We start from the raw sequence: 144,179 nt of genomic DNA on the forward strand, positions 1-144,179 counted from the left end.
CAATATCCTTCCTCAAACAATGTTCAAACTTGGTTTTCCCCAGGGAAATCTTTCCATTCTCCTCTTTGTGACGAAGTTCCTTTCTGCTTAATTAATCCATGCTTTGTGGTTGCTTTCACTAGGTATGTACAAAAGTCAAGCAAATTAATGCAATAGCCACAGTATTTTCAGTCCAAGCGCATGTTTCCCTAAGTTAGTTCTTATTTTGACCTATGTGGATTTTATTGTCTGAACTTTTGATAAACAGAGCAGCTTTAAACTGATGCCTTTATCAGCCTGAACGAGAAGGGTCATGAAGGATGGCAAACAGTACCTATGCCCCTTGCTAGAATCTGACCAGAAAAATAGCAGGCTCTGTATCAAAATATTCAACTAAATTTCGCACAGCAAGACCAATTAGTGCTATGACCCATGAGAGCGATCACCTTGCAGTCAGTCCCTGATGGCTGTGGCTGGTCTGCAAGTGCAGGAGTTCATCAGTTGCTCTCAGCCTCTGCAGCTGAGTCCGTGGGGAGACCTGCCCTGGTGGGAACTGCTTTTTCAGCAGAGCGGATCCTAAAGGATCTTTGCTCTTGAAGGATCCAAAAGCACTTTATGGGTCTTTTTATGTCACTGTAGCTGTGAACACCTGGCATCGGCAATTGGCAAACTGTCACCTGAAAAGCAACCATTGCGTGGTACCTCCCACCTGTTATTCATTTAGATTCATCAGATAGGCTGAGGTAGAGGATGCTGTTGATACAGTGTTGCTCTTTTCCCCTTAATCTTTGAGTGAGTAGAATTTTAATGAACTCGGTAGGATTTCCAGGAAATCCTTAGCAAGTCAACTTTTACACTGTCGGTAATCTCTTTATGAGAATAGTGTCTAGGATGTAGGTCTAGCAATTGAATTTCAAGTAACAGAGAATTGACTAAATTCATACCAGAGAGTACAACTTTGCTTTTAGCCCAGTTTCTGACCTTCCAGATTGGGACTGGCCAACCTGCCCTTCATGGCTGGATGCAGCTTGCGCTGAGGCTATGCCCGTGAGCAGTGGTGAGATGAAGGTGCCTGACATTGCCAGACTTCTGAAGTGCAAAGGAGCGAGAAGGCAGTGCCACCTCCTGCCTGGTGCTCCCTGAGGTATGCGTCTGGTGGCTCACGGTGATCAGGAGGTGTCAGGCACAGGTGATGTAGTGAGGTTTGCTCTTTGGGCTTTGCTTTTCCTTGGAGGCTGGCCTCAGGGATTTCAATAGCCTCGAGCAGCCACCCCTTTCCAGGACCCAGCATAGCACCCTGTAATTCATAGTTCTGGCCATACGAGGAAAGGTGCAAGTGCACAAGGTGTGTTTGGAGTATCAAGAATGCAGTACAAATTGTTCAGATTTTTAGCCCTAAAACTGGTCTGCAACCTGGCTGAAGGGATTCCTATCAAGTGCTTGTTTTTTCTTAATGAGCCAATGTTTGTTTTACTGCCAGGCTGCAGTTGGCTCTGGTGTGGCTTGAGGAGCAGAGGGTGAAGAGAAGGGACCATTCCCTTCTGCTTCTTTGTTATTGCACAATGTCCAACCAAGAAGAAAGTGGAATTCCTCTTGGCCTTGTGCCGTATGAGCTCCAGAATAAAACAAGGCTGTTAAAACCTCTGGCAATATAAATGACAATGTATCTTTTATATAAATAGGCCACATGCTGTAAGAAAATGCTGTCAGTCTAAGACAAATCAGTTCAAGCCAAAGCAAACTTTCACTCTTTCTAGGCAAGGTCTTTGGCAGCTGATTAAGAAATTATGTTTAAAAAAAAAAAAGTTCTAGAAATGTCTTCCAGAAAAAGCTGTTGACTTTATTGTTGTTGTTAGTATATTTTGTCATCATCTGAAAAAGAAAATTCAGTTAACTTTGCCCATAACTTGCTAACATCTGTACCTAGCATTTCCTTGTAATTTCTTATTTCACAATTCAATTTCTCCTTTTTATTTTAATTCTGTAAGACTTTCTCAGGGAACTAACTTTCTTTCTTGCATTGTCTTTCTGCTGAGCAGCCAAGTAGGAACAAATCCTGTACTTAGGAAATGCAATCATCTTGGCAGCAAACGGGAGATGATGCCAAATTTCCTTGCTATCACATTTTTGCTGCAGGTGCTGAACAAATATGTTACTACACTTCAAATAATATTTTCACACCACACGTTGTTTCTTCCATTTAGCAGTTTTTCTAAAGAAAACAAAATATTTCCATGGTAAAAATCTACATTGATAGTCAGGCCTTTATGCAATTATAGGGACAGTCTATAGTGGTTGGGAGAGGAGTGCTGTTTCTTTCAGGTTTCCACCTATACGTTTGGAAACCAAACTCCTGAGTGCATGCTCTGTGATCTGGGCAAGAAGACATACATGGCATTTCCTGAAATTGGGTCTGGCTTGTGGTATGACTGTCTGACAAGACTGGCCTACTTCACAAGAAAAATGGGGATTGGTTTTAAAATGAGCCATTCTTCAGGTAGCTTTGGGTGCTGGTCTCCTAGTTGCATTTATGCAGAAATGAAGGTCAGTAGGACAATGGCAATCTCAGTTAGAAGGGAAGAAATTTTTATAACGTCCTGCAGAGTGAATTTCACTTAAATCCTCTAAAATTCAATCCTGTCTTATCTCACTCATGAAAATATGAGACTGACATGTTTTCCTGATGGTATTTTTTCACTGTGTAATTAAGGTTTAAGATTTCAAAGCTGAGGTTGAATTTTTGGCGTTGGTATTTCACTGTTGATTTGATCCCATGAGCTTCCCAGATGTCTCTTCAGGAGAAATAGCAGGAAAGTATTGAGATATAACCTCCTGTGTATCACCTGCTTTCCCAAGGCAGCACAGTTTGCTCTCAGTGAGAAGTCATTCTTTTTTGAAGGCAAAATTTGTGCTATGTAGTCTCATTTTTTTTAAATGTGGCATGTGACAGAATATTTCCTTATTTAGCACTCAGAGCTTTCTATCCAATCATCCAGCCTTTGAAACCAAGGACGACCGGTCACTGTCCTCTCTTCGGCAGGACTTTATTGCTAGCAACTCTCATCATCCAGCTTTTGGTGAAGGGAAGAAAAAATTCAGCATTTACAATTATGTTCTCCAGGTTCTTGCTTGTTCTTTCTCTTGTTCACAGTGCTTTGCAGCTGGCGGGTAAGTGCCTTCTGCTTGCCTCCTGTAAAAGTGTCTGTGAAAGTGCTTCCGTGTCCTCTGGCATTTCTGGGTGATTTATGGTTTTGTGGCAGTGCCTGTATGTACATTATTAATTTGGGACGTATAAATGGAGAGCCTCTTAATGGCAGGCAAGAGGCAAGGGCAGGATCTAACAGAAAAAAGAAATGGATAGAGAAGGAAGCAAAGACTGAATTCTTAATGGCTTTATTCATATATAGTGGCACTATCATTTCAATAACGCTGGAAGATCAGACCTAAGAAAATCATGAGATATGTTTAAATGTCTGGTTTTTGTTTTGTTTTTTTTTTTTATTCTTTACTCCTGTGTTCTGATTTTTGAGCTGTTTGTGTCTGGGTAATGGTTAGCAAAATCAGGCAGGAAAAACTTCAGGGGTGGTGAAATGCAGAATTATTTGTAGGACATTAAGATGCTCACTGATGATGGCTGTGCAATCCAGAGAGACATAGTGCTTATAAAGAGGATTATTTTCATTCACTGTTCTGAACAGACTCACTGAATTCACTGGCATTGATAAAGTGGATGAAGTAAAATTTTTGTGAAATAAAGTTGGATTAAGTTTAGGAAAGTTATTGTAGAATTGCAGTGACAGTATTACTGACATCCCTTTAGCTGTGCTTCTATTGTAGGTGTGAAACAGACGGCTTCTGGAGACCTGAATCCTTTTAGCCTTGTAACTCCTGAGCAAAACTGTTACGGATTGCCTCAGTATGTGGTGGTTTTTTTAGTTGCCCATGGTATCACTGCAAGCCAGAATAATTATTTTCAGCATACTGTATATTATCAACTAAATTGATTTCAACTTCTTGCAGGCTTTTTAATGAAATTTCTTTAGATTTTTAAATATATTTTAATTAGGCCAGTGATTAAGAGATGTATGAGGGACCAAAATTGGTTATGAACCCCACAAGCTTTGGAGGGAAATACAACCAGGTGGGTCACAAAGTACACCACAAAGCAGCAGAGCAAGTTCATAGGCATGATTCACTGCTGCTACTGATAAACTCACTGTAGGACTGAAATTAGCTCAGCTACTTCTACTTTACATTGGAGCCAACATTGTAGACATGATCAGAGAAACTACCTGGAGAGCTAGGGACGCAGTTTCTGGTACAGGTGGACCTTCTAACTTCCACCAGCCTTTCCACATTGCCAAGTGGTGGTCAGATGCCACTACTACACAGTCCTTGCTACTTTCTCAGACTGTGATTGGTTTCCCAATGTCATTCCTAGTTTTACATTGCAATGGCTCACAGTAAATACTGCAGGTCTTGTAGGTCAGCAAGCCCAATGAGCCCAGAGAACCTCCTGTGAGGCCCAGAGCTGCTCACCCACATTTATACAGTGAAAAGGAAAGGAAATGTGTATTTGGGAGTGGGGAGACAAATGGCTCAGCAAAGACAGCTGTGACCCCACTAGGAGACGTGTAAGATCTGGCAGGGTGAGGAAAGTTTGTAGAGGTCAGAGATCTACAAGGCCATGCATCTGAGGATAGATGGAAACAGCGTAATGGTAACAGCAGTGTGGTTGAGGGAGTTCACATGACTGATGTAAATCAATCCAACAAGCTGTGCTCAGCTCTGCTGATGCTGCTGACTGCCACTAATCCACAGTATGGTGACATATAATAATGAAATACATCTCCTATTGTCTCCCTTATTGCTTTTTAATCAGTAAAATTGATGTTGCACTGGACTTGGTTCAAAACCATCATGTTTTTATCTGATCTGAATGCAATGACTCCTTGTTCATGCGAATGGGAAGCAGAATCATGTCACATATCCACTATGCATATATTCTATATTAGCCATTTACAATGTATTGTTTTGTTTTACAGACATTGAAACATTTTTAATATATAATAAAGTCAACAAGCTCTGTCTTCAGGCATCTATTGCTCAGGCAGTTAGAACTGCCACTTGCCATCAAGACAATGAATCACAAAAATTCAGGTGGATCACTGATCATCAGCTTATGAGTGTGAGGCTGAACCTATGCCTGGGGGTGCCGTCAAAGGAGGATCAGGCTGTGATCACCCTGTATCCATGTAATCAAACAAGTGAGCTGCAGTGGTGGGAATGCAGAAATGAAAGCCTCCTTGCAATCCAAGGAGAAGATTTGTTTTTTGGTCCTGGCAATGAAGAACATGACAATGTTTTGTTAAAGAAGGGTCTGAGTGCAAAGAATAAGTGGAATATCTATGGGGCCATGGATGTTTTATGCTCCCGGGGATATGAAGGTACAGAAAATTGATTCTTTCATCCTTTGCACTAATTTCTTTGTGGGTATTTGAGTGTTTTGGATCTTTGGCTCTGGCTATTCTGATTCCTTCGGTGACTATCAGAGTTTTAGAAAATCAGTGTACTGAGGGAGTTAGCCTTGAATTTAATGTCATATTTATGGCCAAGTATGTATTATATACATATAATATATATTTTTATATATTATATAATACACACACTATTTTAGTATATGCATTATAGTACATTAGTATTACAAGTATTATATGTATTACATATACTATCTCTATATTCTCTAAATATATCTTATATATTAATATATACATATATACATACTTACTTTTATACCATATATGTATTATCTAAAGTCACTATTACTCACCATACTGTGTCACTACATTGTTAATAGAGAGTATAAATACTGATAAGTTTCTTATACAGCAACATGGAAACAAAATTACATACTCAAGAAAGAAGCGCAATATGGGCAAGCTGAGAAAGGGCTGGAATTTCCAGCGTAGGTGGAGGAAGTGTGGCTTTTGTGACTCAGCAGATGAGGATGCTCATGGAATAATTATAATTACCAGTGTAATCACCCTTTGTGATTAGCTGAAGTCTGATTGTTCTGAATGGCTTTCCTACATCCAGAATGAATGTTCTAAAAAACACCTCACAGGGTATTTGAAGTATTAAACCCTGAGCCTTGCATGTGGGAGCTGCTCCACTGTATGTGAGATACTTAAATGGTCACTAGAATAAAAGCAGAGATGGATTGTCTAACCTGAGATTTACTTTTTCCAGGAAGTAGGACTTCTAAATATTAGTTCCTCCTCTTGCACATTTTATGTAAATCTTAACATAGTTTGAAATAGTAGTATCTTAGGGTAGCACTCTGGAGCCTTATTAAGTTTGTAAAAGCGTCTTGGTCAGAATAAAAATCTAGTTGTAGACCTCATCTATGCAAAAATTGCTTTACATCAGAATAGCACTGCTCTAAAACATATGTCAGCAGCTTAAGTCTGAAGAAGTGTTGAATTTTGTTATGGTTATGGGAAAGGTAACATGGAAAGCACTTTGAGATGCAATCCAGCCATTAGCATAGGCTTCACATTTTTCACAGTTCACATTCATTTATTATTTTCCATACTATCTTTATCATTTTGTCTTCTCAGAGACCTTTACACTGCTAGGAAATGCTTTTGGGGCACCCTGTGTATTCCCCTTCATGTACAATAAGCAGTGGTATGCTGAGTGCACAGACGCTGGCCGGTCAGATGGCTGGCTCTGGTGTGCAACCACTGCAGACTATGATACGGACCAGCGATATGGATTTTGCCCATCAAAAGGTAAGTCACCTCTTCCCACGCAGTTTCCCTCAGTGTGGCACTGGCAAACCAGCACTAGCAGAATATGAATATCTATATAATAACGCATAGTTTACAAGAATGTATTTTAGTATATGATGTGTTGCCACATCCTGCAGTTCTCTACACAAGGAAATAACACGTTGCATAAAGATGTGCAGAAAAGTGTGACTGAAGAGTAAAACAGCATGCAGTTCCCACTAATTGTGGGGCTGTTGCTGAGCAGCACAATAATTTTGAGCTCCTCGCTGTTTCCCAGCCAGGATGTGTGCTGTCACCGTTGTACAAGCATTCTCTGAGGACCCCCGTCGCGATGGATGTGGGCACAAAAATGAGTGCTGTAGGAAAATTCATGATGAAACTAATGTTTCAGTCTATGTGATTCTCATGTGAAGATTTTTTTACTTAAGTGGAATGTGTCCTTTTATCCATGCTATTAAGCCCTATTCATATTGCCTGGGAAGCAGTCTTTCCACCCCTTCTGACAACTGCCTCCCATCCCTGGCATTTCTCTACAATTTCAATTGCTTTCTGAAAACTGTCTTCTGTTTCTGTGGTCGCTTCTCCCTCCATCTCCCTTTATGGCCTTGTTCTTGACAGGGCTTTGCATTTAAGGCGTTGAAGACTCCTCCTGACACTTCTCAGCTTTCCCCTATATTCCTCCCCATTGCTCCTGTTCAACATTACGTCTTTTATTATTAAAACACCCCTTTACTCCAGTTGATCCAAAATGTGATTTTGGTGTGGTTCAAATCCATAGTCAAATATGCTTTCCAGGTCCCTACAAAGATACCTAGGACACTGAGTCCAAAAGGCATGTGACATAGGATCAATGAATAATTTTCAAACTTCTGAAAGCCAGTCCCAGCTCTCAGTTCTTTTTTTTAATTCAACTTCATACTGACTTTTGGGAATAATCAAATATCTGATTCAATTTTGTATTGTGCTTGATTGAGCATGTATAGATCTTCAACAGACCAAGGACGCAAAGGTAAGCAGAAGAGAAGCATGATGCAGCTCAGCACCATTGCAGTGCCCAGGCTCTGAAGCTATGTGACAGGCACATCCAGAAGCTCTTTGCAAGATGGGAATTTATGTAAGAACAGTTTTGATGCTAACTTCAGGTCTAGAGCTGGTTCTCACAGCTCTCAGTGGGAACTGCTGTCCAGAAAGAGAAGAAGATGTTGCATATCTTTTTACAGATTTCATCTAGGATTTCTGCCACAGCACTCCATGCAAGATATTTTTCTATGCAATCACTTCCCTTGTAGTAATCCCTGAATTGTGTACCTTCATGGAACAGGAGGCAGTATTTGCCAGCTCTACCTGTCAGTTTACAGGCCTTAACTTCGTCCTTCCCCATCCTGCTCATAACATTTTCAGTGCTCTTACCTGCAGCTCATTTTTCGGTGGGTGAGTTACTATCACCCCAAAAATAGTTATTTTCTCCACAGATAAAGACACCACGTGGACTACAGATCTGTTAACAAATGTGCACTATCAAATAAACTCTGAATCGGCTCTCACGTGGCACCAAGCCAGGAAGAGCTGTCAGCAGCAAAATGCAGAATTATTGAGTATTACAGACATTCACGAACAAACATACCTTAAAGGTAAGGAAGTAAAGCAAACCCTGACTTACATTCAGAATCTGTTCAGTCCATCATCACAGCTAAGAACTATTCAGTATGGTTTTGGCTAATGTCTATGGACCTAAATATGCATGAGTAAGTAAACAAAATCTTTTAGAATTTGCAAGTTCGTATCAAAATCACTAACAAGTTTGAACAGAATTCAAAGTATTCCAGCATCCTGCAAGTGTGACAGTTTGACTTTCTATTTAAAAATGTTACCTTATATTAAAACTTTGTTGATTTTTTTTCTTTAAAGAGGAAAAAAAATTCTGAAAAGTAAATGAAAGTTTCATTTTTGGTCAAAAGGAACCAATTGAAAACCAATTGAAAACCAATTTAAAACCAATTGAAAATAAGAGAAAAGAGATATCTGTGCTAAAAGAAAGATGTGTTTTGTGTCAAATGCAGTTTGACATCTGATTTTTTCATTAATTTGACAAACTGAAAAATATCAGTTATTCACAGATCCCAAATCGTGGCTCTATCTACCCATGTATTGCTGGAGGAATGGTATGGAAGAAACTCTCTCTTGTTATTTTTAATGGTGAATTTAACTTCTAAGAGCTTTATTATTATTGTTTATACTTACACTGTACCAATATTTCTACTTAAATAAATACAATGTTGTACAGAATTTAGCCTGTTCTACAGAAACACTTTCATTTTGGATATGCTCTGTGGCATCTCATCTGTGCTCATTTTGCATTAGGTGATAGAATAAGAGAGGGCTTTTTTTGTTTGTTTGCTTTTTACAGTAATCAAGAGAGACATTAGTGACTATTGCTAATAAAATAGTGATTTATAAAATCATTGATCTTCCTTTGGTTACTTAGAGTTAACAGAAGGGACAGATTCTGCACTGTGGATTGGACTCAACAGACTGGACTTGAGGAGTGGATGGGAGTGGATTGGAGGCAGCCCTTTCCAGTACTTAAACTGGGCTCCAGGTAGCTGTGACTTTGTTTGATTCTGTATTTCTGAAGAAAAAATATACATACCTCAAATACTGCTTTAAATTCTATTACCAGATAGATATGCCATGAGATATGTATTTTAGCTTTTCTTGCTTTAGCTTTAGCAAAAGCCTTTTTTCTATAGCAATATAAGCCAGAAACTTCTATGTATTGCAAAAATATTTTAGCTCTGAAAGCAATACTGTCTTTCCCCAAAATATACGGTCTTCCATTTCTTGTCTCTAGCAACAAAACTATGAGGGGGTTACATGTTCATATCCACTGAAATGATACTACATTTCACACAGACATTCCCACTACCAGAGACCTACCTCAGTTCTCACCAAAGCTGGGAAAGACGTGATCTTTTGGGCTCTCACTTCAGCCAGGAGTGATTTCTCCTGTGCATTTTAGAGCTTAGAGGTCTATTTGCCTTTCAGAAAAGCTCACTTTTTTTTTTTCTGTACCTTTCCCAAAGGAAGTCCCTCTCCAGAATCTGGAAAACTCTGTGTGGTTTTGAATCCTGAAACAAAAGCTAAATGGCAAAATTGGGAATGCGATCAGAAAATTGGTTACATTTGTAAGAAAAGAAACTTTACCTTGGTTCCCTCAGGTATGTTGGTATATGTTGATAATTAAAAGTAGAAGCTGTTATCTGAATTGCTCAGCATTCACATTGACAAAGATGAGCAGGAGAACTTTATTAGAAATAGAAACTATTTCTTGTTTATTTGGTTTGCTTTTTACAACCATTGCAGCCTTTCTAGGCTGATCTCCAGCCCCACAACACACAGAATAAAACAGGTAAAAGCAAAGAAGGTCCAACTTGTCCATCTGTCCGTGTTTTGGTGGTCAGGTCTCCCCTGTGAATACACACACTACTGAGCATGAAAAGGGAGAACAAACCAAACGTTGGTAAAAATAAGCAAAAGAAAGAAAGATTGACATATTGCAAAGATAAAAGATATTTAAGATATTTTAAGTGTATAAAGATTTCCCTGTTGGTGTTTCCCTATGTATAAGTCTAGTAAATCTGTCTGGATGATTTTATCAATATACTTAATCTTTTAAAAATTCATAAGCAATCTATGTTAGGTGCAGATAATTTCTGATTTCTTTTAGCTGACAAATAAGTACTAATACAGAAGCTGTTAAAATTAATACATTAGTGTATTTGTTACAGACATTTGGCGATATAAGAACCTTAGAATTTGTATTAAATAATACTTGTATTATAAAGCTTTCCTTTTCCAAGCTAAAAAAATGCCAGATTTAGAATCATATTTATGATTACTATGTTTTGTGTCCATCATTTCCTTATAATGAGAATTTCCCAAGAAAATTCTTAGTTTAGAACTTTTGCACAGAATAAGTGAAAATATTTTCCATGTCGTGTCCCTTGCATGGCATTTAAACTGCTCTGAAACACTGCTATTTGTTCCTAGGTGACACTGGGCCTGTTACTTGCCCAGATGGATGGGTACCGTATATAGATCACTGTTACAAGATCTTCAGGGAGACCAAAGGATGGGAAGAAGCTTTGACCTCTTGTCAGAAGGAAGGGAGTCACCTTGCCAGCATCCAAAGCCTTGAGGAGCACAGCTTTATAGTGTCTCAGCTTGGGTACAGTGAGTGTTTCCAGGGGGGGCTTTTGTCGTTATCTGCATGTAAGAAGTACCAGCTAGCTGAATTGAGATGTAGCAACTGTATTAACATGAAGCACTGCAGCCAAAGACATGCAAGGAGCCAGAGGTCCAGTGGCGTTAGGCTGGTGCAGTGCTCTCCTTTCTGTTTCAAGACAGGTGCCACCTTCTGTGCTGCAACTTGCAGACTTACTCAACTGTCTTGACTTGTGCTTTGCTTTGCATGAGGGTAGAAGGACATCAGTCATCCTGGTGAGAAGCTTTCTTAGTGAAAGGATTACGAAATATAACTTCCTCTTTGAAAGAGTGCTTTTTATGGAAAAACCACATATTTGTACTGCTTTCTATACATTTGGGGAACTTACAGTGTGGCTCTAAGTCATTCTCCACATCTTGTGGTCAACCAGCACCCAGATCAGCAAGTTCACAGGTCTCTGCAGCAGTGATGGAAGAAACCTACTAAAGAAAAGTTTAGCTCTCTACACTGCCAGATGGAAAAGATCAGCAAGGTTAGCTAAGATGGTTTCCAGGCAGCAAGCTGTGGAATTGCCCAGGCTGCCTGAAGAACTGTACTCAGGTCACCGGATCTAACATGTCAGCATGGTCTCGCCATGGCCTTTTTAATGGCAGAAACTGGCACTGGCAGAAACGTGAGGAGTCTGTAGGCATGTTGCTACTTTTTGCCCCTGTTAACTACTTGGGTATTTTTTCATGCTTATAGGTAGTGAAAGCCTTAATTAACTATTGAAACAGTAAAAGATATTCAAGACAGGAAGAAGTCTTTCTTCAGAAAGAGTAATTTGCTTAGTGTCCAACGATACAAGGAGATATTTTTGGTTTCTTATACTTTTTGATTCTGGTATCATACCCCAGTTTAGTGACTACTGAAGAAATTGTGAATATCGCTCCATATCTTTCTTTCTCATTTTTGTGAATGCTGCCTAAATTTACCTTTCATTTTCCTTGCTTTCCTTTCATTAAGAATGCCTAAAACCATAGGATCATACACTGGTTTAAGCCAGAAGGAACACCGGAGGTCATTTGGTCCAGCCTTGGCTTGGAGCAGGGCCAGCCTCAAAGTTAGATCCCGTTGCTGACAGCTTTCCCCTGCTGAGTTTTGGATGTTGTTGAAACTCTGATTTTACTTATTGCCTAAACAATTGATCTAGGGCGGGGGGGCTGGGCTTAGAGGGTTTCTCTGCTTTTTTCGTTTTGTTGAAAGAAGCTTAAAACATTCAAGCTTCAAGTCACATAAACCCAGTATCTTAAAATCTGACCAGGGCAACAGAACCTAAAAAGTAACTATTCACACAGTTCTATCATACCACCATAGTGTATTAGGATTAGGCTGGTAATTTACTCTTCTCCCACTGCTATGAGGAAGAGAAGCAAAGTTTTTTCGATCCAGTGCAGGGATTTCATTACAGCCTAATTTTCCAAAGCATACTGTCTTTATTCTAATATCTATGTGAAAATATTAATTTGTAAAATGGTCATGCGACACACTAAATAATTTTGTGTTTCATAAATTTATGAAAGGGATTATATGTTCTAGAGCTTGAAGGTGCTGTGAAAAGGATGCAGTGGCATAAGAGGTCTTTTCTAGTTGTGTGTTTCCATGTTTTAGAGCCAACAGACAAGCTATGGATTGGGCTGAACGATCATAAGGTTCAAATGTATTTTGAATGGAGTGATGGTACACCAGTGACATACACGAAATGGCACTTGGGAGAGCCATCCACCACCAACAACAGGCCAGAAGATTGTGTACTGATCAAGGGCCAGGTAACATTATTCAATACATATTTTACTTTAATATTGAAACTAGCTTCTTAATAAAAGAATAATGTGCCTCGCTACTTCAGCAACTGGCTAGGGCCAGAAAAAGGGATGTGGGGACAAAGGATGGCATTAAATATGACCTTTCATTAGGAAAAAAAAAAAAGAAAAAATAAAATGAAAGCGTTACTGCATCACTGATGAAATTTTCTCTTTAAGTTCATCTGAAAGTCACCAATGAAATTATTAGGGCTATAAAACAGGTCTCTGAATGTAGTTTGAGTGCATTCTCCTCCTTTTCCTCTGGTGGTAATGGTGGCATGTGGGGATCCTTGCTGCCTCCCTTGTGCCTGCTCATTTGCCCATCCCTGCATGGCACAACTGCCTGTGCAGGGCCCTGCAGAACAGGTTGTGGACCAGCTCCCTGCACCCTCATCCCTTCTCATCACTACCAGCCATAGCTGTGCTACTATAGCCCAGTCTACTATTTCACTGAATGTAAGCAGATTTATTTTTGTTATCAACTAGGGGAACTGCATAAGGAAAAAAATTAATTTCCTTTTCAAAATGAAAGGAGAAAGAAAAAGAGTAGTTTTCATTATAAAGAAAGAAATTATTCATTTTCTTTAGATTATTCATCTTAATCTCATTGTTATTTTATTCTTTTTCCTGCCACAGGATGGCTATTGGGCAGACTCTCTCTGTGAGAAGAAAGCTGGCTACATTTGTAAAAGAAAACCTATATCACGAATAGCTGGAGAAAAGGAAATTACTGATGCAGGTTGCAAAAAAGTAAATATATAAGAATGGAACATCAATTTCCCAGATCAAATAAGTACCTTGTCTGAGAATCATCTAGAATTATTTGAATTATTTATATTATTTACATATAGATTTTTTGGTTTTATTTATTATGAAGTTTCTCTCTCTCTCAGTTACTTTAAACTTTAGAAAGCCATTTACAGAAACCACTTAGAAGGAATCTGTAATTTCATTGTAAAAGGTTTCTAATTCATAATATTCATTATTATTCTGCTTCATTCATTTTGAAGTGGTATAGCTCACTTAATATATGATATCACAATTATTTAAAAGTTATATGGAAATCCTAAAATCATGTTACAGGGCTGGAGAAGATATGGGACCTATTGCTATTTTATTGGAAATGTTCCAGCAACATTTTCAGAAGCAAATACCATTTGTGAAGGAGAAAAAAGTTACTTAGCCACAGTTGAAAGTAGGTATGATAATGACTTTTCCTTGGCTTTTAAATAGGTAAAGGTTCTATGTTCTGAAATATTCCTGGAACTACAATTCTAACACAAAGTCAAACAGCAATTTATCTAAGACACAGACAACTCTAGTTGAACAACAAAAAAGTCTTGCTTTTGTTTGTTGATTTATAGAGAGTCAGAATGCTATCATAAGGTCCTGTCCCCCAGTCTGAAGCAAGGAAAAGGAGAAAAGGTTTCATCATCAGATTAGACAAGTAGGATTTGGATAAATGACTTTGTTTTCACTTGCATCTTTATGAACCCTTTTACAGGTATGAACAAGCCTATCTGACTAGCCTTGTCGGGCTGAGGCCTGAGAAATATTTCTGGCTTGGTCTCTCTGACGTGGCAGACCAAGGCACTTTCAGGTGGGCCAATGGTGAAGTTGTGTCCTTCACACACTGGGATGCAGCAATGCCTGGTAGGTACCGTCACAGTGGATGGTAGGTGCTCTCTGAGGTCATGGTCCCTATTTGAGTTTGTGTTGGCAATGTCCTCTGAATTTTAGGCTTTAAGTTTTCAGTATATTTTACAAGAACTGGCAGTTCTCAAACCCCATATTTTAATTTCAAAGGTAACAATTTGAACTGCAGTTTTATATTAGGACATCTGATATATTTACCCTTGAGAGTAACCTTTTGGCTCATCTTCACAAGGAGATAAACAGGAGTTACATCTCTCATCCCTCTAGTGGTAAAGTTATCCTGGGACAATAGTCTGAAACAGAGCAACTGTAATAAGGATTTTAAGTTAGAATTACAAAATCACAGTATCAAAAAAGATCATACCATTCTTTTTTTTACTTGTGATGCTAAGAAAACTGCATTCACAGGATCATACTGTGCAGAAGCACAGAAAACAGGATTTCAAAATGCCATGAGGGAGTCTGCTCTCCCCAAGATATACTATGTCCCTCCTAGTGATCATTTGTCTGAAAACTTTCTCAAAAACCTTCAGTGAGGTTATAAAATGTAAAATAAAACAAAAATAATAAAAAATTGCAAAAGACATAGAGTAATAATGCTTCTGTAAATGCCACAAGAAGAAAGCTTGCCAGGGAGTCTACAGTGCCAACAGATAATCAGAGTATAAAGGGAGCACTTGGAGATCAGCCTGGAACAGTGAAGAAAAATTAGTTTCCTTGCATCTATGTTCACTGAGGAAGAAAATGGGCTTTCTGTGCTGGCAAATTTCTTTGTGAGGGTATGGTCAGAGAGTCTATTTCAAGCTGAAATACCAGAAGACTAGATTATGGAACAAATAGATGACCTGAAGAATAGCAAGTCAGGACTAAGCACAGCTGCAAAAGCATCCAAGAGCTGTAAAGGTTACATTAAGTGAACTGTTCACTTTAATGTGTAACTACCTGCTAAAACTGCCTTCACAGCTAGGCAAATTTGGTGCCAACATTTAAAATGGCTCCAGGGAGATGTGGGGAAATACAGACCAATAAGTCATTGGTAAATTAGCTGAATCTGTAATAAAGAATAGAATAAAGAAGATACAGTGGGAAAGATATATAAAATTGTTTGTGTAAAGGGAGGTTATCTTCACAGATCTGGAGCTCCCCACAGGAGCCGAAAGCATATGAATAAGGGAAATCTGGTTAATGTGGTCTATCTCAATTACCAAAAGCCTTTCAGCTAATCTGACCTGACACAGGAAAGCTCTTACATGAATAAAAATTTTGATCAAAAGGCAGGGAATGGAAGGTGGGGTTTTTTATGGGGGCTATTTTTTACTGGGGAAGAAGGTTCACCAACAGAGTCCCATAATGATCTGTGCCAAAGCCCATGCTGTTCAACATATTTACAAACAATCTGGAAAAGATGAAATAGTGAGGTGACAAGATTTACTGATGACGCTAAATTATTTCTGGTAGTGAAGATGTGCCTGTGAGAAAATGCAGGATGATCTCAGGAGAATAAGTGACTGAGCATGATCAGTAAAATGGCGGGTGAACTTTGATGCAGGTAAAGTGATGCTCATAGGAACAAACATATGTCTTGAATTGACATAAAATAGTGGACTTATAGCTGCCATTTCATTTAAGGAATCAGTTCTTGTCACTGCAGTAGACAGGTCCATTAAAACATCAGGTCTGGGCTCAACAGGAATAAAAAAAGCAAGTAAAATGTTAAGAATACTTAGGAAATTAAGAAAGAACACAAATAGGCCATTGTATAAGCCCATTGTGTGCATTTGATTGCATCGTGTGATGTATGCACCTCTGTTCCCTCTGAGAGAATATAGTAAAATTACAGCAAATGTCATGGCATAAGCTTCATCATGTCTCTGTTGAGAGACATAGTATTTCTGTACCTATGTATGCACTGAGGGTTTTGGTTCCATCTATATGAAAACCACGAGTGACCGAGATTATGCTACCTGATATAAACCAGGCTTAATGTAAGTAGGAGTGAGTTCCTCACTTGAAAACACAGGTTTTCACTGTAAAAAAAAAATCAAACCCTTACTTTCTACTCATAGAATCAATTATGCAGGGCATTCAAAATAAAAAAAAAGCAGGATCCTGAACTGATCATGACCTCCTCAAACAGAAAATATTACTCTTTGCCTGTGTGAAAAACACCTAAAATATAACTCTGCTATTCAAGTGTTATTGTATGGCAAGAAGCGAATGGCCGCTGCTCAAAGATTTTAAGTCAGAATTAAACAATTTAGACTGTATAAAATATCCAACTTGTTTTTTGTTTTTCATAAAGGAAGTAATCCAGGATGTGTAGCCATGAGAACTGGGACTGCAGCTGGATTATGGGATGTTCTTGACTGTGAGACAAAACAAAAATATATCTGTAAGCAGTGGGCAAGGAGTGCAACAGCTGCACCTATTCCAACCACTTCTCCGGTCCCCACATGCCCTGAAGGCTGGGTATCAAACAACCATAGTAGTTCTTGTTTTAAAGTAAGTGCCTAAACAGTTAAAAGAAGAGGAAAGGCTTTGAACTGCTTGGGGGGGGAGGGGGAGGGGAGAGAAGAAAGAAAAAGGAAGTGACATCTTCATTTTGCAATATCTGAGATTGGAATATAGCAAAAAAAACCTAAAACAAACAAACCCAACCCCAAACATCTCAGGGAATTATCCATAAGAGGGGATAAATTAAGAAAGATGAGGTTGAAGGGACTGCACACAAGGGGAGGGAGAAGGACACAGGAAAGAAAATGAGGAAGTTTTGCCCCAGGGACTGAATGAATTGGAGCAGAAAATGGATGAAGAGGAACACAAATATCAAGTCCCTAGAAAGACATAAAGAAAAGAGAAAAAAGAAGAAACAAGAAACAACTTAATATTTGCAAAATTATTGGAAGAACAATGTCAAAAATGTATTAAACAGCAGAAGCTGCAAAGCTTGGCTGTTAGCTTGGCTCTTTATATCAGTTGCTGTCACTAGGTTGTGCAAAGATCCCATATTTATCTGAGGTGTGTGAGAGTTCAGGAACAAAGTAGAGAAACAGTCAAGTGTATCCACAAGCAGCACAATGCCTAAGGCTGGACCTTGCTAAGATAAGCACATTACCCCCCAAAATAAAGCATAAGAAGTCACATGAAAGGTTAATTAAACCAGTGTTTACAAAGGACATTTATTAGAGAGTTTCTGATGCAAAGCTACAGATAACTCGTATTTGAAGTACACTCCGTTATGTCTGAGCAGACATACAAAAGGACTTTGAACAAGAAATGAGGGTAATATGCAAACATTGATTTGGGATCATGCAGAATAGAAATGTGCTAAGTAAATGTGAGATGTTAATATTCCTTATCATTTTATTGAATTAATGAGTCCTTCTCTTTTTATTATCTTATTTTTTTCATTTCTTTTCAACTCAGCTGGAATGCTATTTACTTGAGCTTCTTCATCCCCAAAACATCATTTTTAGCTTTGGTCAAACTTGTGCTTATTCTCTGTTAAACTACCAAAATGTTAGACATCATATTGCAAATGTAAAGTGAGAGTTGTAAACCACCATGATGTCATTCTTTTGCCTGTATCTTCAACTCCTCCCAGGCCACCTTGCCCCTCCACAACCACTCTCTTTTCCCTTCATCTGGAAGGTGGCCTGGGCTCTCCTCCAGGTCAAACAAGTTAAAGGGAATTGTATTCCCTTCTAGCAATTCCTTCCCTTTGTTTGTCACCACTACACTAACTGGCTAGACAACTCTAGTGCAAAATTTTTATGAACAGAGTAATTAATGCTATTTCTCTGATGAAGTTTTACTTGGCTTGTATGAAACCTCATTTATGGGTGAGCGAGACTATGATTCTTTATTTTATTGTAACATATATAATATGACTTAAAGTAGTTTCTCCATAGTGTTTTTACAGATCAGATATTAAAAAGAAATCATGGCTTGAAGCTCGAGATTTTTGTAGAAAAATAGGAGGGGATCTGGTCACCATTAACAGTAAAGAGGAGATACCATTACTAAAAACAGCAATGTAGTGAGTATCTGCTGTATGTTTGTCTTACCAGATTTAAGACATGTTTCATATGAACTATTATGAAGGATCTTAGATGATTTCTGAAACACATGGATTCCTCAAAAGCCAAAAAACCTGTGATACTTTGAAATTTTATCTACTCATGAATGTTTTTAACTATTTCATGAAAAAAGAGTTGTTTATATACAGGAAATTAAAAAAAATAGTATAATGATTACTAGATATAATTTAGAAATACATGAAATTGTGGGGGGTGGTATTTTTAGTAGGGTAGAAAACATGACAAATATATTTACTTTTGACTCACCTTGAAGTAGTCAATGCTGAGACCATTTTCTGAATCTGTGAAGGCCTTTCCTAGGAAAATAGAACATAGAGGAAATACAGGATCAATACTACTAATAAGTCTGATAAATAAGCCATTGCCACTGAGCCATAGAAATATTAGATATTTCTATGAAGAACATATACATCTTATGCCCTTCACCAGAGGTAATAGGGTAATTATTACAGCTTCACTACGCTTTACAATGTGCTCTAGAAAGTTTAATCATGTGTTTCTGGATGTTTTTTGTGTTGATGTTTACACACTGCTCTGTCTTGTAATTTCTGTTAGTGCCAGTCGCTGTAGCTTTAAAAGAGTTTGGCTCGGTATATTTTCCTTGAATCCAGATGAGGGATTTGCCTGGAGTGATGGCTCTCCAGTGAGTATTTTAATTTTTCATCAAATTCTTTCCTTAAGATGTTTTGGGGTTTGTACACACACTTTTTGATGAGGATAACAGTAAAAACCCGAAGAAAACACTAATCCTGAAAACATTTACATGGCTGTTAACCTTTATTATCATGAGTAAAATCACAGCAACACATTTGAATACATGGAAATCATCTGTATCTCATCAGGATCTGTAGCTTTCTGCACAGCACTCCAACATATTTTATTTTCCAAGAATATAATATGAACACATAACATCAGAGTATAAAAATTCATCATACTGGATCTTGTATCCTGTCTCTGGCAGTGGCCAGAAGCATCTTAAGAGCTAAGCAAACAGCAAGCGTATTTCCCAGTACATTCCTGCATCCCCCAGTAAGTGATGGCTCAGGGTCTTTCAGAAACGGAGCTCAGATCTGTAATCTTTATTTATTTATTTCCATGAATTTATCCAGTCATCTCTTGAGCCCATGTAAATATCCACAGATGTGTGAAATGTTCCTGCAGGATTCCACTGCTTATTATCCTCCCTTTACTCCTACTCTCTATTCCCTATTTTTTAACCCAAGCAAGGACCTTTCCTCTTATCCTGTTGCACATTAGTTTCCATAAAAGTTTTGGGAAGTGATCTTATCAAGAGCTTTTTGAAAATCCAAAGTAGGTTAAATCAAATGGTTCTCCCTTCCCATTTGGATGCTAGTTTCTTCAGAGGTAACTCCACTAGGTTTGTAGGACACAATTTCCCTCCCAAAAGCCAGACTCCCATCCTCATTAACCACAGGGAAGGGAAGATGTGAATGCTGAATTGATGCACGATATGGTCACTGCCACCGGACGGCTGTTGGACCATGTAATTTTGAACCAGGTCACAGCTGATGAAGTGAAAACAGCCTTGTCTGCACATGATTAGCATGGGTGGAATAGGGGTGGAGTTCATAGTTAGGTGAAGTTCATTATAAACAGTCCATTTGCCTGTTTCTATTCTGGCTGTGTCTAGGGCTTCAGGTGCAAACAAGAGGAAAAGCCCTCCATGGCAAGACAGCCTGATCTCCTGATCACTGACATCGTTGCCCCACTGGAAAAATTCTTACACCTATTGCTTTCCTTATATTTGCACCTCTTTTTAGTGAGAGACAGAATCTTTCAGACAAAACCAGTTTGTTTCTGTTTGCCAGTGAGAGTACAACTACTGAAACAGATGAAAAGAGTAACAAAAATTATTTCTTCTGTAGGTTAGGTACACAAACTGGGATGATAGTCCAAGAAATTCAGGAGGACGCAAGGTCTGTGGTGTACTCAACGGTGGGAGTCATTCTAAACGATGGTTTCTTTCGGTCTGTGAAGTACAGCTTGACTGGGTTTGTCAAATAAAAAAAGGTAGATTTATTCTTCTCTTTAAGCAAGAAGCTTAAATAACTTTATAAGTAGTTGCTTTCTAATATAAGTTGCTGGAGAAAGACACAAAATTTTGAAGAACTACTTTTTCCAAATTTCCAAATTCCCAAACTAGTTCTTTCAAGAGCATTGGGTAACATAATATAGGCCAGGATTTTTCAATGGTAGATGATGAAAATAAATAAATTTATCTCTTCATGTAAATTAGGATGTATAACTAATCCATGTGTTTGCGAGGGTTTCATAGATTGCAAACTTTTTTAATATTAAGAAGTTTTTGCTTGTATTTTTTAATGTAGGACATAAGGAGTTGTGAATTCCTTATAATACTGATTTTTACACTAACACAGGTAAAGCTAAAACCCAAATACAATATGTTTGTACACCAAAGATTTAGTGGTGCTCCAGGTTCTCCTTTAACATTATTCAGGATTCGACTGCTTTTGGAAAAGCAACAGTTCAAAGCAGTAGCATTACTTTTTCTATCAGAACCAGAAATAATTCACAGTCAGTATATGTAGTCATATTTCCTTTTGCTTAAGAATATTTGGGACTGAGAGAAGTTTTTGATAGAGCTAAAGTAAATCTAGTGGAAATTTTCTCCCTCTTGATGAGAAGACGCCTCTGGAGGATTATGGAATGTCTACTGATGGATCAGTGAAGGGGCTGTAAAATCAGAGTTTAAAGTGTTTCAGATAAAGCTACTGTGACTTACAGACTGGAAGTGCAATTTTCCCTTACGTTGCTCTGTGCAGGATTGTGATCCAGCCAAAGCTATGAATTTGCTGACTTGATGCACAGCTTATGATACAAAATTATAAGTGGATGACCATGCATATTGCATAATGTGTAGCCGAAATGTGTGGTTAAGCCTGCTTTCTAGTCAATGGCAAAGGAGTGCAGAATCCTGCTCTGTTCCTCACTCTGCTCCTTGCGGTCAGTCACAAAACACGCTCCAGAGATGCGTTACACCTTCTATTCTCTTGTTTTGCAGGAGTGCCATTAAGATCTGAGCCAACCGACACGTATGGTAGGTTTTTGCGTAAATTTATTAATCTTGTTAATTATTTTTTATCAAAATCTTTATTCCAAAATGAGCTTTTGTGTTCTACAGATACAGAATTTAAGGCTACCTTATTTATCTTCCAGCATATAAAACCACTGCGGATGGATGGGTGATATATGAAGATAAGCTATACTACATCAGCAAAGAATATGTCTCCATGGAAAAAGCCCAAGAGTTTTGCAGGATGAATTCTGCACACCTGGCTGTTGTTAATAGTAATAGCGAGAGAAGGTTCCTACAGAGAGCGCTAAAAGAAAATGTAAGAATCATTATAAACAGACAGCCTAAAGTAGAAATGCTTTTGACAATCTGCTTGCAAAACTTGAATTGCCTCAGAAGTAGAGTGTCGTGGTTTAGCCCCAGCCGGCAACTAAGCACCACGCAGCCGCTCGCTCACTCCCCCCCGGTGGGATGGGGGAGAGAATCGGAAGAGCAAAAGTAAGAAAACTCGAGGGTTGAGATAAAAACAGTTTAATAGGTAAAGCAAAAGCCGCGCACGCAAGCAAAGCAAAGCAAGGAATTCATTCACTCCTTCCCATGGGCAGGCAGGTGTTCAGCCATCTCCAGGAAAGCAGGGCTCCATCACGCGTAGTGGTTACTTGGGAAGACAAACGCCATCACTCCTGATGTCCCCCCCTTCCTTCTTCTTCCCCAGCTTTATATACTGAGCATGACGTCATGTGGTATGGAATAGCCCCTCGGTCAGTTTGGATCAACTGTCCTGGCTGTGTCCCCTCCCAGCTTCTTCTGCAGCTGGCAGAGCACGGGAAGCTGAAAAGTCCTTGACTAGTGCAGCAACAACTAAAACATCTCTGTATTATCAACACCGTTTTCAGCACAAATCCAAAACATAGCCCCATACCAGCCACTATAAAGAAAATTAACTCTATCTCATCTGAAACCAGGACATAGAGCCATCAGCGTTTTCATAAATGAAATCCGCCTGAGATGAAATTCCCCCCAAACGCGCCCTTAGGTCCCAAGGGATTTGATCTGAGGTGGTGGGGTGGTGAGGCAGGCCGGTGGGAAGAGCCATGGGGGAAGGTGTCAGTTGTGCTGTCTTGGGAAGTAGGTGGTGTGAGAAGGAGACTTGAGGTCAGCATTAGACGGTGCTGCAGTCCTGGAGGGAGAATGAAAGACGTGTACCAGTTTCTGACCCAATATCTGCTTCTCTCCTACCCCATCCTAAGGGCCCGCAGCGCTGCAGGACTCAACTCTGATGCTCCGGATAAAAACCTAGTTTCTGCGCTTGAGTGTGTAAACACATCGCTGTGCTTAACTGTAAGCACGTGCTTTACTGCTGTCGGCTTCAGTGACTGCTCTGTGAACCTAATCAATGGCATATCCATTTCTGCTTCTTTCACTTCAAAGATTTTTTTTTTTTTTTAATTAAAATATCTCTCTGTTTTAGGAGGAATCCTGGAGTCAGTCAAGAGGATACTTCATTGGTCTAAAAGTGAGTCTTGATAAAAAGTTTAGGTAAGTTAAGATGATCACTGCAGCTCTTAACATGTAGAAACAAATACAGTATTTTATGTAGCTGGAGGTACTAAATATGTTGTTTTCAAGGACTGAAGGCAGTTCCACATAACGTGTACAAAGCAGAACTTCTGGAATATTCTAAAATCCAATAGTTTTCTGCCAAAAGAAAAAGGAAACGAACATTTTTTTCTTGAGTAAACACTTACCCAAAGAAAGGCTTGGCAGCTGTACTCTCCATACACACTTTCTCAAGTTTCTTTCAAGGATTCGCCCCATAGATTGGAAAGATGCTTTATACCTATAAACACACACACACTTAAAATATGCTCCATACCATAAAGCCTAGCTTTCTTATGCTTTTTATCTATATATCCTAGCTTCAGAGACATCCTCCAGAATTAGGAAGGTGTGGACAATAAGTACAAAAGCTGTTTCTGACAGAGATTTTTAAGGTAGCCTCTGCAAACTCCCGTTCCAGGAGAAAAGTCAGCAGCAGTTTACAGTACAGTAAAATTAACAAGTACTGCGAAAAGACCAACACACAAATAAACTCAAAACTAAAGTAAAAGATACTGAAGAGCATGATACTGACACTGCCTACCTTCCCATCTGCTAGTTAGGACATGTCTGGGAGGTGAAAGACCATGCTCCTAATCTTGACCTGAAACAGGTTTAGAGGAGTTTTGAATTTAACCTTTCTATTTTAATGCTGCTGTTGAGTGTCTGTAAATCACTAACCTTGGAAAGGGCAGAAGAGGAGCGGGGAGAGACAAGTTGGTAGTGACTGAGTCAGTGTATGATTCTAACCTCCTGATTTAGGACAGAAATTAGGGAGATAGGGCATTGCTTGGGTCCAGTGAGCATCTCTTCTATTTAGATCAAGTGGATCATCAGCAGCAAGAGATAGATGAGGGAGCTGATCTTGTTTCCCACTTCAGGCTGAGTGACCAAAATTCTGAAATATTGATTAAAATGCAATGCCAATCTCTTCTTCCTTTAATAGCAATGTATTAAAGTAAAAAGCATGTAAGCATAAAGAAAAAAAGGTCAATTTTGGTACTTAAGAAAGGATGTTTTTAAAGATGACAGAACATCCATTAGTTTCCAGACACAAGACTTAATAGAAATAACCTATGGAGATACTTCTTTTCAGGGTAAAATCCACAGAAAAGTATTTTTGTCCTTGTTTGCATCTATGAAAACATCAGGAATGCTCAGACCAAGAAGCATAATAACTAGGTGATACAATGAAATCAGTTAAGATAAATAAAACTTCTACTATTCTTCTCTGTATTGCATGTTACGGCTCACTGAAAATAGTTTCTGTTATTAAATGATGTCTGATCACTCCTGCCTGTCAATGGAAAATACACTTGGTGGGTTTTTTTTCTATTTTGCAACCAGTAATATTTTACATAATTTTCTTCAAATTAGAAGAATCAGGTAAGGGGAGGAAAATCTGTAAGAGTCCTTCCAGTTTTAGCCAGTTCCCATTAATGCTCATGGACCTTCTTAATTGTGAGATGTTAATTAGGATTCTCATCTCACAATTGAAGTGTATTAATTAATAACTATTTGTATATCTTTTCTTTAAGCTGGATAGATGGGACTCCGGTAACCTATGTGGCCTGGGCTTCTAATGAACCCAACTTTGCAAATAATGAGGAAAATTGTGTGGTAATGTTGTCAGAGCAAGGTAAGTAACAAGGCTAAACTATTAGATTTTACTTGTCTCTGCTTGGATTATAACTGGTGCTGTCAAACTTCTGCTGTCAACTATCACACAATCTTTTACATCTGTTTTCTGCAATTCTGTTCCAGTGACAAGCCAACAAGATGCAGTAACTGGTGTAACCACCACCTACAGAAAAGTCCATGTCCTTAGAATGGGGAGATTTCAGTACCATGTGTAATTTAATGCAGATGTCTCTAGATTTATGATTGATATTGCACCTTTTTACAGGGCTTTTCACTACTTCTCTAAGTAAAAAGTTGAGTGGGGCCTGTCTTCGCTCCCATGAACTTAAGAAAACATTTATGACAGCTACAGGAAATAGGGGGGTTGAAGGTACAAGCCAATGAGGAGAGGAGAGAGACAAAGACATCCAATGACCTAAGACTGTCTTACATGCTTATAAGTACTCTTAAATGTAAATATCATTCAAGTTCTAGAGATAATTTTTCCTCTTGGTTGTATTTCTGTAACTTAGCTGAGGCTAATGGGAATTCAGTAATATATGTATAGGGAAATCAATCTCTCAACTTATGTTTTATAAAGAATTCACTCAGCAATCCCAGCTGAAATTCTGCCTTTATATGAAGACACCAAGAACAAGATTCACTATTAAACATATATAAACATAGGCATCTGGTCTGATTGAGATGCATCCCTCCTTCTTTAGTTGTTGATCCAGAAAGGGGCAGCTAGCCCACCGGTCTCTGCCATATCTACCAGCTCTGCATAGATGGCTCAGCATTTCTGAGCTTGTCTCAGATGATGTTAGAAGTTTACATGTGGGCAACGGAATTGGACCATAAGGGAAGCATTAAGCTTGAGTTGACAACAAAATGTAGCTAATGTGAGCTAGACCTCTGAAGTCTCATTATGGTCAAATGGAGATCTCACCTGCACAGCCACTGCTGCCCAAACAGCAATTCAGTTTACTCTAGCACAGTATTCAGTTGCCTACATGTAGGTAACGGTAGCCACCTGCGATGTCCTAGAGTTAGCCCACCTGACTGTAAGTTTCCCACAGAAACAGTGGCATATCTGTCAGCTCTCTGCGGGTACCTTGCATAGCCTCTCAAATGGCACTAAGCACCTCTGTTTAGACAAATGAATCCTGCCCTAGCTCTCTATTGACCATAATAGTAGCTCAGAAACCTAGTGTACATCTTGACAACTGAAATGAGGTATTTTAATCTGCAAACTGAATCCCTAGACAGCATTATATTAACTCGAGATGTTGGCCCCCAGGAGACGGCACATATTTCATAATGTATGTTTGAACACTATATTGTGCCCTCAGATTGATCCAGTATTTTTTCTCTCATCCATTTCTGACCCATTTTCTTTTCAAATTTGCTTGCTGGTATATTTCCCCTGCTGGCTGCAATGTGATGATGCCATAGCTTGAACAAATCATAAACAGGTAAGCACACTGTGGAGAGCCCTGGATGAGGAGCAGAAGGGTCAGGCAGTTCAAGTTACGCACAAGGGGCTACAGCTGTGCTACTATTAGAGTTTCAACTGGCTCATTCAAAGCTGCCATGGTTACTTTGCCTTCAGATCAAGCTGCAGCCTGAAATATAAAATAGAGAACATTGTGTTCTGCTAAAAAAAAAGTTCTTTTTTTTCATCCTCTTTCTCCTCTAATTCTCCTACTCAGACTCTTTGATGGATAAGGGTGGGGAGGGTGGAGAAAGTAGAATGAAGTTAATTGATGACCAGAGCATTTCTTCTGAGTCACTGGCCCTTTCTTCTCAGTCCTTTATTCTTTTTTTGATTGCTAGACCGTAGCCCAGTAACTAACAGTGCTGAGTAACTAAAGTCCATAAATATCTTCTGTTTGTAAAAAATAGTTGAGTGCATAAATGTAGTGTGTTGTCTCTTTTACTCACTTTTACGGTCTGAACAGTAGAGATTAGCCTATTTCTAACTCAGAATAAGAAGTGATAAGTTATTGTTACACGTACTAGAACATCTTGACCTTCTTATTCAATCTAATTATTTTTAGGTTTGTGGAATGATGTAAACTGTGGTTCCTCCAATAAATTTGTATGTGAAAAACATAACAGTTCTATTAATTCAACGTTTCCTTCTCCATTGCCTCCTGGAGGATGTCCAGAAAGTTGGTTTTTCTTTAACAACAAGGTATGTCAACAAGTATCTTCAGTAAATTGTGTAAAGCAGTGGTACTGAAAAAAAGAACTGCAAAAAATATGGGGTTTTTGATTATAAAATAATTCTGGAGAGTAATTATCCAGTCAGAACATGCTGGCTGGAGGGTTGAGCTTTTTTGGAGGTGATTATAGACATATAACTTTGCAGATAAATACAGTAAAAGTAGATGTATGCTGAATAAATTTCAGAGAACATAGTTTGCACAGGCTTAAAATATACTGTTACTGTTTAAGAAAACCCCTCCTCCTCCTCCTCTCTTGTTTTATGTATTTATGTTAGAAACTGAAATTTGTAATGGTCAGTCTTGAAAAAAAAGCCCTTCAGGTGGAATGATTTAGAGAGAATGTATTTGAGCAATCCCTTTGGCTTGTACAGGGTTCCCAAGCTGTGAGTTCAGAAAGATGATGTCAAACTACAATTGTTTTAAGTAAAGTTTTACAGACATGGTCTGGAAGTCCTCATTGCTGTAACAGAATAATTTGTACCAATTTGAGTGGAAGTTCCATTTGCCAAAGGTTGTTTTGTCTACTTCATATACACTGTGCTACTATTGCATCCTCAGAGTGTTAGGTCAACGTGTCAAAGGGTATTTCATATACTTTGGCAGGAGGAACAGTCGTAACCACAGTCATTGGAAGCAGGACAAGGCAGAGTAGAGATCATTCCCTGCAGCTGTGTCACCCAAAGCCACATTTTCTTGATTTTAAATGATCCCTCTGTTATTGCAGGAAGCAGGCAGATGAAAGTCTGGAAAGGGATTATGTACTTGGCATCATTACAATCAGTTCAGATTATACTAGACTCCTGGGTTACACCTTGTGCAATGAGAGGGGCTAAGTATCTCCCTGGGTAGACATACATACTTCCTACTCTTGACCTCTGTCACCTATTCTAGCCCCGATTTCTTTTTCTGGAGAAATGTACATCCTACAGCTAGATGATATTAGTCACATACAGCAGTTCCCATCTTTGCTAGTTTGAATGAAATGCTTGCTTTTTTTCCAGTGTTTCAAAATATTTGCTTCCAACATAACAAGAAAGCTCATGTGGCATGCTGCACGAGATGCTTGTATCGATTTGGGAGGAAACCTGGCTACCATAGCAAGTGAACAAGTGCAAGGTACATATATGGGCTCTATTGAAAGAATAAAATATTAATCTCTTACTAAAGAAATGGCTGTACTCTCCAAAATAGATTATGGGATTATCTGCTGAAAATTCCTTATGAGCCAGGCCAGTTTATGCTTCGTTTTAACTCCAAAGTGTGAAACAATAGCTAAATTATTGCATATAAGAAATAAAGTGTGTTTTTCTAGTTATTTCAGTTGCTCAGTTTTCATTAAACTTCCAGTCTGTTTTGAGTGTGGTTGCATAGATCCCTCAAACAAGCAGACATCTGTATTTTCTGCCTCTCTCAATGGCAATATGATTTGCTGGAACACTACGCGTGCATACACAGTGGGGACGGGGACATTTCCTAATTTGCTCCGGAGCTTTCTTTTGGGCTACTTTTTCAACCTTAATGCTTGTGTAACATATGTTCCTACAGATGCTTATCTAAACATTTAATTAAAGGCAGATGGGCTCTGTAGTGGGAAATCTTATCTTTTTAATACGGCCCCAGTTCTGGGCTGTTGCACATTTTTCCTGTTTTGGGTAAGTCATGATGAGCTTTCCTTAATGAGAAATCTTTGCTTCCCTCCAGCTTTCCTTTTCTATCATTTAAAGGATGCCACAACTAACGTTTGGATTGGGATGAATGATATCAACCAAGAGTCCACATTTCTTTGGACAGATGGAAGCACCGTTTCCTACACCAACTGGATTAATGGTGCACCAGAACAGAAGCAAAGCTACTTTGACTATTATGACTTTGAAGGATTGACAGACATCACTGTGGAGGTACAGGAAATTTAAGTAACCTGTATATCTTAGGCAGCTAGATGATTTTCCTAAAAGGGAAGTTACAGCAGCAATAACAAGATGCTGAAACAAATCCTTTTGTAAGCAGAATGGGCCTTAGCAAATCACCTGATAGCAATTCCAAATACACCAAAAATGTTTGGCAGAGGTTCTGAAAAAGAGGGACCTTGTGCTTTCCATCTGACCTATTGCAAAATACCAGTTCTGTAAAACAAGCCTGGAGAGGCATATATTACATCAGGTCCCCCACAAACTGCATTACCACAAACATTAAAGTTGCAACACCAAAAATAGAAAAGTTATGATAAACCAAAATTAAGGTTGTTGGTGCAACATTAATTTGTCTATGTATATGTCCCATTCCTGGCTAATGTGCTCCCACACTGCTTTACTAGTTTCTGATGGTACAAAAGGATATCTTCAATAAAAGGGCTATATCTCTGCTGAAATTCAATCTCTTTTCCAAAGGAGGTAAACACGTAGTTTCTGAGGAAATGATAGGCAGCTAGTCACCAGAGATTTTTAACATCTACCAGCAGTCAACTTGCTTATGACTAAAACTTGTTTAAATCAGCATAAGAGAGAAACTCAGATCAAATATTGAAAGACGGTCATGGCCAGTCTTGAAATCAGGGGAGCCATGAAGGAAATCTTGAAGCAATTAAACATAAGGAAGTAAAGGGAAAATTTGGTTGTTACTAAAGACATCTGACAGTGATAACTTGATAATGACTACAAACAACTGGTAAAGAGTACCTGCTTTCTGCAAGACAGTCTGTTTCAGTTAAGATAAACCCAGACTAGTGCTTTTAATAATAGTTCTTGTATTATTTTTCTCATTGATGGAAATGTTTTGAAGCAATTCTACATAATTGTAAATCAGAACTGAGAAGACATATATAGGTACCCTAGTAATTTCTATAGTCATTAAAGGATTCTTAATAAAACTTGCAAGATTATTTTTTATACACTTTTCTTTCAGACTTTGACTGGCATCAGTGGAAGCCTGGTTCAAATTTAAGGGGTCACTAATAAATACCAGGTCAAGCTGTTTGGCAGAAACCTAGGAAATTTGGACTAATTACATAGGTGCTCAATGAGCATCTCTCCTCTCCTCTCCCTCTCCTCTCCCTCTCCTCTCCCTCTCCTCTCCCTCTCCTCTCCCTCTCCTCTCCTCTCCCTCTCCTCTCCCTCTCCTCTCCCTCTCCTCTCCTCTCCTCTCCCTCTCCTCTCCCTCTCCTCTCCCTCTTCCCTCTCCTCTCCCTCTCCTCTCCTCTCCTCTCCTCTCCTCTCCTCTCCTCTCCTCTCCTCTCCTCTCCTCTCCTCTCCTCTCCTCTCCTCTCCTCTCCGCCATCAGGCTTGCACTAGGAGTATAGGAGCTTCAGCTCACCACCTCCTGATTGCCTTTTGTAATGGCTGTGTGTCTTCCCCTCTCCTTCAGACAGATTGTGTCTTCATCATGAAGTCAGATGGGAAATGGAGAGATGATAGCTGTGACAATGAGAGAGGCTATATATGCCAGATGAATTCACGTGAGTTCTGTTTAACCCAGTCTCCTAAATAGAAAAAGTATCTCAGTTAGATAAGCTGAATATATAAACTGATGTGATTTCTTTCAGCTTTGAGTCTCATTCTGAGTCTCTCAGGCTTTCAGAGCTCCACCAGTCTTAAGGCTGTACTATTTTTAAAGTACAATTTGTTCCACAGAAACTGCTGGAGAGGAACCACTATCTTAATTGGGGTTTTATACCTAAATCATGAACAATACTAGAGAATAATTAATGGAAATGGATTTCTCTCAGTGAAATATGAGGTTTCTAGGCATCCTCTTTAAGTGCAGTGTAAAACCATGCTCTTGCAGAGATCTCCCCATACTCCTGGCTGTCTCTGAGCAGAGCATTTAATCCTCTCTTAACATTTCTGCTGAATGCCATATGAAGTCTATTAAAATGTACAGCCTCTTGGCTGTGTCTTTATTGTAGAAGAATATTGATTTTTTTTATTTATTTTTTTACACCAAAATGAGTAATGAATGTTGACTCTCCTGCTGTAGAACTGTAATTATGCAAATCCCTGCTGCCCAGCCATATAATGGGAATAGAGAAAGCAAAACACAGATAACAAAATAGTTTTGCCTCACCTTTATTACAGCATTAGTAAAAACTATTCCCCCCCCACTTCAAACAGCTCCTGCAGCCTGTTCACTCTCAGCATAGCTAACTTGCTTGTAAGAACCCCCTCTCCCTGCACAGCAAACATATAGTTTTAGGGAGGCATTTTTAGTTTGCTTAATCCCAATTACAGCTCTTCTGAATACATTTACATTCTCAAGGGTGGAAATATACACTGCCTGACTCAAATGTGCAGGCAATGTTCAGGCAGCCCTTACAGACAGGCTAATGACTTTGAGTCAACAGCGAGTGGGGATCAATTAATATCTATTATCAAAGTCTCAGGTTGTGACAACAGGGTACAACAGTAAATGCCTTAAACGTCTTGCCCTAAGTCCTCTCCACCAGTGATCTGAAATAGGTGTATACTCAGATACCTAGATTTAGTCAAAATATCTTAAAGCACAGGAAGTCAAATATCCAATTTATGAGTCTTAGTCTGCACTAGTCAGGCCTCTAGCAGGTATACTCTCTACTTCAGGGCATACAGGATTTCACTCTGCTTTTTACATTAACAAATTTGGTTCATGTTTTACAACAAGTTTGTTTTGGGCTTGTGTGGTTTGGTTTTGAGTTTTGGGGTTTGGGTTTTATTTATTTATTTTTTTTTCTCATTAACAAATTGTTCATGAGCTTAAATAAAGATTTTGACTTATTGTTAATACTGGACCTTTTGACTTATTTTTTAATAGCTTCCATGCTAGACATGAGTGATATGTTGTAAATTCATACATTCAGTTTTTCCTCCATAGTTACCATGCAGTCTGAAGTACCAACAACAAATCCACCCTCTGGCTTTGCCCATTATGGTGACAGTAGCTATTCAGTTATCTCATCTGAAATGCAATGGGAAGAGGCCAGAAAAAATTGTCAAGACAAATCTGCAGAACTTGCCAGCATTTCAGATGCCTACATCCATTCATTCCTGTGGATCCAGATGTTGAAATATGGAAAACCCGTATGGATCGGTCTTAACAGCAATATGGTAAGCGCTGGACAGATGAGCGCTGCAGGTGCTTGGTGAGCTCTTCTCTTTATAGACCTGCTGGATGCCCAATTTATAACAGTGCTGAAACAACTGTACTCTGAATGGCTTTACTGTGTATGTGCATAGATTTCTAGTGCTCCTGTCAGAGTTACTAAAAGGCTTTCATGCACCAAATGGAGTGAAAAGTCACAGAAGAAGTTAAGCAGGAAGCAACAGATGAAAGTAGAATGCTCTAGAAACGGTAAAAGAAATAAAGGTGCAGACTGAGAGTCACAAGCCAGGATGTGCAGCTATCATGAAGCAACCGTTAGCCATTCGGAAAGTCTAACTCCTTGCTATATAGAGGGCTACTTATAACTATTATTATATTAATAAAAGTTTTTATGAGTATTAGAGAGACATTTTAAGATTATTTTGACTGTTTAATGCCAAGTAATCTTTACTCACCAAATAGCTCCCAGTTTTAATTTAAATAAAGCAGAGCAGAGGGGACGAATTCTCTGTAATTTCTTCTCTTGATACAGGATTTACTAAATGACCTAAGATGGACTCATCTGAGTTTCTTGCCATGTTGTAGAAGTTTGTGTTACTTCACAAAAACCCTCCCAAAAGCAATGCACTGTTGAACCCTGTTCATATGTAGTTCTTTTGTAACTCAGAGCACGCAGTGACACTGCTTAGAACAGTGAATGGTGTTTAAAAAAACGGAGTAGCACAGGGCTTTTTTTTTTTTTTTTTAAATCTCAAATAGACATAGGACACTATATTTATGTACCAGAGGTTTTTATGTAAAAAAACTCTGTTACTAGAACTTCTTTGTTTTCAGACTGGCAGCTATTACAAATGGACCAATAACTGGAAAACCAGGTACACGAAATGGGCAGCAGGGGAACCAAAGGAGAAAAATGCTTGTGTCTACCTAGATCTTGACGGTACTTGGAAAACAGCATCCTGCAATGAAAGCTACTTTTCAGTTTGTAAGACATCAGATGGTAAGTAAATGAATGTAATAATTTTAAAGACACATTCCTAACTCCATTAGTCTGCCTTAATCCTAGAGATTTTGCTCGGGCTTGGGCTAAAACCCTCAGAGGAGTATGGTTCAGGATGCCGTCTACCTCCCTGAAGAATTTGAAGGTTTGCTATTGGATGATATATGAATTCAAGCACATGAAAACCTCTTGTGCAAACAGATATGGCTGCACGGCTTTCATGGTAGTCGTAACGGTTTGCATAAGATGAAGCTCTGTCTTCAAGGTATTTTGCTCTTTCTGAGGTGTGAGCATAAATCACACTTGAGATTGTGTGTAATATAAGTAAGTGCTGGGAACATGCACTGACTGTGTGGACTGCAGCAACTGGATAAGTTCACACACAGGTGTCACTGAGCCAAAATACAGGCAAGAGTTTCACTCCCATTCACTATTGCTAGAGCTAAAGCACTTCTGATGTAGGTGTAAGAGCCTTGGGAATGTGAATGATACTTTAGCTCTTTGTAGAGGTATGCAGAGGCATGTTTGCTTGTAGATTTTGTAGAATTGTGTCATTTTCCCTCCTTGAGGTTTTAAGGCTACATAATATAGTTTGTTCCTGATGTGAGATTCAAGATAGATTTTGCCACTTGAAGGTGGCTTCCAGTTAAAATTTCCAGCCATACATTTGGTCTGCATATGCAGTGCAAGAACCGCAGACCGATGGAAGTGAACTGGAGTTGCACACATGATCAGAAATGAAGACTAATTTGGCAGAGGTATGCCCCACTGATGGCTCCTTTGTATAAAGTGACAACATACAGAGACCAGGCAGCCTAACAATATGGGACTGTGGGATCAATGATTCATTAGCCTACAACAGCTTTCTGTGTTGTAAGAATGCAAATTTGAGATCTATATCATCCCTCAGGGTTTGCTTTCCTTACAGTACTGCCAAAGCAGGCAGTTAGATGCTGCAGGATGTGATGTTTCCTTGTCCTAAGAAACGTGATTGGAGAAATAAGGTGTTTCACACTCTTGACTGCTTGGCTCTCCCTGTTGTCTGAGCTGAGGGCCTGTAGGAACAGTCAGGAGTAGAAGTCCAGATAGTTAAAGCCGAGTGAGAGAAATCCCACACTATTTACACACATATCCTACCTCACAGGTTACTCATAATACAATACCAATTTCATATCATATGGTTACTTTAGCTATAGCTCCTACTGACCCTGCTCAGCTGCCCGGAGACTGCCCCGAAGCACCCGAACTCCGAGCTTGGATCCCTTACCGTGGCCACTGCTACTACCTCGAAGCATCAGCTGGGACAAGCTGGGCACTGGCCTCCCTCAAGTGTGCTTGGTTAGGTGAGTGCCTTCATTACCAACTGACGAGTTTTGTATGAAAGTTTATGCAAAACTCACATAAAAATATAAAAACATCGATTTAAAAAAAAAAATTAGAACTACTTTGTTTACCTACCAAGCTATTCTAAATCTGGCATGATGAAAATAAACTGACGCAAGCGACTTTGTGCAGCCTTCTGTCCTCCCAGGGGCTGCAGCCTCCCCAGGCGTAGAGTTCCTCATCAGCTCCTGGTTTCTGGGGCACCATCCTGGGGGCAGTGGTGGGGGGCCATGGCCACTAAGCACCTCCAGGGCTCTGTCCTCCACAAGAAGCAATGGGGAAGCCAACAGAGTAGCATGCATAATACTTTCAAAAGTTATTGTTTGTATAGACTTAAAAGAGGAGATCATTCCAGTAGTTGCTCATGTAGGTCATGGTTATTTGCTTGCTAATGCCTTTCAGGTGCTACCTTGGTTTCGGTAGAAAACATGGATGAATCTGACTTTCTGATCCATACAATACAACCACTTGGAAATAAAGTAGGAGGCTTCTGGATAGGACTTTACCAAAATGTGGATGGTAATGTCTTACTTCCCATATTTAATTGAAAAATGCTTTGCTAATATGAGAAAATTGAGGATAACTATCTTTACAAAAAATGATGTTGTCTTCTGCTGAAAAATAGGTTACTATTACATTTTTTAAGTCATTTGCTGAGCTAAGGAATTAAAATATCCATGAGATACATTTTACATTTTTTTTACTCTGTATGTTGCTCTTTAGGCCAGTGGTTGTGGCTAGATAATGCTGTACTGGACTTTGTCAACTGGGAGGAGAAAGAATCTGGTGTGGAGCATCACTGCGTCGAAATGACTGCACCATCTGGTTATTGGGACGACACTGATTGCTCTTCTGAAAAAGGATTTATCTGCAAAAAACCCAAAGGTAAGTCCTTAGCGATTCAGCCCTTAGTGGCAGAGCAGATCTGTTTACTAGTAACTGTTACAGCCCTCCACCACATGTCTGGAAGTAATTTCTGACAGTTTCGTTTGGCACATCCCACTTTTTTAAACATTTGTAGTTGCCTGTTTTTGCAGACTGTGAGCTCTTCACATCACTGTCTGCATTTGCATGGGAATATGGTAACGTGCTGTATGCACCCCAGGTTGAGAACGAGACTTTCAGAAAACTTTTGAATACCTAACGCAGGCATTGGGACGGCACTTGTGCAAACTTACCACTTTTCCAGGAACGAAGTATCGTAACAGTTATTATACCCTGCAAGGAGGAATGACTGTGAATAATCAAGCTTTCTCTTCAAGCTTGTTACACTCAAAAAGTATGTTTGCTGAACATCAAAAAATGGCTTCGTATTGGGTCTGATTCAACAACCTTTAAGTCAGTAATGCTTCAGGGATACTAAAAGGCCAGCTGTTTGTGTTGCAATAATAATATAAGGAGTACTCCCCTATTAAATGAAAACTTCAAGTCATTCCAGAAGCTGTCTTACCAGCATTTCTGGAAAATTTCATGTAGTACTGTATATGCCAGACTAACGTTTCAGAGGTAAAAAACCACATGTAGTATTCCCAAGGGGAGATGCAAATGACATAATTGTCTGAAAGAAAGCACTATCGTTCCATTCGCTTAAGTTAGCTGTTAAAATCAATCTTACTTAAAAAATGGTAGGTTGCCATCTTTAGACCTTTGTACTTTCTTTTGTAGTAGCTGTGAGATCACATTTAATTTTCCAGCTTTTGCATTATGCATTGTCCCCAGTAAATCATGGGGAACATCTCTGTCCTATGCTGAAAACATAATTTCCTGTGTAAAAAAAAAAAATTAAGATTCCTTTATTTGGATGAAAAGTTGAAAGAACATGATTTCAATACTAAAGATCGCAAGGCACAGTAGTTCTCAGAAAAATAATTGAAAATTTGGGGTTAGCTTTTAATCATTTTGCAAATGTAGTCTTTAATTAAACAAACTGAAATGTAACCAAGAAAGAGTCTTCTCCCATGCACTGTTAATTTCCGTGCTTAAATCAGCACATGCCCATGGCAGTAAATCAGTTAATCCCCATTAAAGATTAACTAAGAACATCCAAATTATATTCCATCCCATATAGTACTAAAATAATAAGGAAGCACTAAAATCCAACCATTGAATCATAAGATACCCTCATATGTAACTATTTCCTGCCTTAGTAGGGGATACTGTTGCTTTGTAGCTATTCATTTTACATTCTGTTCTGCTTTCATATCATTTTACATTTTGCCTTTATAACTTCTCCTCTGGGTAGCAAGTATGTTTTCAATCTGTAATGTAAAAGGGCAAAGAGGAGAAATATTTTCATTATAATTTAGGGACTCTTGATTCAGAATAGTTTTTCTTACTTTATAAGAACATCCAGTATGTTTACTTCTTCTTTTCTGAGTATCAAACATTTTTTGCACCTCTTCAACAAAAAAAGATTTTACACAGGTCTTTTCTTTTTCCCTGTCTCTCTCTTATGCATAGGCAAATGGGAAGATTACAGCCTTGATTCAGAGGGCATTTTCTAGGGAAGACATTTAAGAATCTTAAACTTAATTGTAACAGCAGAATCCTGCTGGACATGCAGAGCTTCCTAAAATGTGCTATGTGAAATTAATCTCCAGAGTTGTACATCATGTTCTTAGTAAATAGAAATTAATATTTCAGGAAAAACGTGAAAAGGTATTTCTGAGTGAACATAGAAAAGAGTCAGTATTTGAACGTTGGTAGATATGAAAACAATATAAAGTTTTAAATGGATGAATATTATAGTTTGGTAATGTTTAGGAAGGTAAAACCTTAGTAATGTATTTTTTGCCTCACTTATGTTGCTTTTTATGACAGACATATATGTTATTAATGCAATGGTAATACTTCAGGGGGTTTTGTTCCTGTATAATTTTAGCAAAACATATGAATTCTAAAATTTAGAATTTCTAAAATAAATTCTAAAATTTGACTAAAATTTAGTCAAACTTATGAATTCTAATGAAGTGTCATATTATTTCTCTCTGATATTCATTGAAGTTGAGCCAAGTGGGAGCCCTCTACAGCAAAAAGGTAAGAGCTTTCATAAGAAAAGTAACAAAAATCTAAATACAAGCACTTAAAATGAGTTTTCCCAAGTCACCCCCTTTTAGAGAACAAGTCCTGCTGACGGTTACTGGGATGCATGGTTGTAAATCACTCAGGGTAATCCCACAGTGCCTTTTACATGCACACGAGTCTCATGTGTTCTTGGTCGACTGGACTGCTGGAGGGCTAACCCTGAGCTGACAAGCTCAGCAGTGACCCAACTTGTGACTAACTTTGAGAACAGGCACAGAGAGCTTTAAGGAGGCTGTCAAAACCCATGTAGATGTACACACAAATTTCTTCCATAGGTATTATTGTAAATAATGTAACATAAAAATATTGTAAAACTAATTTCCAAATAATTAGCATCCTGTAATCCATATCTAAAGCATGCATTTTCATTAAATTCTTACAAGCATCGACTACATGCATTGTATATCACTGTAATCCAGATCCACTAAAACCATGTTAGCTTTAGCAACAGAGACCTGGCTACTGATCAGCAACAATTCAGGGCTCAGATTTACACTGAACAGACTCCAAGTTCAGGCAGGAGAGAACATCTCCTCCATGTTTTTCATGTTGTATGTGGAATAAAAAATTACTAAGGTTTCTCACAGTTATATGCATTCATTTCAGGAAAGGAAAAGAATGAAGAGACTCACCCACCTGTTCATGTCTCCATTTGGCCACTCGTTTTCTTGGCTGTTCTCACTCTTCTTGGAGCTGGCATGTCAGTCTATTTCTACAAGAGAAAAAGACAAAACCAACTATCAACAGATTCTGGCAATTAAACACTTCTAAAATGATGTGTCGGTGACTGAAGAATTGGTGAGAATGGGTCCTGTGGCATGTACCAATTCAGAGGAGCAAGTTATTTGCTGAAATTAAAGGATGTATCTGTTGAAAGTATCTAGTGAGGCTATCTGTAATCTAAAATTAAATCCCTTTTCTCTGCACTAGCAGACTCTTGTATCATGCATATTTTACAAGATCAGAATTACGGATTGGTGTTACAGTTTTGTAACAGTCAAGATGATATTCTCAAGTGCCTTAGCAAAAACACTAGCGTAAACAACTTGTCAAGAACAAATAAATGTACTGAAAAGGACTATAAAAGTTAGCTAGGGAGAATGAATGTGCAATAAAGTGTGATTACTATTTAGAACTGTATCCCCATGACTTTGTGGACACTGCAAAGAACTCAAAAAATAAAATCTGCCCAACTCTGTTGCAATCTTGAACTTGTTTTGCCCCACAAACTTCACTCCATCAGACCAGCACTTTTATTGTTCCTTATAGCTGTATCCTATTACACTTACTTATAAAATGGTGCTTCATATACTTACCTCAGATAACTTTGGGATAGAAAACCTTGCCATTTTCATTTTCTGCTGTGGAAAATACAGTTCACACCACCAAAGGATATTAAGTTCAGGTGTAGGTTTTGGTCTTTTTTCGATCTGATAATATGATTGTTAACTGTAGCATGTTCACTAACATGAATTAAAATATTCTCACCTTTGCATTCTTCCTTCTTTTTGTTAATGCTTTGAAATAAATAAAGTTATTAGTATAATTTTCAGCTTCAGACTTCCCTGTGAATCAAGTGAGAAGAAAGGGGAAGGGAGATACAATAACTCTTTTGTCAAGAACAAGGAGGGCTTCTCTCCCCACCACTTTGAATTCAGCTTGAATAAGCACCAACTTGCCATTTTTAAATGCGAGAAAAAGGAACTGAAAACTAAGGAATGTAGCAGATGATGCTGTACGAGGACTCTGCAAGAAGACTAAATTTAAGATGTTAGAAAAACAGTGGAAAGTAGTATAAAATAGCATGTAGGTGAGCTGCAAATATAATTTCCACACAAAACACTGTCAAAACACTGTTATGGGGAAGAGTGCTTAGCAGATAGCCCCAGCAAACAGCTTGCCTTTCTCAGGCTGCACAGGGTCTACTGAGCAAGCTGGAAAGTTAAAAGAAATAATAACAAAAAGCAATAAAGTTTCTTTTCTAGGCACTGGACTCCTCTTTTCTTGGTGTAAATACTATTAAGAATGTAGCACGCTGGTGAGAACAGGTTATTACGCAAGTCAAATGCAGCACCCAGGACACTGACCCCAAAAAGTCTGTAACCAGCATCAAGCTGGTTGGTCATGTGAAAGGGGCAGCTCTGAAGTTCTCAAGTCTTCTTTTAGCCTACCCCAGTGTCTGCACTAATCTCCCCCCCATCACTCTGCAGCCTTGGGGAGCTGAATCCTCACAAGCATCCATTTACACAACAGAGGGACTAAAGCCCAGTTTGGACCGGAGGGTGGCTGGCACTTCGTGAGGCAGAGGAGGGAACTAGGCAGGAATTGTGTCCTCCAGGTATTTTCCCTTGGGATCCCCTCTGTGGGAGCCATTTCATTTTGTGATTTCAGATGTATCTGAAATACGGTTTCACTCAGTAAACTCAGTTTCTGTTTCTCTCCCACCCCATAGTTGTCTGTGGCACCAGTCAGCTTTATGACTTTGGGCTGCTCTTGCAAGCCTTGCTCACACTAAGCTCTCCCTGAATGTCACCTGCAAATAGAATAGTTATTATTAAACAATTTATTCAATTCCTACTTTTACTGAAATCCAGCCATTTTTTTCCTGAAAACGTTTTTCTCTCTTAGTACTTTCTAGCAGTCAAGTTTAGCCAGTTCTTGCAATAATTTTCCCTAACACCTTATAAATACAAGCAAAGATAGTTGCTCCTTGTATGACACCTTCTGTTCAGCGTCTATATATATGTCACTACTGACTATTTCACTGCTTGCTTTTTTCAATTTCGTTATCACAGCTTCTTTTAATTTCACTGATGTAAATAAACAGAAGGAACAGTAAGACTTTTCTACATGTGAATATTTGCCAGCACAGCTTTGCAGCATAGTGGTACAAGAATTGCCATGCCAATAAGCCTTCAGATGAGCCCTTTGCTCACAGATTAAAAGGAGCTTTTCCAATTTAGCTTACGTTTGGCTTTGTCCTTGAACACCCTCATTAGGAATTTCTCAGACACATGAACACATCCTTTTGCTTGATAAAAGTATTCCAGGCAAAATTTTCCCTCCTGTTACAAGGAAGCCTATAGCATTGAACATCTTAACTTCTTTCAGATCTTCAACAAGTAGTTATAAACAGTCCAGCCTCAAACTGCGATCAAAGCAAGCAGTGTAACAGTGCAGAAAAAAAAGCAATTTTAGCCCTCAAAGTGAGCAATAATTCATAATGCACCAAATACTGCAGATCCTGTAAAATTTGCTCTAGATATGTACAGCTGTGACATTATAGCGATGTACTGAACCACTGCGGTTTTGTCACTCTTTATTTCTGAGCTGCAAGGGTTAAAGCAGAGATTGAGTTTTTAATCAATGATATTTCACTACAGGTTTCTTGTCACCAATTCTCAAGTTGCTTTTTTAGCGGTCTATCCTGTGTAGCACGCCAACAACTGACCCATATATAATACTAGCAAAGTCCCAGAAAAAGACAAATGTCACCACCTCTAGTTACAAGGATGGAGACTTCAGTTTTGGCAGTGACTCGCTCTTCAAAGAGAGCAGTGTTTGCAATGTGCACTTTAGTTATTTCAAAATACCATGTGACAGGATATTTCCTTATTTAGAGTACAGAGCTTTATCCATCAACCCTTTGACACAGAGAAGGACCTGTTACTATGCTCACTCAGAAGGATTTTATACACTGCCAATCTTATAGTCCAGCTTTTGGTATAGGAATGAAAAGCAAGTTACATTTGCAATGAGTTTCTCCAGGTTCCTTGTTTTTCTTTCCCTTGTGCATGGTTCATTACAGTCACTGGGTAAGTTTCCTGTTGGTTTTGTGTTAAACTAGATATGAAAGTGCTTTTCCTTGGGCAGCTTTACAGTTTTAATGCATAGACTGATTATTTCATATTTGTTATCAGATTTGATACATGATCTAAAGAGTATGTTGGGTATTATCCTGGCAGTTCTTGATTCACAGAATAAAAAGGGGAGATGTAGGGATGTTGGAGGGAATGGAGGTAATAAGAGCAGGATCTTTAAACTAGAATTTCTTTCTGTGGAAATATTAAATCAGATGGCACTGTATGGGAGGGCGATGAGAGATGAAGAAGCATGGAGCTCTTTCCATTTACCCTCCCCATCACGCCCATGGTGCAGTGAGCAGTCAAGGGGTTTTAGAGCCATGTTTTCATGATAGCTGTGCAAGTTTCTCTTTCTGCTCCAAGACATGAGGTATAAGAAGGAAGAACTGGCTCCTCCCCTCCAGCCTAATGAAATTAGAAGAATAGTTCTAGTCTGAAGATGTATATCACTCATTGGGTATAGCTAGAGAGAGAAACAATAAAACAGTAATGTATGTAGAACTGAACAGATGAATGTGTTTGCATGAATGTGAGGTTCAGAGCATATATCAGAAATTTCAGGATAAACGAATGCTCCTGTAATACTGTGATAGTTTAAAAGATGAAGCATTGCTAATCTTAAAGAATCCGAACTGAGGGTGACTCTGCAAGACCTCTCCAAGTGCAGAAATGTGCAACTGAAACCTAAAATTTTTACTGTGTAAATGTGCTCATGACAACCTTATCTTCTCTCTGGTCAGCTATCCTTTTCCTTTAAACAATTAATGAAAAGATGGAGTGATAAATTGAACCTATTGAGCCGTACAGAATACAACAATGCAGTGAACTCATCGTTGTCTGAGATCTACTTGTGGTTTTTCTGTCTTCAGGAACCACAATTTATCAGCAACTTATCATCACAGAATTTGACTTTCCTACAAGTTATATATATCAAACTCCAAACATAGTATTTAAAACCCATATTTTACTAAAACAACATTTTATTTAAAATCTCTAGCTACACAAGGGGGAAAAATGATAAACATTAATTAAAAAAAAGATGGTGTGACCTCTCAGTTTAGATAGACTGATATACTGATAGATAGATCAATTACTAGGAAGTCAGATTTATGATTTTATTATTATTTTCATATGTCCTCTTAACCCTTTCTTCCCCCTAGATACCTTTACATTACGAGGAAACGCTAATGGACAGCCATGTGTGTTCCCTTTCAAATATGAAGGCAAACAGTACAATGAGTGCACAGATGCTGGTAGGTCAGATGGCTGGCTCTGGTGTGCGACAACTGCAGACTTTGACGCTGATAAACTGTATGGATTTTGCCCACTAATAAGTAAGTCCTGCGTTTTATTTATTAACTTATGCAAGGTTGTTGAGAAAACCATCTATTGAGCTACCAGGTTCTTTATCAGCTACCAGCTGCACACCCTTGTGACACCCTTGTCAGAGTAGCCCAAATGAAAATCATCTGACTGAACATTAGCCCCAGTAGCCAAGTGCTGTCTCTATAGCGAGTGGAGAGGAAGAGGTGCCTCCAGAGTGTGGTTCAGCCCAGCCAGGTTCTGACTCACCTGCTGGAGGTGACTCTTTCTCTTTGTGGACCAGGGAGGTGAGGAGGCTCTTTGATATCTCATTTTATGTGACTTAAGTGCATGGCATGACCAGCATGAATTTAGACTGATAGCTTCCTTTCAAAAAATTCCCACTGCTCTTTAATCCTCAGGCATGCCCTGTAGGACAATTCTCACTTAAACTGCTATATACTGTTTTTTCCCCTTAACATCCATTTCCTGTCTTGTTCTTGTCTCCTATTGCCAGCCTACACAAAAATGCTGCTGCTAAAATTATCCTCCTCTGCCATCTTTGTACTATCTTCTGCAGCAAACTTATGTTTGGATCCCTCCACCTCAGGACACAAACTGTTTCACTTTTCTCACCAACTGCCTTCCCAATAACACAACAGTTTCACAAGGTTTTGTGAACTGTTCTGCAACCAAAGACTGCAGCTGATCTGTACATTGGTGCTACACAGACTGGTTTTATAGCTCCTCAGGCTGCCAAGGGCCGGGTTCTGCCGTTTTTGAAAAAGCTGCTTCTCTTGAAGAGGAGCTAAGGAGTTCCTGCCCCACGGGAATGAAGAGCCTCCAGGGCCATAGTTCACCTACATGCTTAGTCAGTCTCCTCTGGCTTCACCCTGGAATCTCTTTATTCAATCAACAGATATGTCTGGTTTACCTAGTACTACATTTTGTGTAAAAGAAAATTTAAAAGCAAATATTGGAAACCCATTCACTCCCTTCTAAAAACTTAGAAATTTAAAATAATTATTTTAATTTTTAAAAAAATACACTTTGGTTTTTTTAATTGATGCCTAATCCAATTTCAATTTTTCTGATGGTTTAAAATTGATGATAGCATACAGTTAACGATGTGCATTTGTAGAGATTTTGCATCATTACATACTTCATTTGTTTTTAGTCGGTGCACTGTCAATCCTGTAACAGCAGCACTCTATGTCACGTCTTCTTCCAGATGACACAGAAAGATTTTGGACACAAGATGTTTCAACTGGCATTCGCTATCAGATAAACTCAGAATCAGACCTAACATGGCATCAAGCAAGGAAAAGCTGTCAGCAGCAAAATGCAGAACTATTAAGCATCACAGAGATTCATGAGCAAGCATACATAGGAGGTAAAATGATAGAGAATAAGACCTTCAAATATGCTACCCCAGAGCTTTAGACGATAAAGTTGGCTGCCTTGTCTTCTGCCTCAGCGAAGAAGACAGGGTGTCAGGGGTGGTTCAGCAGCCGCCAAAAGGGAAATGGTCTGAACTGCCCTTCCACTAGCTAGTGGTTTTTTATGAAGGGTTGGTGCCAAATCTCTATAGGGGGGAAATGGCCCCATCCCACCTTTGTGCTCCAGCTGGGAGCTACGGCATCGTCTGCAGCCTGTCCCAGGGGGAGGGTTTTCTCTGCCTGCCTTTGTGCCAGTGCACTCATTCCTGAGCAGGACTATGGTCTGGTCCTCAAATTTACCTTTTTCCTCTGTGTTTCAAGATTATTACTCTTTCAAGGAGAACATATGATGATGGCTAGATTGGTCCTAATATGGGTACATTTGCATACATAAACTCCAAATAACTCCAGTGGATTCCAGATACAAGTATCATGGTATCAGTTTGGTTATAAATGCTGTGAAGGAGGCTTTGAAACCACTTACACAGAAAAAAATCTGGAAGCAACTGATTGGCACACTGTCTTTGTCTTTTCGATGTGTTTACTCCATGAAATCTGTTACATAAATATTTTAGCACAATTCCCTAATGAAAAGAAGGTATTTTTTTACACCTTTTATGTTGTAATGAAACAAAGTGAGAGAAGTAAACTCTTATTTAAGTACTGAAATGAGATGTTCATTTGCCCTTTTAACTACTGAGATCTCTGCTAAATCAATATTTATTCATTTACATATTTTACATTTTCAATCTGTGCACCTCAGTAATGCGGAAAGTACTGGTTTTGGCCTGGTTTAAACTAAGAAATACAAATTTCTTACTTTTGACTTTATTTCTTTTAGATGAACTTGCTAAGAATAAGAATAGGGAGATAAAACAGGCTTTTTTTTCTAATTTAGATCTAACTAAAAAATTCAGTTTTGCATTCTGGATTGGATTGAACACTTTGAATTTCAACAGTGGATGGCAATGGGCTGGGGGCAGCCCTTTCAGATATTTAAACTGGGCTCCAGGTAAGAACTGTATTTTTTAATCTTTGAATGGATTCTGATAAGACACCAACTAATAAAAACTGCCCTAACTACTTTTATTTCAGGAAAGCCCATTCTGATTTACAATAGCTGAAAATCTAGATCTTTATTTTAAGAAGTACACTTCCAAATTACAAGTTCACTGTGAATATCAGCTATAGCAAGTTCTTTTATTTTCTTACATAAGCAAAGAGCTTGTTTAAGAAAGCAGAGTATCATTTGGAGTGATATATAACTCTACAGACCAGAGATCAGAATTTTTCCATAACATGTTGCCCAAGAGTATAAATATAAATCAAATCTTCCAAAAGTAGCAAAATATTTAGAAAATAATGGCACTATTATTGGAGAAATTCCAATGTTGTCTGGAGAAATTCTAAATATTATTGAGAGGCTTACAGAGCCATCTCATAATTCCTTAGCAGTTTATGCAAAATTGCACTGGGCCATCTCAGGGAAGGGAGGCAGGGCTGGGTTTGTGGTGGTCTTCACATGCGGGGAGTTCTTCTGTTTGCTTGTTGGTTTTTTGGTCCCGTGTTTTCTTCGCGCCATGAGTATTTCAAGCCATCTCCTGTTTTGGAAAAGTTACAAGGTGGTAAAGGAATAATTAAACTCTAAGTTTTCAAAAATTCTGTATGAGGCAATTTCTTTTGCTGCCTGCAGAGGTTTTTACACACTGCAACAGAAAAGAGAAAAGCCATTTTATAGGAAAGTAGAATTGTGAAATTCTTGAGGTATACTGGAGGGATGGTATAATTTAAAACTGAATATTTTTAAAGTTTGGAAGTTTTTGACACAGCATAACTGTCTAGCTTCAGCTGTTCTGTCTGTGAGAACTAGGGTATCAGGAAAAGAACCAGAAATTTCCCAGTACTATCCCGACACAAAGTCAATGGAGGGTCATTACATCACTCTCAAAGCACAGGCTAAAAGCAGCATCCTATAAACCACAACCCCAGTTATCCTATGGGAGAGGGCTTCTTCATATTAAGCATTGAAGAAATCAGAATAAGTTGATATTTCTACTGATAATATGGTGGTTTTGTTAATCTTTTTATTTATTTTTGTTGTGGGATTCTGTTTTCTCTCTTACTCAAAGGAAGTCCTTTCCTGCTCCCTGGGAAAATCTGTGGAGTGATGAATCCCAGAAAGAATGCTAAATGGGAAAACCAAGCATGTAACCAGAGACTCGGCTACATTTGTAAAAAGAGAAACTTCCGTTCAAAGTCTGACATTATACCCAAAGGTAGGTTAGTCAAATAAAAAGATTTTTCTTTGACTTCTAGAAAGAGCAATCTGTAAAGATCTGCAAATGATAAAAGGTATGCAACACTATTTTTCAACCAAGATGTTAGAAACCTCTAAAAAACACAGCTATACATGCACACACAGACTTTTAGATATTGCTTTTCTCCTCCCATTGTGTATTAACTATTCTTAGGAGGATATTATTATTTTGTTCCATCACTCTATCATTCATTCTTGCAAGACAGATAAAAGCTGCTCTGTCATGGTAACCAGTGACAGCAATCAAATTTGCATAAATACAGTAGAAATTTTATGCTTCTCGTTTTCTTCTCATTTGCTTCAAATGACCAATTGCAGTTACTCTAATATTAATGCAAAAAAATCCTCCTCTGATGACAACAGTATGCAACGCATTGGGTTCATACGAGCAGAGCAGGAGGAGCAGCAGTATTCATCCGTATTCATCAGTATTCATCATTCAGCATTCACACAGGCTACCTTTCATCCCTGGGGCACCCCAGCCTGAGGTGGGTTCATGACACAACGTGGCTATGACCACATGCAGGAGGGACCTGCTGGAGGCTGTCATCTGGGAATGTTATAAAAGCTACTTTTAAAGAAGTAGTTATATTAAAGAAAGTAGAGAAATAATTTCAGTGAATCTTTATTCCCTTATTAACCTTAAAAAGATATACAGGACTCAATTTTTAAAGCAAACTTAAGATAAGCTTTTAAAGATATTTAGAAATCTAAGTAATAAAAAAGTCACTGAGTTAATATGAAGAGAAAACTACCAATTCTGCACTAATTTACACTGTTAACTGACCTGCAGTTACCAAAGAATTACTTCACACTTTTCCATATCTGAAAATTATGTGTCTTTGCAAGAAGACATTGAACAGGAGACAGAGCCTAATGTCAGCCACTGCGTGCAGCACGGGAGACCATGACACACTGACCGAACTGCTCTGGGGGGCAAAGAGGGGAGAGGCTGACGTCTGCTTTGGTCTCTCTTTCCTCCCAGAGCATTATTTCAAATTGCATTTCTGACACAATGTGGGCATTTTTCAATGATTCTCTGCCAAGGGGACATCATTCTATTTGCATATTTAGCATACTGTGCCTTAATGATATTTGTTTTTCATTTGAATGTATTTGCATCTCTAACTACAGCTTTATGTTTATTCATAGAGCCCCAATTTTGTAAAAAGTGCTTGAGAGACCTCATTCTAGTGTCCTTTATTTTCCTCTTTTACAAAATTGCTCTGAAAAATTGTGCTTTGATTTTAGAGGAATTGAGACCTATTAAGTGCCCAGATGGCTGGTGGCCATATGCAGGCCACTGCTACAGCATTCAACGGGAACCCAAAATATGGGAAGATGCTCTGACTTCATGTAAGGGGCAAGATGGAGATTTGGCCAGTGTCCACAACATTGCTGAATACAGCTTTCTAGTGTCACAGCTTGGTTACAGTGAGTATATATGTAGGCCTGTATTGTGTTTGCCCCATCTGTAACATAAAAGCTGGGCTTCATATTAAATATTAATGCTTTCTCTGAAATGTCACAAGTGGAAGGCTGAATCTAACTTATGGTGCTCTTTTATGTTGTTGCTCTTGCATAAACATAGAAGTATATTTATATTCATCAAGAAATAATCTACATTGTAAAACATTATAAAGCAGGAAAAGAAAAAAATGGTATTCCTAACAGAGGCACATAAAGATCTCTAAAAATCGCACTTTTGGCACCTTTATTCTCTGTTCAATATCTTCAGAACTGAGCTCCTAACCTAGAAGAAATGTAATTTCTTCCTGCGATTAAAACCTCTTGCTGAGGTTAACATCTTGCTATATCTCCTTCTAAGAAAACACTATCTTTTAACTTCTGATTTTCCTTGGATCTGTAGTAACCAGTCCTGACACTTGCTGCACATGCTGGACTTGGTGAACACCCCTGACAGGCCATTACAAGCCCTCCAATGCTTCCCCATTAAGGAGATGTATTGGCAGACGGCTTCATGGCGCGGGCTCAGTATGATCTCCTGAGAGGTGGGACACTCACAGCCACTCACTGTCCTACCCTCCATGCCGGGGCCATCTTGTTGTTCTAAGATACTCAGAAAGTTTGCAAAAATCTTATGTCAGCCATAAAGAGCCCTGTGTTTATTAAACTCAGGATTTCTGGATAGGATCTGAGGCCTTTTCAGCACAGACCAAGACCCTCTCTTACTGCATATCTGAGAGGAAACCAGCATTTTTGTTAAAGCAGGAAGACCACGTCTCATGTACCACATTCCAAATTTATCAGTCCCTGTTTGTTCACTGTATTGCATAGCAGACCATAAGCAAACTTATTTCTTTTCATACTTCAGAGCCAACAGAAGAGCTATGGCTGGGTCTGAATGACCTGAAGGCTCACTTCTATTTCGAGTGGAGTGACGGGACTCCTGTGACGTTCACCAAATGGCAGCGCAGGCATCCCACCTACACAAGTGGTCTGGAGGACTGCGTTGTTATGAAGGGGCAGGTATAACCATGCAGTCATTTTATAGTAATGCAAACTAATAACTACATCAGTCTGAAATCACTTGCCTTTATATAGTTATTCAGGAGTCATTCTATATCTTAGCTTAAAATAGTTTTCCCCATAAATTTGGCATCAACCAGAAGAGAAGTTCAGAGGACAGGAGAGATCAGAAATAGAGAGGTAGCATTCTTCTAGTGCTACCTTTTGAGATTTCTTATCTGGTGAAAAGTCTAATCCAGAACTTTTACATTAGATTCATTTTCTTGGCTGCAGCAATGAAAAAAGTTATATCTCTGGGAGAGGAATGCGCATCAGCTAGTATATACATTGTGTGGTTATCATAGATGCTATTTGCATATCTCATTTTTCAATCCGATAGACCATTATGTCCCTCAGTGCCACTTCATTGAGACATGGCATTGAGGCACGGAGACCTGGCACTAGGGCATGCTTCTGCAGCTGTGATATAAAGAGAGCACTAACACCTACCTGCCAAACACCTAACCTAAAATCCTATAGTATTTCTGACTGCTTGACTCACAAACTTTATTTTCTTGCAAGACATGGTTGTTTGACACGTACATGCATGTGCATTGCACACACATTGCACACACAAAAAGTGTCATGAATTTTAAAAGAAACAAATTGAAAATGCTGTTATGAAAGAAATGGTGTTATTGAAAGAACTGTTATATCACAGAAGAGTATTGATGTTTGCAGTATTAGGCATCAATGGAATTGATCCTAAACCAGATTTTATGGGGGAAAAAAGCTCCTATTTAAATTTTATTTTTTACATAAATCCTTTTTTAAAAGAAATCAGTAATTTTCAGAGTCTTCTCCTTGATGGATAAAATAGTTAGATTTACTGCAAGACACTCAGGTGTGCATTATTTCAGTTTCATTGATCTTTTTTCCAGAAGTGTAGTGAAAATATCCTGCTCTAAATGCAGCTCCATTAGCCCCAAATGACATGTATCTTTACAAACCCTCCCATTAAATAGATAGTTATGATAGCAAGTAATGCTGAGACTTCAAGATGTTATTTATTTCCTTCTTTCATCTCAAAACAGCATCAAATGGACCTTAAACCAATCCTGACAGATGTGTCTTTTTTAAAAAAAAAATAAATCTCCAGCAATGATCCTACAGCCTTCCTAGGTAACATATTTCAGTGGGCCTTGTAGTTAAGAAAGAAGAAAACACTAGTTTTCTTATGTGTATGAATGCCCCTTTTTTTACATTCATTTCTTCTCCCTGCTATTCTAGGATGGATACTGGGCAACCGATGTTTGTGATAAGCAACTTGGTTACATCTGTAAAAAGAAGCCTTCATCACAATCCTCTGAAAAAGAGACAATCGAGGACCCAGGCTGCCAGAAAGTAAATGCTCTTTCATAAATTAATTATGTTGGGAAAAATGAACAGGAATTCGTTTACTGGTTCTTGCTTCTTTTAGAGTCTTTGTGTCTGTATCTTCTAGAAAATCTACCCTTGAGGAAACCTAGTCTTTTCCTACTAGCAATTTACTAATATATGTGCATTTTTCACTTTTGCTCTGAAAATACTCAAGAAAGTCATGTTTCATTTACAAGAATACTGCCTTTCCCTCCACTCCCACATGAGCCACCCTGGGATAAAATTACATATATCTTTTAAATCATAATTTCACCACTATTCTCTGTTTATGCTCTTAGCCTAACAATACATGTAAAATTACCAAAAGCCACTTTGTCTCTTCTCTCAGATCTGCTGTCTGTTTAAAGTCTTTATAAAGTCATTACTATATAAGAACAATAAAAGAAAGAAAATAATTTCAAAACAGAAAAGGATCAGCTTTTCTGTACCATGTTCCTACTGATGGACTACTTAGTTGGCTTTTGAGTGATATCAGCAGGTTATTTTTTTCCAAACAAGTAATTTTTCCAGAATTGACCTTCTCAGAAAATCAGTGTATCTATATTGGTCAGCATAGATCTCTCTAAGAGCAGGAAGGAGCAGGGGTGTTTACTGATATTCCTCCTTTCTGCCTTCCCCACAAACAAGCGCTGACTGGATTCTTCTTGGCTGAGAAAGTCTCCTCACCCATTGCACTTAGGAATGGCAGGGGCAGCTGTGGGGAGCTGTGCTTGTATGTGAATTCATTTCCATATTGCAATATTTTTGTATTTCATTATGTCAGATGCCGCAGGTCTGGAAGGCTGGAGCTGCAGCTCCCCCCGAATGAATCACAGGCTCGTTATGGTGCAGTTTGCATAATCCCAGCTTTACAGAGCCCTGGAAAGCAATAGCAAATAGCACAGTCGCAATTTTCTTTGAAAAGTCACATACACATAAAAGAGATGAAAACTAAGATCTAAATGTCATCCTTTCAAAAAAAAGGCCTTCTGTAGGAGCAAACAGCAACAAAAAAGCCAGCTTTTGGTTTTTTACAGATTGGTCCAGTCTCATCTTGTTTTTAAGCTTAGCTGCAACAAATTTAACATCAAATATTTATACACAAAAGAGCAGAGCTAATTTCTATGTTGAAGTCTCTTTCAATTTCACATTAAGAACCTTATGTTTGTCACAGGGTTGGAAAAGATACGGTTTTCACTGTTACTTGGTGGGCTCTGCACTTTTGACATTCTCAGAAGCAAATAAGACATGTGAACAGAGCAAAGCTTATCTAGCTACAGTGGGAAGCAGGTAGGAAAATATCTGTTTTTATACTTCAAAATCAGTGCTTCTGATGGAGAAACTTGCACAACTTGCCCATTTGTTGAACTCTTCAAAGTGTTTTATCAGCTCTTTTCAAAAATTTGGTAGTAGTAAGCCAAATAAAATTACCTACGTAGGAAAAAAAAGACTCAATGTTTTAGGGATTTCTACTTAATCTATTATAACAGTTTTCAAATGTTGGGGTTTCTTGAGTTAAACAGTTTTCTCTTATCTTTCAAATCCTAATTAAAGCAACTTCTATGTTATTTTGGTTTTTTTTTTTTTCTGTTGGAAAGTAGTTACTACAATTTTAATCAATTTACTGGTGGGTGTTATCTCATTATGATAGGAAAGCTTTAACAAAAATATTTTCATTTTCCTAAACTACCTTCTAAGCCAAATTCTGAAAAAATGTAGGAAATCGTCCCAGGACCTGCCCCACCACAGCCAGAATGTATCATCTCCAGACTGCCCATATCTGTCAGGCATTGCAGGCTTCATGGCCTCTGAGGAACATGACTGCCTTCAGAGGTGATGGCTAGCAAAGCTGACAGTTTGGTCCTGACTTAGTGGTCTGTTTGAGGCACATCAAAGATTTGGAAAGACAAGGAAAACAGTAGAATACAACTAGAAGCCCATGTGAGCAGTGATCTGAGACATTTCACAGAACTGAGTGGAAAGGAGAGAAGATGCCTTCTGCTGAAAGGGGAAAGTTGTCCCTCACCAAATTCTTTTGACCACACTTAAAAGCCTGCTGAGGTTTTGCCTGAACTTCATTGAGGAGCTGTTGCTTTGGGGTCGTGCTATCATGATAGTGATACCTCTATTTGTACCACTTAGATTAATATTGCAAGGTAATAGGTTGTGAATGAACACTATTTTCCACTTCAGAAATGAGCAAGCCTTTCTAATTAGTTTGACGGGGTTGAGGTCTGAAAAATATTTCTGGATCGGTCTCTCTGACACAGAAGAACGAGGGAGTTTCAGGTGGACCAGTGGTGAAACTCCTCTCTTCACACACTGGAACACAGCAATGCCAGGTAAGCTCTGCATGGGCTCAGCCCTTGTGATAGGAATGCAGCTGCAATTCATATGGGTTTCTGCTTTCCATCCCCTGGTGTTAGCAATTAGAGTAGGCACTTTCTTTTGTCCTTGTAGCTGTAGGTCGCCAACACCATCAGACCTTGTGTTTGACGCCAGTGCAACAAGCACCGTCACAGTTGAGTGTCAGGTGTTGTGTAAGTCAGGCTCCTGCGAAGTTGTACAGAAACAGATTTGTAATGGGTTAGACTGAAGGCAATACTGTGCAGGAGTTAACAAGGTCCATGGTCTCATTTTTTTCAGCTTTTTAACACCAGTTAACAACAACTCATCAGATTGAGAAAAATTTTTATGGACAGTGTTTTGACCCACAAGGTGCACATGCGAGAAATGAGCAGCAAACATCCAGCCGTTTTGCATTTCAGCAGAACAGATTAGCATCTATGTGGGAACTCTTGCCTTCACACTAGCTAGTTATGCCTTAAAACAAACTTGTTGTACTTGATATCACCCGTCCTGAAATTGAATTACCTGGATATTGAGAACCCCAAAGTAGCTGTCAGGCCATTGCTCATGTAAATAAAATCAAGTGCCATTTGCCCTGTGATTTCCCTGGGGTGGCAAGATAAGGAAGATTTGTATTCTAAAGTTGCCAATCTCTGTTTTTGGCAAAGGTGTGTCTGTGAGACTCATTGGCCCATATCTGGGCTCTGGCAGGAGGTATTAAAAATAATTTTACATCCAGGATGGTTTTTAATCTGCATAATCTGCATCTTCCTTTTCATAATTTTCTATGAATAAAAACAACGGTCTCATTTCTTAGAGATTAATTAAGACTTTGGTTTTATTCATTTCTTTTCCATATCACAAAGGAAAAGAGCAAGGCTGTGTTGCCATGGGAACTGGAATTGCAGCTGGATTATGGGATGTTGTTAGCTGTGAGAAGACAGCAAATTATCTTTGCAAACAGCGGGCAGTGGGAGTGCTGCCTCCTGCTCCTCCAGTTTGGGTCCCCACAGCCACCTGTGCTGAAGGCTGGGATGAAGCCTCCCATGCAGACTCGTGCTTCAAAGTAAGTGTGTGTCTATTGTCACTGCGAGCCTGAGCGTGGAGCAGCCCAGGGGTTGGTGCCCTGGTCACCGTGGTACATAGGGACCCAGGTGCTGGGTCATTTTTTGGGAATGATCTTCTCCTGGTATTCAAGGGCAAAAAGCCATGAGAAAATCCATCAAATATAATGAAAGTCAACAATGGAAAACCTGAAACAATGAAAAGAGAGTGCTAGAAATATGCTTTCTTTTATTTAAATGCCAGGTGGGAACCTCACCTGTTTGCTTCCAGGAATTTGGGACTTCAGAAAAACATAGTATTGCATCTCAAGAGCTGGCAGTGTCACTTGCATAAGACAATGTTTCTAAGAGAAAACTTATGGAAACTTAGCCCTCTGCCAACCTTTTCTCATACAGCACATGATACTTCTAGTCATACTTTTAGATCCAGGTTTAGTTTGACATTGGTGACTCTTCAGCAAGTAAAGGCTTTGGGCATTCTCTTGATTTAGCTAAAAATGCCTTTAAAAACCTCCTTTTGAAAAGAAAAAACATAAACAAAAGGCAAAATAGATCAAGTAAAAGTAAGTATGCAACATTACTCTTCCAGGTCTTTACATAAGTATCCTCTCACTTTCTTTCTTGAGACTCTCTGCCTGTTGGGAGGCCAGAGATTATTTTAGCCTTGTATTTATAAGGGTCTCTACTTCTACGTCACACTTAATTATTGTTACTAACATTATTGGTTCTGCCAGTTACCAAACTGTTGATTATCCTTTCCCCAAAACATCAAGCATCCCGTTCCTTACTTCAAGAATGTACGTACTTCATAGTACAAAGTGGACCTATTTGTATGCTTGCATCACCACACAAAAATCTCTTCCTCGGCCAGGGTCAGCACCTTGCCAAACGGCTTTCTCCGTCCATACTATCTTTTCTATTCCAACCTATTGATTTTCCCTCCACCTTCCATTTCACAAAAATATCCTGCTTTCTACTGCGAAATACTACAACTGACCTATTCTTTTGAGCCTTTCTTTCTTTGAGCCTTTCACTAGTCAAAGTTCCAATTAAGTTATAAATTATTTTTTTCTTCTCTCTACATTGTGATACCTTTTGGTCTCCTCAGATGCCTATGCTATTCTTGCCTTATTTTAAAATAGAGGATGCTAAGAAAAAAAATACTTACACTTTACATTACTAATTTTTAATATTATAGGTCTTGACAGACGTGTTGTCTCACTCAAGAATAAAGGGGTGTTAAAGTGATACTGATTTTAAATACATAGGCAATTATATATTGTTATATGCCAAACTTTGCACATTTAGTAATTTATTTTTACTTTTTTTCTCAATAGTTTTTTGTGAGAGAGGGAAACCAAAAGAAGTCTTGGTTTGAGGCTGAAGAATTCTGTAGAGAAATAGGAGGACATCTGGTCTCAATCAATACAAGAGACGATCAAATTTTATTATGGCAATTAGCATCGTGAGTACTTGCACAACGATTCTTTTTCATGTTCATGCTATGTTACATAAAAATTCCTTCAAAATATATCTGAAGCTGGGCAAGTGAGTGAATAAACACAATCGATTTTTAAATTAAAATGGCAAATTTTCATCTGGAAATATCATCCTGAAACATTGCTTTTTCAAAAGAAAAAGAATTTTGAATATTTCAAAGAGGCTTTGATATTTTTGAAATTGTCATCACAGGTTTTTATCAAGGCTGTTCTCCAGATCTGATCAACTTTGTACATATTAGACCCTCTCCCAAAAGGGAGACAATAAAATGTTCAGCTCTAACTGTGTCTTTTTTTAACTGGCTGCAATTCATATTTTAATCAACGCATTCAAAAAAACCCTTGAGTTAATGTGTAATGTAAACCAAAATGCAAGGACTTAATGTGGAAATTTTCTGACTATAAACTGAAGACTCCTGAAATCAAACAGGAATTAATTTTAATTGATTTTTGCTAGCATTGTAGATGCCATGTCTTGCCTGCAATGTAGAAATTATGCCATTATTTCCCTCCCAAATTAGACCACTACATTCTGATTGTATTCCATCATGTCAAGACATCTTAATGGCACGTACTATATAGCTATTTAACCAAAACTTTTTCACATAGTGGTGAATCTAGGTTTAATTTCTCAAATAGATTTAAAGCTGTCATACAGAAAAGTCTTCATGATCTCACCCTTCTTAATTTTATTATTTTTCAGTATTGTGAGAAGCTGAATGTGTTTTTACTTGTCTGTTAAGTCTCTTTGCTTCAGACTATGAAATCTTTGCAGAAGGAAATCTTTGTGTTATATAGTTAATAAAGTAGGATTTTGTAGTGAATAAAGTGAATAAAGTAGGATAAAGTAGTGAATAAAGTAGAATAAAGTAGGATAGGAAAAAAGTCTATTTTATCTCGTCCATAGGTACAATGATAAATAGTGTGAACTACTTAATTAAACTACATAGGAAGTGCCAACAAGCAAATCAAAGCAGCTGAAAAACAATTTTCACTATTTTTCATTAGTTAAATTGTATTATAGCTCTCGATTAATGTTTTACTTTTGCTAAAGCCTCTGTCTGTGAATTCCTGCTACAGCCAAGAGCTGTATTGCAGCCACGAGGATGGGAGCCTGAGCTAGCTCTGTGCCACATCACTTGTCCTTTAACTTACATTCAAATATGGCAAGCCTTGTCCCAACAGAGAGCACCATCAAACCCCTTGACAGAGTGCAGGCGGTGAGCCTGGCTAGGGGCCAACAGTGAAGGAGCAGCTCCCAGTTCAGATGTGACAGAAAGCAGCATGTTTCTATGCTTTCCAGCATTTACATCATGGCCCCTCTTTCTACGCTCATGCATCTATATTGTATAATTTATTTTAGGGATAACGGACTGCACACTCAGGCTTTCTGGATTGGTTTGTTTCTCTTAAATCCGGATGAAGGATTTGCCTGGATTGATGGTTCCCCTGTGAGTACTTATTTGCTGGCTATTAACTGACTTTCTGTCCTTTAGAATATATAGATTTTCATCTTTTTATGCCTTTTTCCCAATCTCTTTAAACCTTTGGCAGGTGCATGGCAGCCCCTTTATCCATCAGCTGAACAGCTGCAGTGCTTAAGTGATGGCACTGTCTTAACACACTAATGGAAGTACAAAACTGCCTCTGTTTCATCCCTGGTATCGTGTTATATCCCATCTTCCACAGTTCATGCTTTTAGATCTTCACAGCATCCCAGACCGGGCACTGCTGTATGTCAGTACAGAGAAGTCAGGTTGCCATCTCTCACAAAGCCAGATAAACACAACTCCCTCCGCCCATCAGTTTTCCTCCATCAGACACATGCTTTTCTATACCATGTATTCTTTACACCTTCTCTGGGGAGCAATGGGGAAAGTGAGCTGATCAGCATGACTTTCACAGCCCTCTCAGACCTATCTGAACTCCTATTGATCCCATAAACAAGGTACTTGAGATGATGAGATCCTGAAATTGTGTTAGGACGGCAATCTCAATTACTTCCAGTCAGCTCGAATCACATAGTAATTGAGATGTATTTCCGACACAGGTAATTTATGAGAACTGGGATGAACATGAACCCAACAACCATGAAGAACTTGAACATTGCATTATGTTTAATAGATCACCCCAAATGCGCTGGAATGACTTGCGCTGTGAACATTTACTTAATTGGATTTGTGAAACAAAAAAAGGTATGATTACTTCCCCATTTAACTGGAGCGATAAACCCAAGTTCAAAACCAAATTGTATGGATTTAAACAAATCGAAAAGAAGAAAAATACCAGGAACTGTTCATTTTAAAACCAGTTGCAGTGAAGGCAACACATAAAGCAAGAGGAATGAATCGAGATATTTCAATTGTACTCAGATGCGGGAAGTTAAAGATGTCCCTGCTACTTTATCTCTGGCTTTATCTCTTTCTGCCATGGGTTGAATAAATTTGCAAGGCAAAGGTACTTATCCTCTCTCCTTTTATCTCCTCCTTGTATTTCTATCTGCTTCAGGCTTACCCAGGAGAGTCAAAGATGCAGGACACTAGAGTTCTCTGTACAAAAGAGAAAAAAGCTTTGCTTCCCACTGTGAGACGAATAATGGGAAACAATGAGCGGGATCAGTTGCTATAGGAACCGGCAACTCTGAAAAAGAGATCAAAAGTAGAGGCTGGTGTAGCCTTGAAGGACTCCTGCATCCACCAGCTTTTCCTGGGAAGCAGGGCCCTAACACCAGGCCTCCCGCACCTGGTGCCAGGGCACGAAAGGGACCCGGTGCACGTGCCTTGGGGTGCCTGCCAGTGGGAAACGGGGTCTTCGTGGCTTGAGGACCCCAAGTGACAACCAATAATCAAAGAACTCGTTTGCTTACTCGGCCCTACTATTACATCCCTGCTTCCTGCTTGTAAACTGAGTACTGGTATGCATCTCCGTGGAGCAGGAGATTCTTGAAAGCGTCTTGAAATGAAAAGAAAGTTGGATGCACACAAGGAACTAGTAGGAGGCATAATAGGGAGGGGAAGGGAGAAGCAGTTATATAAAAAGCACTGAGTATATCTAATATTTGATGACTCTGCCAACAAACCGTTACCCTTGAACAGTGAATAAGGCACCGTGCTAACATTGAAAAATTGCTTAACCGAAAAGGAAGAATCACTGTTCCCTTGTGGGTAGATTAGTCACACAAACGCACCATCAAAACATGGACTTCCGTTTACCAGCTCAAAGCAGTACATCCTGTGCAGCCCTTTGTGGTGTGCTGAGCACGCTGCTTTGTACAGATGTGGCTCTCTGCTCTTGGTGAGATTACTCAGGAGGAGTTCAGAAATCATGACATAAAGACTCTGATCAGTTTATCTTGATCCTAGATGACCTTTCAAAAGTAAAAAAATAAAAGAGTTAGATCTTGCTATTGTGAATCTAGATTATATGATGATCAACATGAGAGGAGAGATGCTCAGCTGTTAATTCCCTCATATTCATTTAAAACACATATTTACTTAAGATACTCTATTTTTTGGAAAAACAAGGAATGTTATAGTTGTGATAGGATTAAAAAAATAAAATCAAAATGAGGTGAAGCATCTAAATTCATCATGAAGATATTTTAATAATTTTAGTTCTATTCTTCACTAAATACTTAAGGAAAAAATGTTTAAAAGCTCCCAACAGAAGAATTTTAATTGCTTTCTCATTTGCTTGCTTATTTCTCATCTAAACTGTTCCTGTCATTTCTTTAAAAATGTGTTCCTCTCCATCAAACCACAGAAGAAAAGGAGAAAGCTAAGAACAGAATGAGTAGTCCTTGTGAAGAACAAGATAACAGGCATCCAAATGAAAGCAGAGCCACCTTTGAGGGGGTATAGCTGGCTCTGGGAATAGCAACAGGTTAATTGCTTCCTCCTAGTCCATCCTGTAATCAGAAACTTGGGTTTGGTATCTACTGGCTCTCCAGGATGCTTAAAAACAGACTTTCCTAATAAAAGCCAAGCCATCAGGATAGGAGGAATGCATCGAGACACTGGAAATGATGTGTGGTATTAACAAAACACCAGCATTAAGCTTTCATACTTGTGAATAGTTTACTACTATATAGGTAAGCTTGAGAACTTAATATATTGGCTGGATTACGTTGTTTGGCTCTAGTACCATGAATATAAAAAAATTAATAATAGAAAGCCAAGTAGAAATACTAAATAAATTTTCAAACTCATGTAAGTTTAATCTACAAAGTGTTTACTGCATATCCTGGATTGTTTAATACAGTGCTTTTGGAGGTATGTATACATGCTTTAAAGATACATAATTTTCACTAGATAAATGTTTCTAAATTATACATATTTTTTAATTTAATCCAGTGGTATGTGCTCTAAAATCTTGAAAATGAATTAGATAGATAATTCATAGTTTGTTTTTTTTTCTGTATTATAAAAAACATTTGCAACTACATAAAGCAAATATCTCTGCATTTTTTTGTATTTGGAATGTTGCTCATTATGATCTTTCTATTTTACAGGTACACTGCTAAAACCTGAACCAAACTACAAACTTGGTAGGATTTTTTCCTCTTTCAAAGACAAGTTTACTGTATAGTTCTCAGCCTTTGTACAGACCAGATATGAATATAATATATATGATTCTTTATCTTTCAGAATATCAAGCCACTGCTGATGGATGGATTATATATGAAGATAAGCAGTACTATTTCAGCAAAGAACGTGTCCATATGGAAGAAGCACGGAGAGTTTGTCAGAAGAACTTTGCAGATCTTGTTGTCATTGAGAATGAAAGCAAAAGACAATTTCTATGGAAATATGTAAGCACTGAGCCTATTAATTATAATTGAATACTGAAGCAGAGCAGCTGATAAAATAAAGGGAACAGCCTATCTATTTAGCTAGGCTAGAGTCCTGAGCTATTGTCCTTATTTATATAACAATATATTTGTTCAGGACCTGTTAAGAAATTACTATTGCTTTTAGTAGGCAGAGGAAAAAGGCATGGAAATGTTAAAGGTGCAGCAAAGGATAGCTGAGGCCCAGGTTGTTTATCTCTTCTAAGATATGCAGTGTTCAGCACGATGATTATTGCTTTCCTGTCCAGCGGGTTCCTCACTCCCAGATGTTCCCCATATCCCTGTTGCCTTCTTGAAACCTGAGTCTGAACCTACAATGTTCTTGCCCGAGGCTCAAATCTGGGGGGCGAGGGAAAAAAATCACAGGCATGGTCAGGCATGGTCAATGGGCTTCCAGATTTTTGCTTGATGTTGAGGAACTGTTTAGTGCTTCACTGTTAATCACTTTTGTTTTAGATTTACACAAAACTCAGAGAGGAATCATATTTCATTGGCTTAGTTGTCAGCTTTGATCAGAAATTCAGGTGAGTAAAGGAAAACTGGTAATGGACAACAAATGATGGTAATTTCGTCTCGCTCTATGGGAGCATTTGTGCATGCTTTGATTTTGCAAGTTAATAACTGTTGTGCAACTGACCTCTGGATAGTTTTCAGAAGAAGTCTCAGATCAAAAGTATTAAGTTCTATATTTAAGCAGAGCAATGTGTTTTCCTTCCAAATCCGGGAGAGCAAACATGATAGAATTTCATGGCTAAGATTCATTTCACTTAATGTCTTACACTGAGAGAACTGAGTTAAAGACCCAAGCAACCCTTCATAGGTAGTGAGGAGAAGCAGCTAATTTTAGGATGTTATTCACCTGATCCACTTTAGACATCAACCTTAGGATGAGACTAACTCTGACCAGATCTCCAATGGCTACAGAGAAAGCCCAGGAGGTTTTGACAAAATGTGGATATGAGGGTTTAATCAGACTAATCTCAGTGGTTCAAGTTATGTGAGCTGGAAGCAAGAAGTAAGCAACATCTCACCCAACAGCTTTCTGAAATTGCTGGGAGGGAACCTGTTTTAGAAATCTATTTGTAGAAGGCTTCCAGGAGGACGCCTTTTTGGGATGAAAGGGAAGTCCGTGCACTGGTCAGATCTCGGGGTTTCAGTCTTGCCCAGACCGTAAGAAGCCTTCCCTTCAGGTATGACATTGTTTATCCAACCTCTGGCAAAATGGGACTCTGAAGGGACTTAATGTGATAGTACTAAACAGATGAGAAGCAGCAGTAATGCTGTGGATATGTCCTCTCCAGTATAGGTAGAACCTTTGCCCTCTGGTCACTGCTAATACCTTGCTTAGCCCTTTACCTAAACGACCTTGTAACTAAATGACTGCTGGAGATGTCTGGCAGCCACTGTCCCCTTGTTTCTTTCAGCTGGCTGGATGACACCCCAGTGAACTATGTCGCCTGGGCTCCAAATGAACCCAATTTTGCGAATAATGATGAAAACTGTGTGATAATGTCAAAAGATTTTGGTGAGTAAAATAGCAACAAGAAATATTTGGTTGAAAATTTAGCATCAAAATCCGAAATGTTTGCTACATATTTCAATTTGAGACTACCCCACAAATAGGCAGTTGAACAGTACTGACAGTTTTTCATAATGAGTATGCTGAGGTTTAAAACCACGCCATCACTATGAGGAGACAAACATACCACAGAGGAAGGAGTGTATGCAGGTAAACGTGTACAAGGCAACTGTTTCACCTGCCTCCAGAAGGTTTCACTTGTGCTTTATGAATACTGTCTGGGGCTGACTGCTGTAATGGTGGTACGAGAGTTTCAGACAGTGATTCTCTGTATTCTATTTATTTTCAGGCTTTTGGAAAGATATAAGCTGTGCTGTGAAAAATGCCTTCATCTGTGAAAGGCACAATTCAGCTTACTCAGGATTTGCTCCTACTGTACTTCCACCTCTGGGAGGGTGTCCTGAAACTTGGCTTTTGTTTAACAATAAGGTGCAGTAACAAATCTCAGCAATATTTAGCAGATTTGCTATAGGTAGAGAAAACAACTATCCCTTTTATCTCACTATATAAATTCTCTCACTTTATACATTAGTTTATTAAGTGGTATTCTAATTAGCAGTGTAGTCAATTTTCATGTTGGCAAGTCTGTAGCTAAATCTCAAAAAAAGGTAAATTTTGAATGCTTTAAGTTATTATTTTTGTAAATGTCCATGCACCTTTAGCCATAGTTACTCTTTCAGTTTCTAGAATTTTCTGTTTATTTTAGACATACTTACTGCATGGAAATTCTGTTCCATTATCCTTATGTGTAAGCGTAAGCCCCTCTTTCTGAGTAACACTGAGATGAAAAAATTAAAGATCACACTTTTCGTATGTAATCATCTATCACAACAACTGATCTTAAGCTGAGTAACACAAACAGCAATAAATGTCAAATCAAATATAGAAAACAAGCAAGCATTGTTTTTTGCTAAGTTAAGCAAAAGTACACCTGGCCAAATGAACTTAAAACAAAAAACAACCAACAAATGAAAACCACAAATCAATCCCACAGTGCAATCAATAGGAAAATTTGCCATGCATTCAAAGGGCATAAAAAAGGAGAAGCAGCATATGCCAGTTAAAAACCATGTCTTCTGTCCCTCGGAACATACACAACCACAAAACCAATTTTTTACGCTGGTATTCAAGGAAAATCCCCATGGGATACTAATACATGGTACAAAAGGGCACTTCTTCCTGACGCTGTTCCACTCATGCTGAGTGCTCACACAAGCTCAGGCGTTAGCACTAAATCTGTGGTATATAATTGAAAGAACTTGACCTGAGAGATGCCTGCCCCAAAGTATGTTCCCAATCAGGAAATAGTTTCAGTCCCTCCAAGATTCTACTTTTCAGTAATGTGACCCAAAATCTCTACCCGTGCACCTTAGCTATGTACTTAATTCCTCAAAAGCTTTTGGAGGTTGCCCGCTCTTGCCCAGCACTGACCTTGGACAGCCCCCAGGTTTGTAAGTGCTGCACACGCATCGCTGTGATTAGCTGGGTGTCCTTCTTGCTGGCTGAAAGTATTCACATTGCAGCAGATCCCCCGTCTGCTACTCTTTACATGCAGGGACTAGAACTGAATTAATCAGAACCAATGGTTTTAATATTCTTTGACACCTGAAATTTTGTCTAATCCTTTACTCTCCCTGCAGTGTTATAAAATATTTGGATCCAGAGAAGAAGAGAGACTGACTTGGCACTCTGCAAGAAGTGTTTGTATAGAATTAGGGGGAAATTTGGCCTCTATACACAATGAGCAAGTGCAAGGTATGACATCGGAACCTTTTGGTGCTAAGTATGAAGCCAGCATGTTTGATTGTCTAATGACAAGGCTGAACTAGCCTCCAGATCTAAACAGCATAACCTATGAAGGAAGACTTGAAGCTGCTTGATCCAGAGAGAAGACCGGAGTGAGATATTATGACACTTCCCATCTCTTGGCAAAAGCGTCATGTGGAGAGAACAGAATAATCTGTCCCCCATGGCCTTGGAAGATGGGATAAATAGTAATAGTTCATAGTAATGAAATGCCCACAGTTATTCAAGTTAGAGAGTAAACAAACATCCATCAGAAATGGCATATGTGCAGTTGATGCTACCTTGGGGGAGACAGATTAATCTCTTTGAAGTCCCTTCTAGCCCTAATTTCTATAATATTTCCAAGAAGTCTATATCATTTTTATCTAAAAAACTTTTCCTTTTGTCTTTTTTTAATGAAATCAAACTGTTTCAGTTAATTACCCATTGTAATTTTTCTCTTTTACCATTAACTCATAGTCTAACAATACTGAACTTGATATTTCCAATATTTTTAAAATTTGATTGGTTGTTTTATTTGGAATTTGGTTTACACTGAATTTGAGGAAAGGCAATTCCTCAGCTACTCTCTTTCTCTGATTTTTTTTTTTTTTTAATAGCCTTCTTCACCTTCCACCTAAAGGATGTTGCCAATGAAACGTGGATCGGACTGAATGACATTAACAGTGAGGGTACATATCTTTGGACAGATGGAAGCTTTTTTGACTATTCAAAGTGGGCAAGACAATTCCCATTTAGAGATAAATACATAGAAATTGACTGGAAGTATATTACAATACAGGTAAACAGAAAAAAAATCAGAAAATGCGTAACTTAGATAACATACTCAAGGTTAGAGTAATCAGCCTGCCTTCTGTCTCAGCTAGGATGCTATATTTCAATGGCTTAAAGCAGAGGGCAACTGAATATTTCAGAGATCAAGTTTTTAAAGCAGTACCTAGAGATTAATAGGCCTGTTCAGAGTGTATACTTACTGTCATTCCTTTGCAGAAGTCTAGAACTGCAGAAAAGGAGTGCTGTGTTATAATTACTGCTAGAATTAATTAAAATTATTAGAATTATTAGATTTTACTGAAAATATTCAGTATTACTAGCTGGGATTTTTACTTTGTTTTATTGTTTTTCCTTGCACAGCATGAAACTAAATGTAAGGTCAACAAATTCAGTACAGACTACCATAAACTACATAGTAAAAATAGCTTTGGTACACTACAAGAAATTTTAATAAACTGACAAAAGTTCTTGCAGTAATCTGCCAAGGAAAGTACATTTGCTTAAGATATATAATATAATACACTTAATTTCCAAGAAACAGTAAATGAAAATAAGAGCCAGAAAATTAGAAAAGAAAGCTATTAACTTTGTCTCCTCAAACCTATTTCTATTATTTTGCCAGACATTTTGCACTTTATCAGCTATAATTTTCTTTTTTAATTTTTCCCTAGACTGACTGTATTGCAATGACAAAGAGATCTGTAGATGAAGCAGGGTACTGGGAAAACACTGACTGCCAGCATAACAAAAGCTATATTTGCCAGATGGACAGCAGTAAGTTTTATTTTTCACCTTCTTTGTTGGAAGACATTTACTGAACAATCTAACCATATGAGTCCTCAGTTGTAACTGCCCGGTTGTGCCTGTAGCAGCCAGGGTGAGGGAAGCAAGGCTACTTTCCCAGCTCAGGAATTCCAGACACAAAACCTGCTCTGGGATAAGGATTATAAAAAAGTTTTGGCTTTACGGCCTCTCCCCTACCAGCATACCCACCAATGCCCACAGAGGCTGACTTCACCTACCCTGCAGACATCTACATTTAAATCAGTTGCCTGAACATGGAGAGTAGACACTTTGAAGGCAGGATTCACCTGCCTCATCCTGAGGCAAATGCCCAAAATGTTAGAAGAGCTATGCCTTCAAAATCCCTTTTTCTTCTATTGACAGAAAAGTTTAGCCATCTGTGCTTTACCCAACTAGCACAGATACAGGTATCTGAATCAGGTTATTTTGCAAATGCAAATACAAAGCATAAAGACAAAGCCATCAGTGACCTCCACCATAGGTATCTTAGCTAGCTAGACAACACACTAAAAGCACCTTTCCCACCCTCACCCCAGACCTGGCCCCCCTCACTAAAAAACCCTCACACATACTGGGGGGGGTTAACTAAGGTCAGTTAAACTGGTTATTTTGCTCGTCAGTCTCTAGCAATGCTTTTATATCACAAGACGAGCAATAATCAGAAAGGCAAAAGTTGTAGTTTTCTTCGTGTATCCTCAGGGTGGGAGACACATCTGGAGCACAGCTGCACTGCAGAGTCTGCAGGAATAGAAACAGGGAACTGCTGAGCAGCAAGTAAAAATACAGGAAGAAGCCACAGCTGGGCCAGATGCTTCCCACCTCCGTCCCATGCAAGTGCAGAAAGCTGCACAAGGGTGTCACTAGCAAAAACAATTGCCAGGGCATTCTTGACACTGACCGAACACAAAGGCAGTTTTTGTCCTTTTTTTTGTCCCCATCACTAGCTCTAGGTCTTTGTCTTCTACCTCCACATATACTATTTAAACTACAACTACAGTTTCCTTTTTCACTTCATCCTACATGGGAAAGAAGCAGCAGCAGAGCCACAAACTTTCCTTACAATGAAATTCACCCCTATTTTGAGACTGAACTGGTGTGGAGATCCTGCACCGTGCTTGTGTCTGGGAGGGATTTCACATACACTGCAGGAGGTGAACCTAGAGAGCCCTGGCGGGAGGATCACTGTGTGACCAGTACTCAGGTTATTTCATCTGGTGCAGTGTATGTCTGTAGATACACACAGCTTGTCCCCTGCCTCTCCCTAATCCCTGAACACACTATTTACAATATAGTCACAAATAATTCCAAGTTACCGTTAAAATGTATCCTGTGTTTTAAATAAGAAATGCTTTTACTTGCTGCTTGTACTGCCACACTACATTAATCTCTCACTCAAAAATAATACTGCTATTCAGGTAGCTAGTAATTTTCGCTGTTTTCTCCCCTTTCTCTCGAATTTGTACCTCTTTCCTACAGAGCCTGAACTGCTTCATTCCACAACTGCTCCAGATTCTGATTTCATCCATTATGGTAACAGCAGCTATTTAATCATTCCTTCTAAAATGAATTGGGAAGAAGCAAGAAAAGCCTGCAAGGAGAAATCTTCAGAGCTTGCCAGCATTTTTGATTATTACAGTAATATATTCCTGCTGCTGCAGGCAGTGCAATATGGAGAGCCCTTATGGATTGGGCTCAACAGCAATGTGGTAAGATTAATAAATTGATAGGTGGTGTCGTTAAATGCTATGATTGGATTACTATTAGCGGGGAGAATTGTAGCATGAACAGATTTAGAAACCTAGGACACACTCACTTCATTTAACTTCATCCATCTTAAATCATTAAACTCCATCTTAAATCATTAAACTCCATCTTAGGCAACGGAGAAGGATGGGAACCTCCGACAGTGCGGGCCTCTCTTTACTAACTATGGGAATCTTAGACACTTAGGTCAAACTACCTGGTTAACTTTTAGATGGCCATTTTTAGGAGAGGTGAATTCTACTCAAAGGGACCAACAGGGTCATTAAGGCTAGTGCCTCATGATCATTGGCAGCTGTAGCTTTTTCATTACTTTTTGGTTCAGAAGGGTTCACAAGACATACCACGTGCCTCTGAACACCCTCCTTGTTACACCTGCTAAGTCCCAAAGATTAAAAGCAGTAAAAGCTATACTGTACCGGAAGAAGGGAATACGGAGATCCAGGTCCACCACTGTGTAAGGAAACACTTGAGTGAGCATCAGTCTTACTAGCTCCATGACTGAGTGCCAAAATTAGCTTCAGCTTCTCTAGTGAATATGCAGTTGCTCAATGCACTTAACTATCGTGTTTCTATTGCATTGTTCTTTGAGCTGACTAAACTACCTTGATAATAAACAAGAGCTTTTTCGTCAGCAATAATTTTCTTAACTAGTGATTGTTTTTACCAATTGTGATTACACACTGCTATATAACATATGAAAACACATCTAAAAATCAGTATCCCTAGAGAGAACTTACAATAGATGTTGTGTAAAAATAGCATTTCTGATTATATGATGTAGCAGTACTCTGATAAAGCCTCTTAGAAGGCTACATTGTCTGAGGCATTTAACTTGTTGCTGAATAATACATATTCCCATGATTCTAACAGTGCCTCTCCCTACCAGACAAAATGCTTGGTCTTAGAATATATAAGTGATTGGTAGTCACCAACTTTGACATGAATCCTCCCACTTGCACACGTCCACAGGACATCTCTATCCAAAACAAAATAATAGCGTTTAAGTCCACTTGATATCAAAGTTGGTTGTTTTTACAGTCATATAAACATGGTTTAGAAAGCCGTTAAAATTCCATTATGATCAAGTTTGGATCACCAGACATGCTCTCGTGGTCCCTATAAATGAGCCGGGCCTGCTGTTACGGAGTGAAGCTTCGTGGTTCTTCCTGCTCCCCAGGCAATGATCTTGTCCTGATGGTGCCAAGCTCAGGAGGGGCTTGTGTACCTGGCCTCCTGACACATCTAGACACTAAAGTGTTATCACATTTTATCCCGCAGTTCTTAATGTCAGCAATATACTGTCTGGTTCTGTTCCCTTTTCCTTGTAATTCTTCTGATTGTTTCTGGAAAAACAGAAGGGCGGAGCGGGGGAAGACTAAACAAAGGCTCAAGACTTCCTGCTCCTGTGTATTTAACTTTTGCTCCTAACAAACTAATAATTTTCTCAGATTTTTTGTAGTGATAACTGGTATACTCCTGAATGTTTCTCCTCAAAACTGTACTTGAGCTTAGAGTCCTTGTTTGACAGCCAGCTCCGAGACCCACTTCCACCTGAGCTTTCCACAGGTTTCATGTTCCCGTGGTCACGTTGCTCTTCATGGTGACCTGACTCTTCTGGGATGGTGATTCCACCTCACAATGTTGCCCGACAAGGGACTGAGCACCAGCAACACCCAGGAAGCACCATTTAGCCTTCAAAACACCTTCATAGGCTGTTCCAGCATGGGAGGCATACTGCTGTGTCTTACTTTTACTTTGCTGAGTCCTGATTCAATTAATATTTTAACAGTACTAGCACAGATATACAAACTGAGCTTTATATATCACTGTGAAAATGTACATTTGTATAAATCCACTTACCTGAAACAGCAGATGAGAGTGTAGAAAAACTATGTTAAATATCTGTTTCAATTTTAGACTTATGGCTATTACAGATGGACTGATAACATGAAAATAAATTTTTCTAAGTGGTACTATGGAGAACCAAACCAGAAAATAGCCTGTGTCTATCTAGAGCTCCATGGGACCTGGAAAACAGCACCTTGTAATGAAAAACATTTTCCTGTCTGCAAAAAATCTGAGGGTAAGCTATGGTGATGACTTTCAGTTTTATGGCAGAAATCTTGCTTGATCTGCTTTGACTGAAATACAAATTTCTAAGTATATATTAAGGAATAATAAGCCTCACTATGTAATGTCAATACCTTTATTTTGCATGAACAATCTTTTATTTTGATGGAGTTCTCATTCTCCAGCCAAGATACTGCCATTTTACTGGACTGGGGTGATAACTGCTGTCGGAGTTATTCTATGTCAGAGGCAGACAGAACATAGAGATTGTGGGCGTACTAAACATTTCACTTCGAGTCTAGAATGTGAAACTTTTTGCTGATAGGAATCTTGTGGGAAGGGTTGTAATCAATAAAGTCCACTGAGTATAAAATAAATTTTGTTCCTTCAACGTAAGCAGCGTTCATATACTGGTTACAGCTTCACTGTTATTAGATTCTAAAAACTGGGGAAAGGAGGAAGAGTTATATCGGGGAAAAAAAGTCTGTTATTGGCCCAAACGAAAGTTCATACTTCATAGTGATTCTATGGGTGTCATTGAGGAATACTACAAATTAAAAGCTACAGGCAAACCTTAGGATGGGACTGAACCTTTTTGCTTTCTCATTTGTATTAGAGCAACCGCTGTTAGCTCTAGTGACACAAAGTTAATGGAAATTCTTAATTTCTTTTGATCTGTTTTTGCGTACTTTTTCTTTAATTTCTTTTCCAGGTCATGCTCTGAACTTCATATCTATTCATTTGCAACTTTTGTTTTAAAAATGCATGTACTAACTGACACTGTTTGTTTCATTCCATAATGTCATTACCTGCAGGAAAATGAGGGGCTCCTACATAAATAGTCAATGAGCTTCAGATTATTCCATGCATTGTCAGAGTTAAAGCTGTTCAGAAGTTTTATATAAGGATTATTATCTTGAGGAAAATATTAAATGAGAAATTTCCACAGTAAACTATGATTTAGATGATATTCCATTTAAAATCAAATTGTTATTTGAATGTCTTGAGGTTCTGGGAGTTTTCTGGCTTTTCTTTTCCACTTTTTACTCTATCTTTTATTTATACAAATTTGTTGGTTATAACAAAATAAACTAGAACCAAAAACCCCTGAACACTCAAACATGCTTGAGACAGTCCAAGTTTGACTTAGTTGGTAACACAGAAGAGCACAGGCTCGCATTGAATCATTCAGCTGTGACTGAGCAGTTCTGCTCCTTATTGTCACTCTTGACACAGTCACTGATAATTCTAGCACTGTGTGCAGAAGAATATTTTAAGTACCTTTAAGAAAGAGGGTTTTTTTAAAACTTGATTTCATATCTGAAGAACTGCAATCCCTACTGAATGAAAGCATCCATAATATCTCATTTCTTCTAGACGTACTTCCTTCTGATCCCCCGCAGGATATTGGAAAATGTCCTGAATCTGATCACATATCTTGGATTCCCTTCCGAAGCCACTGCTATAACTTCAATGCCAATGAAATGAGCTGGACTCAGTCTGTGACTCAGTGCATTCAATCAGGTAATTATATTTTTTGCCCAAAGATAGGATTTCAATCTTGACCTAAAAAAAAAAACACTTTAAAAAAAATCTTGAAAACTAATGCTGCAAAATCTACACATATTAAAAAAAGGAAATCAATGTCTCATTCATTTTTCACCGTTGATGCTGTTTGTTTTTCTGTTATGTTGATATTAAGGTGATCAATTTTCCTTGTTTTTTTTTCCAGCTGTTCTTGTTTCTTGTTATATTTCTTCATTCACAACATTTCTCTTTTTAGTAAGATTTTAAAATGGGTTAACTTCTTTCTGGCCTTATCCCTTCTTTTCCATATTTCTCCCTACACAAGAGCAGGAGTAAATATCATAATAACAATAACTTATTTTTAACATGGGGTGTGTGATCTGCGAGGGGTTGCATGTACTGCCTGGAAGCCCTCGCTCTACCAGCAGGGCTCCCTGGCAGCCTGCAGAGCCAGGGGAGGGCAAACGCGTCCCTTCCCCATCTCGGAGGCATCTGGTCCTGGCCAAGACCATGAGCTGCTCCTTGGCCCTCTTCCACCTATGCTGCTGAATCATCAGCTACCTCATCCATGCTTCAGGAGGCCGTGAAAGAGAAAGGGAAGCACTATACTGCCCAAAAGAAATGGGTCCTTCTGTTTCATATCTTTTTAGATTCTCTTAGCCCTCTTCCTCCACCACCATTGCCACAAACATTAATACTTCAGTTTGAATTGCGAATTTGTTTGCTGTGCAATATTACATGCTACATAATATCCTGTCAAACCATGAAGAACAAATAAATAATCATCTGTAATACGTATTAAAACTATTACCCAATCACTTGAAAATAATCTGCACTTTGCCTGGTGTTTAAAAATCATCACCTTCACTGTGCTTTCACGTCTTCCATTTCTCATGACATCACTCACAGTCTGTGCTGGTCCCCTACAGCTGAATGCTATTTTCTGGTTTCTATTTAAATCCTTTCTTACTAGCTACCAGCAGGAGAGGTTTTATTATTAACCTGATCCTCTATCAAAGGCTGTAACTACTACTGACTTCTATGGCAGGGGATACTTCCAATCCTCTTCTGTTGGTTTTCTTACAGGTGGTATGTTGACTTCTGTAGAAGATCTGGCTGAATCAAACTTTTTAGTAGAGCATGCAGACTTATACACAAGCAAGACAAGTGGCTTTTGGATAGGAATATACAGAAATGTAAATGGTAACTATTTTAATGTCTATAAATAATCATAAATAGACTTCATTAAATGGAGAGAAATATGAATAAGATACATTGTGGTTTTTAAGGAACTAATTGAAGCTAGGAAGGAACAATAGAAGCTAGTTAAAAACAAAAAGATAGATTGATAGCATATAATCTAAAAATTCTTGGAAGTTGATGGTTTTGTCCAATAGGTGTGAAAGGCTGTAGAAAGGAAATTTGCTTGGCTTCAATTATGGGTCTTGGATATTGCATGGGTCCATCAAAGGGATGCCACCATGTGGGACTGCCTCAATTCAAATACCTTGTCTATACCTGGTTCAGTAGCAAAGATGTGGAGACGTGACAGGAATATCTCTTGAGAGGCACAACAAAGAAGATACTGTTCTTTAAGAAAGTGAGATATAACACATAATTTCAGGTGTCCATACCTGAGGCAATCATGGGGCCTCATTTCTAAATTTGAATGATCCAGGAATCGCTGTAATCAATTATAATTTTGCACAGCTGCTTATGGTTGCAATGTCACCATGGACCTTCACAGAGGATGACATGTATCTGTCCCTCTGACCTCAGCCCTCCCTGAGGACATGTCTCCTATTCCTGGTCTGTGAGAAAGCCTTTCCCACCCTGTTTGCTCTGTGCCCCGGTGGCAAACATGTCCCGGCTGGCTCTCATCTTCTCATGGCTGGGGAGCACTCACATGGGAGTTGCAGGTGTCTGGCTGAGCACATGGCATCGAGCTTCTCTGTATCTCTGTATGGAGAAAATTAGGCTGCTGGCTACTAGAAAAAGAGTGCAGAGGAAAATATGCACCTGGAAGAAAACAACATTAGTGTCAATCCACAATCAGTCAGAAAGGTTTTGGGTTTTTTTAGATTCATTTTAACTCATTGATACTTCAAAATTTTTGTTTAAGAGTTTATGCAAAAAATAATAGTTTTGATTTTAACCAAGCATGTTTAAGCATTACAGTAAAAGTTGCTTGATTTTCAATGATTGCTGCTGAAATAATAATTTAGAAATTAAAAAAAAAGCCTAGTTTTATTTTTTTTCAGTTTGAAACTTTAGTATCTTAGACAAAAATATGGGAATATGTAAACTCAAGTTATGATTGGTAAGTCTGCAAATCATAATTTGGAAAAGCATTTATATTGGTTTTAAGAAGAGAATCAAAAGGAAAAAAATGCATTAGAAAATAACCACAGATGGAATTTTTGAAGAAAATAGTATTGCTTTATTAGGCTGAGTAGAGTAATAATATTAATATTCACTAATATTAGGGAAGATCTTTGATGTGGAACTATTAGTATTGCTACTAACATTTGCAACATTAGGGCAGCTGCTTTGGCAAGACAACAGTACTTCAGACTTTGTCAACTGGGGTGAAGGACAGCCCTCGGAGGACCAGCTTGATTACTGTGTGGAGTTGTCTGCTTTCTCTGGCTACTGGAGTATCCTTCCCTGCTCTTCCCAAAAGGGTTTTATTTGTAAGAAACCAAAGAGTAAGTGACTTCTTTAGTATTTGCTCTTGATGTTTATGGTTTTATATCAGTAGTAATAGCACAATAGGGTCATTACAAAAGACCGACATAAAATGCTGTATTTACAGTCTTCCTTATCACCTGTTTCAGCATTCAGACAAAATTAATATGAATATATAGTTATCCTTCTTTTTGTCTGCCCTGTTCATGTTTTATTCCTTCATAACTTCAGATTTTCTTGCATTCCGTGATGAATATTCAATTAATAACTAAAGATGATCAATATTTTCTGGAAAATTTTTAAACACCTTTGTCGTTTTGCTCCCCTCCAACATACACACATATTTTCCTGCTAACATTAACTTTCTATGAAACAAGGGCTGCATCAATAATTTGCTTTTCTTCCTCTTGCTGTACTATGACACATGCTGTACCAGTAAGAGATGGATGAAGCAATCACATTTAAATAATAACAGAACGGAAGCATGATCCAGAGCACATATAGTGACCTTTGAAAATAGTAGAAGTGTTTTGGTTAGCTTTTTTTTTTTTTTAATATTGTTTTTCTGTGTAACTGAGCACCATCTGCTTTGGTCAGGAAGTAGAAATATCAGAATATCGTGAGCTGAGCAGCCATGTGGTATTTTGGACTTTAACTGTTAATTCCGCAAAAAAGTACGATTTCCTGCCCTGTTTCGCAACCCCAAGGTTTGGGATGTTCCTGAGGTTCTGTCCTTTCCCCTCCCGGAGCAAAGCTGCAGCTGGTGGGGAAAGCAGCCGTACACATTCGTAGCAGTGTCAGAGCATTTTCTGAAAAGGAAAATTCTCCTTTTAGGGCAACTCCTAAATTTCTCTGGGTAGTCAGAGCAATAGACACTACAGAAAGCTAATTCTTTGTTACCAGATATATCAGAAAGCAGAAACTCCGTGTCAACACACACTTTATTTGTTGGGTTCGACTGAGTGGCCCCTACATGCAATGCCAAAGTAGAGAGAATATTCCCTGACACCAGGTTCTCCAGCAGAATGGGATTTCAGCACAAGCAAATATTACATTACAGTGAGCTCCGCGGCCTTCCAAGAGGCAATTTAACAGTTGCATTTCCTTCATCCTCACAAACACGCCGGAGCTTAATGCATTGCTGTGCTTCTGCTGCAGCAGCCCGGCTCCTGGTGCTTCCTACGCTGGAAGGCGCACCCCGACTCTCCGTGGGGCTCCCACGGCCCACGGGGAAGATTCACTCTTGCACTGGCCACCATCCAGCTCGCACCCAGCGCGCCGAGAAAAATCTTGCAGACGGCGCCCTCTTTGCATGGCCGGGAAAAACTGCATAAGAAAGCTCGAGCTTATAAATGTAATTATAGATGGAAATGAATTATGGTAAATTAAAATCTGCTGGGTCTCAAAGGAGTGGTGATGCAGTACAGGAAAAGTGTCAAATATCCTCAGCATTTGATTAAGTTTTTCCCAGTCTCCGCAGGCATGCAGACCCAGTGAAGAGGGCAAGACTTATTAACCAGGGAAGAAGAGAGAGTCCATCTAAAACAGTCAGAAACTACCTGTGCTTGGAGGTTCTTTGGTTATGAAAAAAGAAGCAAGAAGGGGGTTTTAATATGCAAAACACTGCAGTTTTATTACAGTGAATATCAGCTTAAAAATCAATCACACCTTTTCATCTGTTAATTTAGCAAGTGTGTTTCCAGGAGAAGTGATGGGGTAACCTTGATGCGCAGATTACCAGAGCTTTTGCTAACATGAAACTATCAGGATGAAAATGTGACCTTTTTCGATTTTGACTAAACATTTGTCTTTATCTTTGACAGCTATTCCTAAAGCAGCTGCAAACATGGAAGGTAGGATTTATTTTTCCTTCCCAATAGTTTCAGAGACATGAAAAGAAATACTTGGGTTTTTTATGAATTGGTATTCATTATTTGTTTGTCTTTTTATTTATATGAGCTTAATTTACTTAGTTGCCATTGAATTAATTCCCAGCATAATTTAGCAGTACCTATGAGACACTTAGGGCATCCCAGGTTAACTAAATGCTTTGGTAAACTGATCACCCCCTCTTTGCTCCTCCTTTTGCATGCTAAGATCTATGAGGGGGACTGACACAGAGACATTATGGTAGATTTTTAATAAAACTCTTATCCTAAAGAACCCCATACAATAATACCTACACCTTAATTATCATAGCTTCTTTGCCCACCCTCCTATTCTTGCCCCAAGAGAACAGTGGAAGAAGGCCAGGAGATGCTGAGGTTATATTCCATTTCCTTCATAAATTAACAACCTGGTAATTAAGGGGGAAATTAGACTAATAGTTTTCAGTATTCTTCATATTTATTTATGGATACAGTACACCCACTTCTATTTGCTTTGTTTTTATTTACAGATGCCAAAAAGGACAAAGCACATGGTCACATGAATACGTGGATGCTACTTACTCTGGTCCTCATCATTTTATTAGGGATGGGCTTCATGATTTATTTCTTATTCAAAATCAAAACTCAAAGTGAGACTGAAAGAGAGGCGAGGTGGCACAGCACACTGCTAGAATACAGCTGTGTCCTGACTGGAAAGGGCGATGTAAATGATTCTACCAATGACAAAGAAAAAAATGAACACAGCATCGTCTAATGGGATAACACAGCCAAACTATATGGTTAAGCTTAAAAAAAAATCTAGCTGGAACAAAGGCAATCTTAGTAAAAGTTACATGCACCTAATAAACAGACACTATGAACTAAAATTAGCAATTATTACTTTGGTATGGATTAAGAGCTATTGCTCTATGCTCTTCAAGAAGTACTCTCAGGACTAAGACTCAGTACTGTATAAAATGGCTAATTAAACAAGCACGACAAATAGCAAACTACTGTGAATTTAGATTTAAAAGTTATGGATTAATACCCTAGTGTTCTCTCTTTTTAGACATTTGTGGCAGCATCACATAGTGAGTCAAGTGCAGCCATATAGTGAGCACTCTCTTTGCAGAGCACTCAGCCGCCAAGCCTGCACTTTGAGAATGTATCTCACCACAGCGTACTGAAGAGTGCATACTGTTACTCAAGTAAAATGGTGTTTGGAATAAACAGAGGTTTACGTGAATTGTTTTTCCCCATTATTGCCCCTGTTTTACACTCTTTACACAAGTATCTTCCTTGCCATAGTATTATAAGTGAAATGCAAATACTTGTCCTTCATTCATGGCTTCAACTTGGATTTTGTAAAATAAGTAAATCTTCGCAAACACTCAGTCATATTCTATGACTTTGAATGTTTTGTATCAGTTATGAATATAAGACTATATCAATAAAGGATCTATGTCTTACGTAATAATACTTCAGAGTTGTTTAATTAGCATGCAGAGATGTTATACGGTTTGGTGATCTAATGAGTCATTTACCTTAAGAGAGAGGCTAACAGGAGGAAACACAGAAACATGAACAAGGCATATGACTAAAAGAAACAGAAATAAAGTATAAAATAACGTGGATGCCAAATAAAGCTGGAAGAATCCATTCCTGTATTTATTTCACTTGATTCCTCATTTTAGGATGCCTTCTCTTGCTATCCTCGAACTCTCTGATAAGTGGACTGACGACCGGGCACTGTATCCATGCTACAGGGCAGTAAGGCAGTGTCTTGGTAGTGAAATGCTTCAGAGGTTTACTGTGATGTTTTTATGAATTCAATGTTGTCTATGACAGAACGAAGGAAAAAAAAGAAAAGATCTCAAGGATCTGTGGGAAAAACAGGCCATAAGAGCTATATAGGAGAGGTCATTGAGAAGGAGAGATTCTCATGACATTGGATTGCTGGTTTGTAGATATTGCACTGAAACAAAACATATTGCAGAGGATAGGGAATGAAGGGCATTCTGTACTCAAACTATTTTTACTGACAGTCCCCTTGATCTCACACTTTTTTTTTCCTCGTGTAACTTACAACACATACCCATATTTATCTTTTTTGTAAATACCGAAACTGAATTGGATTCAGTGCTGTTTGATAGCTAACAATAAAGGCAAGGCAAATGAAAAGAGTAAACAGATGAAAAAAACCCCAAACCCAAAATAATACCATTATTTATAATTTTGATATTTTTATAGTTGATATTGATAACACAGCTCTGAAGACCCCATACACTCTAAATGGGTTTCTTCTCTCACATTAAGTGACCTTTTGCCCTTGCAGAATATATTGTGAAACTTGTCTTCATAATAAAGCCATGAAAAATGACAGAAAATTCTAAGGCCAATTTCTGCTGAATATCTTTCCTCCTTTTCCTTCAAAACAAATAAGGGAATTTGTATCATAGCTGAAGCTGATTTCCACTTAATAAAGGGCTGCAGCTCATTTGTAATGTTTGAGAATATTCCTCTTTCCTTGTCTCATTTAATCTTGGTACAAAGAAAGAATTATTAAGTATTAAAATTCATTTGTACTTTATGGATTAAATAATTTTGAAAGGTAGTTTTGTTGTCAAAATCACTAGTTAACAGAAAGATTTGTACAGATTTGGCTAATTTGTATTGGTTCTCCTGAGACAAATTCACATGCAATAACAGCACAGTAGTTTTACCAGTTGATAAATCGGAGAAGATAAAAGCCAGGTGTATACATAGTGCCCAGTTTGTCAAGTTGCTGAGCAAAATTAAATTGTCCCATCTGGGTTAATTTTTCACACTGAAATAGTCAACATTGCTTGGTGCATCAAATTAAATGAATACATCTTTTGTAGCAGTGAAGACCTATCTGGCCAAGAAATTTGCATATATTTTTTTTCTGAGGTTCCCAGGTATGTATGTATGAGATTTAAAGTACATCCATTTAAAGTGCACTCCCTGCTTCTTTGTCTTTGAGGATCAGGACTTTACAATCACAGAGCAGAACCAAGAAAGTTAAAAATAATTCAGCGGAATGATGTTGAACTGTTCAAACTTTGCCACTTGCATTCGAATGGAAGGAAACTTCACTTTCAGATGCAAAGTCTGAATTTTGTAATTATTTATAGATTTCAAAATACCACATGACAGGATATTTCCTTATTTAGAGCCCAGAGTTTTCTCTTCCAACTAAAACTCTCCAAAACTGAGAAGGAGCCAGCACCAACTGGTTCCTTAAGGACTTCTACTTCAGCAATTCATTTGAGCTCATCTCTTTGTGAATAAGAAGAAAGAAATGAAACACTTGACTTTTTCTACAGTCTTAGTTTTCCTCTCTTTCATTCATACTGCTTTTCAGACACTCGGTGAGTCTTTGTTTTTTATCCCCTGCAAAAGTGGATGTGAAAGTGGGCATTTGTGTTGTCTTGCTTGTTTCTGAGGCTCTTTAAGATTTTCACGCATCTTGACTGCCCTGCATTTCATATTCATCCTAACTGCAGTGGTCCACAGAATTTTAAAAAAGATGCAGATACAGAGATGTTGGTTCACTTTTAAAGAGAGGGGAAGAATCAAGATGGGGTAAAGCTGGGAATCAGAGGTCAGGACAGAGTCATGTATGTGGATAAAAATTTCCTTTTGGATACAACTTAATTATTGCTTATGTCTGCTCTGTGAAGCGGATGGACTTCACAGTGTGCTCCATAGTCCTTGTTTGTATATGTGACTGAGTCACGAGAAATGAAAAAGAGAAAGGAATTAAATAGGGTGCTGTATGTGTATCTCCTAGCCTTAGGATGAGATTGTGTGGGATGAGATGGAGCTTGTGGATTGATGTGAGATGTAATACCGTGGCTGAGCAGATGCCAGTGAAAAAAATATTAAAAAGATCAGAGTCAAGAACAGCCCTGGAATAACCACTACGGCTTTCAGAGTAAGGATGAGAGGTGTAGTTAAGGCTCTGAAGTTGACCAAGGACAGATCACAGCTCCCTTTTGATGTAAGGATGGTGATAACATTCAAGGACATTTTTCCTTTATCCTTCAATTCACTAGCTTTGTGGAGGAGTGGGGTACAAATCACAGCTTCTGAAAGCAGACACTGTGCCGCGTGAGCTGTGCCAGCACTAGTGTGTGCAAAAAGGGGGTCTCCCCTCTGCTCTGCGAGCTGGGACCCAAACCCACGTGATAGCCCAAGCACGAACCTCACAGTTTCCAGCGGGAACTCCTATTATTAGACCTGGAAATACTACAAGGGGCAATAGCTGAAACTTAGGGCACTACACGAAGCACTTACTTAGTTAGCAGTAAGAAATAAAACCTTTAATAAGATTTAAAACTTTCTGTCTAAATGGACAAGGAAAGAAGAAACTAGGTCTTAGCTCCAAATTTAGATCTGAAGAAGTGAAACTTCCATAGATTACTAAGCTGGCTGAAGTAATACAGGGCCTTCTTGGGAGAGCTCAAGCATTAAATACGGATATCCTAACAAGAACTATTCTTCCTGTCATAGTTTCCCAGAATTTCCTAGACACTTCCTGCTCTGTTCACTACTCAACATTGGCTGTGTCCTAACATCCTACCCTTGTCCTACAAATTTACTTTAGTGTTTAGAAGGGTATCTCACTGTCCCTTATGTGGTTATTCTCTCAGATGGATACCGGGGTGATGCTACATTCCTGTTTCCAGGTGGGGATTTGAGGCACAGAGAACCAAAGGGCAAAGCCTTGCCCTCGTGTCCACAGGTCCTAGAATATTCCCTGTAGTCCAAATTTCACTCCCTCATGACCCAAAGCCAGTGGGAGCTGTATGCTACTTGATGTTTTGAAAAGCAGGCAGCTTGTGTTCACAGACAGATGCCCAGCACTGAGCGACCTGCTTTACATGTCAGCAGTACAACTGCCATACTGGGCAGCCCTTGCCCTTCCCAGCAGGGCCTACTTGTCTTGATGGATTACTAAATCAGGCTGCCTATACAGGCTGCTATACTAAATCAGGCTGCTAACACTTGGGAGTGTTAGCTAGCTTCTTTAGCATTCACATGTTGTCTTTCCATAACAATGCACAGACACACAGGCACACACCTATAGTATCTTTACCTCTATATACTTCCCAGTGTTGGTTCTTGTGAGAATGTTTGTGATTTGATTGTGTGAATTATGTTGACTTCTTGTGATAGACGTACTAATGAGAGGATACTGGAACAAGGCAAGATAACAAGTCACTGTTCCACTGTGTTTCATCCTAAAAAACCCCCAAACCATAACAGAACATGCCAATTACAGAAGGAGCAAGAGTCACAGAAGGCTTGCTCACTACCTGTATTAAGCACAAATGCAACCCTGTGGAGGCATGTAACATGAGCTAAATCTACAGTGCATGAAGTGATGGCAAACTTCCAAATCTTCAGTAAGGTTTCTTTTGGAAATCTTGAAAAAAATGTGTATTTCAGAAGAGATTTAGAAAAATAAAATCCACTATACTTATGAAAATTCCATTATAGTGATGACATTTTTGAAGCTGTCATAATGTATTTTATGTGGTCTTATTCCTCAGAATTGTATTTACATGAGCTGCACTTATTTTTCCTTCCCAGAAGGAAATAAATCTTGAAAATGTTGTTTCATCTTTGCAAAAGTGACTCAGATTTACAGTCTCCTGACATGAGTCAGATCAGCATAGAATCAGCAGCACATCTCGTTCCTCACAAGCTCCCCTCACCATGTGCTCATTATAAATACATTAATTCTGATTATTTTGTTTTACAGACAATTTAATATTTTTAATATACAACGAGGATACTAAGCTCTGTTTAATTGCTCAGAGTTCTCATGCAGTCACAACAGCTGCTTGCAATAAAAACACTGAGTTACAAAAATTCAGGTGGGTGTCTGATCACCAGGTGATGAGTGTGGCATTTGCACAATGTTTGGGAGTGCCCTACAAGCAAAACCAGGCTAAAATTTCTTTGTACCCCTGCAACAAGAAAAGTGAACTCCAGAAATGGGAGTGCAGAAATGCAACGTTGGCAATCCAAGGGGAAAATTTATTTCTCAGTGCTGGCAAAAGAAATGAAGACAGTATCGTGCTGAACACAGGGTCAGCGACGATGAATAAATGGATGATCTATGGAACCATGGATGATTTGTGTTCTAAAGGCCATGAAGGTAAAGTTTAAAGGTTACTCTTGATGGTGTCTTGAACCCACTTGTTTGCCTCACAGCTAGGGTCCTTTGATTTCTGCTCCCCTTAGTCTAACATCAGCTGTTCCACCTTAGGCAATGTTGGACTGGAGGATGATTTGTTCACATATTCAGGCCTGCGTTCCTCCATCCTGGAGACGTACAGGTGCTTAGCTTCAGAGAGAATGTAGTATGTGCAAAATGTGCATTTTTTTTTCTTTACTTTTAAAGCAAAAGGTGGATCTAGGCTATTTTTAATTGCTAGCTTTAATCAAAGTGCTTTATTTAACTGTATACTAGTACTAGTGAAGTTGTATTAACGTTGTTGGATGAAGGCAAAAATCTTTAAGTTTAATACTCCTATAGTAAATATAAGGAAATAATTCCCTGCACACTACCATTCAGTTCCTCTACAAAATTTCAGATGACAAAAAAACCCACAACATTTAACAGTTAAATCAATTATTTATTTTTAGTGAATGATGGGAAGTTAAGCTACACTAAAAACAAAATAATGCTATTTTTAGAAAATTATTTTTAAATATATGAGACAAAAATCACCACATTTTTTTTCATAGTTCTTGACTATAGTACGAAACTGCTCTATTTCCAGCCATTACAGCTGGCAATATCATAAGTAAATGGTACATTGCAAGACCTACCCAGAACTTCCTTGGAAGACACTGCTGGTGACAGTAGGTCCCCAGTTACACTGGAGTGACACTTGTAACACTTTCTCCACATACCCTTATGGAGAGTACACATATGTAGAGAACTGGGTCCCCCAGATTTGTACCTATATTATAATTTCTCTTTTGCCCCCTCAGATCTGTTTACACTGTTAGGAAATGCCAACGGAGCCCCATGTGTCTTCCCCTTCCAGCTGAGTGGTAAATGGCATGCCGGGTGCACGGCTGCTGGCAGGTCAGACGGCTTGCTCTGGTGTGCAACAACCCCCGACTTCGATGCGGACCATTTGTATGGGTTCTGTCCAACTGGCAGTAAGTTCCAAATGCTGTCATAGATGCTATAACACAATGCTGTTAGGTAAATATATCAATGCTGAGACGCTGTTACTAATATGGAAGGGAAAAACCTTGTAATGACTTTATTTTACTCAAAAATGTCTCTGCCATGCCATAACATTCTTACAGGAGAAACAAAAATGTTTCCTATGAACCTACAGTCAAGCTGAAAGTTGTCTGGGTGTGTCCATCAGTAGCTAACAGCCAGGAAAAGACTAGTATGCTTTAAATATGACTGCACTCAGCGTAAAATAATCTGAAAATTGAGATGCTATTCACAGCCTGCTTCTCCTTGCCTCATTGCTGTTTGTGGCAGCAGAAGTATAAACTTTTCTACCCATGCAAATCCCTGTTCTGTATCATAAGATTGGTCTACAGTCCATGGGAGGATTAGTTTGTTTTCTGAAAGACATACAATAAGAAGATTGGCTTAAAGGTCTTACTGAAATAGCAGCATTGTCAGCCTTTCTCTTGTAATGTTTCAGATAACATTACAAGATAAGGTTATCTGAACTGATAAATGTATGTGCATCTGAGTTCAGGATGAAGGACACCAAAATACAGTGTCAAAGAAGATATTAGAAATGCTGCCTCGACCTGATTTTTCAGTGCTATACCACAGACTCACTATTTGTCATTTTGATAGGAGTATTGCACTGGGAAACCAGGTTCAACTCATTATCAACCACCAACTACCACCACCATTTTCACTGACATTACAAAAATTATTTCCTGGTGCAATATTGCATGCAGTAGCTTAAAAAAATCCCAGAACATCCTCACTATATAAACTGGCAATCACGAAGTATTTGGCATTATAAAATTGTTGGGACACTATCACTAACACCTGAGCCTACAATTAAAAAAGAATGTTAAAAATCCGAAGTGAATCAGCTAAAAGAAACAAAAAAAATAGAAAATATTTATTCTAATGAATCATTCAAGAAATTCAGTATCTTTTCCTCAACAAAAGAGAAAGTTAAGGGAAGCTGTAATCACAGCTTATTAGCACTTGCCCAGGGAACAGTTTTGCTAACAGTGCGCTCTCAGAAGACAATTTCTAAATTCCTATTACCTAAACCACATGCAGACTAGAAATAAGGAATACATTTTAAAAAATCATAGAATCATAGAATGATTTATGTTGGAAAAGACCTTTAAGATCATTGAGTCCAACCATTAACCTAGCACTGCCAAGTCCACCACTAAACCATGTCCCTAAGCGCCACATCTACACGTCTTTTAAATACCTCCAGGGATGGTGACTCAACCACTTCCCTGGGCAGCCTCTTCCAATGCCTGACAACCCTTTCCGTGAAGAAATTTAGCCTAATATCCAATCTAAACCTCCCCTGGCGCAACTTGAGGCCATTTCCTCTTCTCCTATCACTTGTTACTTGGGCGAAGAGACCAACACCCACCTCGCTACATCCTCCTTTCAGGTGGTTGTAGAGAGCGATGAGGTCTCCCCTCAGCCTCCTTTTCTCCAGGCCAAACAACCCCAGTTCCCTCAGCCGCTCCTCATCAGACTTGTGCTCCAGACCCTTCACCAGCTTCAGTGCCCTTCTCTGGACACGCTCCAGCACCTCAATGTCTCTCTTGTAGTGAGGGGCCCAAAACTGAACACAGTATTCGAGGTGCAGCCTCACCAGTGCCGAGTACAGGGGCACGATCACTTCCCTAGTCCTGCTGGCCACACTATTCCCGATACAAGCCAGGATGCCATTGGCCTTCTTGGCCACCTGGGCACACTGCCGGCTCAGCGGGTGGTCAACCAGCTCCCCCAGGTCCTTCTCTGCTGGGCAGCTTTCCAGCCACTCTTCCCCAAGCCTGTAGTGTTGCAAAGTTTGAAAAGCAAACTATCCATAATTGGAAATGTTTGCACTTCAGTTGTATTTCAGCCAAGAATTAATTCAGGCATAGCCTATGAGCTGCTGAACAGGTTTTCAGAGTAGATAATGACCAAGGTGCAGTTTTGCTTTATTGATCTCTTTACACTATTTTTTTTTCACCTGGAGATTATCAGATTTGACAGGGGAAACTGAAAATAAAGGATGAAAGGCCCATCTCTGCTAATGTCAATGGTAAACCCTCTTTTATTTAACAAAGAGCAAGCTAACAGAAGAGTATGAGTTTTGAGGGTCTGAGCCTTATTTGCTCCATAATCTCACTTCACAAGTAAGCTTCCAGTTAAATTTTCTCATAACATTTTGTGTAAGATGTTTACAACAAACTGCAATACTAAATCTCCTTTCTCTCATACAGACAATGACAGATTTTGGACTACAGATCCTTTGACAGGAACCTACTACCAGATAAACTACCAGTCAGCTCTCACATGGCACCAAGCAAGGAAGAGCTGCCAGCAGCAGAACGCAGAATTATTAAGTGTCACAGAGATACATGAACAAATGTATCTAAGAGGTGAACTAATAAGCAAGACTCTGTAAAAAGAGTGTCTAATAGTTTTTTTGACTGATTACAAATGTTTCAGTGCTTTAATCACATTACAACGAATAGCTGATGTAATAATAATATATGTACTGATAGAGAAAGCACAATTACTGTAAATTAAGCTTTTTATAGGTGGAACTTTTGTAAGTTGTGGAATTGCCATTTGAAATTACTTCTTTTATTTATTTATTTATTTTAAGTTAAGAATGTCCAGCTAATTAAGCAAAAGTTGGCTCAAGCTCAGAAAACACCAGAAAAGTCCCAGAAAGGGACCTTACAAGAAGGAAAGTCATTATAGAAGGCAGTCATTATATGACTTTTGAGTTAAGAAGTCAGTATTCTTCACATATATCTAATGAAACAGATTTTTGGACATACCATACAAATTTTATACAAAATGCTATTAAAAATCTAAAGACTTTCTGGATTTATGCATAGACTCTGTAGAACAAAGGCCTTGTATCAATTGCACCACACTCAAGCAAACTTGTAACATAAATATTAACAACAGCAATTTGGTGTTTCAAAGCCTATTGCTTGCATATAACTGTAGAATACCATTAAATTCAGATAAACTAATATGCAAAATAGTCTTTTGCCGTTCTCTAACTACAGAATAAACTGAGTTTATTACCAGTAAACATGCATTCTGTACTGAACTTAGAAATCACTAAGCAGATGATAATAAATATCTTCCTCCAAACTTTGAAAATGCAGAGCATTTCCTAATGAATCTCATTAGAATTCAACTCTTTTGGTTACCTAGATTTGATTGACAGCAAGAGATCCTCTCTCTGGATTGGGCTTAACAGCCTGAATCTCAACAGTGGCTGGCAGTGGAGTGGTGGCATTCCCTTCAGATACTTTAACTGGGCACAAGGTAGTAATCATTTTTTTACAGTTTTTGGAATGAATCCTTCCTGTCAGAATGCTGAACGCATATTAATTACTGTCCTGTAGTATTCCTCATGAACATGAGGAAATGCAGTTGAAAGGCTTATGAGACATGTGAGATTAAAAAGCTGAGAATGATGCTTTTCTTCACTGGATATATCACAAGGAGTTTCAAGCAGAAGAGTTAAATAAACTCATCTCCTATCAGAAGCAGATAAAGTGAAAAGCACTAGTTGAGTTGTAGCATGCTAGGAATGCCTTCAAGTCAGTTAAAACCCCTGTGGCTCTTCAACTCTCACAAGGGTTATCGGACCCTGCATGCTACAAGGACTCAGCTGCCGGTGAGCATCAGCCTTTCAAAGCCTTCCCCTTCACTTTTTATGCTTTTCTTCTCTTTTCTTCTCTCCTCTTTAACATTCAAGAGAGACTGTAAATAGAGTTCACAGCATTGGCAGTTTATCTTTGAAAGTCACTTAATGATTGTCATGGCAACAGCTGGTTGCAGCAAATGCTGAATGTTTGCTTGCTGAATAAATGCACACATATTCCATCTTTTGGCCTTCCCCAAGTCTCCAGTGTGCCACCTGTTTTCATCTGGCACAGAAGATGAAGGGAAAGCCCAGAGCTGCTGAGTATGGTAGAGGGTTTTCTACCTTTTGTTGAGCTGGTCAAATTCCTTAAGCCTTGCAGAGAAGAAGAGCAGTTGGCTCTCAGGTCAAGCAGCCCACACCCTTGGAGTTCCTGTATAATGATGTATGCAACAACATGATATATGCAACATGTATGCAACAACATGATGGTAGTTATGATGAGTTAATCTACACATGTCCAGTTTACTGCAAAATTATTATAAGTTGTAACTTTTGGGCGGAGGGGGAAAAAAAAAAGTAAGTCATCACACTGAGAAAAGGAAAACACTGCCCATTCCCCAAGGACAGTGGTCCTGGAGAACCTCCTGGAGGGCTGGTTGCAGGGGCAGGCAGGGGAGAGACACACAGCAAGTGTGAGGGCATGGGAGGACACTCGGCTTGCAGCAAGGAGCAAATCTGCAGCCAAGTTGCCAAGGGGCCATGCAGAAAGAACCTTTCCAAAGGGCCTGAGTGTAACTTTTTTGTTCCAGCACATCACTGAAAGCTATTGGACCAGAACCTGACAGAGAAAGGAAATACTCCCCTGCAAGGGCAACTGTGGAAATGAGATTTGTTTTCACATGTGATTTGGTATGCCTCATCTAACAGATGTGCCTTATATTTTATTTTAGGAATTTCATATTATTATTTTTGTGGTCTGCTAAGCACAGCTCTAGAAACTAGAAGCCATTTAACATGCTCCCATAAAGAGGAAGCCCACTCTGTTAGGCTTTGACCAGTCTAGGTTCCCACCACTCCCTACTCAACTGCCAGACAACATATCCCACAGATAGGTGGCATTTTGCTTTTTTCTCATATTTTTAACAAATAATATTCATTCACTGAGCTTGGTTTAGTTCTACAATGCAGAGCTAGAACTCTGATTTTCAGGTTTTGAAATGTCTTTTTATTGTTAGAAGCTGATGGCTCTTACTCTGAAGAATGCTCTTCTCCCTTCACATCTGTAAAATTCCTTGTCTGAATATGAACTATGTTAAGATGCTGCCTTACCATGTTCCTGCCCAAAGACATTAGCTCAAACTGTGTCCTCTGATTTCATGTTTAAGCTCTTTATTAGTCCTTAGCATAACTGGGTCCTGACCACAAACTGTGTATAGAACTAGATGTTTCATGAGCTGTGAAACTATGAACTATGAACTCTGATTTCCTACAGTCTGTGTATGGCATTGCAACTGTAGCAGCACCAGCTACCCCTTCAATGTCTCAACTCTTCAGTCCAGCATCTACTGACTGGGCAACAACATAATTTATTCTGCAACTGGTTGTGAGCTACATATTCCTCAGCAGATGTATGGCTGGCCCCTATGAACAGGCTGATTAAACAGGTGGGGGGGCAAGGAAAGGACTTGCTGCAGCCTTTCTTTCAGTGCGGGCTCAAAGTTTAGTCTCTCTTCTGTGCAAACCAACAATTTTCACAAAAGTTACAGGAATGTCTTATTTTTGAGACCACTATCCTGCAATCAAATATGGCAGAAAGTGTGAATTATGCAACAAGCATCCAAAGAAATGTTTTGATGTGTACTTTTAAATTACATTTCCTTATCTCCGGTAGAAAAACAACTGTAGCAATGAAATAATGAGTCCGTAATTGACACATGAAAAGGATGGAAGCAAATTGTTCTTTCAGCTGCTGACATAAAACCTGTGCTACATAAAAATAATTTGGTTTTTATTCCATGAAGGAAGCCCTGAGCCTGAGCCTGAGAAACTCTGTGCAGTACTAAATCCCAGAAGAGATGCTAAATGGGAAAACCAGCCATGTGAGCTGAAAGTTGGCTATATCTGTAAAAAGGAAAACTCCACACAGGATCCTTTCATTCTTCCATCAGGTATGTCAAGCAAACAAAAACCCTTTGATAAAGACAGAATTTGTGTCACTAAAATGAAATTTCACAGCTATTTAAAATAATACAAAAGAAGCATTGTCATTTGTTCTGCTTTGATGAGTGGCACAGAACAAAGCATACTGTTATTTCTTTAACCAAATATATTTAAATACTGGAAACGTTCCTGGAACCCAGTAACCACACAAGCAATTTTTATTTCATGTTATTATTCATGATTCCAGAGGCACTGGTCTAAGCCATACACTATCACAAAAGTATCATGGACTGCACGGGCGTGAAAATAAAGTTAGAGATGCCTCACCTGCAGTGCATTCTAATGAAAACACCAAGGCTTATCACTGAAGTCTTGGAAAGATGGCACCCACAGGCTGAAACCACCTTCTCAGTGGGATTGCCTATAACCTAGAAAGATGGCAAAAAAGAGCAAGTTCCTTCAGACCACTTTTCAACTACACTTTTCTCTGATTTATTTAATGAGACTTAGTATGGAAAGCCATGTGTGCAGATAATTACTTGTGCTGCAGTAATAATGCCTTTATGAAATATGAAAAACGTAATTGGGTGGGGTATATTGTGTGAAAACACTACACATGGAATTCCAAAATATTTCTCTGTCCAAAAGTGAATATTTCACACTAGTGAAGCCCAGTTACCACTGGCTCCATTATTTTCCTCTTTTGTTAAAATGCAGTATGTTTTCTGTAAAAGTACAGTGTACAATAGCAAACAGACTAAAATGCTTTATATGTATGAGGAATGAATAGAAGTACTGCTTATCTGTAATCACTCCATTTTCATTCGAATTAGTTAATTAACCAACTTCAAATGTAATTGCACTTATTCTAGACTTCAGTTTGCACTGTTTAAAAACTTGAAGTATCTATTGATTTTGAGGGGATGCAGAGCCTGTTAAATGCCCAGAAGGATGGTTGCCCTATGGAGATCACTGTTTCATGGTTCATAGAGAACCCAGAGTATGGAGAGAAGCCCTAATTTCCTGCAATGAAAGCAATGGCAATATGGCCAGTATCCACAACCCTGAGGAGCATGGTTTCATATTGTCTCAGCTTGGCTACAGTGAGTATTTCTACAGGGCAGTGTTTGGTACAAATGGAGAAGTATATTATTAGAAATCTTATAGGATTTTAAAAAAATGTTAATTTTTTTCTGTAATATTTATAGGGAAGCCCACTAAGGGTATAGATATATAGGTTAAAAAAAAAAAACAAACACCAGAAAACCACAAAAGGAATCATTAGTGCTCTCTTTGTTGTCTTTTTCATTCTTTTCATTTTGATTTTCATTTGTTCTTCACTGCATGAAATCACTTGAAGGAAATAACAGCTCTAGCTACTGCAGCATTTGGGCAGATTATCTGCCTCAGACACCCTGTAGCTGTAGATACAGTAATGGACTTTTACTGATAAAGCTGAGGAATCTCATTTCCTGCTGGTATCTCATTTTTTAACTTCTTGAAAGAAGAATGTGAATTAGATCTTCAAATAAACTCCACTGTCATTTAATCTAGATGAATTTGTATTGTAACATGGCAATTTCAGCTCATCTCCATAAAATCTTGCTCCTATGGACTGTTTCAACTCAGGTACTAACCCAGGTGAATTTCTGTTCTTAGAAGCTGCAGATGAGCTGTGGATTGGTCTGAATGACCTCAACACTCAAATGTACTTTGAGTGGAGTGATGGGACTCCTGTGACATATACCAAATGGTTGCCTGGAGAACCAACCCATGCAATCAATGGGCAAGAAGATTGTGTCATTATGGCAGGAGAGGTAGAATCATTCCACATTTGTGTAGCACTATACTATTTGATTTTTGTTTCTATTTCTAGGTTTTTTATGAATGCAACTTAGAAGCAAATCAGGGAATGGTATCTTTATTCACTCAGAAAGATGGTCGTTCTAAATTAAATTTAAAATTAAATTAGAGATAACTAGATAAATGTTCATGTCTGATTGTGAGTGTACATTATATGCCAAGCAAACCTTAACAGTCTGCCCGTGACACTTAGTTAGCTTAACATAACCTCACAATTAAGCACAAATACTTGGAATTCATTAAAAAGTACAGATCTTTATTCTTGCATTGAAGCAACATTTAAAAACCAATAATAACGTTTCTAAAGGAAACAGGTTCTGAATCACTATTATTCACCTCTTCCCAAACTGCACCTAGGATGGATACTGGGCAGACAGTGCCTGTGACAGAAAGCTAGGTTACATCTGCAGAAGAGACCCACTACAAGGAGTTTCTGGGACAGTGAAGACTGATCCTGCTTGCCTGAAGGTAAGAAGAAAGAGTAACCAAGAATCTGGTTAGCAAAAATCCATTGTTTTCACAAGCTCCACTTGACATTGAAACTATCTTTCTTTTTCCCCCTAACAAGTGTGATTGTACATCAAATTCAGGGTGATAATTTTCACTACATTCCCTTATTTAAAATAAAGTTATTCTGAAATTTTTTTAGTCAATATGAGTCAGGCCCATTATCTCTCATAACTGTCTGTGAAAGAGGCGAAAGCCATTACTGCGGTTTTCTGCATATTTGTTATATTGTTCTACAACTGTCTGCGGTTATCTAAGATGTAGTAGAGACTGGGAACCATTTCTGGACTATGTGACATGATGCAAGATGATGACAAATCTCACTATTGAAGCCAAATCAAAACAACCAAATTGCTTTTATGAGTGAATTTCTTTTGAAGAAGTTATTGTATCCTACTGTTTTTTTTTTTCCTTCTCTTTTTCCCTCTTTTTACTTTCCTGTTTACTACTGTTCTATATTTAGTAACATTTCCCACAACCCCATATGGGGAACAGAGCTGAGATCCATTGCACTAGATGGACCTAGGCAGCAGCCAAATACTAAACACAGATTTTATTTGCCTTTCTCGGATGCAGCAAGCAAACCTTGAGCTGGTATAGGAGGAAAAGTGACTTGGAATTCAGCTGTAATTTTGAGGATTTTGCTTTTCAATAGTTTTTATGCTACCTCTTCAGTCAGACTTCTTAGGTGAGCTGATGAGTTAAATCAATTAAGTAGTCTAGTTACTGTTCTTTTAGCCTAGAGATGTCAGGGAACTTGAGTCAGCGGTTCACTATAACACAGAATACTCTCTTCGGTTCTGAGCAAGGAAGTATTTTACTCACCCACTTCTGAATACACTCTCCATTTTGTGTGCCTCTGACTTTTTAATGTTAAAATTTATCAGTTACTAATTGTCAAACAAAGGGGACTCATATGCATTAAATCTCTTCTTTCTGGATGTTTACTAAGCTTAATTTCCATTAGTCCACTGGAATTCAAATTAATATATTACCACATTAAGTTATATTAAAAATATGTTGATTTAAGAGCAGACACTGAAATTCAAGCACTGTAACATATGCTCTTTTTACTGCAAATGTATTCCACATGTTCTTGACAGGGCTGGGAAAGACATGGCTTTTACTGCTACCTGGTTGGACATACATCTGTAACATTTTCAGAAGCAAAGAAAACCTGTGAAAGGAGCAGTGGTTATTTAACAAGTGTAGGAGACAGGTATGAAAAGAGTTTAAAAACTGTGCCTCTGATGGAATAATCTTGGAATTTTATAAAATAGTTGAGAAAGTTTGGGGAAAAAAGTGTGAAACCAGAAAACCAGAATATCCTTTTTCTGGATAAAAAAAAGAAATCAGTAAATACAGTAGGTCTTTTCTAACCAAAATATATTTTACACATTCATGTTTTCCAGTACTTTACTCTGAAAAAACAGACCACAGCTGCTTCTGTTCTGTAAGGAGCAGTTTTTCAGTATAGCATGGCTGCACCTGCTATTGAAGCTAGTCCATCTGCTATCCAGTTAAGCAACGTATTTCCACTTAAAAGGAAACCTAATGGAGACTCCATTCATTCTAGTCTTGTGTAGTTTAGGATGCTGAGAAATGGCAGACTAAGGGAAAGCTAGGCTTAATCCCCATCTGACTCCTGTCATTTCAGATATGAGCAAGCCTACCTGACCAGCCTCGTTGGTCTGAGCTCTGAGAAGTATTTTTGGATTGGTCTCTCAGACACAGAAGAGCAAAGGATGTTCAAGTGGGTGACTGGCGAAGGTGTTCTGTACACAAACTGGAACGCAGCAATGCCTGGTACTCTGCCACCAGAGTAAATTTATGCTACTAGGGAACTTTCTGTGTTTTAATTCTAAACTGTTTCCCAACTTTGCTAAAACACATCCACGATGACACATACGAACATTCTGCCTTTGAAATAGGAGTGTCTTTTATTTAAGCTGCCATGGAAATATTTCTTTTCTGGCTCCTCATTGCTTACAAGAGCAAAATGAAACTGAACGGAAAGGGTGAAACCCTTTCCAGCCCGGGTGACAGGCTGTCAAATCCTTGCAGTGAGCGGCATAGGAAAGAGGCAGGCAAGGGGTTGTTCATGCACTTGTAAAGCTTTTCAAAGGGGAGGGAAGATGATGAAGGACTCCGCTCGCTGGTTTCCTTTCTTTACAAAGCTCCTCCTTTGAGCAGACACTACACTTAGTATTTCAAACAGTCTTTTGTAAATTAATCACATGAGCTGTAAAAATGTCAGGGGAACCACTTTTAAACACATTTCAATTTTCTTTTATATCTCACAAAGGGAATGAAGCTGGTTGTGTTGCCCTAAGGACTGGAAATGCAGCTGGACTATGGGATGTTCAGAACTGTGGAGTAAAGGCAAAATTTGTCTGCAAAAAACTAGCTGAAAAAATTGCTCTTCCTCTTGCTCCTGAAACCGTTTCTGATTCCAAATGTCCCTTGGGTTGGGATACAAGCAATAGCACTAATTCATGCTTCAGAGTAAGTATTAATTTTTCCAATAATCCTACTCATGAGACAGAAGAGCACCAAATAGACAGGGCATCTAAACTTCAGAGAATGGCACGTTATTGCACAAATGTAGTAAGTTTTTACACAATTATTCATGGAAATCACTGCAATTATCACTCTACCAGTGATATGTAAGGTTATTCAAGCAGCATACTCTTTAATCGCAATGGATAATTGCAATGGAACGTTTTCCTATTTTGCTTATACAAGGCAGTCAGTAGATTTATTTTTAACATATTGTAAACATAGTGTTCTACCTTAAAATCTATCAATAGTTTTTTGTGAGAGAAGAAAACCAAAAGAAAACATGGTTTGAAGCCCGAGATTTCTGCAGAGAAATAGGAGGAGACCTGGCTGCCATTAGAAGTGAAGAAGAGCAAACAGTGATAGAAGACTTAATAATGTAAGTAAACAAAATATCTAATAATTGATATTTTGGTGTAACAATACTTTATATAGGAATAAATAAAAATATTCTTGAGTTGCTCCTGAGATAATTAGTTGAAAATCTACATCTGTTTATCATCACAGTCATAAGAAAAAGAACTGAGAAAATATTTCATATGGGTAGCATTTTCAAAGACATTTTTGGAGTTCCTAAAATTTGTCATCATCCACAAATGTTTTAAATTAAAAAAATCCCAACCAAATCGTTTGAATGCTTCTTCTTCAGACTCATTTCTGAGTTTGTTCACTGAACCATTTTGAAACTAAATTGTGACTTTCAGCAAACCTGAACATTTTATTTCTCAAGAACACTATAATCACAACATCAATAAAGAAAAACAATGTGCTCTGTTTTCAACACAACCATTTGCAAAGTAGAAAATTTTAAGGCATGACCTTCACTTACTTGCTAATGGGAGTTTGCTGACCAACAGCATTTTGCTCTTTTTAAAATTTCAACTCTATTTAAAGTTTTCAATAAGTGTGAGAGTTTTTGTCCCACGTGTCACGGTTGAGCCCCAGCCGGCAACTAAGCCCCACACAGCTGCTCGCTCACTCCCCGCTGGTGGGATGGGGGAGAGAATCAGAAGAGTAAAAGTGAGAAAACTCGTGGGTTGAAATAAAGACAGTTTAATAGGCAAAGCAAAATCCGTGCACGCAAGCAAAGCAAAGCAAGGAATTCATTCACTCCTTCCCACGGGCCGGCAGGTGTTCAGCCATCTCCAGGAAAGCAGGGCTCCATCACACGTAATGGTTACTTGGGAAGACAAACGCCATCACTCCAAATGTCCCCCCCTTCCTTCTTCTACCCCAGCTTTATATACTGAGCATGACGTCATATGGTATGGAATAGCCCCTTGGTCAGTTTGCATCAACAATCCTGGCTGTGTCCCCTCCCAGCTTCTTCTGCACCTGGCAGAGCATGGGAAGCTGAAAAGTCCTTGACTAGTGCAGCAACAACTAAAACATCTCTGTTTTATCAACACTGTTTTCAGCACAAATCCAAAACATAGCCCCATACCAGCCACTGTAAAGAAAATTAACTCTATCTCAGCTGAAACCAGGACACCACGTAACTTGCAAAATTTAACAGAGCTAACCACATACATCCTCTTCTTCTATGACACATTTTTTCACACTCTAGGAAAAAACCCCCATCATCTCAGCCTTTCTGGATAGGTTTGCAGTGTTTGGATCCTGATGGTGGGCTTTCCTGGAGTGACGGATCCCCGGTGAGTGTTTGACCTTGCCAGTTTCTTTCTGTTCTGTATTTTTGCTGTTGGAGCTGTTTCAATGACTGGTGTGGATGAAAGTTGTATAAGAATTCCCAAAAATGTCTACCTTGCCACTGGGTAACTCTAAGTCCTTATTCTTCATACCAGTTCGGAAAAGAAAAAGGCCAATAAACCCTGAAGTTAGACCATCGCAACAGTGGTAACATGGAGTAGTAGTTGCAGCTACAGAGATGATTATCTAAGTGGCAAATATATGAGAAAGGTCTCTCCTGATTTTTATTAGTCAGTGGTGCTATACTGACACGCTCCTTTTCTCTGCTATTGATATATAACCTCATTTGATTCGAGTTTTCATGGGACTGCTGGAGTCTGTTAAATGCTGTGTAAACCCAGAGCCTTTCTTTTTTCTTGCGGAGTGACTATATTGCTTTAATAGCCCACATAGGCTGCACAGCCATAAGAGGAAAGTAAGGAGTGGTTTGAAACTTCAGTGCTACTTCTCTTTCCTTCCAGAGTACAAATTTTTTTCCTGTATGATAAGAATAAAAAACAACGTTGTGTTTCTTCTGTAGGTGAATTATAAGAAAAATAATTATTTTTACAATACTGCATTTGAATATTGTGGAGCAATCAGTGAAGAGCCTTTCATGTCATGGATTAAGGTGCACTGTGAATACAGTCATAACTGGATTTGCGAAATAAAGAAAGGTAGGTTACTTTTTACTCTAAACTCACATTAGGAAGAAATTTAAGCTGAGTCTATCAAAACAGGAAGTTCTGCAAGTTACATGCTTGTAGAACATTTGGTTGATTTCACAGGAATTTTGTGTAATGAAAAATAGGTCAAGACATATAAATGCTTTCAGAATACAATGTTTCAACTGTTAAACTTTTTTTTTGTTTTATTTTAAAAAAATATTATATGATAAGCCTTACTGAAAATATACTTGTTTATGTAATTATAGAATCATAGAAAATAAGGTGAAAGCAACCTCAAGGGCTTATCTGGTAAAATCCACTGCTCTGCCCAAAAGCAGATTTTTGTCAAAACAGAAGCTTTGACTGATGTGAAACTGCTTCTTGGAACTTTTACTTGTAGGGAATTTCCAAGTTGGGGGCTAAGGGGGCAGAGAGGGAGAAAGAGAAGCTTGCAATTTGCAAAAAAAAGATTACTTTAAATCTCTGTATCCTTTGTGAAGTGAAACTTCACTCCTCCGCTCAGGTGTAGCTTGAATGCTACACAAGGACACATTAGTCACCTACTTTAATTTAAACAAGACTACCAGCATACTAGAATAATTCTCTTTTAAGATGAAATGTAAAGATACTCCTGTAACCACAGGCTTGCTGTAATGAAAAGTTGGTAATCCAAGCTTCAAAATTTATGTACTTTAAGGCAATAGGTAGGCTCACATCTTCGTCTCATGCCAGCAGCAAAATCTTCTATGTTTATACTTCTGTGGGTTTTTTTTCAAAATTTTACTGTTGAGAAAGATATCCAGCAAAATAAGAGAGGAATCAATTATAGCTTTGTATTGAGTTGCACATTTTACTTCCAAGACTAACAGGAGTGTTGCTTTGGTGGCTCTCTAGGCTCCTTCACACTAGCAGTAAGGGTTAATGTTTAAAGGGATACTTTTCTAAATAAGATCAGTTCTGCACTGGTGAATTATTCAAAATAATCTGATTCTAACCAAGGCACATTGTCTCAGCTTCTCATGCTTAAAAAGTAATAGTCATAGGCATCTATCTCAAAGAGATGTTGTGAAGATACCTTTCCTGGTAACTTCCTTTGTAATTCCTCACCTGCATGATCAGCACAACTAAAAATCATTAGCAAAAGTGTCAACAGTAGTTGTATACTGTTAATTACTATTAGTGCATGAATGGCAGAAATTATAGCCTGAAGAAATTACCATCATTAGTCAGCAGTGCATGTCATACTGAAAGATGCTGAAATAGTCATAACACTTTCTACTTCCAGAACAGACATATATTTTTTTTTCTTTTAGATCGTTTAATGAACCATACAAGAGATTATTTTTTAAAAGGTGCAACTTTGTTTTACCCAAGCCTGTGTGTCACACTGTATTTAATGTAATTACACATACAGCAACTCGAACATTACGATGAATTCTTGTGGAAAAAAATTATAAAGGTGACATTTGTTTTACATTTTTATAGCTCTTGGCCTTCCATGTTTAGAGATACATTGCTCCAATATCCCACTCTGTGTGATATGGAAATTTTTCATTTAAATTATTTCTCAAAAGCTGGTGGATTTTCAGTCAAATGTGATTGTTCACAAAGTAGTTTCACAGAGAAAAAAAGTTTCACAAACAGATAATTACTAATAAAATTTAAAATATTTTGAAGCAAAAATTTGTTTAGTGTTTGAATTTCTTTTTCAGATACAAGACCATGTCCATAAAGAATCTCTTATTATTGTGCAAAGTATACCAACATTGAAGTAAAGTATTTTCACTCTTTAGTTTTTTTTCAGAAACAAGTACTCATTTAGACTAACTTCAGTCACCTGATTTGGGCAACATTCAGGATGTACAAGATGCGCTTACCAAACATCTACCAAGACAGAGATGTAGGGCTGTAATACATCTGTTATTCCCTGAACATCCATTTTTGCTCTTTTTCAAAGATCAAAAGTTCAAAGACCAATGATACTATATATATTCTGCATTGAATATGTAAAATATGGAAAATTGATAGACATTAAGATCATTTCCACTAATTGAACACTTACACTGGCTCAACATTTGGGAAATATTTTACATCTTCATTTTTTTCCCATTTCATTACAGGGACACCATTGAAACCAGAACCTCTGGGCCCTTCTGCCAGTAAGCTTCTGTTTATTTTCTCTTATCTAAAGGGTGGTAACATGTAACAACACCAGCTTTGTGTAAGGACCATGAAGAATACAGAGATTCCTCTTCTGTGTTGCAGCATATGAAGTCACAGAAGATGGCTGGATTTTAAAAGGGGACAAACAATATTTTTTCAGCACAGAAAAGACCCCTATGGAGAAAGCCAGAACATTCTGCAAAAGCAATCATGGAGATCTTGCTACAATTCGAAATAATAGTGAAAGAAAATTTTTGTGGAAATGTGTAAGAGGAAATTTGACTATGTTATACCATGTATGGCCTGTATACCCTGCTGCATATGCTCATGAAGTACAGGAGAATGTGCTTGTTGCATAGTATTACTAAATTTTATTAGCATTAGATTTAAATGTTCAATGAAAAAATATTTATTCTACAGAGCAGAGCTTCTCTTTAGGAAAATAAATGCAAAAGAATCTACCATTTACTACAGTGGACATATTCTTCTATATTCTAATCTAAATAGAGTTCTGCCCATGACCAAATGTGTATAAGGAGCAATGAACAGGCAGATTAGGTGTATACTGAGAAAACTGTCCTTTTGCCAGGGTGGTTACCTCTCATCTGAATATCATATTCTAGAATACAGCGTTACGTGTAAATGTGAGGCTGCTGCTAGTGTAGCTCTGATGGTCACATACCACATCATGTTGCTGAACAAAACAACTTTTCAAAGAAAGGTTTAGCCTGGCCCAGGTCAGGGACTGACGAACTAGGACCTTCATGAATTAGTTTTCCTGCAACATGTATCAAAACGGTTCATGTATTTCAAGGGTACTGACTACACGTTGCCTGAGATGGTTCTGATGGGCACATGCCAAAGCCGTGGCAGGGCCATGCTAACAATTTGATAGCATGGATGGTGCCTCAAACCTCTGCCATAATCCTGTTTGGTATAGTAATACCAAAGTAGCTGCACAACCTCCTTTCTGTTTCACACTATTAGATGCTTGCTTTTGTTATGTGGGAAAGGATATGAAAGAAGGAGAGGACAGACAGGTTGAGACACAGGAATTACATGGCTGCTTAAGAACAGGAAAGTACAAAAAAATTTTGTACTAAATTTTTTCTCAAGTCTTCCTTGTTTCTTTTTAAATTGAGAACACAACTTTGAAAGCTTTGATCATACCAGTAATGCAGCCCAAACTAGGTAAGCAGCAATAAAGATGATAAAGCAAAAGTATGTGATGTATGGTATTTACTTCAACAGGGTCCTCTCTGGTGACTACACATGATCTTTTATACAATGTGTATTCATCTACTTGCTTCCATAGCGCAAAAATTACACTTGTTCATATTAGATAACTACTAAATACTAGACAGCACTAACTAAAAGTACATTTTTGTGTTTAGGTATTAAAAAATGGCAAATTGGACTCATATTTCATAGGATTAATTCAGAATGCTGATCAACAGTTTAGGTAGGTAAAAAAGCTACATGAAGATTCATAAAAAGCAGTTGTAGAAGTTTTTGTTCCTTCTGGAGGGACCACTGCAAGGGAGATAAATGCAGATTCAGAGAGTTATATTGCATGTTGAAATATGTGCTCTCCCTTGGTTTAAGTACATTGTAAAAACACTGTTTTGAATGGCATTTTTATAGGGAATGCTACGAATATATAGATAATGTCTGTTAAAAATAAAGGCATTTTTGTTCTTTGATTTGGCATGCAGGGATTTCATTATCTAAGGTCTTTTAATCCTAATGGAAACTCAATTTACAGACAGACTCAGCTGTAATTTTTTAAAAAATATTTTTAACATGTTAAGGTAGAATTTTCTGAACTGTTCCATGAACGTCGTCTGAGCAACCGCTACTGTTTTGGTGTTGGTTTTTTTCAGTTGGATGGATGGAAGCCCGGTGCACTATGCAGCCTGGGCACAGGGTGAGCCCAACTTTGCAGATGCTCAAGAAAATTGTGTAGTCTTAAACAAAAAGGATGGTAAGTTATACAACTTTTTCTAAAAAGTATTTTTATGGGTATGGCTCTTCCCCTGTTTGTTAAAAATATATTGCCAACTTTAATCCACTCTTTCCCAGCAATTTGGGAAAATATGCATAATAAAGTATAATTGTTATATCTGAGGTTTCTTCAGGGGCAATATTAGCCAAAAAAGTGGAATATAATAAATTTATTTTAATGGGGAATGTAGGGACAATTTGATCACTGATTTTTCAGCTGCACACACAATATGTTCTATTCAAATCAACAGCAAATTGGTCTTTCAAAAAATAACTAGAGACTAGTTACCAAAGGAACAGAACATATATGGAGTTTCACATTTTATAGTGTTTCGCAGATAAAGTGTTACTTTACACTTGCATGTTTCAGTACAACGAAGCTGTTGGGGTGGGTTCTACTCAGAGGTCTCAAAGTTGCCATATGAGCCATCTCGTATGGCCACTACTCCCACAGTGACAGCAGGACCAAAATCCTCCTGTAAGCAGTGATGCTGGGAGGTAGAGTGGAGCTGAGGCATGTTATCTCACATTCCCAGGCAGACTGCTTTCGAACCTACAAGCACAGAAGCCAGTACACTTTCCCACAAATTTCAATCTTATTCACTGTCTTATTATCTATATTTAAATTGATTTCAGGCTTGTGGAATGATGTCAGCTGTGGTTTTTCAAACGGTTATATCTGTGAGAGGCACAGAAGTTTTATGAATGCAACACTTCCTTCAGCAGTACCTTCACCTCCTGGAGGATGTCCTGAAGATTGGCTTTTATTCAAAAATCAGGTATGATAACATCCATCTAAGCTTAATGATATTAGTCCTTCGGAGAGTACTTAAAGATATACAACAGCCTTTTGTCTCTCTGATATCTTTTGACAGTGATTATTCAATGTTACATTAAAAATTGAACCAGTTGCCTAATTCTTGCAAGATGGCAGTTTTTACAGATTTTTAACTTTTTCTGAGAAGTGGTCATCTGAGATACATTGGAAAAACTGCTACATTGTATATACTTTCAAAAAAATTGAACTTAATTGAACTGAAAGCACCAACTACAGCGTAAAATCAGTCATTTCAGCTGGAACAAATCAGAAATAAGGCCAAATTTGTCCAAACAGGCTTCAATGTAATGCTTGCCTCCTCCCAAAAGGGACAAATTTGATATGTTTATTAAGTGAGGGTTCTATTTGCATCTAATATACAATATTGTTCTGAAAGCACCCATGGATACTCACACCAGTGGAGTTTATGCCAGTACACTTTTTTTGCATTTTTGTTATAGTCATCAGAGTTGTTATTTTCCACAAACTATGCAAGATAATTCTCTGACAGTGCTACTGGCATGCCACAGAGCAGAGGGTGAGCTGTAAACATGGAGAGGGCACACTAGGCACACTCATAATTACCAAAACCATTTCAGGGTGAACGTGTATTGGTAATGTGGTGACTATACACTTTTTAAGAAATCATGACTCATATACTTCCATTAATAAAAGAGCTGTAAAATGAAAAAGGCTGAATACATACATGGGAGCACACTGACCTTAGGTTCTAGGTCAAAAACGTTTTTCAGAAAGTTCAGATGATTCCACATGAAACCCTGGGCTGGGCCTTTCTTACAGAGTCAGCACTTTGTCTTTTACTAATGATGGAGTATAGCTTCTCAAAATCTCTGTGTTAGTTACCACATTAGATTCTCATCAGACTCCTACTGTGGTTTATAAATGGTTGTTTGAGTTTTGTTGTGACTTTCCCAGTCCCTCACAGAAATACACAGAGTAAATTTAAAATTTGTGAATGGTTTTGACTTTGGAAAATTATTTTGTGGGCCTGAGTTGGGCTAATTTCTACTTAAACTAGTGCAATCCAAACCTAAATTCCTTTTGCTGTCACTCACTAACAGTCTATACTCATTTTTCCCTAGTGTTACAAGTTTTTTGGCTCTTCCTATGCATACTGGCATACTGCAAGAAGAACTTGTATGAACCTTGGAGGAAACCTGGCGAGCATACATAATGAACAAGTACAAGGTATAGTGCAACAGCTCTTTAGGTAATAGATAGCATTTACTCTGTATACAGTGGTCATTTCCTGCAAAGAAGAACATGGAAAAAAGACAGTATGTAAATGTACATATTTTATAATACGTATACTCAATATGGGTTACATGGCCATGGCATAAAACTTTTTTGGAAGAAGTGGAACCATCTGTCTAGGGCACGCTAGTGATGCTAAGGGTTGCTTCCTCCTGTTCCATGCAAACTGCTTTACATTATTTATAGGGTATGAACTAGCATAAAATAACAAATCCAGACCTGGCATTTGTAGTTTTAGACACAGAGAAAGAAAAGGAATCTATGGTCTGGTCTGTTTCTGCCAGAAATAGAAAGGGATATATTACTATACCTCTCTGAAATGACTGCCTAAATTCTGCAACTTAATTCAGCAGTAGAATGTCAGAGGAAGGCACATTTTCACCTTGCCTATGTTCCCGGGCTTCCTTTTGCAGCTGTATACAGCTACACATTTCCATCAGTCAATCAGCTCATCCTGAGTGTTGAAATAAGTGGACTCATTAGATAACACAGTGGTCAGGCAGGTTTTTTATATCTTTCCTCTTTCCAATCTTGCTTCATCATTCTAAAAACTTTCACTCTTTGAGACTTTTCACAGGCAAAGCCTTGGCATAACCTTGAAATAATAAAATTGGGTAAATTTCTGATCAAATGCTAATTAAAATGTATTTACAAGACTCTAACAAACAAAGTACTTAATGATTTGTTTATGAGCTCATGTCTTGACTGATGACATGACATGTTCACCTTCTTTTCTATTGGCTTTTTTTCCAGCTTTTCTCACTTACCATTTGAAGGATGTTTCAAATGATCCCTGGATTGGCTTGAATGATATACTCAGTGAACTCAACTTTGTTTGGACTGATGGAAGTGCTGTCTCCTATACAAACTGGGCTCCAGATTCCCCAAAACTTGTAGAACCCATTTTGTTTCCCAGTCTACATCCAGAAGACGGCCACAATCTGCAACAGGTAAACACTGCTTAGCATTTACCATCAAGTTAAATCTAAGGAGCAATACCCAAGTAAACAGCTCACTTTGCTACAGACATTGCCTCAGCCTCCTCCCCAAGTTGTTAATCTGTCTTTACACTGGGATTAGCAATAAAAAGTTTCAATGTTTGAGTATTCTAGCTATCTCAGAGCACAAAATTCTTTGGCAAAATTGCAGCAATGAACAGATTGAATAAAGATTGGATAGATGGAATAAAGTTTTCTTTTTCATAGTAATTTGCTGTTCATTTTGGAGAAAATGTAAATGCAACATTAGAATTTTAGAAGTCAACACACGTTGGAAATATTTTCACATTTGACAAGTTCACTCAAGTTTGAAAAGGAAGGAGGAGAGCATGCAAGAGGAAAGAGTTCAATTTTTTTCTACTTCTTCCCTGTTTAAAATTGTAATTGAATTGCTAAGGGCCAACAGATGTCAACTACTTTCTAAACCAATCAAACCCTCTCCACTGCTAGCACTGAAATTAAACCTCAGAATGCTGTAAATAAAATAGCATTCTACATATTCAGACGAATATAGATTGATTTGCACACCCACATTGCCTTTCTTCCATTTATTTCCATATCTTGCTTTCAGAACTTGCCCTTCAGACTATGTCATTCCACTCACTGTCCATCCTCCCTTCATTTTGGTATCCACACCTCTAGAGAACCCAGAAATCATACCTCTAGACAACCAGCTTAATCTGCACCTGAGCCAATTCATTCTGCTATTGCTCATCTAGCCATTGGCCAAGGCATGCAGGAAGACATATAGGATACAACACAATACATAACTCTACTTCACTGCAGCTCTAATAACGCTCCTGGGAATTATCAAGTGGGGAAAAAAAAGAAGACTATGCAAAAGTACATTCTACTTTTCTCCTTCACCTTCAAGATACTAACAGCTACCTCCTTCAGAGGATCCTTTTCAAAGGAGTGAAATAACATCAAAAAGTTACTCGAGCTTAAGAAACTGGAGTCAAGAGCCACTAAAACAGGTGTTCCTAAAATTTCTGCATGGAAGCTTAGTAGGCTGTTGCAGGTTGTAATAAATTTGAAGTTCCAGCTTCTTAAGCACTCAGCACCTGATCTGGTGTAGCTGAAAGAGAAATTCTAAGAACTAGAGCTGATGATAACTCTGTCAAGGACCATCATTTAGATGATTCTGTCAAGAATAACCACTATTTAAACTTGGCTTTGCAAGCCAAATACAAAGGATGACCTCCATTTATTTTTATTGCATTCTTATTCAAAAAACCTTACTGATAGTTGCTCATTAGTCGAGACAGAAGGTGTGACAGAAAGTTCTTGAAAATAATAGTGTCTTTCAAGTATGTCTCCTCGAAAATAACCAAATGAACAAGCAGGCTGAGCTGAAGGTTACAAAGATTTACAAGACAGTACCAAGGTGGAGCTGGCCACCACAGAGGAGGCCAGAAAGGACAGAAAAGGATAAAAGGAAGGTTTCCAGAGTTGTAATACAAACCCTACAATATCAGAATTCAAAGAAAAAAGGAGTGAAGATAGCCAGGGGGTTATAGTATTTTGTTTTATAACTTTTAATATCAATGTACTCATATTCTTTCACTTACTCCAACAGTTTGATTGCGTTTCTCTGAAAAGAGGTCATGCTGATGACACAGGAAAATGGAACAATGAGGAGTGTTATAAGTCCAAAGGCTATATATGCCAGAAGAATAGTGGTGAGTACTGTATTGCTAATCTTGAAATTTATAACACAAGGATTAAAATCACTCTTCTTGTTTAACATGCTTTAGATCAGTTATCTTGGGATAACCTAAGGGCCCATCTTGCATCCCAGTGTTACTTAGCAATGTTTTGGAGAAGGGAATGATAAATAAAACATCAGAATTTAGGAAAGCAAAATTATTTTATTTCTAAAAGTGTAATTAAATAGCTAAAAACCACAAACATTTTAATTACATAAATTCATAATGATCTATAGATTATCATAACTGGTAAGTTTTACATTTATCAAAATAAACCTGATTGACAGTCACAAAGCTGCTAAGCTGCAAAGAGTATTTTGAAAACACGCAGGGTAGGTGTGTTATTTTTGACTGATGGGGTGAATTTACCTCTGCATTATAAGATACTGTGAATTTACTGATTCAAAATTCTCAGAGGCTGAAAATGTATTTCTTTCATCCAGAAAGTTCACTGTTGTTTTGAAGTTATCTGTTACTTATAAACAACTAATGAGAAGGTGTTCCATTCCATTAGCAATTTTCTACTAGGTTTGTAAATAATGAAAATGTTATTCAGTCACTCAAGCCATATATGTGGCCTCCAGATTTAACTGTTCTTAGGGTGGCTTTTTTTCCTTATTCCTACAGATCCTGAACTCTTTAAGTCATCAGCAACAGTGCTAGACTTTGCTTTTGACCATTCTGGTGGCATTAGCTATTCTGTCACTCATTCCAAAATGAACTGGGAGGAAGCACAGAAAAACTGCAATAACAATGCCTCAAAACTTGCCAGCATTTTAGACCCATATAGCCAGGCACTGTTGTTCTTACTTGCACAGGAATATGGAGAGCCTCTGTGGATTGGTCTTAACAGCAATGCGGTAAGAACACATACATTACATACAGGTAGTCAAGCTGACACTGGACCTGATCTTACTTTATGCTCTCATCTTGTAACCTATACGAATTTCTGCCAGTGTAGTGCTGAAAACAGCATGTTACATCAGTACAGTACCCACTTATGCTGGAGTTCTTCAAATAAGACTCATACAGTGGAGATTTTAATGAACTAAGAACTCTTACATGCCTTAACACAAGGAAACGCTCCTGCAAACCAGTATATAACAATGCTGTGTGTCGTTTGGAGTCATTTAATGGGTCTTGAATATAAATTGTAAAATCTCCCACACTTTGAGTTTATTTTAATCTAAAAGATATTCCAGGAACAACATGCATCCTGCCCTCCTGCCATGTGTTTATGTACCTCAGTGATCAGTGACAGGATATCTCAGGTCGCACATCTGAGACCTGCGAAGGAATGGGTTTTATGTGTGTGTTTGCGCTCGCACATTCTACTAGAGTAGTCTCATTTACGGTAGCAGTAGCAAAATACAGTTGTGGACAGAAACAGGGATAAAAATTAGTTAAGGGAATCTGGAGGCTATATAATACGGTACATATTGACCAATGGATATATTTTTTCATTTGAAAATGCAATTGGTTTTATTGGTCCCATTAAGAAGTTAGAATATTATGGAAAAAAATTCTTTCTGTTTGTGAGATGTCTACATCAGTTGTATGACAGGGGAGGGTGGACATTTGGATGGTAGGTGTGTTTTGACACGCTACACTCTTCCCCATGAATCACAGTCACGATAACTACAACAAAAGTGATGGCGATCAGCGCTGCTTATTAAGAACACTCCCACCCACACTCCCATTTTCCATGCAGACCTTTGGGTGGTCTTACCAACATAATGTCTTATCTGACTCCCAGTTTTATGCCTTTTCTCATGCCCCCTTTCTTTTTTCCCTTCCATTTCCCAATGCTTGAAAAATGCTCTGAATTAATGTTAGATACTTTTTGGAGGGCAGGAAAAAAATCATTCTGCATGTACATATGTGGATAACAGACACTGTACATTTTGTTGCAGTTAGCATTTACAAGCACAAAAGGAGGCATTAGTAACCATATGATTCCATACTGGTTACATGAGAGTCCTCTTGAGGACCCTGTGTACTAGCTATGTCACTCTCAGCAACCTTGAAATTACCATATAGATTTTGCTTCCAGACCAATGGCAAGTATCAATGGATTGACAGATGGAGATTAGTTTACAGCAAGTGGTCCAGCGGGGAACCAAAACAGACATTAGCATGTGTCTACCTAGACACTGACGGCACCTGGAAGACAGCTTCTTGCAAGGAAAAACTCTTTTCTGTCTGTAAAAAATCAGATGGTAAGCAATTGAATAGAAGTGTTTTAACTAGAGGGTGTGTAGATTTATCAAAATATCAAATATCAAAATATCAAATATAGTAAGCCACTCGAAAAACGCTTGTTTTACACACTAGTGTACAGGAAGACGTGAGTAGCTAACTAACTAGCTCTAAATATTGACATGAATTGTTCCCAGAAGTAAATTAATTCATAATAATGATTACCAAAAGCCTAAGAAACAAAGGATTGAATACTCATTAATTTCTTATCTATTCATTCTAATAGGAAAAGTCATTCACTTGCTACGAGATCTGTTTTGATTAGGCATCAGATGAAATTCTGTATCCAGTTTGGGGCACCAAAGTTTGAAAAGGCTCTCAGTCAACTAGGGTTTTCAGATGACCAGGAAATAAGAATTAAAAGGAATTATTATAATTGGAGTTGGACAAAAGACTAAGAGAAACCAGATTATCAATTTTAAATATTAAAGACGAGCCCTAAGGAATGGAATTAAATTCTTCCCTATGTCTGAGTTGGAAAGGAGTAACAGACTTAAGTATTGCAAGGAAAACCTTCTAATTTTATCAATACAGAAGCCTTTAATAAATATTTTGGACAGGTCAGGGAATCCCCTTCACTACAGGTTGCTAAGTACAGACAGGACAAACATCTGTTAGAAATTATATAATTATGTATCAACCTCATGTTACCTGTGAGCACAAGGATGAAGTAAATAACCCCTTGAGGAGCCTTCCAAGCACAAACTTCTACAATTTCTATGGAAATAAGTATAAATGTGATTTCACAATTTTGCTATATTCTTGTTTTTGTCAACATTATGGAAGATCTTGAATCATTAGAAAATTTAAAATTGCATGCAAAATTACAGTCTGGGATGTTGTAATTTGACAAAAATCCTCAGATTTGATATATAATGTCTCTTTCTACTTTAATATTCTGGAAATCTAATTTGAGAGCTGAATGTTCCTTAATAGGGAAAGAAATAGACTGTAGAAGTCTCACAGGAAGAAAATGTAATTTGGCAGAACATTTAATTTTCATTCCATCTGCATTTATCTTCTCATCCAAAATCTTCCTATGATATCAATCACTATGGAATTTATTCAGGATGCAGTTTAATAAAAAATCCTGCAAGCCATGTTTAGTTATACCAACACTTTCATTCACAATCACAGTTTCTGCTATAAGGTTTTGATCCTGTCAAAAAATGAGACTGAAGTGTCAGAAGACATTTTAAAAACAGCAGTTTTAACTAATTAGGCAGATATTTATGCCAGAAAACCAGCTGGATATTTTATTGACTAGAGTAATTACACAAATCATCATTAGACAGAATCTATACTTCTTATAGACTAGTGTATCTTCCTAATCACATTGATAAACAAATATGAAGCAAAATATGCTCTCAAGCACAGAATCAAAGCCATATTCAAGCTCTTTTTAGAACATGCTTCATTTCTTCTATGATGACAAACCTAATATAGTCTGGTTAGTTTTGTCCTACTAGTATAATGGGAAAAACACATTTTATAAAATAACTGGATTCCAACTACCTGATCTCTTATCAGTAACGGCCCCTACTGAACCCCCACAACTTCCTGGAAAATGCCCTGAATCAAGAGGACACAAATCTTGGATACCTTTCCATGGTCACTGCTATTACTTTGAGGCCTCCAGGAAAAGAAGCTGGTCTCAAGCTCATCAGGAATGTGCCCAACTAGGTGAGTGGGTTTTTTTAAAAAGGCTGAAGATGTAATTAAACACATAAAATAATGGGTGATATTGCTAAGCAAATCTTACTTTAAAACTTCAAACTTAATGCTTTCTAGCTTGCTTTTCTGAGCATGCTTTTTCACAATAAAACTAAACTTTGTCAAAGAAAGACAGAGGCATCTGATATCTCAAATACCAGGTGAAATATGAATATCTCAAAAATATGAAATTCCTACTAGTTTTATGGAAATCAGTAATTGGGTAGGGAGACAAACACTTTTAGAGTCCCGCTAAGGCACAGACTGCTGGGTTAGCTTTCCCTTCCCCAAACAACAGGGAATCCACACACAGTGCGAACTAGGAAACACAAATTCCTAGGAAAGTCGTCTTTGTTAGTTCCAGGGCACAGATTATTAATTGGATCTCACTGGCTGGACAACAAACGAGATGGAGGAGTCATTTAGCTTTCATGAACCAGTAAACACACCCAGCCATGCAGCTCCTGCTCTGGAACAGCCCCCACTGCTGTCCACGATCTGGAGAGAAGAGCTGTATGTACATCAGGGGAGAGGAAAGGACACTTTACTCCACATTTCTGATTTCTCCTGACTGTTCACTGAGAATTGCTGTGATGCAGTATGCATTTCAGTGTGAGTAAGAACAGGAAGCATCCTATACATTAGCACTACATGTCTGAGTGATAGTCTTTTAATCATAAGAAGGATTATGATGTATGATTTTAATCATACAAGGATTTCCAGCAGCATTTCCTCATATGTATGAAAACTCTGACGTATGACCAAGTAAACAGAAAAAGTAGCTTTGCAAAGGCATTTTACTTTACAGTTGTGTGACAACAGAATTCCTGAAATGGTTCTGCAGAAAGATAAATCACATAATTACTAGAAAAAGTAAACATTACACTAACAACCAGAATAATAGGTCGCATTTGGACATTGGTCCATATTCTAAATTCCTACACTTTTGCCTACGTGCTACCCATTGACCAGGCAGGAAGGTGGTCATTTCCTGATGACCCCAACACAGCTTTGTGTATTTGTAATGCCAGGGCATATGGCAATTATAAATCAACTTCTGGACATCTGCTGGACCGCAACCTCTAGCTGCTTACACATCCTATCTGCCCTTGCAGTACATAGCATCAGGCACTGCCAAAAATGCTGCTCAGCCACTGGTGGGTGACAGAGCTGTAGTGGCAACATGCATGGTGCTGACTACATCATATGTACCACTTCCAGCCTACTTGCATCACGTGGTTGGACCCGTCCAAAAGGTATTGCAGGAAAGCAATTTTTCTTCTCTAAAATACCAAAGGCTAAAACAACAATCCATGTCTTCATGCTGATTTGCATCCATACAGCTCACAGTCATGCTCAAAATACAATATAGCTGTATAGTGACTGTAATGAGACTAGTGAATACTACGTGCAAGAATCAGTGCCTTTTATATCTTTTTGCATATCTTGTATGTGTTTATTGACCTAAGCTGTAAGAAAACGAGACATTGTGATGTGTTCATTAATATTTTTTCAGCTGCTCACTTGGTATCAGTAGGAGACTATACCGAAGCAAGCTTTCTGTCAGACACCATTAAGATACTCCATGGAAAATCACCAAACTTTTGGATAGGGCTAAAGGAAAATGACAGAGGTAATATCTTCAACATTTAATCATACGTTATCATATCATACAATATGATGATAAGTTATAGTAAAAAGAAAGCAACTTTGTATACTTGAAACTCCACATATATAAAAACACAAAGTTTATTTCAAAGCATGCTTACATATGCTTAGAAATGTAACTGAAACATTTAACTACCTATTCATGTTATAAATTTTTGTTTTCCCCATCACAACCTATTCTACCTTTCTGAACCCCTGTATTTTATACATATATGCTCATTTTAAATATCAGGACAGTGGGTATGGACAGACAAATCTGCAATGGATTTTGTCAACTGGCAAATGGGAGAACCTTCAAACAAAAGGCATAAAGAGTGTGGAGAAGTATGTGCACTGTCTGGCTACTGGAACACCAATGTCTGTTCTTTCAAAAAAGGATATATCTGTAAAAAAAAAAAAAGTAAGTAATATTTCTAATACATTAAGGTTAATAAAGCCTGATAACGTATTTTCACTGTATAACATAAAAACGTAAAACATTACAGGTTTGTGTGCAAAACCAATAGACCCTAATAGCAGGATTTTGCTGTCTAAATACTGAGGAGCCCCACATGGCTTCCGACTGCCTCCTCAGAAGCTTGCATCTCCCATGAATCCTCTAAAATTACCATCAGCCCCATGCAGCCATGACGAATACTTCAGACCCCTATGTTTAGGCAAAAAAATGGTCAATGACCACTCATTTTTAATAAAAAGCCAGTTTTCAGTAGAATTTTCCCCCAAATATCACACAATCTAAGTTCAAAAGCAACATTTTGTTTAATTTCAGTTGAATATATTCTCCAAAAAAAAAAAATCTTCTTCTGATGAGTGCAACAAAAACCCTGTCTTGTAGAAATGCTGGAACTGGCGATTCCTTTCATTACTGTCCTCTGAGCTTATGGATTAGAGGAATATGATAACATACATTCTTGTGGCACTCTTTAACTACAGTGTGACAGAATCATGTTTAATAAAATGCTGGTACTCCCCTGATAGCAAAATTATAATCTGCAAGAAAATGCACGAGTTTGATTACCAGCTGAGATTAAATGAAAGTGCTCCAGAACACAAACAGTGTTAACTGTTAAACAGGTTAAACTTCATATTTCTGTTCACTTTTCCCTTACCTGGTAAGTTTAGGAAGTGCAATTACCATAGGAACCACATCCATATGGAACGGTTGTCTCTGACAGAAGGGGCTAAACTCACAGAAGATCCTTTTCAGCTCAAGTAAAATGCTCATGGCATATTTCTAACCTTGAGACATCCATTCAGGAAATTTTTCCTGATTCAGAAAACACCTTAAAATTATTAAAGATCCTGTAGGCAGTTTCTTAGAAATGAACATACTTGAAAACACTTTTAGAAGTAACAGAAATCTGGCTCTAATCTCATGTCTTGTTGGGTATCTTGACTGAGGAGGTCAGATGCTCTTGGAAGGAAAGAGCGGAGCATTCTACTAGAGATTTACACATGCTTAGCTCCATCTCTTCAGGAGAGCAATTGTCATCAGCAGGTGGATTTAGGGGGAATTGTCAGGAGCATCTGGACTTAAGAACTTTTAAAATGCCTCATTTTTCTTTAAAGCACTCAGAATAAACACTTTTTTTTTTCCTTCTGAAAGCTCCTGAAAATACAGAGATGTCACCAGAAAATACAGGTAAGCATACTTCCTTTTAAGTAGAATTATAAGGATATGCTCAAATACAACAAGAATATAATTATATAATTTCTAGGTATTAATTCTGAGAGTACTTAAAAATAAAAAGTCCATAAACTTCATCTGTATCTAGATATAGGAAATAGCGGTAATTCTGAAGTAAACTGCTTTTTGATGATAGAATCATAGAATGGTTTGGGTTGGAAGGGACCCTAAAGATCATCTAGTTCCAACCTCCCTGCCATGGGCAGGGACACCTTCCACTAGACCAGGTTGCTCAAAGCCCCATCCCACCGGGCCTTGAACACTTCCAGGGATGGGGCATCTACAACTTCTCTGGGCAACCTGTTCCAATGCCCCGCCACTCTCATAGTGAAGAATTTCTTCCTTATACCTGATGTAAATCTACCCTCTTTCATTTTAAAGCCATTACCCCTTGTCCTATCACTACATGCCCTTGTAAAAAGTCCCTCTTCAGCTTTCCTGTAGGCCTCCTTCAGGTACTGGAAGGCTGCTGTAAGATCTCCCCAGAGCCTTCTCTTCTCCAGGCTGAACAACCCCAACTCTCTCAGCCTGTCCTCATAGGAGAGGTGCTCCAGCCCTCGGATCATCTTCATGGCCCTCCCCTAGACTTGCTCCAACAGGTCCATGTCCTTCTTATGATCAGATTTAATTATATTTTATTTGGTGATGTTAGTAAAAAAAAAACAAACAAAACACTCATTGAACTGAAAATCTACACACATATTGCATTTGTCTGACTTTTGTTGAAGAAATACCATATATTACTGTATTCTGAAATCTCTTAAGATCAGAGGTGTTGATTCCATTTCATCCACTTACAGAAGGGAAAATGGAGAAAGTACTTTCCGCTGGCATCATTTGGCTATTCATTCTTCTAGCCTTTTCTATAGTTGGAGCCGGATGTATAGTTTATTTCTACTTGAGGAAGAAAAGACAAAACCAGCTACATATTTCAACCAGAATGAGTGGACCAGAAGCAACTGTGGATATCCAACAAAAAGATGCACATACCAACATGTAGTCTGACAAAATACGTGTATGTTCCAACTAACAAAAAATAGCCTAAGAATCCATGAAATCTTATGCCATCTTTGCACTCTCCTACCCAGATAAGTCTTCTCTCTTCACAAATATAGAGTTCATGGATTTATGTAAATACACACACATACATACTCCCTCCCAAATTCCCTCCAAAGTGTTAGTTTCTTTTACTTGTTTAGTTTGGGGAGCACACATACATTTTTCACATAAATGAGCATGGCTGAAAAGTTGGCTGCAGAGGTTTTACCAGGAAACTCTGGCAGATATTTACTATGTGAAATTGTTTTATTTAATTCAATGTAGAGAGCATCTTTTTTGCTCATATCTTTACCTTATTTTTTCCTGTTGTATTGCTGCAGTGTTATCTAGACTATGATGGGAAATGCTCATTTCAGATTTCCATCTTCCCAGTTTATGATACTATCTTTTCATTCATGTAAAACCTATTATAATACCTGAATCTGTGAATTAAATATTATTTCCTTACAAAAAAAAACAGATGGAAAGACAGAAAAAATTGAAAAGACTCCTTTATTCCTACTTCTAGTCTGAACTTTGGGAATAATTATGCCACTTCCTGCAGCCTTGCACTTTTGTATTATTCTGTAAATATCAACATTTTTCTGCCAGGTTCAAATTAATAATAAAAATACAACAGTAGATGATCTTTCCATTGGGTTTTATTTCAGTAATGATGCTTTCAGTATGCAGAGATGCCTCTTTTTAAATCCAAGCATGTATAATATACGGCTATCTTATACTGCATTATATAACTCTCCAGTTTAGATAAATAAAATCACTGACGTACGTTTTGAAAATAAATTCTTCCATCTTTTTGTCGTAATTTCATTTGATAATATACTGCCTAGATCCCCTTTCAGCTTTTCTTCAATTGTACACAATAGCAGTGTTTGCCTCAGGGGGCAGTTTATCATTCTGTGTATTTTAAGACATTTTTAAGACATCATTCCTCCTGAGTTATGAAAACACCTTTCTCCAAGTCATGGGAGGGCACTTGGCACTAACAGGCCTCACTGAAGAAGCATACAGAGGAGCAGGGCTAGAGCAGAGGAGCTTCTGTAACAGAAAACAGATTCTATCCTTGGCCCTGCTGTGAGAACTGTAGTTGGAATTTCTTACCCTCTCCCTATGCGTAAGGTCTCTGACTGACAAAAAGATGATGGCATACTAAAGATCTCTTTTAAAGAGAAGAGAGTATTTGGAATAAATAGTACATGTGGAATAGGTTTCTGCACCAGGAACAGGCACCATCTGTGCCTATGCCTGAGCAGCTTGGGAACACACTTGTATTACCTCTATCATTTACCTTTTCTCTAGATATCCAGTAAACAATAAAGGCTCCTAAGTAAAAATGTTATTGATAGCTACTTAGAATGGAAGTACCTCCTTCCTTTAGGAATACTTACTTCAGTTGTTTTATCAAGGGCTATCTTAAAACATGGGGCACCCCTGCTAACATGTTTCCTCCTGAGCTTTCAATTTTTTGCCCTGCACTCCTTTGCTGTATGGACACACATTATTCTACACTTTTGGCTAAGTTTGTAAAGAAGTTTCACCAATCACATATATAGAGGGATGTCTAAAGATGGTATGGCTTTTCCCTTTATGGTATGTCTGTATGACATTACTTAAACCAAGAGACCTGGTAAAAAAAAACCAAAAGCAACAAAAAACCCCTACAGGTTACTTAAAACAGAGTTTAAAATTAAGTAAGCCAAACTCAATTTTACAATTAATGTCCTTTGAACACTTCATAAAGCCCAGACATAAAAGCCCTTAGATAAAAAGAAATTCCTTAAACTACTATAATAAATCCTGAAATACCAACTTCTTTGATAAAGAAACAGTCACTGCTATTTTCAGGAGGAAATAGGAAATAGCTGACAGAACTTTGCACAAAACTGTGCAAATGAGAAAAACACCACCTGCTTCCCATGGAGATGACTAGAGATAAAATTGTTTCCTGGTATGTGCTACAGAAATCTGGGAATACATAGTTACGCTTGCCTTTTGGATGAGTAAACAGTGAAAGTGCTCTTCCTGTTCTATACTTACAAACAGTATAGGCTGCTGGGTCCGACCATATATATGCCCAGCTTAGTGAATCCAATAAATTAAAATTACCCTTCCCAAAAGAAAAAAGGAAACATATAATAGAAAAGACTAAGTTTTTTAAAGTTATTTGTAAGTTAACTGTAAAAATTGGGAGGTTGTAAGAGAGGTGTTCTGGTGATCAAATTCAGCACCGCCTAGCACCTCCAGAGGAGGAGGCTGGCTGGTATCACCACCATGCAGGAAGCATGGAGAGCTCAACAGCCGGGCTGCTCTGCATGTCAGCTATCTGTGTTATCATATGAAAATCTTTTGATATACATGCAATTTTATGTACACCTGTTTTGTAGTTAGACTGAACATCATGCCTGAAGAAGAAATGGACAGGATCACAGGCTAGGCATAAGGTACACTGCCGATCCTCCTGTAAGATACTGAGTCACCGCAAAGGCTGATCCAAAGTGCCTCTTACGGAAACAGAAAAGACAGAGAGCACTGTGGTGAGAACAGCAGTGGAAATAGGTGAGGGCAGAGTGAGCCAGTGCAGTGGTGCTCATACCTGGGGAAAGGGCTGAGAGGAGGACCGCTGCCCTGACCAGACCTGCTCGCGTCAGGCGGGCACTGTCATCGTTACCCGCTGCTTGCAGCATGGGACAGCATTGCCATAGCAAGGATGGGTCATTCAGTCTAGTGAGTTCTAAACAACTGAATAGCCACTGGGGCAGGGCCCAATGTGTCCAAACACTCTGACTCTTCTATATTTGTCTTTTGAACTGGATATAGATATGACCAAGAGATTGGCCACACACATCATGCATTGCTCAGACACAGGAGAGGGCTGGGTTGCATTGGGTTAAACTGTACGGGGCAGAGGAGACCCTTACCCCTTTCAATGCTTAATCCCAGTGTTCCTGCCCAAGTCAGTCTGCAGGTTTCTCTTTTCTCTTCAAAAGTCCTCTATACTTAAAACCACTGTCAGTTCAGTGCTTGGGATAAGAAAAATACTGCTTATTATTAATGTCTCGATTCAAATTAGCTTCAGAGTGGAGAACAGAAGACATCCCAGAACTGTTGTCAAATATAAGCATTTATACAGGTGTGCATGTGAGTATTTGTGTAGGATTTTTCCTCTCACTTTCATAAATAAATAATGCCTGATTTTCCTCACCAGTTTCTGAAGGACACACCACCTCCTCTGTAGCTAGACTGTGATCATTTTGTGACAGGAAAATGTAATTCAGTAATGGAAATACAGAATCCTTAGTCTTCTTGCAGCCAAAGGAAGTTTTATTTTTCAGCTGTGGCCACAGAAGAGTTGGTATGATACGGTGTTCAAAATACCAGAGTAAAAACACAGGGATGTATGGAATTACAACTAATTTGTTGTCTCAAGATTATGAAGTCAGCCCTTCAAGAAGTAATCTTTTCAGTTTTCTGTGCTAGTTTGGTTTCACATCTGTTAGAACATTTTGGATCTGATACTAGTGCTGCATAATGTACTAAACTTGACAGAACGGAAGATTTCAGTATAGACAACAGGACTGGCATTGCTGGCCATGGTTGGTTTTACCTGTAAAATTTCCTTGTTGCATTTAGCTGAGGCCAATGCAGACAGTCACGGTCACATTAGAATGCCTTGCAAGAGAAAGATCTATAGTAGTGTCTGAGTGAATCATGAGCCCCTGGAGATAGTAAATGCAGTACCCGGGATGATAAAACTTAGTCCTCTCTCTCTCCACCCTTCTGGTATCTGTCAAACAACAGATCCTAAAAGTAGTCATGAAACAATTAATCTTCTTGTTACTGTCCATCAATTATGTATGCACTAATTTTGATTAACTCATTTATTAAATTGGTTAAATAATTCTGCTACCTGTTTGTTTATTAAAGCCTTTAGAAGGTATCAGTGGGCCTACGTTTCTTTTTGTTGACCTTTATAAACTGCTGTATATAACAGACTGGACCAGATCTGGGTCATGTGGTTTACACATACCCTTTATGAAATATAACAAATTTGTAACATGCAAATTAATTCATTACAATTATAAAAACAGTTTTCAGCCTTTTGAGTATTTTAAGCACTTTAAACATTTAGGAAAACAGAAGTAAAGTGTACCCTGTTATACTTTAAGGGTTTTTTCATTAGTTACATATTTTAAAGCTTCACACTTGGACAAAGCATAAAGACTGAATCCAGGTGTTAAACTGCTTATTACAATAAACTTGTAATCGTTACATTTCTACAAATAACCTTACTGTGTCTTAAGAAGAAGACGACAAGTTTTGTGGAAACGGTTTCAGGCCAGTTTCAACAGTCACACAAGGAAAAATTCTGGACACGTTTTCACATAATATTTTCCTCATTTTTCATCATAATCATTTGCAATGACAACATAATCTCTTTCATACATAGACTCAGCTATCTAAGACACCTGAAGGGGACTGACTTCATTTCACATAATGTAGATATGTAAAATGTAGACATATCTAGCTAAACTACTCACCGAAGGTACCCACTGTGGTCAACACAGAGAAATGGGTTCATTAGGGTGCAATTACTTGATCTCCTCAAGAGGCTGATGAGAACCTCTAGACTCTCACTGACACAGAGAAAGCCTAAACCAATTATCTCCCAGTAATTGAGTTCTGCAGTATCCAGTTCTTAATTGATATCTTATGCAATCTGGCACAGCACACTAATCATTTTTTCTTGATTACCTTTAACATCAATAGCTCCAGGCTATTTCAGAAAACTACCACCAAAACCAGTCTCAATAGATCCCCCCCCCCTTGAAAAGCATTACTTTTGAAAACAAAAGTTCTGTTAAATTAAAAAATTTCTGTTGATTTTGTTTTTCATACTAATTCAGAATGGAAACTGAGCAGGCAGCATTTATTAAGAAAATGTTAAGAACATTGACAGAAGTTCCTATGAAAGCACAAACCATTGACCCTAACTATAAAGAAACTACATCTAAAATAAACTCGCAAGGCAACCATTTGCCTTTGCACTCTCATGAACACTCCCAGCCCAGTGCCAGGATGGGTGAGAAATCAGTGAAGTGTGTCTGCTTATAGTTGTGATACAATCTCTGTATTTAAAGTGCGCCCAACTCTGTTTCCCTGAGCAGCAGCTGATGTGTGCAGTACACCAGTGAACCCTTGAGAAGGTTAAGTTGTGCCACGCATCAGAAATGAGGGCTTTGACGCTTCTATCCCCATTGCTGATGCATATAGCTGAGGAAGAACAGACTGAGCATAAAACTCCTGTTCATTCTTATACCAAGCATTGCTGCTAAAAGTTCCCTCTCCTCTTCTGTGTAGACTGCCATAAAAACACTGTACCCACTTTGGCTAAATTCTGCTTATATTTCTCCCATCCATTTCCTATTATCTTCATGATCTTAATGCCAAGCTAGAATAGAAGACTGGTATTCTTTGTCATAAGGCTGATAATCTCTGTTTACTATGACTTTTTCAAATTTTGGTTCATCTAAATCTGGACAGATTTTATTTTTAATTTCTGTAAGTCCCATTTCTGTTTACAGTATCATAGTTTTAGTCATAGATAAATCTTCAATATCCCTTAATGATCATTACAGATTAAGATCTTTTATATCTCAGCCACTCCACCCAACACCGTCCTGATACAATGTATGAAACGTTCCTGAATTATGTGACATTATTTTCCTAATTGTTTCAAATGATGCCATGTTCTGCTGGTAAAAAGTGACTAGAAATGGCTCATGACTTGAACTGGATTAATCAATCATTTTCAAATTAACTTATTTTGCATCTTGTTACATCTTCCTCCTTTTTCCCCTGCTGTATGACTTTATTCCACTGAATCTTTGGTTTTCATTTTGCCTTTTATGCATGCCTTATATAGAAGATTGTTGCAAGAGTTTGGTGGAGATTTTTGAAGGCAGTGTGCTTCACAAACATGCCTCCTAACATAACGAGGTGCCCTCCGACTGCTCATTGAGTAATCATAGAATCACTTAGGTTGGAAAAGACCTTTAAGATCACTGAGTCCAACCACTAACCTAGCACTGCCAAGTCCACCACTAAACCATGTCCCTAAGCGCCACATCTACACGTCTTTTAAATACCTCCAGGGATGGTGACTCAACCACTTCCCTGGGCAGCCTCTTCCAATGCCTGACAACCCTTTCAGAGAAGACATTTAGCCTAATATCCAATCTAAACCTCCCCTGGCGCAACTTGAGGCCATTTCCTCTTCTCCTATCACTTGTTACTTGGGAGAAGAGACTGACACCCACCTCACTACAACCTCCTTTCAGGTGGTTGTAGAAAGCAATAAGGTGTCCCCTCAGCCTCCTTTTCTCCAGGCTAAACAACCCCAGTTCCCTCAGCCGCTCCTCATCAGACTTGTGCTCTAGACCCTTCACCAGCTTCGTTGCCCTTCTCTGGACACGCTCCAGCACCTCAATGTCTTTCTTGTAGTGAGGGGCCCAAAACTGAACACAGTATTTGAGGTGCAGCCTCACCAGTGCTGAGTACACGGGGATGATCACTTCCCTAGTCCTGCTGGCCACACTATTTCTGATACAAGCCAGGATGCCATTGGCCTTCTTGGCCACCTGGGCACACTGCCAGCTCATATTCAGCCGGCTGTTGACCAACACTCCCAGGTCCTTCTCTGCTGGGCAGCTTTCCAGCCACTCTTCCCCAAGCCTGTAGCGTTGCATGGGGTTGTTGTGACCCAAGTGCAGGACCCAGCACTTAGCCTTGTTGAACCTCATCCAGTTGGCCTCGGCCTATTGATCCAGCCTGTCCAGATCCCTCTGTAGAGCCTTCCTGCCCTCAAGCAGATCAACACTCCCACACAACTTGGTGTCTTCTGCAAACTTACTGAGGGTGCACTCAATCCCCTCATCCAGATCACTGATAAAGATATTAAACAGAACTGGCTCCAATACTGAGCCCTGGGGAACACCGCTTGCAACTGGTTGGCAACTGGATTTTACTCCATTCACCACCACTCTTTGGGCCCAGCCAGCCAGCCAGTTTTTCACCCAGCGAAGAGGAAGTTTGATTCTTGCTATGCAACTGGCACTGGCTATTCAGAGACTCCCAAACCTCTGACAACCTGCCTTGCCAACACCTGTGCAGTATTGTTTTCTCCTGGCACTGTTCCCAACAAAAAAAAAAGTGTCTTTCTTCTTTTCTTCCAGATACTTGTAAAAAGTCTTTTGTGGAAGCCACTCAGTTGTAGTCCCAGGGAGATACTATCTATGTCAAACCAGCTGAACAAGCAAAGTGAGAAAAGAGATCAAAATGGCAAGTCTTCAGCACAATTCAGTAAATTGGAGAATCCATTTATTTTCCCTACTCATGGAAAATCAGTGCCATCTTTGTAAACTTTGTCTCAACAATTATTTTTTTCAAATATTCTCAGAAGAACATTGGCCACTCCCTTCTCACCCTCCCAAATATGTTCAACTGAACTTTTACCAGCTAACTGCTTCTAGTAACCGGCAGTGCTGAGAACCACCAATATGTAGGTTATTCCCTTTCTCCTTAAGAAGCACTCTCTCTTCTCCCCCTTATTTTCTTTCTCCATTGTGACTTTAGTATTAACTTCCAAATTTAAATGTTAGGATGAGATCAAAGTATTACATCACCATTTTTCAATGAATGCCGTATCAAGAGATTATGTCAATAAGAGTAGACTGGTTACTGCAGTTACCTAACTTAAGAATCTTTTCCAAAGTTTTATGGTTGAGAAATATTATTGGAACTACAACAAATGATACAGTCCTATGTTCATTAGTGCACAAGAACAATCAAAAAAGATTTTTTTCCTAATTGAACATTAGTTTTCTCCAGTGGGTTTCAGCAGTTCCCAGCTTTTCCTAACTTCATAATTCCTTGTTCATATGTCTGCTATATATCCACAGTAAATTGTTCAACTTCCTGATTTGATCCCTTCTTTAACAGAAACAGAACTTGCATGGTTCACATTATTCTGCACTTTGGCTGAGTCAAGTTCTGGAGTTTTTGCAGAAGCTGAAAAATGGAGAAATGCTTTTCCTACAAGACCACACAGACATCAAGGTGACAAGTCTGCAGTGGCATCCCAGTACTCCATGAGCCAGGAAGGACAAGGCCTCACCAAAGATCAGCCACAAGCTTACTTGTCAGCATAGCAACTGAAGGCCTTGGGGAAGGGTCCTCCCCCTCCTGGACCACTTTCTACACGTCCCCCATGACTCTGGCCAGTGGGTTGAGGCGTGACCATCAGAAAGTATATCTTCTGCACAGTAAAAGAGCCCAAATTTGATGTGTGCCTTGAAGACTGGCACAGGCTGCCCAGAGAGGTTGTGGAGTCTCCAGGCTCAGAGACAGTCACAGCCCTGCTTGGTGCCAGCTGCTGGACCAGGTGATTTCCCTTCCAACCTCAACCCCGTGACCTGGCCACCCTCCCTACTAAATGGGCAGCCATGCCGGCGTTCAATATGGCGAGCCAAGCCTCACAAAGCGGTGACCCAAAGTGAAGGGAGACTTCCAAAATCCCTCTTCTGCCCTGCACGCCTCTCCACCGCGCACAGCCACCTGTTGCCCTACACCTTGCTAATGCGCATCCCTGGGCTGAAAGACACACAGCCTTCCCCAGTGCCGGGGAGCACAGCGCCCTGCCTCCCAGAGAGGGGGCTGCACAGCCCGCACCCCTCCCACCCATCCCTCACTCTCTCTCGCTTCCCCCTACGCTCGGACCGCCAGCACAGGCCCCGCGGCCGCCGGGGTCCCGTCCCCACCGCCCCACACGCACTAGCAGGGAGCGGGAAAGCCTCTTCTGCCGCCTCCATGGGAGCTGCTGGGGTGCCCGGCCTCTGTGGAACCAGCCAGGCTCACTGGGGCGGGGGTCTCTCTTCCTTCACGGGTCGGGGCGATTGGAGCAGAGCAGCGATAAGACCGACCGACCGTAGCGGCGGCCGTGCAGCCGGGCTCGCTGCACGGGGGCGCCGGCGGCTTCGCGCCCGAGATGGCGGCCGTGGCGAGGAGGGCCTTCTTCCGCGGAAGCCGGCGGCGCCATCTAGCGAGCCAACGGCAGGCTGCGGCCGGGCAGCGAGCCCCGGGCGGGTTCTGCTCTGGTTTGGTTTTGTTTCAGACGGAGAAAACGCTGGCAGAAGCTCTGGAGCCCAAGACGACACCTGTGGCATGCCAGGAGACCTCCTCTGCAGGGCAACGAGGCGCCATGTGAATTACCTCAGCTGGAGTTGTCGGGACGTACCTCCAGAGAAAGGCAGGCTGTGCTGCTCTGTGAGGGACTGCCAACCCAGCCAGGCGCAGGGTTTGCTTGAAACAAAATAGGTAAGACCCTGAGAGGCAGAACCTGGAGGCAAACAAATGAACTACAGTGGAGATGAGAGGGAAGTGATTCAGATTTCATAATTAATTTTTTAGATGATGAATGAGATAATGCCCTGGTCTTCTCTCTCCAGTTAGAATTGTCTCTTTTTCTAGTCTAATGTGGTATGTACAATTTTTTTCTTATAGTTCTTACGTTTGGCTTGTACGTGAAGCAGAAGTAGTAAAATGCTGATCCTTTTCTTCTGTTTCTCTTTTGTTTCTTTTTTTTTTTTCCTTCTCGCAAGTCTTGCGGCACCATTGCTTTAATGTTCCAGGTAGGCATTTGTCATCATATATGCTATTAGGGTCAGTTTGTACAATATTAGCAACAGAGGACATGTGGGTGATTCACTGTTGGTTCTGGTAATCAGTTCATTATGTGACAAATCTAAAACTGTGTGCCTCAGCGTCTCCCTCGCTAATAAAGAGGTAATAATGTGTGTTTGTCTCTCAGAAGCATTCTTGAGATCAGTTAATTGCTTTTCAATCTTAAAACTGAAAAGTCTACAAAAATGCAAAGTACATTAGCTTATTATCATTAGTGACACAGAAGTGACAGGAATTCTCCTGGCTCAATTTCAGAAACTTGTTTACACACCAGATTTGCCCCTCTTGGGGATATAAATATGGCCACTTTTATTTCCAACTTTTTTTTTCTTATTGTCAGGATGAAGATATCTCACTGCATCACTAGTTTTTCTGCAGATGTCCATTTACTGTCTTTCAGTAAATGTCCGTTTTGTTGTTTTTATGTTTTTCCACACTTTAATGAGGTTCATTTATTTCTTTACAGATTTTTCAAGAAGTGAAATGGAATTGCACTTAGAAGCAATATGACTGACACATCAGAGAGCATCAGTATAATTGCTAACAGTACTTCTCTCCTTTTCTCCTCTTTTTGTGGTCTTTTTAGCTGTTCACTGAGATGCTATTGACTACAACAGATTGAGAGACTTCAAATAAAGAAAGCAGTAATTATGGAAGACTTCAGTGACCTGCACATAGACTTGTATTTATGATATGGGCTATCATGCAGACAGCACATGTACATGTACACATATGTCACTGCTTTTTGGAATGAAAACTCATAACAGAGGTTAATCCCTCCCAAGAACACAAGGCCTTGTTCATGATATGCTGGGTGAAGGTCACTGTAGTACTGATCACATTCTCCTCAAATTTGACATACTTTAAGAAAAAATGGAAAAAAAAATCCTAGAAGTTTTTCTAAAAGAATTCAAATTTGCTGTTTGCTCTAGTACATAACCTGTTCTTGAAAACAGCTTCAGTGCCAGAGGAATAGCAGGTCACAAATACCACATCAGTCCGTAAAACAATCTCTGTTTCCTGAGCACTATAAGACAGCTAATCTAATTTTCTCCAAGATAGACCGGTAAAAACAGTAATAAGGAAAGAATTAGGAAATACATATCATAGTTTATAGAAGAGTAAATGTGTTTTTTTGTATTGGAAAATCAGGCCTAAAAACTCTGCTAGAAGGACCTGATAAACATGTGGAGAATATAGGCCATGTGCTACCCAAAAACCCCTGAGTCACCTGGAAGAAGGAGCTGATGACAGTGTTTAATGATTACTCATAATTATTCATGGTTGTCAAAATTAGAGCTTGACTGTGGACACCTGCAGAAGATTTGTCCACTGCTGAGTTATGAGATAATAAAATGGAAACTAAATTTAGTGTTATGAAAGCCAAAGTAATGTATTTGGGAAAATTAACCCTAAAAATACACGTGCAGTGATAGACAGTTACCAAAATGATCAACGTTGTGATGGAGTTACTGGACGCAACGAGGTTAAATGCACTGGGAACTTTCAGTTACAAGACAAGGTGGTTGAGGGTAAATATTACAGAAGCCTATAAAATTATGAGCTTTTTAATTGCCATAGGATGGCATGTTGTCAAAAATGGATTTGCCATGGTTCTGGAGGATAGGTCCACGGGGGCTGCTGAATACAATCATCCAAATGTGACCTCTGGCTCAGGAGGTTCCTAAACCTTTAATTCAAAGAAAGCAGGATGAGGTATCAAGGAAGAATTATTCAGGATATGCTTATTTGTACACTCCTGTAAGCGTCCATTATTAGCCATTATTAGTAAGAGAGAAGACAATTTGTTAGGTGGAATTCTGGTCTGAGCTGCTGTAGTAATGCTTGTTCTACTATTTCTTGTTGTCATTAGTGAACAAAGTTGAAAAGAAATGATCTTCACTCAGCTGAAGCTCATTTGTACTCAAGAACTCGGTTCTTGAGTATCTTCAGTATAACTCTGACGTATCTTTTAAATAAACATATCAGATGCATGAAATATTTCTAAAAGGTACGTGACACTCTCAGCTATTGCATATGTACCCTGTTGTTTGGAAACGGTGGTGTTTGAGCAACAGACTGTTGTCTTCATCAGTGCTTTCACAAAAGCAGGTATGGTGTCATTTCAGAGACATGAAGAGATTAAATACCTTACACTGAGTATCTCAGAGGGCTATAAAATGTGCTTCTCTCTCTTGCATGTGTCCACTGGTGTGATTCTGTGATTCCTTCAAAGTGTTTCTTTTACTGTCTAAAATACTCAGCTAACTTTCTTTGGTCTGCCACTGACGAATTCTGACAGTTTACAGCAGTGTTTGTTTTGGAAAAGAAAATGTAGGTTTTCATAAGACTTTGCCATGCATATTCTACTGAAGAAAATAATGCACTCAAGTTCTGTGCTTGCTTACTTAATGGTTTTCCAGCATTTGGAGCACAAGCCTGAAATATAATCTGTTTATTTTTATGGAATCATTCAGAGAGACAGATTTTTCTAACCAGAAGACACTTTCTGTAACACTAAAAGCCACAAATATACGTCATCAGGAGTGACTTCTAGCTCTGTTTACTAAGAGACTATCTTGAGAACTTCCATCCTAGTGCTTTAATAGGAGCTCGGAACATGAGTAGAAATCCATGTGTTCCAGTGTTCTGAAAAATGTTGAGTGTTTGACTTTATTATACTTTAAGATACTGCTTTTCCATTGATTCAGGTGCTTAGCAAGTATGTAGGGCTATGCCAAATTGCTTGTGTTCAAACAAATATTTATATAGCACAAGTGATTCATAGATTACAAGGCCAGAAAACAGCATGGTAATTACCTGCTTTAATCAGAGACCAGAGATTGTAAGATTTATCTGAATCAATTCTTGTCAAGCTATTGTTCTACCATATCTCTTGATTATTTTATAAAGAGATTACATATTTTCCCACTCCCATCAACAACAGAAACAAACATTAAACAGTCTCCTAGCTTTGTTTTTGTAGCGTCAGCTTTGTTTCAGAAATATGCTGTCTTACTTCCTGCAAGATTTCCTTTCTGGGCCTTTTATTGCTTCTCACTTACCTTAAAAACATCCTTTAATCTTTGCCTTTGGGACTAAGTAATGAACCTTCAGCACTGTCTCTACCTTTGAACCATGCTGGAAATACAGAACAGGCTAATTTGTCCTTCACATCTAAGGATACTTAGAATGCCCTTTGCTTAACCCATAAAGACCTAGGATAGGGCAACTAATAATGCTTTTCAGCGTAGCAGCCTTCTAACACCATCCATTCAACCACCTTATCACTTATTCAGAGATGCGTGTCTTCCGATTAGTTGATGCACTGATTTTTTTTTCTTTCCACTTTTCTGATGTTCTGTCATCTCTGTCATTTCTCAGGCTTTGCGGGAGGAAGCCAGCTGTCCTACTAAATTAACAGTCTTTTCAGAAGGAAATCAACCTCAGCTTTCTTTTAACTGATAAACCTACAGCCTCCTGCAATAAACAATGTACTCTATATCTAGCTTTGTGACTAAAAATGCTGTCCTTCAACTGTTGTAGAAATTAGAGATATCTAAAAGCTGTCTGTATCATCAGAAACATCGATTGTCGTGTGAGCACTTCTGTTTTTTCCCCATAACTGCGGTTACAGGGCAGTGAGCAGCTGAAGAAATAATTTCCTACTCTTACTGAATAATGTAAAGTGGAAAGTATAACATTGCACCTAAAGGTTCTAGTGGAATTGGAACAAACCCATTATTTCACAGCATTTTTTCTTCTCATTCCTCCCAAAAATGTTTGTGGGCTCTATCCTTTATGTGTTTAGGAAACACATTTCAGAGTTACTAACATGACTATACAGTTATTTCACTGGGTACATAGTGGACTATCAGAAAGGCTTTCCAAGCAATTTGGATCCACCTTGCCAATGACCATCATTGAAAAAGGTTCCTGGAGTTCAATATGATTTTAACTATCCTAAGAAAGCCTTGGTTTGAAAAACGCTAGTCTGAAAAATGCTAATCTAGTCAACCTTTATCTGTATGACCACACCTTTACATTCAAAAATTCTCAGATATTGAAGTGTACCAATATAGGAATGAAGAACAGGCGACTAGAAATGATTCCAAGCCAAACTGAATGCTGAGAAATCTATTTAAAAAGGGTTCACAGCCATACTACAGCTTCTATGGAATTGCATGTGCATACATGCACATATACTGTAAATCAATTCAATCAACAGCTGAGAAGCCTTTTTGTAACTGGTACTTTGCCTCTCCAACCAATACTTTATACCTCCTGTGTGCTGTAGTAAAGAAAACAAAATAATGAAATACCTGGATCTATATAGTTTATACATCTCCTTTGTCCAGCTGAAGGTTGTACTGATCTCTTGAAAATGTTTAGAAGATGTAAGCATGTCAGGATTGTTGACATCTCAAAACTAACAGGCAAGTAAAACCACTGTAGAATTCAACTCTGAAAAGGCTCCCTCGTGCTTCAACATGTCTATGCTGTAGGAGAAAATGAAAGAAAAATTAATACAAAAAGGCTGATGAAAGTAGAAGAAATAATCACATTGAAGAAATTACTGGGCATTCCTGAGTCATACTGAGATGGTTGTTTTTCATGAACCACTAAGACTGTTTAAACAAATTCCGCTTAAGGTGTTATCCCTTCATTTGACTGGAACATGTTTACTGAACAGGTTTGAAGAAATATTAACAAAACTGACATTATCACAGACAAAACATTCAAGACAAAAATAGGAATTTTAAGGCAATTCATCTATTAGAGGTAGACTATATTTTCCTCTCATTTATCTCATTAGTACTTTACATGCTACTTTTTACTTTGAATACCAGATATTTGTTATTCAATTCAAATAATTTGAAATGAGTGGGAAACACTACAATTCGTATTAAATAAAAGACTGTTTTGTTATAATAATAGGAACTTTTAAATTAATATAGTAGTTTACACTCCTAGTTTCATGTTACTTTTTTCCAAACTACAAAGAAGGATCATATCATATGGGTTTCATGTTGAGTAATCAAAAGCTTGTGTAAAGAAATAACCATTTTATTTTCAACTGCATAATAGAAAGTCTAGCACACTTGCTTTCAGGGAGAATTTGCAGTCTTAAGCTATAGCTAAATTCCTTTTTTAGAATCAGAATCAAGCTTTCCTATACATCCGTGGCAAATTCTGCATCATTTCATGATATTTTGAATTTTCTAAAAATATTTCTTCTCTTTTGTGTTGAACACTTGGAAATTAAAAAATCTGTTATAAAAGGAAAATATGAGGTAGGAAGTTTACACAGGGAACATTATTTCAAATTCAAAGAAGCAGAGGAGAATGAATAGTGTTGCTTGTATCCTAACAATGTAGGATCTCGTGATCTGAGTCCAGGTCTCCCAATACTATGCAATAGATCTTCAATCAAGACAAACCTCCCAGAGTGTCCATTCTAACAATAACAGGTAAAAATCTTCAGAGAGAAGAAACTGACTTCAAAAGGTAATTTTTTTTCCTTTTCAAAGGTCTTCTAATCCTTCTATTTCAGAGAAACAATAAATCTGCTATAAATTTCATCTCTTGTTGAATGTTGTCCAAGATTGAGGGTCTTTTTTCTGAAATGATCAGGACCTAAAAAATTCTCAGCTGGGCATTATCCCAAAGGATTGCATCATGTGTTGAGGCAGGCAGAACTAAAGTTACAGCTTGCTGAATAGCTAACGGATACGTTTTTCTCTATGAAAACTAACCCCCCCCCCCCATTTGCTTAGTTATAACCTGTTCCTATATTTATGCATATCCACTTTGAATCTATATACAGTGCCTTAAACAAAGGGCAAGTAGAGGGAAACTGCAAAGGACTGAGCAATCCCAAAATCTAGGTGAAGGGGAAGATGGATGATTTGTAGAGGAGGTGATGCAAGAACTGTTCTAAGAGGAGAGTTGTGGCAGCTGGGTGTTGGGGCAAAGTAGAGACGAAATTAAATAAATGGAGTATCTTGGGGGGTGGCCATCAAAAGAAGTGAGTTGTATCTAAGGAAAAATAGGAAGAAGAAAAATAGTTAGGGGAAAGGCTTGAGGTCAGGACAGACGGAATCAGGGATTTGTTGTGTCAATGGGACTATGCATGTCACAGGGGCAGCACTGCAGGATTTCTCATTGTCAGGTAGTTAAATTGTCCAAAATGTTTAATACTGGCTGTATTGCACAATGGTTTGATCTGTGACAGTCTTTAGATATGAAGTAGATAAACTGAAGGAGAAGAAATTGGCAGCTGGACTTGTGGAGATAATTACAGTAGCTAGAGAAAGGATGTTGCAGGAGGATAGAGAAGGTTAAGAATAACAGGAGTGTTGGAGAGAACTGTAGGACAATTTCCATAATTGCTGGTTTCCTGATGTGCTATTAACTGTATGGCTGTGAAACCCAAGTCATGATGCAATTTAAAAGGCAGTTGAGCCCAGTTGTTAAATTGCTGAAGAAAATTAAATTTGTACATGAATATAGTAGTAACCCACAGGGCAAGTTTTTAGGATTCTGTTTGGTATGAATATATTTTTGTGGGTATGTATTTTCTCATATTGTTAATGAGCTTTCTAGCCATTGACAGGTTTTTTGTGGGGTTTTTTGGGGGAAGGTTTGCTTTGTTTTGGGGTTTTTGTGTCTGTAAATGCAAAAGAAAGAATATCTTTGGACCAAACAAAAATCCCTGTAATGATATCCTCTCTTGCTCTTTGGTTGCTATATTTTTCCTGCCTGGAAACTAAAAAGGTCAAGGAACACTGACTATTTCCAGTCATAATTAGTTTCAGGTTTTATCCTTGTTTGTACACAAAATTGAATCAATCATTACATTGGTTTGGTCTACTGCATAGACATCCTCATATTCATTGAAATGTAGCTTGACTTTTAGTTAGTTTAAAATGAAAAATGCAAAGTTTCTTTATATCACAATAAATTATACTCTCACCTTTTTTTTTCCAGTTTAGCAAAAACAGTTTAAATATCACATTCAAAACTGAAATAGGAAACCTACATGTAAACAAGCCTGTAACCATGTACAGCTGCTTCCTGATAAATTTATTTGAAATTCACTGCTGCTAAAAATGGAGGCTTGCCTAATCTAAGCTGCGTTTATTTGTGCTCCTGTGTAAGCTCTGCTCACTCTAGTCAAGTGCTCTATGCTGCACATTCTGCAGTGACTGGCAGTACTGGCGCCTTATATAAATATGATAGATGAGGTGTATTGATGAATTCAAGTCCAATAATTTGTGAGTATCTAGCTGATGTACTTTATCTGTCTTTCCTTGAGAAAATGTCTCAGGGAATTGAGACATCTGTTGTGAAGGATTTTGCACAGCGAATGTCAGTCTCAACCAATGAGTTATTTTCTATATTTAAATTGGTTTTGGAATGGCATAAATTGCACTTATACAAACACTTTTGTAAGTGAAATTCATCACGGTCTTACAAATTCAGCAGAAGTTTCAGTAATTCTATCTTTTGGGCATGCCCCACAATGTATTATTAAACAAAAGAAACATGGTTAAAAAGCTTTCATATCAAATAACTATAGCATTATATTTGACAGATGAGTAACTTAGGGACAAAGAAATCTTTTCAAATTACACAGTTTAAAACACTCATTATTTAGTCACACATTTTTATTTTTATTAGAAGGTTTTTTTATATTAAACATTAATCCAATGCTTTATATTAAACCAATAAGAAAGTAATCTATAATTATTACCAACCTTAAGCCATCATTATTGCTTATCATTGCAGTACTTGGTATGTTCAGTAATTTTACTGTTTTATCTTTGTTTTATGTTTGTAGTAGAAAAATAGTGGGCAACTGCAAGTGCCGTCTTTTTAAGCAAAAAATATGAAGTCAGTTCTCTCAACTATGGTGAATCAGAGAAAGATACAATTACTATAGAGCTCTAAATGATAAACATCTTTTCTGGTCAGTTGCTTTCCCTGTTCAAAAGGACATGAATTTAACTCTGAGCAGGGTCCTCAGTATAGTGTTTTATTATTGCATAGGGACTAAGAGGCAATGTGTGAAGAAGGGAAATTTGCAGTCTTCTAGTTTTCTGTGACATTTTCTATTAGTCTGGATTTTTATGGCCATGTTGCAAATCAAATAGCAGAGAAATGAACTGCAGAATTGCTACAAGTTTGAGATCATGAATATTCATTGGCTCAATTAGCAAATTAAAAAGGAAAGCTTGGTAGGTTTTAGTGATAGTGTTGCAGCTGTCTTCCATATTTGTACAACACTATGTAATCAAACTCTAAATGGATTCTTTGTCTTGATAATATTTTTTTATTACACTGTTGTCATCCTTAATGTTGCATGTATGGCCCTCTGTGAAACGTGATTTAAGAGCTCCATTCTTATCAAATTAAATGGATTCTTTATTAAACTGACTACTTGTAAAGATGTTTTACATATCAGTTTAAGATTCTTAGTCTTGAGTAATATTATCCCACGTGACTTCCCAATTTGAGTTATAGCCAAGGCAAAAAACGTTTACTTCATAAGAACATTTGAAACGTCATGGGACAAGTGTCCAGGTGTAACACCGTTCTCTCCAGTTTCCTGCCTGTGGATAAGGCCAGATTCCTCTTTGAGCTGCTGGGATTGTGTGCTATTACAAAGTGGTCTAGATTATAGCCAGCATAAGAGGAACATCAGAATTAAAAGCATGAATGACCATTTTCTTGATGAAAGAAACCCTAAAAATTACATCAGTGGTGATGCCCGTGCTTCCATGTCAAAACCGGAGTATTCTATCTTGCAGATGATGGGGAACATAGGTATTGTAAAGAAACTATCAGCCAATGCCTTCATGCAGACAAAGATCATGTTTTAGGCAGGTTAACAGAACAAAAGTTGGCTATGTTGATGTATACACTCAAATTTACGACCCTTAAGCAGCTAGGTGTTACCTAGTACTGCTAGCATTTCCTCTATTCTAGCGCGTAGTACTGTGTTTACTGTCACACTTCTGCAAATCCCCACAGCAAGGCACATCCACTGTCATGTGCGGCAGTGCTTCAGAGGGTCACAGCACTCACTGCGGCTGTGAGTGTCTTGGTGCCTGTCAGGTCAGCTATCCCATACCTAGTAAACAGCAGCTGGAATTCATGCTGACAAATAACAAAATATAACTTGAGTCTACAAAGGAAGTTAGTATATTTAGTATTTAGTATTATGTTCTCTCACAGTGGCTCACTCCAGAGCAGCTCTTTCCTGAACTATGTTAATAGTGGAATTAATATATTAAATATATTACCCTAGCAACCCTCGCCAACAGAATCAGCCAGGATCGACAACGTAGGATGTGTCTATACATGTTTAGTATTTCCTAGTTTAGGCAGTTCCTGTTTAGGTACAAACTCAGAGATCTTGGAGAGTATAAGAGTAGTCGTGCCTAAAAGCAGATTTAATGTGTTCTTGAGGCAATGAGTAACAGCTCTTGACTCCATTGGGCAGTGACTCCTTTATTTGTGAAGCATTTCTCAACCCTTTGTCAGCACGATGTGCTGTGTCACTGTCTTACAAAAAACCACTCTCGCTGCATTATTCCTGTATTATTATTGGTGTGTTAACAACAACTGGAAGCAGTCACTACAATTTAAAGACAATATACTCATGTTTCCCATGAGACACTACATATACTGTTTTAATTTCTTTTGCTTTTAGGCTAATAGTGTTTCCAAGTGACTTGTATGTTGAAAATGCACTATGTTGCTAAAAAAGCCAGAAGAAAACAAAAGCAGGCTGTATCCAGTGTTTATATGGAGCTAGCTGAAACCTGAAAGACAACAACTTAAAAGGAAAATTACTTATCTGTAAACAGCTTGAAATTAAGCAATTTAATTGAGCAGTTCCAGTTTGGGGACATGATATTTTCTTAAGTGCACCAAGGATTGCCTTTAGTGAGTTAGATACATATTAGCAAGGAGCATTTGGAAAAATAGGAACTTCAGGAAGGGGGGAGGATGAAGTGCTTCACGGGGGGGGGGAGAGAGAGAGAGAAGTCATTCAAACAAGCATCAGTTCCTTAGGAAAACTGGAGAGAGTACTGCCAAGTAAAACTTGTCAGTCATCAACTCTAAACATTATGCTTTAGAATTGAATCTGTTCACACTGAAATATGACGGGTTTGTTAAAAACCATGAAGTTCTGTAGAAAATACCTGGATTATAAATAATTATTTTTACAAAAGCATTCTGGTAATTTTCTTAAGGTATGCTCAACAGGGAGCAATACCAACTCTGACTTTTCCGAGCTAACCGAGTGCTGCATGAAATTAATAATAGCTCACAGAGAATGTTCCCCAAGACACCAAGAAAATGGTAAGAAACAAGATTTTCTGCAAGAACACAGGATGCATTGTTCATCTGCAACTGTGGTAAATCCAAGCGACATTTATTTGTAGTCTGAGTAAATGCCTTTAAAATGCTTAACTAGTCATCAGGTGAATCTGTATTTAGAGCTTACTGTCATGTCAGCAGCAAGAGGCATCTCCTTTTAACTTCTGATTGCGATGAACATGCTGTGGCACAGGACTCTTGGAAATAAAGGTATGTTTTTTACTGCCCTCAACTTCAGTAGTTGTAAGCTTTAGTGTATGGCATGCTATATTTATCTACCACCCCCCATCTCAGCACACATTTTCCTCGTGTTGATTTTGAGGGACAAGCACCTTGCAGAACATGTGGGAGAAGGGCGAAGACCTTTGCAGATTACTGCCTCTATGCAATACCAAAATTAAGATCATCTAGAAAACAACATAATGATTCCGGGAGCGGTGTTATATTAAAGTGGCTAACTAAATCAAATGCCTGCTACCAGTACTTGCTCAGAAATACATGAGGAAAGGAAAGGGTTCTGCTAGTTCTGCTAAAAAAAGAAAAAAAGGTACATTCAGTTTCAGCTGTGCAAGAGTCTACTACCCACATCTTGAGTATTGTTTGAAGTTGGGGTTTCCACATCTTGGCAAGGACATGGGGTTAGAACAGGTACAAAGGCAAGTAAAATGATTTAGGGATAGAGCAACTGCTTTATGAGAGAGAAACTAGAAGGAAAATACTTAAATCTGGACTGGAGAAAGCTGATGAGAGATATTGGTGATGGTTACAAAATCGTGAAGGTTGTGGATAAAATGGATACATAACTGTTACTGATCAAATTTTTCAAACTGAAACTAGTAGGAGATGATTGGTTTAAAAGGGATGAAAGAAAATGCTTTTTTACACAGTGGGTAGTGAATTTCTGAAAATTTTGAGCACAGTATCTTATGAAGGCAGGCAGTGCAAAAAGAGTTTAGATAAACTTGTGGAAAACAGGTTTATAAGCATATACTAAAGGCAACAGTCATGGGTGTATCCACAAACAGCTAATTGTAATGACTACATGTGCTGGGAATGCAAGGGGAACAGACCACAGACAGTGCCAGGCTTGCATGCATTGTCTAAATAGCATTTTCTGTTGTTGCAACAGAATGCTGAGCTAGGTAAAACATTGCTCAGAGCCAGTGGGGCATTTCTTAGCCCTTATGGTCCTCTGCTCTGGATATCTTTTTAATTATTTGTTTAATTTCATTTCCCATCTTTCCCTTCATAAGGTTTGCCTTGCCGTTTGATGCTCATTTCAGTCAAAAAGTAATGAAAAATACTGAGCTTTATTAAACAGAATAAAATTAACTAAAGCCATGGACTTTTGCAGAGTTTTCAATAAAACCGTGAATTCGTCAGAAACATCCATGGGAAGAAAGAGAATTTCCTCAAAAACTGCCTCGTGTTTGTGAATTATGGGTAAATTACTTATGAGCCTAAGTGAAGGGGTTTGGGTCCTGTTAAGACTCTGTGACAAGCATCACATAGTTGTCTGTGCCTTTCATTAGCTAAATACATGGGTAGTTTAATGTGTACCCATTTGAGGATGTGCTTGCAAATGTGTATTACCTCACGATAATATAATTGGGCTACACTGCAGTGCAAGTTACATCTTCTCAGATAATAGGAGTATGGCATCTAAGAATAGCACTTTCTCCTGAGATGAACAGATGGACAGATGGATGGATGGATGGATTAAAAAAAAAGAGAGAAAGAGAAATATTGGACACAAACTGTACTGAGAGAAGGATATGAATTCATAGACGGTTCATGTTGGATTTTCTTCTGTTCTTACTGCCTCCTCATTTATAATGTTCATTGAAAGATGACATTTAACAAGACATTAACATTAATGCCATGGATATTGCAGCATGTTTAACTCAGTCAAAATATCTCCTGAAGTAAGTCATTCCACTTTACAAAACAAATTTGAGAATACATTTCTTCTGTATATCATATATCATCTTTGATAATCATTTTACTTTGATGATTTTAAGTCATACTGAAAAATTCGCATTCTTCTGTTGCCAAATAAACTGCATTGAAAGTTAAAGGAATAAATAAAAGCAATCTTGGCACATGCACTTGAATATCCATCTCTAAAACTAATCATTCGCCAGCTTAGTACGAAATACACCACTTCGAAACTGTTCCGTACAGCAGAGGGCAGCAGTGGTAAAATGGCATATCAAGTAGATGATTGCAGTATGTCTATTTTTATCATCTTTAATATAATGTCACTCAAACAGTAAAAATAAAAACTATTAAATAAACCAAGGGTTAAATCTTCTATTTCAGTTTTCTTGATGCTGTTCATGTCAGCATTTATTTTAATTAATAAGAGAAAATTATTCTCATACGTAGTTTCCAAATTCAGGGCTAGAATTACTGTGGTTTTCACTTCATAGAAAGGCCACTGAACCTCCTACCCTATTAACTTTATTTTTGTCTTTGAACAAATGAAATAAAATCTGGTTCTGACTTAGCAGATGAACATATTTTTTCCTGAGATCGTAAATTGCTAGTTCCACAGATGCATTTTATTATGGATTGCTTCATCACATTCTAGTGGTCAATATCCCGTTATACTGCCTCTCAATCAGTGAATTCTTTTTCATGAGTATAAAATTATTGGAAAGCCATTACAAATCAAACAAGTAGCAGATCTAATGAAGACTGATTGTGTTCAATGGCTCTGCATCTTTTCTTTGGATTCTTCATTTTGAATAAGATGGTTTATGGCATTCATAACATTTCTCTTACAGTTTCTTTCATGTCTATAGCTGAGTCTTATGTCTGCAGCTTTCCTGCATGTAGATACTAGTATGATGCTGCTTCTAGCCCTTGTTTTGCACAGAACTTGCAGGAATGAAATATCTTTGAGATTTTTGTTCCTCTGTCAAATATATTTGAAAGTGGCAAAATTGGTAAACACTTACTGGGGTGGAAGGAGTGGGGGAATTCATACAGACATAGGGAGGGATTTAACTGGCAAAATGTAGTTGATGGTACAGATGTCTACAACAAAGACAATCTCTTCAGGCTCTCTTAACTGTCAAGGAAATTATCATAAATACAATTACAGAGGCTAGAGCGCCATTCCTCTCATCCAAAAGTTTATTCTAGAATAGGCCAGACAAACTGCCTCTTAAAATGCCTTTCTCTCCAATGACTATACAGGGAGCCTAGGGTGACTCGCCCAGATATAGACTTCCACATACACCAAATTTGGATAAGATAAATCCTGACTACACACATAGATCTTGACTGCTTAAGCCTTGCTTCCTCAGGAGATCACACTGAAAAACGGCAAAACAAACCCTCTTTAAATGAGGGAAAAAATGAAAATAAAATGAAGAGAAAAGGTAAATAATTGAGACTATACTCATATATGTATAATAAACATAGGAAAGGGTTTTTAAAAAAAAAAACACGGGTGAAAGAGAATTAGTGGGCTTCATGCGTATGTTAAAAAGCTTTTGTGGAACTATGTATTATCTTTTATGGAAAACGTTCAGATCAAAGACCAAAGAGTTGTAGGCAGGTTAAGGGTGTCAGCTTTACTGTAAAGTTTGTTATTCTTTAAAGAATTGATTAATCAACATACAGCTACACATTTGCATTCTGAAAGATTTAATTCAGCTTTATAGATGTGTTAAAGAAGAGATAATATAAAGGAATATGCCAAAAGGGAGTATGGTGTATTTTTCCCTCTCTCATGCACATATACTTCCCTCTTTCAAACTGAGGGTAAAGATAGTCTTTGGCAGGTGTATCTCAGATTTTTTCTGCAGTAAGAGAGCAAACTGGAGTTAATACATACCCAGTTAGCACAGCGTGCAGTCAATACACCTGTGTTGTTTATTGTCTTTAATTGACGAGATTTGCTTGTAGAAGAGTTCTGTGTCACTCAAAAGGAGGCATAGAAACAATACAATGGATGTCATCACTCAGAAGATGGGGAGGAAATCCAGTATGTTGGATGTATCCATTTTGCAGACTTTCATCTGAAGGTACATACAGACTCCCACTTCCCTTTTTTTCACTATGCCACTGGTTTATGAAGAATCTTAGTTTTCTTCCTCTTGTATAAATTTGCCTCAGCTTCCTCTTTAGTTCTTTTCAGGATTTCTGCAAAAAAGAATTTTTGAAATAAAATTCTAGTAAAAAAACCCCACAAACCTCCTTGTAGAGAGTTAATTTAAAAAATTACCTCAATGCACTAACGCTCTGCATGCTAATCCACTTAGGCTTTCTTTTTCAAGCTTATGAGTGCCAGCCATTGACTTGTTCTACTTGGCTACTTTGAACCTTACGCTGGGCTGCAGCTTGTATGTTGTTAAGTGTAAGCAAGTGTATATATATTGTTAATAAATACTCACTTTAAGTTCATCTAAGTAAATTGTGAAAACTAAGATTACACTTTACATTCATGATTTTCCAAACCCCTCTGTGTGTGTGTCTGTGTGTGTGTGTGTGTGTTTTAAAAGGGCAGTGGGGAAAAGGGGGATTAGGATAAATGTTCTTCCATATCTCAAGATCCATTTCCAAGTGTGTAGAAGGTAGCGCGAGAGCAAGAACCACAGCAAGTGCAGAGTGGCAGTAGGCTTGGTTCGTATGATACTAAGCAGACAATTTGCTTGTAGCAGACCCTCAGTTCCAGGAAAGTTTCTGCTTCTGGTGTTCACAAGCTACTCACATTGACCACTTCAGTATAAATCCCCAGCATGCATGAGAGTTTGCTCAACTGCTAAATCAAAGTACAAGCACTTGCTCAGCAGAGAGTTAGCATGGACTGCAATTCAAGACTACCTGAATAGTCACTGGTATTGGAGCTAATAAGAATTTGCCTCATAAAAATAATTTCAATATCTTTTTTTTTTTAATCTTTTTTTTTGTTACAGAGGTTTTTCTTGTCCTCATCTGTACAGATGAGACATGAGAAGTGAAGGAGAAGCTAAAAGACTTTCGTTCTTTCTCTGTGGTTGAAGGAATTTGTTCAGCAGAGAGAAAGGCTTGAAAAATCTTTACAGAGGAACCATAGGTACCAAATTGTCGCTATGCTGAAGACTGCTATGTTTTGCTTTTTAAGACAGAACTTACACTTATTTGTATGGATTTCTAACTCTTTTTCTTTTTACATCCTTTTAGTTTTTTTTTTAGCTTTGAGCTGAGCATATTATCTTTAGCACAGTGCTTTGAAGTTAGCATTTCAGAACTTTCTAAAATTATAATTACCACAGACACACCAAAATCTGTATAGCCTAATTCTAAATTAAAGGCCACTGTGACTGATAGAGGTGGATTGGTCACTGAACTAAAAGTTGATGGCTACAGGTGTCTGTTCATTTCTTGATTTCATATAGGTGTATCTATATAGGAATAGTTCTAAACAAAATATACATGGCTGATACTTTAAAAAGGCTCTTTTCTTAAAGCTGAAAATAATGATGAGCAACACTGGATGAGTGGAGTTTTTTAAAAATAAAATGAGAATTATTATTGCTAACTAAGAATGTCCTGTTAAACAGAAATAGCACAAATTCTGCATTCATTAAAGAGGGAAAATTTGTCTTAAAAAGTAATTTTTAAGAGAGGACGCAATAAAAATCATGAAAAAAATTTTTGTGAAAAGTCCTGTATTTTGCTTTATCAATTTTCTGAACGTCATTTGTTAATTTGAACCATGTGTCCTCTTCTTCCAATTGTACTTCTCTATACAGCAGTATAAATATGCCATCAAATAACGTATAAAATAACAAGGGGAAAAAAAAGGCTGATGGCAATGAGAGCAAGTATGTAAACAGTCAACATTTATGAAAAAAAGAATAAATAAAAGCACAAATATTAAAGAAAAAAGGCTATAAGATACTAAGTTTAAGGTCAAAGACAGATTTAATACTATATCAAAACCAAAGTAATCAGTATGAAACCAAAGTACTCAGGAATTACTATCAAAAGCTATATCAAAACCAAAGTAAATTCTAGCCCTGGTGCAAGGTCTAGATAAGACTGATAAAAAGTATATGTATGTGTAAGTTCATATAAGTATATTAATATTATAGCTTTGGAAAGAAATAGTGCCTGTAGTGCCTTATTCTGATATAAAGATACTTTCTACTCTGTCATAACCAAATAGTTATTTCAGTTAAATGTTTTTACATCTGCCAGACAGGATAGCATATACTTAGCCAGAAGCATTGGTCACAGAGCATTGTGAACTGTTAATGTTTGTTTTGAAAACGCCCACATCTTGGAGCATGGTGAAATTTCACAGAATGGAAAAAAAGCTTAAATTGTTCCAATATTTTAAAAAGGGTAAACAGGATGACTGGGTATCTATAGGCCATTTCACCAGATATTAATCCTAGCCAACAGCAGGGAAAGGCACTGTGGAAGGCAGTCGGTGAAGAATTAAAAGACAGTAGCATAGTTAATACTAATCAATATGATTATATGGGAAATAGATCTGGATTAAACAACTGTGTTGATAGTTTTTTCATAAGACTATAGACTTGTCTAACAGAGGTAACAGTGCAGAAGCCTAGGCTTCCGTGAAGCTTTCACCGGATTCCTGAATGACTCTGCAATTTAAAAAAAATTACTTTGTGGGATCCCATAAAGCAATATCAATTCAATTAAACAAATCATGAATGGCAAGTTAATAAATATATAAGGACTTGAAAGCGCGTTGTCACCTTAAATTAGGAGGATAGGCTTTCAGAAGGGTGTTTCTGATCAAATGCCATTCAACATTTCTCTCAGCACTAAAAAAAAAAACAAAACCAGAAACTACTAAGGCCAAAATTTATAGAGAAGGTAGAAATTCCACCTGAAAAAATGGTGGAAACATTGTACTCCATAAGAGGCATAATTGAACAACGAGAATCTTAGCAATCTAAGGAAGGCTTCCAAACTAAAAAAAAAAAAAAATGTTGGAGTCACACCGACAAGATGAGGGACGGTGCCCTGGAACACTGACCTGAAAACGTGGTGGATAATCGGCTGAAAAGGAGTGCCCAATGTAGTACTGTGGGTGAGGTGGTGAACACAGTTTTAGATGCAAAGGCTGAGATGTACTAAGTAGGAAATTCTGTTTTCTTTATATATGATCTCAGTGTAAACCATCACTGGAATAATGTGCAAAAATTCTAAGCTCCAATAAGACATGTGGAAAACTTGTGATAATAAGAAAAAAGCTATGAGAGTCAGTTAACACCTTAGAAATATGTCGTCTTATGATTTAAAATTAATCTCCTTACTTTATCCAAGAAAAGGTTGACATATAATGATAATGGTCAGCATATGCTTATGTTTGTAACAGTTTTTCTGCTGTATTGGATATTTAGTCATGCTGAAGTTAAAGTGAAAAAACAGTACCTGAAGCTAAACAAATCCACACTGGAAGTAAGACACATACTTGTTGAAGGTGAAGATAACAAAGCTCTGAAACAACTTTCCTGATGATGAGTTAGATCCTCAAATGAAGCTTTTGATAAGGCCTGAATTTTGTACATAAATATATCTTAGAATGCAAACACATAATGGGCTTATTTCAGAAGTTCCTGGGTATAGTTTTTTGTCCTGCTTTAATGCAAAACTGTGTAATGATCCTAAACGATCCCTTTTGTCCTTAAAAACTGTGAACTGGAAGACATAGGTTGAAATCCTTCCATGTAACTGAATAGAAGTTATATATGCAAAAGTAAGAAGGAAGTAATTTCTTATTGGAACTGTATGAAGGAAACTTCTAGCTTATCTTGAGTTTTCTAAAAGACATATTATTTTCAGTAAAACATGTTTTCAAAGAGCGGTTTTCAGTAACTGGAGAGTGGAAGTTATACAGTATGGAGCATCTTCAAGATAAACTAGTAGTTTGCGGGTGCAAACATTCAAAAATTGGAAGAGTTATTTACTTTAAATCTTCAATTGCTGTCTTGGTGAAAAGACAACTTTAATACAGACTGTCACTGTTTCCTATATAGGAGGTTATAATTAGAACTAAATAGAAAATTCAGGCAAGCAGTTCTTGGAACAGTGTGTGGGAGACTACAGGTACTGATTAGTCGTAGATTGTCTGGGTGGTAACAGTTCAAAATCGGTAATTAAAGCTTAAAATACCAACCAACATCACAATGAGTGATGTTGTTACAAAGACTTGTGCTTGATCATTTGCAGCTGAGTACTATAAGGCTTTCCATGCTTGATGAAATTCAGGGCCCACTGGTGTGATACGTATCACGCTACCAGATGCTTTAGAGAAAGTTCTCTTCTGGTACCTGACAGAGATGGGCTTCAACCCTGAAACCCAGCATTCTGTATTAGTTCCGAAATGCATCTGCATTACCACTATTTATTTGTTTATTCCTACTCATTGTCATCATGGCTAGGATCCCTACATGTGTCTTTGCTAGTAAGTGAAGTGAGCTCCCCATTATTGTTTGTGATATAAGAATAGCCTTAATACAAAAAAGTGTACTATAGCTTCATTCATTTTCTGGACATGGCAGAAAGTGCTCAGGCAATGAGCTGAGGTTTTTGAGATGATTAACAAAGGAGGAGTCCAAGGTCCATGCTTGAAATGTGCTTTCCAACTCACAGTCCTCCATGCTGTTCGCATTGATATTAACTGATACCATCTATATAATTTATAAGTATGGTCAATGAGCATTGTATATAACTTAGATAAAACAAGTAGAAACCAGAAAAGACTCTTGAGAATGGGATGGAGCCCTGGTTATGCCAGTGCTGTTAACTTCAAAAATTGAAGGACATTAAATTAGCACCTTTTAGCTCTTAAGAAACAGCAGTCTAGTGGGAATTAAGAGTAAAACTGTCTTTATAATTAGCCTGTCTACTCTGTGCCTTTGTTTTGGATTGGAGCAAACTTCAATTTCAGACTTGGCTGATTATATATATATTTTTAGTAACTTCCAGCTGAATTTGCCAGAACAAATACAAATATTTCTTACCTAGAAACAGTCTGAGTACAATAAAAGAGATTGAAAAAATCTGAGAAAGTGTTTCTACTGCCAAGTGTTTTGATGTAGTATCATTGCATGTTAAATTAAAGCTTTTCTTATAATCTACATCTATATTGGTTTTATTTTCAATATGTTCAATATTTTCAACTTTTAGCATTTCAGTATTTTCAATATTGTAATTTATTCAATGCATCTACACAACTAGAAAGGACTAATTCTGTATTTTGTTAATTTCTACTTTTATGAAAAATAAATGTTTATAGCTAAAAATAAATGGTTGTTTCCATTCAAAAGTTTGTAAAGAGGAGCTAATTAATAAACTACTAGGAAGGTAAATTTTTTGGTTTTTTGTTTTTAAATGACTGATCTTCTGGATAAAGCTGATGCAGTAGATCAGATCTGTCAGGACTTCACTATAACAATCGTGTATAACTGTTTGGTGTGGTACCAACTAGGAAATTACTTATTAAACTGAAGGAGATGGAAACATTGAGGGTGGGTAAAAATCTAGAAGGTTGTAGGTTGCTTTGAAAAGGGATTGATTGACCTGGCATGAGGTTGCTAGCGAGATCTTCCAAGATTCAAGTCTTTAGACTTTTCTTATACTTTCTTAAATTTTTTTGGCATAAAATTTGCTGATAATGTTGGGTCAGGAGGCTACAGAGGATATTCAGGTTTTCATGCAGAAAGAATTAGAGACCTGGAGTTTTAGACATGACGCGAAACATAATAGTACATAGTAAGCACATAGTACAGGGTGATAACAAGAATTTCTAGGATGGGAAATAATGGAGAGTTAAGACCTGCATGCATCACTCATCCACATGCATGTAGACTGCACAATCATAAAAGAAGCAAATGTAATCTTTGCATGTATGCAGCCAAATATTTTGAGGAAAGATGTGAAAATTCTAATATTATTGTAAAGATACTTCATTGGGAACAATTATTATGGTTATAATCACACATACTCATCAGGTGAATTCAGTAAGTGGAGAAAAACCTGCTGTGTTGACATAAGAACAGAATAATCATATTGAATTAGACCTAGGGGTTTTTTATTGTTCTTTCATATTCTTTGGATTTGTTTCATAGTCCTTGTATATACTTTTGTGTACAGAGAACATGCAGACATAATAAACTGCTTCTATAGATGAGTGCTATTGTTGCCCATCATGAGAAGATCTCCTATACACTTCATAAACTGCTTTGAATATCCATTTATAGGAGAGAAAACCAATGCAGATACCAATATCTCGCCTCAGTACTGGGAGTTATTCTGGTGCTTCTTAGTATAATACACACTGAACCCACAATTTTTTTCTTCCACAACTAAACAACACAAACCACACAACCAATGGCAAATAGATGTTAAATTCATTGAAGTATTATTAAAATACATAATTTCTGTTCCAGGAACTAGTGATACAAAGAATTCTGTGGCCAACACTGAGCAGAATGAACAGTGTGTCCTCTTGATGAGAAAATAAGAATTATTCCTAAATTGGATAGAACAATGCTACAAGAATATATGGTTTATTAACTCAAACTGTATTTGCAAAGTTAAAATAGTAAGTGATTTTGTATTTTCTGTATGTATTCTCATAGACTAGGAAAAAGCAAGCATTTATTTTATAAACTAGGGGTTACACATGTGCATTCATTGTGAATACTGGTATTTAGGTTATCTGTGGTTATATATAGATAAACAACTTTTAAAAGTAAAAAGCGTTCATAAAGTACGAGCATTTCTTATGATAACAAACTCCCCTCTCACTGCTCATTACCAAACCTTCGAACAGTGGATATAATACTGGGTTACATGGGGGAGATACTAGTTGGTCAGTAGTTTTAATAAAGGTGGAAACTAAGTTCATTGTAATGCAATGAAGTTTGTATTTGGTTAAATTTAATTGTTTTCTATCAATACTGGTTCTTTCATTGTCCTTCCATTCTCGGATTTTCCTTTTTTCTTTTCACCTTTATTGCTTCAACATCTGTTACTTGAAGCCCATCTAATCACTCAACTATTCTGTAAGCTATTGTTAGTGTTGGTGACACCTACAAACTTCCTGAATTTAAAAACAAGAGCGTGAAAGAAGCTGTCTTCCCTCCCCTCACCCTGGCTTGTATTCATGACCCAGAAACTTACATTTTTCTTTTGGTTTTAGGTAGACTAGAAGGCCTTGAGAAACATCAGTCTTCTCTCAGGCAACAATTACCATGGTGTTTGCTTGCAATGACTCTTCCCTATTGTGAGGAGA

The 144,179-nt window shown here is 38.2% G+C and overlaps 3 protein-coding genes across 3 annotated transcripts; all 3 read left to right on the forward strand.

Annotated features, from left to right (window-relative positions):
* The first annotated feature begins 3,089 nt into the window (after positions 1-3,089).
* LOC140647148 (macrophage mannose receptor 1-like) lies at positions 3,090-38,401 on the forward strand. The gene is made up of 30 exons (XM_072851512.1): positions 3,090-3,147; positions 5,025-5,426; positions 6,600-6,773; positions 8,246-8,404; positions 9,259-9,372; positions 9,857-9,991; positions 10,824-11,006; positions 12,649-12,806; positions 13,479-13,592; positions 13,926-14,041; positions 14,347-14,495; positions 16,801-17,000; positions 18,410-18,537; positions 19,154-19,241; positions 20,485-20,629; positions 21,642-21,677; positions 21,797-21,972; positions 23,125-23,192; positions 24,791-24,891; positions 26,933-27,069; positions 28,105-28,219; positions 28,805-29,001; positions 30,464-30,554; positions 31,946-32,178; positions 33,008-33,173; positions 34,364-34,516; positions 34,959-35,075; positions 35,280-35,441; positions 37,560-37,592; positions 38,247-38,401. The coding sequence occupies exons 1-30, from the start codon at positions 3,090-3,092 to the stop codon at positions 38,399-38,401; spliced, it is 4,263 nt and encodes a 1,420-aa protein (XP_072707613.1).
* A 2,993-nt stretch (positions 38,402-41,394) lies between these two features.
* Positions 41,395-75,865, forward strand: LOC140647149 (macrophage mannose receptor 1-like). The gene is made up of 29 exons (XM_072851513.1): positions 41,395-41,455; positions 42,664-42,837; positions 44,037-44,198; positions 45,143-45,256; positions 46,374-46,520; positions 47,813-47,995; positions 48,897-49,051; positions 50,321-50,434; positions 51,624-51,739; positions 52,643-52,791; positions 53,665-53,864; positions 55,200-55,327; positions 56,725-56,812; positions 57,412-57,556; positions 59,872-59,907; positions 60,008-60,171; positions 60,667-60,734; positions 61,635-61,735; positions 62,079-62,218; positions 63,430-63,544; positions 64,195-64,376; positions 65,041-65,143; positions 66,650-66,879; positions 68,855-69,020; positions 70,385-70,531; positions 71,621-71,737; positions 73,075-73,242; positions 75,046-75,075; positions 75,621-75,865. The coding sequence occupies exons 1-29, from the start codon at positions 41,395-41,397 to the stop codon at positions 75,863-75,865; spliced, it is 3,948 nt and encodes a 1,315-aa protein (XP_072707614.1).
* A 2,547-nt stretch (positions 75,866-78,412) lies between these two features.
* On the forward strand, positions 78,413-112,963 carry LOC140647150 (macrophage mannose receptor 1-like). Its single transcript, XM_072851514.1, has 30 exons — positions 78,413-78,482; positions 80,882-81,280; positions 82,123-82,296; positions 84,586-84,744; positions 85,541-85,654; positions 88,001-88,147; positions 89,069-89,242; positions 89,799-89,956; positions 90,360-90,470; positions 91,613-91,728; positions 92,167-92,315; positions 92,815-93,014; positions 93,320-93,447; positions 94,636-94,723; positions 95,299-95,434; positions 97,546-97,584; positions 97,691-97,854; positions 98,983-99,050; positions 99,472-99,572; positions 100,229-100,371; positions 101,513-101,618; positions 102,438-102,634; positions 104,262-104,364; positions 105,019-105,251; positions 106,445-106,610; positions 108,181-108,333; positions 109,880-109,996; positions 110,264-110,431; positions 111,638-111,673; positions 112,519-112,963. Exons 1-30 carry the CDS (start codon positions 78,413-78,415, stop codon positions 112,716-112,718), a joined length of 4,317 nt encoding a protein of 1,438 aa, XP_072707615.1. The 3' UTR covers positions 112,719-112,963.
* Positions 112,964-144,179: the final 31,216 nt, after the last annotated feature.

This window comes from Ciconia boyciana, chromosome 2, assembly GCF_034638445.1.
Source record: "Ciconia boyciana chromosome 2, ASM3463844v1, whole genome shotgun sequence".
Taxonomy (NCBI): domain Eukaryota; kingdom Metazoa; phylum Chordata; class Aves; order Ciconiiformes; family Ciconiidae; genus Ciconia; species Ciconia boyciana.

Bases quoted from the DNA above. Each gene is read 5' to 3' on its own strand.
- LOC140647148 (XM_072851512.1), top strand. From the start codon at position 3,090: ATGTTCTCCAGGTTCTTGCTTGTTCTTTCTCTTGTTCACAGTGCTTTG. The intron at 27,070-28,104 runs GTATGTCAACAA...CTTTTTTTCCAG, and splicing joins GGTTTTTCTTTAACAACAAG to TGTTTCAAAATATTTGCTTC. The intron at 35,442-37,559 runs GTAAGTCCTTAG...TATTCATTGAAG, and splicing joins TATCTGCAAAAAACCCAAAG to TTGAGCCAAGTGGGAGCCCT.
- LOC140647149 (XM_072851513.1), top strand. From the start codon at position 41,395: ATGAGTTTCTCCAGGTTCCTTGTTTTTCTTTCCCTTGTGCATGGTTCA. The intron at 55,328-56,724 runs GTGAGTACTTGC...AATTTATTTTAG, and splicing joins TTATTATGGCAATTAGCATC to GGATAACGGACTGCACACTC. The intron at 69,021-70,384 runs GTAAGCTATGGT...CATTTCTTCTAG, and splicing joins TGTCTGCAAAAAATCTGAGG to ACGTACTTCCTTCTGATCCC.
- LOC140647150 (XM_072851514.1), top strand. From the start codon at position 78,413: ATGAAACACTTGACTTTTTCTACAGTCTTAGTTTTCCTCTCTTTCATT. The intron at 89,957-90,359 runs GTAGAATCATTC...AACTGCACCTAG, and splicing joins GTGTCATTATGGCAGGAGAG to GATGGATACTGGGCAGACAG. The intron at 101,619-102,437 runs GTATAGTGCAAC...CTTTTTTTCCAG, and splicing joins ACATAATGAACAAGTACAAG to CTTTTCTCACTTACCATTTG.